Source organism: Eubalaena glacialis, chromosome 4 (genome assembly GCF_028564815.1).
Source record: "Eubalaena glacialis isolate mEubGla1 chromosome 4, mEubGla1.1.hap2.+ XY, whole genome shotgun sequence".
NCBI classification, from domain to species: domain Eukaryota; kingdom Metazoa; phylum Chordata; class Mammalia; order Artiodactyla; family Balaenidae; genus Eubalaena; species Eubalaena glacialis.
Window position 1 is genome coordinate 167,041,355 of NC_083719.1, and position 144,179 is coordinate 167,185,533.

At 38.4% G+C, this 144,179-nt stretch overlaps 1 protein-coding gene across 7 annotated transcripts; it reads right to left on the reverse strand.

The window, feature by feature from the left end:
* Positions 1–46,270: 46,270 nt before the first annotated feature.
* Positions 46,271–110,421, reverse strand: CNOT6 (CCR4-NOT transcription complex subunit 6). Of its 7 annotated transcripts, none has more exons than XM_061188539.1 (12): positions 110,050–110,421; positions 97,559–97,672; positions 74,262–74,448; positions 72,207–72,292; positions 57,554–57,658; positions 57,403–57,471; positions 56,249–56,406; positions 55,289–55,443; positions 54,397–54,551; positions 53,243–53,473; positions 50,211–50,413; positions 46,271–48,194 (listed from the first exon to the last, which is right to left on the reverse strand). In XM_061188539.1, exons 2-12 carry the CDS (start codon positions 97,668–97,670, stop codon positions 48,018–48,020), a joined length of 1,638 nt encoding a protein of 545 aa, XP_061044522.1. In that variant the 5' UTR covers positions 97,671–97,672; positions 110,050–110,421; the 3' UTR covers positions 46,271–48,017. The 7 variants fall into 7 exon arrangements, with proteins under 7 accessions (XP_061044522.1, XP_061044526.1, XP_061044525.1 ...); XM_061188538.1 differs by having other exon boundaries at positions 46,272–48,230; positions 57,569–57,658; XM_061188537.1 differs by having other exon boundaries at positions 46,272–48,230.
* Positions 110,422–144,179: the final 33,758 nt, after the last annotated feature.

Consider the following 144,179-nt stretch of genomic DNA (forward strand, 5'->3'; position numbering starts at 1 on the left):
TAGAACCAAATGCTGCCTCAGGCCCTAAGCACCGGTGGCCCATGGGCCTGAGAGCACAGCCCAGGCTGGGTCCCTGCCATCAGCTCTCCAAGTCTCACCCGCCACCCCAGAAAGAGCCTATGACCACCTCCATCACAGACCACAGACAGGACAAGAGGGGTTCAGCGTGCACCCAGGGTCACCTCCATGACTGAGTGCACTCCTGGACTCCAAGATCAGGGGTTCTGAGCTAGGACCCTTACTTCAATCCCTACCCAGAGAGATGAGCTCCACCCAGGAGAGTGTGGCAGGGCCCTGCCCTGGGATGTTTGTATGCCTTCCCTTCACAAGTGAGTGGCTGGCATAGAGGTGGCTCTAGATTGAGGTGTGACACTGGCCCTCTGGACACAGCCTCAGCAGGCTTCCCAGGAGGGCCTAGCCCAGGAGCAGTCCCAGGGACTCAGGAAGGAAATCAGGCCATGTCACATGGACCCAGCTGTCAGCACAGCACAGTGGGCACCTCACCCATGGGAGCAGACAGAAGCCCAGCAAAGGTCAGGAGCCAGAGGCCACTTTGTGGCCAGGCCCTGTGCCTACCTGTTCAGGCCTCTCTCACTCCTCGGGCACCTGCTGTGTTGCCTATACCCCGCGGCTGCAATGCCCACTGTCCCGGCCTCGTTTTCACTTTCATGGGCAGAGTCCCTCCTGACAAAGGCAGCTTTTGGCGGTACTGGGTTTGCTGTTATTTTTACCTCTATAATAATTCTAAATGTGAATACGGAAAAGACCCCCGCTGAGTTTGGAAATTTTAACTTTACAATATCACTGGTTGAATTTAACCACTTTCCCTTGGCGAATGTCTCAACCCAGGTGTCAGTCATCTGGATGCCTGCCTGTTCACCCATCCCAAAGTGCACCCACATGTTGTGGGAACCAGTGCCCCCACTGTGCCCAGTTCCAAGTGGTGCTGCCCTTCTGGGCTACTCTGGTCCTGCCTGGGATGGATGCACAGGGCTGCATGCTCAGGGCTGCACTGAATGTCCCCACCTGCCCTCACTCCCCAGAGCACCAGAGACTCCAGGTGTGAATAGGAACTCAGCCAGCGAGGGCACCATCCAGGAGCATCTTAACAGGCAACAGTGTATTCCCACCTCGGGGTCCCTCAGCCCCTCCCACGTCCCAGGAACCTTCTCTTCTCTCCTCCTCTCAGGCCCCAGCCCTTCACAGGGTGCCCACCCAACCCCTTGTCCCACCTCCCCTCCTCCCCAGTCTCACACTCCTATTCATTTCTACCAGAGAGCCATGAGTCGCCTCCTTTAGAAGGAATCAGGCAAAGGGAACACTTGAGTGTCCCTTGATTCTGTCCTAATGTCACCACTGCCCCTTGGCATCGGGCCCTGCTCTGAGCCATGCATTGTCCTAGGCCCTGGGACACGGCAGAGTCCCTGTCCCCACAGTTCCCATTGTAAGGAGTGACATGTGGGTGGAGCTCTGTACAGGAGGAAGATTGGTGTGGAAGGCCTTGGGTCAGAGGGAAGGAGGGACCTGGGGGGGTGGGTGGAGGTAAAGAGGAGAGGCTGGCAAGAGCCCATCCTATGGGTCCTGGGAGCAAAATTAGGAGTTGGTTTCTTGTTTTAAGGTGAAGCTTAGAGAAAGTGGTGATGAGCTCTGACTTACATTTATGCTCTGAGAAACACACCTCTTGAAGGAGCAGAACAGGACCTCCTGGGAGCCGGGTGAGGCCTGGGTGGGGAGAGTCTGGGCTGCACCAGGGTGGGCTGTGAGTCCCTGACCTTGATGTTCACTGTCAGTAGGGGGAACAGCTTCCAGCACAGACACTGGCCTCCCCCACCCCCATGATGGATCCTCCAGGCCACTTGTCCCTAGGAGGCCTGGGCCAACTCTTGAGGCCGGGCACCTCAGCCCAGATAATCAGCTACAGAGAGTGTCCAAGGTGCTGGCCAGTGCCCATGTCATGGGGTCCACCCCACCAGATGTCCACATGCAAGTTCAAGTTCAGAGAGGGAACTTCAGCATCACCAAGAAGGAGGCCTGCCCTGTGGACTCCTGAGCGAAGCCTGGGTGCCATGAGCCACCAGGAAGAGAGCCTGGGCCAGGCTGTGCTCTGAAGGCTGTTCGCAGCTGAGAGTGGAGAATGTGGCACCCTGAGGCTGGGTGGCGCTGGGCCAGGCACTGCCTCTTAGGGCCTTAGTTTCTCATTTGTGACTTGCCACCTTGCCACCTTGATTATGAGATAACAGTTGAAATGCCCCTAGGAGTGACCACACTAAGGAGGAAGCCCTGCCCTCACCAAGTCATGTCCTTCAAAAGCAACATTAAAAGTCAACTGGGAAAGACACTGTCTGCAGTGGTATCCAACCCCAACACCTCCCCTCCATGGACTCACCCACCTACCCATCCCCCAGATACCCACTGCTCCATCCACCCACCCATCCATCCACTGACCTATCCATCCATCCACCCACCCATGCATCCATCCATCTATCCATCTATCCATCCATACATCCATCCATTTCCCCACCCATCCATTCATCTGTGGCTGAATAAACGGGAACTCAACCCACCCACAAATGCCCCTTTCAGGAATCCCAGAGACCTTTTGGGGCTTCAGCCAGGGAGGATGGGGACAGAGTTATTCTCAGCTAATCGGTGAGGGCTTCAGTGAGGAGAACAGACAGGGGAGGTGGAAAGCCTGTTTTTAGAAGGATTAGGGTCAACCTGATGTTGAAAGAAGAAAATGTATCCCTTGTATGAGACCAAACTGGGGAGTTCTAGAAGTCAGTTCTAGAAGTCAGAAGTCAGAGCAGCCTCTGAAGATCTGCTGGAGCAACTGGCTGCAGGCACCACTGCAGGGCAAGTGAGTCATTCCTGTTCTGGACCACAGTGGAGTGGGTGTACCTCTGTCTCTTCAGAGCCAGATGGAAACCTCTTTACTTCCCAGCTGGAGCCATAGGTGGCAAAGTTTGTCATAAGCCAAATGTGGGAGGCAGGAGGGATAATGAAGGGGCTGAGGGAGGAACTCAGAGAGGTTGGGGACAGAGAATTGAGGGCTTTGGAAGGTGGTGGGGCAGCATCTTTGAAGGCCTTGGTCACCCTCCATGGGACACGGGGTCCAGTTAGGCAGGTCAGAATGGCTCCCAGGGTGATATCTCTGGGTTGCTCTGGGCTACTGTCAGAAGTCCATCAGAGCTGGTTTGCATGCAGCAAGACAGCCAGGTGTGGACCACCTGGAAGGAGGCTGCTCCCTCTCCCCAGAATGGAGGGCTTGGCCCCCTTGGGCACAGATAGGTATCATGGTTCCCTCCATGGCCTGGAGAGATGGGAGTAACAGAAGGGATTGCTATTAAACCCTTGGGTTTAAGCTGTTGAATCAGCTTCAAAGAGTCCTCACTTTGGGATGGCAGGGAACACTTCTGTCTGTGGGTTGGGCCTTGATCTGGAGTCTGGGCTGGGACATCCCCTGGGGTTTGATCCACCAGCTCCCATTCCTCACCTGGTAGGCAGCTGCTCCCAGTCCCAGTGTGTGGAGGCAGCACAAGGTGCTGGTCAACTGGGGACCTTCCAGTCCTGAGGGGCAGTAGAAGGCATGGGAAGAGAGCCAGGTGTGCAGACACACCTGGAACTGGCCTGGGGACCCATGGCAGGTCACTGACTTTCTCTGAGCTGCCTTTCTTCTGACTCGTGAGGGTGATACCATTCCATTTAAGGAACGACTGCTGTCCACCTTCAGTCCATGGATTGTAGGGCCCCACTCTAGCCCAGGCTGAAACAGGTGGACTGGACTTAATTATATAGGACACAACTTGGCCACAGCCACTGCAGTCAGCACAGCCACTTAGAGCAGTGCAACCTGGAGGAACCTCATGGGAGACCCCTGGGGATAAGTGGCTTGTCCCCCGAGCCTGAAACAGTGTTTGAGGTTTGGTACTGCTGGCTGCCGGCTTGTCACCCCAGGGGGACACCTATCTGAAAAACCAGAATTTCAGTCTTTGCTTAAGCCATCACTTTCACCAATGCCGGGAACCCACACAGCAAAACCATGTGGATGGCAGCTGACCCTGTCCACCCTACCCACAGCAGGGTTTTGCGGGAAGGAGTGCCGTGGACAGGAAAGGGGAAGAAGGAAGTAGTTGAGGGAGCCCAATCAATATTGACCCAAGGGAAGCTGCCCATGGAGACAGGAATAGACATGTTGGTAACACAGTTCAGAGCCCCAGGGCCCAGATGACTGAGCTATGAGGAAGAGAATGGAGCCCAAAGTGGGTTGTTGGGATAGATTCATGGCATGACCATGGGCAGGACACCACAGCTCTGAGCCCAGCAACCCTCCTGCTCTGGCCCTGCCCCCAGCCTGCTTATCTTCAACCACTCCGACTTGTATAAGAGAAATCCCCGAAGCCTTGCTGGGATGGCCTCATCTGGGCTCCCAGGAGAGTCCTGGACATGTCCACCTGAGTCATGGTGACTACTCAGGACAGGAGAGGGAGGGGTCTCCTGGTTGGTTGGTGTGGAAGTCATGGCCCAGGAGGACTTCCCTGGGAGGGGACAGGGTGGCCATATGGACAGGGGGAGTCTCTGAGACCAGGCTACAGCAAAGGGACCCCAGGATCCTGGGAAGCCCCTCAGGATTGCCCATCCATGCCCAGCCTCTGTGGGAAAGGAGCACAGAGGAATGAGGAAGGGCACCATGAGGGCTGTTTCCAGGCTTGTGTGTGCACCGGCTTCAGAGGTTGACAGAGGAGAAGTTTATACTTGAGGAACATCACAGATACAAGGAGAGTACACCATAGTGAGTTATCGTAAAAAAAAAAAAAAAAAAAGTGGGCATTAAGGACCCTCCAATGATGTACAGTAACCAAGGCACCAGCTGCCCACTGGTGTGAAAGGCGCAGCTGGGTCCGCCCACCCAGAGCGGCCACACTCCTCACTGAGAGGTGGAATTGGTGTCCACAGTCCTTTCCAGTTTGCTTAATAATTTACTTAGCCAGGTTCTCAGACAGGGCTCAGAAACACAGATGCTGGTCTGACAGAAAGAGAATGAGAAGAGAATAAGAGAGCTCCTGGGGCCTCATGGGAAGGGGGTGCCTTGCAAGGTGGCCCCAGCCCAATGTGAAGGGGCTGCTGGCCTTGCTGCCTGTGGCACAGCACAGCAACAACTGCCAGACACCCTCCCCAGGTGTTTGCTGAAGTCAGAGCCACAGGGGAGGCCCAGGCAGATGCTGATGGCTTCTGCTCACCTCTGCACCCTCGCCCTGTGCCAAGTGGGCTCCAACATCCCTCTGGGACCATCTACTGACCTGGTGGGGAGGAGGTCATGCAGATCTTGGAGGATGTGGTGGCTTGAGAAGTACCCCCAAACTATCCAGCTCCTAATTCCTGAACTTTTGAATGTTACCTTATATGGAAAGATAGTCTTAGCAGACGTGATGAAGTTAATTACCTTGAGATGAGGAGATTATCCTGGATTATCCAGTGAGCCCTGAATGCAATCACATGAAATCTTATAAGAGGGAGGCAGAGATTTCACACACACACACATATAAAAGGAGGAGGCAATGTGACCATGAGGCAGAGATTGGAGTGGTGTGGCCACAAGCCAAGGAATGCTGGCAGCCACCAGAAGCTGGGAGAGGCCCATAGAGCCTCTGTGACAATGTGCTAGGTGTTCTCCAGTTACTTCTACTCAGGATTGATGGCTTCTCCGTGAGATACATGATGCCCAGAGCTGAGGACCAGCGATGTACTTAGGGCCATGGAAAGGTTTTCATTTTAATTTCTCTTTAAATCAAAAAAATGTCAGAGTAATGAATACATATATATAAAATAATGGATCCAGCCAGGATTATATTTTTTTATTGAAGCATAGTTGATTTACAATGCTGTGTTAATTACCGCTGTATAGCAAAGTGATTCAGTTATACATATATATGCATTATTTTTTAAATATTCTTTTCCATTATGGTTTATCATAGGATATTGAATACAGTTCTCTGAGGTATACAGTAGGAACTTGTTGTTTATCCACTCTATATATAAAAGCTTACATCTGCTAACCCCAAACTCCCACTCCATCCCTCCCCCAACCCTCTTCCCCTTGGCAACCACAAGTCTGTTCTCTATGTCTGTGATTCTGTTTCTATTTCATAGACAGGTTCATTTATGTCATATTTTAGATGCCACATATAAGTGATATCATATGGTATTTGTCTTTTTCTTTCTGACTTCACTTAGTATGATAATCTCTAGGTCCATCCATGTTGCTGTAAATGGCATTATTTCACTCTTTTTTATGGCTGAGTAGTATTCCATTGTATATATGTACCACATCTTCTTTATCCATTCAACTGTAGATGGACATTTATGTTGTTTCCATGTCTTGGTTATTGTGAATAGTGCTGCTATGAACATAGGGGTTCATGTATCTTTTTGAATTATAGTTTTGTCCAGATATATGCCCAGGAGTGGGATTGCTGGATCATATGGCAATTCTATTTTTAGTTTTCTGAGGAACCTTCATACTGTTTTCCACAATCAGCCTGGATTATATTCATCTTTATGCTAACACAGTCATAAACTGTATATTTTAAACAGTTTTTATGGAGGAAGACATCCACCTACTAAGGCAAAAGTGCCCGGGGCCCACAAAAGGCACAATGCAGGCCTTCTTCCTCTTATAAGTAATTGTCATGGGGGCTTCCCTGGTGGTGCAGTAGTTAAGAATCCGCCTGCCAATGCAGGGGACACAAGTTCGAGCCCTGGTCCGGGAAGATCCCACATGCCATGGAGCAACTAAGCCAGTGCACCACAACTACTGAACCTGTGCTCTAGAGCCCACAAGCCACAACAACAGAAGCCTGTGTGCCACAACTGCTGAAGCCCACTCACCTAGAGCTCCTGTTGCTCTGCAAGAAGAGAAGCAACCACAATGAGAAGCCCATGCATTGCAACGAAGAGTAGCCCCCACTCGCCGCAACTAGAGAAAGCCCGCATGCAACAACGGAGACCCAACACAGCCAAAAATAAATAAAAATAAATGAATTAAAAAAAATTGTCATGGACGCTCCCATGGGGATATTTTTGTTGGCATGTCTGCTTATATTTGTAGGACTAATTTCTTTTTTTTTTTATCACACACACACACTGTATTTTATTTTTACAAGAGATAAATAAACTGACACCAAGCATTGTAAATGGATGACCACACAAAAGCAACAATGATTGCAATTACCAAACATGAAACACACTCATACTATGTCATAATATTGACATTCAGTCCAGTAATCCTCCACTGTAACAGCTCCTTTACCTTGCAGTGAAAATTGATTTGTATATTTTTTGCCTCTGAGTTCTTGTGAGATTTTTTTTTTATTCAAACAGAAAGTCACAAAAATTATAATCATCCTCATCAGTTCACTCAATCACATGTAATTAATTTTCCTTTTTTTCTTGATCTTTTGTTAGCACTTTTATGAATTCATTAGTTTTCCATTAGAGTTCTGAAAATGCTTATTCATTCAGTTCAGCAGTATAGTCAGTTACCAGAAACCTGTACTTGTCAGAGTCTTTTCCATGAATTCCTTGAAGATGAAACACTTTTATAGGAACACTTTTGCAAAAGCATCAGAGTACACCCAGAACTGTCTGTAAATGACAAAAGACTTAAAAATGACCATGGTTAAAGATTTGATAAAAGCTCATAATAATGCAATTGACAAGGAAATTTAGTTATTTCTGAGATATACATTTTAAAGTAATAACTAGAATCATGACTTATAACATTATACCAGAACATATAAGATTTTTAGAAATTTCATGTAATGTCTGAAACATTTATATTAACATATTTCCATACAAATAACCCAAAGAAAGTTTAGTATTAGTTGTTTTTTTGTTTGTTTGGTTGGTTGGTTTTTATACTGCAGGTTCTTATTAGTCATCAATTTTATACACATCAGTGTATACATGTCAATCCCAATCGCCCAATTCAGCACACCACCATCCCCACCCCACCGCGGTTTTTCCCCCTTGGTGTCCATATGTTTGTTCTCTACATCTGTGTCTCAACTTCTGCCCTGCAAACCGGTTCATCTGTACCGTTTTTCTAGGTTCCACATACATGCCTTAATATACGATATTTGTCTTACTCTTTCTGACTTACTTCACTCTGTATGACAGTCTCTAGATCCATCCACGTCTCAACAAATGACTCAATTTTGTTCCTTTTATGGCTGAGTAATATTCCATTGTATATATGTACCACAACTTCTTTATCAATTTGTCTGTCAATGGGCATTTAGGTTGCTTCCACGACCTGGCTATTGTAAATAGTGCTGCAATGAACATTGGGGTGCATGTGTCTTTTTGAATTATGGTTTTCTCTGGGTATATGCCCAGTAGTGGGATTGCTGGATCATATGGTAATTCTATTTTTAGTTTTGTAAGGAACCTCCATACTGTTCTCCATCATGGCTGTATCAATTGACATTCTCACCAACAGTGCAGGAGGGTTCCCTTTTCTCCACACCCTCTCCAGCATTTGTTGTTTGTAGATTTGCTGATGATGCCCATTCTAACTGGTGTGAGGTGATACCTCACTGTAGTTTTGATTTGCATTTCTCTAATAATTAGTGATGTTGAGCATCTTTTCATATGCTTCTTGGCCATCTGTATGTCTTCTTTGGAGAAATGTCTATTTAGGTCTTCTGCCCATTTTTGGATTGGGTTGTTTGTTTTTTTAATATTGAGCTGAATGAAATGTTTATATATTTTGGAGATTAACCCTTTGTCCGTTGATTCATTTGCAAATATTTTCTCCCATTCTGAGGGTTGTCTTTTCGTCTTCTTTATGGTTTCCTTTGTTGTGCAAAAGCTTTGAAGTTTCATTAGGTCCCATTAGTTTATTTTTCTTTTTATTTCCATTACTCTAGGAGGTGGATCAAAAAAGATCTTGCTGTGATTTATGTCAAAGAGTGTTCTTCCTATGTTTTCCTCTAAGAGTTTTATAGTGTCCGGTCTTACATTTAGGTCTTTATCCATTTTGAGTTTATTTTTGTGTATGGTGTTAGGGAGTGTTCTAATTTCATTCTTTTACATGTAGCTGTCCAGTTTTCCCAGCACCACTTATTGAAGAGACTGTCTTTTCTCCATTGTATATCTTTGCCTCCTTTGTCATAGATTAGTTGACCATAGGTGCGTGGGTTTATCTCTGGGCTTTCTGTCTTGTTCCATTGATCTGTGTTTCTGTTTTTCTGCCAGTACCATATTGTCTTGATTACTGCAACTTTGTAGTAGAGTCTGAAGTCAGAGAGTCTGATTCCTCCAGCTCCGTTTTTTGCCCTCAAGACTGCTTTGGCTATACGGGGTCTTTTGTGTCTCCATACAAATTTTGAGATGATTTGTTCTAGTTCCGTAAAAAATGCCATTCGTAATTTGATAGGGATTGCATTGAATCTGTAGATTGCTTTTGGTAGTATAGTCATTTTCACAATATTGATTCTTCCAATCCAAGAACATGGTATATCTCTCCACCTGTTGGTATCATCTTTAATTTCTTTCATCAGTGTCTTATAGTTTTCTGCATATAGGTCTTTTTTTCCCTAGGTAGGTTTATTCCTAGGTATTTTATTCTTTTTGTTGCAATGGTAAATGGGAGTGTTTTCACAATTTCTCTTTCAGATTTTTCATCATTAGTGTATTGGAATGCAAGAGATTTCTGTGCATTAATTTTGTATCCTGTTACTTTACCAAATTCATTGATTAGCTCTAGTAGTTTTCTGGTGGCATTTTTAGGATTCTCTATGTATAGTATCATGTCATCTGCAAACAGTGACAGTTTTACTTCTTTTCCAATTTGTATTCCTTTTATTTCTTTTGCTTCTCTGATTGCCTTGGCTAGGACTTTCAAAACTATGTTGAATAATAGTGGTGAGAGTGGACATCCTTGTCTTGTTCCTGATCTTAGAGGAAATGCTTTCAGTTTTTCACCATTGAGAATGGTGTTTGCTGTGGGTTTGTCATATATGGCCTTCTTAATGTTGAGGTAGGTTCCCTCTATGCCCATTTTCTGGAGAGTTTTTATCTTAAATGGGTGTTGAATTTTGTCAAAAGCTTTTTCTGCATCTATTGAGATGATCATATGGTTTTTCTTCTTCAATTTGTTAATATGGTGTATCACATTGATTGATTTGCGTATATTGAAGAATCCTTGCATCCCTGGGATAAATCCCACTTGATCATGGTGTATGATCTTTTTAATATGTTGTTGGATTCTGTTTGCTAGTATTTTGTTAAGGATTTTGTATCTATATTCATCAGTGATATTGGTCTGTAATTTTCTTTTTTTGTAGTATCTTTGTCTGGTTTTGGTATCAGGGTGATGGTGGCCTCATAAAAGTCTGGGAATATTCCTTCCTCTGCAATTTTTTGGAAGAGTTTGAGAAGGATGGGTGTAATTATTAGCTCTAATTATTATTAGCTCTTCTCTAAATGTTTGTTTTTTTTGATAGAATTCACCTGTGAAGCCATCTGGTCCAGGACTTTTGTTTGTTGGAAGATTTTTAATCACAGTTTCAATTTCATTACTTGTGATTGGTCTGTCCACATTTTCTGTTTCTTCCTGGTTCAGTTTTGGAAGGTTATACCTTTCTAAGAATTTGTCCGTTTCTTCCAGGTCGTCCATTTTATTGGCATAGAGTTGCTTGTAGTAGTCTCTTAGGATGCTTTGTATTTCTGCGGTGTCTGTTGTAACTTCTCCTTTTTCATTTCTAATTTTATTGATTAGAGTCCTCTCCCTCTTTTTCTTGATAAGTCTGGCTAATGGTTTATCAATTTTGTTTATCTTCTCAAAGAACCAGCTTTTAGTTTTATTGATCTTTGCTATTGTTTTTTTTTTGTTTCTATTTCCTTTATTTCTGCTCTGATCTTTATGATTTCTTTCCTTCTGCTAACTTTGGGTTTTGTTTGTTCTTCTTTCTCTAGTTCCTTTAGGTGTAAGGTTAGATTGTTTACTTGAGATTTTTCTTGTTTCTTGAGGTAGGCTTGTATAGCTATAAACTTCCCTCTTAGAACTGCTTTTGCTGCAACCCATAGGTTTTGGATCATCGTGTTTTCATTGTCATTTGTCTCTAGGTATTTTTTGATTTCCTCTCTGATTTCTTCAGTGATCTCTTGGTTATTTAGTAACGTATTGTTTAGCCTCCATGTGTTTGTGTTTTTTACGTTTTTTTCCCTGTAATTCATTTCTAATCTCATAGCGTTGTGGTCGGAAAAGATACTTGACACGATTTCAATTTTCTTAAATTTACTGAGGCTTGATTTGTGACCCAAGATGTGATCTATTCTGGAGAATGTTCCATGCACACTTGAGAAGAACGTGTAATCTGCTGTTTTTGGATGGAATGTCCTATAAATATCAGTTAAATCTATCTGGTCTATTGTGTCATTTAAAGCTTCTGTTTCCTTATTTATTTTCATTTTGGATGATCTGTCCCTTGGTGTAAGTGAGGTGTTAAAGTCGCCCACTATTATTGTGTTACTGTCAATTTCCTCTTTTATAGCTGTTAGCAGTTGCCTTATGTATTGAGGTGCTCCTATGTTGGGTGCATATATATTTATAATTGTTATATCTTCTTCTTGGATTGATCCCTTGATCATTATGTAGTGTCCTTCCTTGTCTCTTGTAACATTCTTTATTTTAAAGTCTATTTTATCTGATATGAGTATAGGTACTCAGGCTTTCTTTTGATTTCCATTTGCATGGAATATCTTTTTCCATCCCCTCACTTTCAGTCTGTATGTGTCCCTAGGTCTGAAGTGGGTCTCTTGTAGACAGCATATGTGTAGATCTTGTTATTGTATCCATTCAGCAAGCCTGTGTCTTTTGGTAGGAGCATTTAATCCATTCACGTTTAAGGTAATTATCGATATGTATGTTCCTATGACCATTTTCTTAATTGTTTTGGGTTTGTTTTTGTAGATCCTTTTCTTCTCTTGTGTTTCCCACTTAGAGAAGTTCCTTTAGCATTTGTTGTAGAGCTGGTTTGGTGGTGCTGAATTCTCTTAGCTTTTGCTTGTCTGTAAAGCTTTTGACTTCTCCATCGAATCTGAATGAGATCCTTGCTGGGTAGAGTAATCTTGGTTGTAGGTTCTTCCCATTCATCACTTTAAGTATATCATGCCACTCCCTTCTGGCTTGTACTGTTTCTGCTGAGAAATCAGCTGTTAACCATATGGGAGTTCCCTTGTATGTTATTTATCATTTTTCCCTTGCTGCTTTCAATAATTTGTCTTTAATTTTTGTCAATATGATTACTATGTGTCTCGGCGTGTTTCTCCTTGGGTTTACCCTGTATGGGACTCGCTGCACTTCCTGGACTTGGGTGGCTCTTTCCTTTCCCATGGTAGAGAAGTTTTCGACCATAATCTCTTCAAATATTTTCTCTGGTCCTTTCTCTGTCTCTTCTCCTTCTGGGACCCCTATAATGCAAATGTTGTTGCGTTTAATATTGTCCCAGAGGTCTCTTAGGCTGTCTTCATTTCTTTTCATTCTTTTTTCTTTATTCTGTTCCACAGCAGTGAATTCCACCATTCTGTCTTCCAGGTCACTTATCCGTTCTTCTGCCTCAGTTATTCTGCTATTGATTCCTTCTAGTGTAGTTTTCATTTTAGTTATTGTATTGTTCATCTCTGTTTGTTTGTTCTTTAATTCTTCTAGGTCTTTGTTAAACATTTCTTCCATCTTCTCGATCTTTGCTTCCATTGTTTTTCCAAGGTCCTGGATCATCTTCACTATCATTATTCTGAATTCTTTTTCCGGAAGGTTGCCTATCTCTACTTCATTTAGTTGTTCTTCTGGGGTTTTTTCTTGTTCTTCCATCTGGTACATAGCCCTCTGCCTTTTCATCTTGTCTATCTTTCTGTGAATGTGGTTTTTGTTCACAGGCTGCAGGATTGTAGTTCTGCTTGCTTCTGCTCTCTGCCCTCTGGTGGATGAGGCTATCTAAGAGGCTTGATGGGAGGGACTGGTGGTGGGTAGAGCTGACTGTTGCTCTGGTGGGCAGAGCTCAGTAAAACTTTAATCCACTTGACTGTTGATGGGTGGGGCTGGGTTCCCTCCCTGTTGGTTGTTTTGCCTGAGGCAACCCAACACTGGAGCCTCCCTGGGCTCTTTGGTGGGGCTAATGACAGACTCTGGGAGAGCTCACGTCAAGGAGTACTTCCCAGAACTTCTGCTGCCAGTGTCCTTGTCCCCATGGTGAGCCACAGCCCACCCCCCGCCTCTGCAGGAGACCCTCCACACTAGCAGCTATGTCTGGTTCAGTCTCCCCTGGGGTCACTGCTCCTTCCCCTGGGTCCCGATGAGCACACTACTTTGTGTGTGCCCTCCAAGAGTGGAGTCTCTGTTTCCTCCAGTCCTGTTGAAGTCCTGCAATCAATTCCCACTAGCCTTCAAAGTCTGATTCTCTAAGAATTCCTCTTCCTGTTGCCAGACCCCCAGGTTAGGAAGCCTGACGTGGGGCTGAGAACCTTCACTTCAGTGGGTGGACTTCTGTGGTATAAGTGTTCTCCAGCTTTTGAGTCACCCAGCCAGCAGTTATGGGATTTGATTTTATTGTGATTGCGCCCCTCTTACAATCTCATTGTGGCTTCTCCTTTGTCTTTGGATGTGGGGTATCTTTTTTGGTGAGTTCCAGTGTCTTCCTGTCAATGATTGTCCAGCAGCTAGTTGTGATTCTGGTGTTCTTGCAAGAGGGAGTGAGAGCACATCCTTCTACTTCGCCATCTTGGTTCCTCCCCTAGGAGTAATTTCTTGAATTAGATTTGCACAGAGGGAGACTAACGAGGTCCGGATTTGAAGAGTTTAGACCCCTGAGGCCTCTTCAAATCCCACAAGGGATTTCTATTGTCTGAAGGCCTTTGTAAACTGGCAATTTTTCCCCCTAAAGTCTTTTCTTGTCTTCTATCAATAAATCATTGAAAATTTCAGAACAACTTTAGTCATTACTTGTTTGGGAAAACATGGGTCTTGCTTTATCTGTGCTTGATTTGACAGTGGTCATTAGAAGTGAAAAGCTTTGCTCCCATCAGTGAGAGGAGAGCAGGAGAATGGAGCTGCTAGGGAGACACCAGAGACCTTTTCAAATTTAATTCTTGTCATTTCCCATTAAGCATAGTAAATTCAACACATGTATTCACTTTACTTTCTCCCAAAAATCTACTGAAAATGGACTTAACAATAATTTTTTAAAGTTGTAAATCCACAAAGGCAAAGAAAATTGGAGATAAAACAGTGACAAAACATGCCAACAAATTTTTGAAAGATAAAAAGTTGATAGAGGTCTCTTCAGTGAACTGATTATACACATGCAAAAGAATGAAGTTGGACATATACGGACGTGCGCTCACTCCCTCTTGCGAGAGCACCGGAATCACAACTAACTGCGGAACATTCATTGACAGGAAGACACTGGAACTCACCAAAAAAGATACCCCACCTCCAAAGACAAAGGAGAAGTTGCAATGAGACGGTATGAGGGGCACAATGAGAATAAAATCAAATCCCATAACCACTGGGTGGGTGTCTCACAAACTGGAGAACAATTATACCACTGAAGACCACCCACTGGAGTGAAGGTTCTTAGCCCCACGTCAGGCTTCCCAACCTGGGGGTCCAGCACAGGAAAAGGAATTCCCAGAGAATCACACTTTGAAGCCTAGTGGGATTTGATTGCAGGACTTCAACAGGACTGGGGGAAACAGAGACTCCATTCCAGGAGGGCAAACACAAAGTAGTGTGCACATCAGGACCCAGGGTGAAGGAGCAGTGACCCCATAGGAGACTGAACCAGACCTACCTGTTAGTGTTGGAGGGTCTCCTGCAGAGGTGAGGGGTGGCTGTGGCTCACCGTGGAGACAAGGACACTGGCAGCAGAAGTTCTGGGAAGTACTCCTTGACATGAGCCCTCCCAGAGTCTGCCATTAGCCCTACCAAAGAGCCTGTAGCCTCCAGTGCTGGGTCGCTTCAGGCAAAACAACCAACGGGGAGGGAACTCAACCCCACCCATCAGCGAACAAGCGGATTAAAGTTTTACTGAGCTCTGCCCACCAGAGCAACAGCCAGCTCTACCCCCCACCAGTCCCTCCCATCAGGAACCTTGCATAAGCCTCTTAGATAGCCTCATCCACCAGAGGGCAGACAGCAGAAACAAGAACTACAATCCTGCAGCGTGTGGAATGAACACCACATTCACAGAAAGATAGACAAAATGAAAAGACAGAAGACTATGTACCAGATGAAGGAACAAGATAAAACACCAGAAAAACAATTAAATGAAGTGGAGACAGGCAACCTTCCAGAAAAAGAATTCAGAGTGATGATAGTGAAGATAATCCAGGACCTCTGAAAAAGAATGGAGGCAAAGATCGAGAAGATGCAAGAAGTGTTTAACAAAGACCTAGAAGAATTAAAGAGCAAACACCTTGAAGAATTAAAGAACAAACAGAGATGAACAATACAATAACTGAAATGAAAAATACCCTAGAAGGAATCAATAGCAGAATAACTAAGGCAGTAGAATGGATCGGTGACCTGAAAGATAGAATGATGGAATTCACTGCCACAGAACAGAATAAAGAAAAAAGAATGAAAAGAAATGAAGACAGCCTAAGAGACCTCTGGGACAACATTAAGTGCACCAACATTCTCATTATAGGGGTTCCAGAAGGAGAAGAGAGAGGGAAAGGACCGAGAAAATATTTGAAGAAGAGATTATAGTTGAAAACTTCCTGAATACGGGAAAGGAAATAGCCATCCAAGTCCAGGAAGGGCAGAGAGTCCCAGGGAGGATAAACCCAAGGAGAAACATGCCGAGACACATAGTATTCAAATTGCCAAAAATTAAAGACAAAGAAAAATTATTAAAAGCAACAAGGGAAAAATGACAAATAGCATACAAGGGAACTCCCATAAGGTTAAGAGCTGATTTCTCAGCAGAAACTCTACAAGCCAGAAGAGAGTGGCATGATATACTTAAAGTGATGAATGGGAAGAACCTACAACCAAGATTACTCTACCCAGCAAGGATCTCATTCAGATTTGTTGGAGAAATCAAAAGCTTTACAGACAAGCAAAAGCTAAGAGAATTCAGCAACACCAAACCAGCTCTACAACAAATGCTAAAGAAACTTCTCTAAGTGGGAAACACAAGAGAAGAAAAGGGCCTACAAAAACAAACCCAGAGCTTCCCTGGTGGCACAGTGGTTAAGAATCCACCTGCCAATGCAGGAGACACGGGTTCGAGCCCTGGTCCAGGAAGATCCCACATGCCACAGAGCAACTAAGCCCATGCACCACAACTACTGAGCCTGCGGTCTGGAGCCCCAGCCACAACTACTGAGCCCACTTGCTACAACTACTGAAGCCCATGTGCCTAGAGCCCGTGCTCCACAAGAAGAGAAGCCACTGCAATGAGTAGCCTGCTCACTGCAATGAAGTGTAGCCCCCACTCGCCACAACTAGAGAAAGCCCATGCACAGCAATGAAGACCCAACGCAGCCAAAAATGAATAAATAAAATAAGTAAATTTATTTTTAAAAAAACCAAAACAATTAAGAAAATGGTAATAGGAACATACATATTGATAATTACCTTAAGTGTGAATGGATGAAATGCTCCAACCAAAAGACACAGGCTCACTGAATGGATACAAAAACAATACCCACTGTCTACAAGAGACCCACTTCAGACCTAGGGACACATACAGACTGAAAGTGAGGGGATGGAAAAAGATTTTCCATGCAAATGGAAACCAAAAGAAAGCTGGAGTAGCTATACTCATATCAGATAAAATAGACTTCAAAATAAAGAATGTTACAAGAGCAATCCAAGAAGAAGATATAACAATTATAAATATATATACACCAACTTAGGACCACCTCAATACATATGGCAAATCCTAACAACTATAAAACAGGAAATTGACAGTAAGACAATAATAGTGGGGGACTTTAAAACCTCACTTACACCAATGGACAGATCATCCAGACAGAAAATTAATAAGGAAACACAAGCTTTAAATGACACAATAGACCAGATATATTTAATTGATATTTATAGGACATTCCATCTGTAAACAGCAGACTACACTTTCTTCTCAAGTGCACATGGAACATTCTCCAGAATAGATCACATCTTGGGTCACAAATCAAGCCTCGGTAAATTTAAGAAAATTGAAATCATATCAAACATCTTTTCTGACCACTACGCTATGAGATTAGAAATCAATTACAGGGAAACAACCGTAAAAAACACAAACACATGGAGGCTAAACAATACATTACTGAATAACCAAGAGATCATTGACAAAATCAAGGAGGAAATCAAAAACTACCTAGAGACAAATGACAACAAAAACACGATGACCCAAAACATATGGGATGCAGCAAAAGCAGTTCTCAGAGGGAAGTTCATAACAATACAATCCTACTTCAAGAAACAAGAAAAATCTCAAATAAACAATCTAAACTTGCACCTAAAGGAACTAGAGGAAGAAGAACAAGCAAATCCCAAAGTTAGTAGAAGGAAAGAAATCATAAAGATCAGAGCAGAAATAAATGAAATAGAAACAAAGAAAACAATAACAAAGATCAATAAAACTATAAGCTGGTTCTTTGAGACGATAAACAAAATTGACAAACCTTTAGCCAGACTCATCAAGAAAAGAGGGAGAGGACTCAAATCAATAAAATTAGAAATGAAAAAGGAGAAGTTACAATGGACACTGCAGAAATACAAAGTATCCTAAGAGACTACTACAAGCAACTCTATGCCAATAAAATGGACAACCTGGAAGAAATGGACAAATTCTTAGAAAAGTATAACCTTCCAAGACTGAACCAGGAAGAAATAGAAAATATGAACAGACCAATCACAAGTAATGAAATTGAAACTGCAATTGAAAATCTTCCAACAAACAAAGTCCAGGACCAGATGGCTTCACAGGTGAATTCTATCAAACATTTGAAGAAGAGCTAACACCATCCTTCTCAAACTGTTGCAAAAACTGCAGAGGAAGGAACACTCCCAAACTCATTCTACAAGGTCACTATCACCCTGATACCAAAACCAAAGATACTACAAAAAAGAAAAAAATTACAGACCAATATCACTGATGAATATAGATGCAAATATCCTCCACAAAATACTAGCAAACAGAATCCACCAACACGGTAAAAGGATCATACACCATGATCAAGTGGGATTTATCCCAGTGATGCAACGATTCTTCAGTATATGCAAATCAATCAATGTGATACACCATATTAACAAACTGAAGAATAAAAACCATATGATCATCTCAGTAGATGCAGAAAAAGCTTTTGACGAAATTCAACACCAATTTATGATAAAAACTCTCCAGAAAATGGTCATAGAGGGAACCTACCTCAACATAATAAAGGCCATATACGACAAACCCACAGCAAAATTTTCATTCTCAATGGTGAAAAACTGAAAACATTTCCTTTAAGATCAGGAACAAGACAAGGATGTCCACTCTCACCACTATTATTCAACATAGTTTTGGAAGTCCTAGCCACAGCAATCAGAGAAGAAAAAGAAATAAAAGGAATACAAATTGGAAAAGAAGAAGTAAAGCTGACACTGTTTGCAGATGACATGATACTATACATAGAGAATCCTAAAGATGTCACCAGAAAACCACTAGAGCTAACCAATGAATTTGGTAAAGTTGCAGGATACAAAATTTACGCACAGGAATCTCTTGCATTCCTATACACTAACAATGAAAGATCAGAAAGAGAAATTAAGGAAACAATCCTATTCACCACTGCAACAAAAAGAATAAAATACCTAGGAATAAACCTACCTAAGGAGGTAAAAGACCTGTACTCAGAAAACTGTAAGACACTGATGAAAGAAATCAAAGATGACACAAACAGATGGAGAGATATACCATGTTCTTGGATTGGAAGAATCAATATTGTGAAAATGACTATACTACCCAAAGCAATCTACAGATTCAATACAATCCCTATCAAATTGCCAATGGCATTTTCCACAGCATGAGAACAAAAAATTTTACAATTTGTATGGAAACACAAAAGACCCCAAATAGCCATAGCAATCTTGAGATAGAAAAACGGAGCTGGAGGAATCAGGCTCCCTGACTTCAGACTATACTACAAAGCTACAGTATTCAAGACAGCATGGTGCTGGCAGGAAAACAGAAATACAGATCAATGGAACAGGATAGGAAGCCCAGAGATAAACACACGCACCTATGGTCACCTAATCTATGACAAAGGAGGCAAGAATATACAGTGGAGAAAAGGCAGTCTCTTCAATAAGTGGTGCTGGGAAAACTGGACAGCTACATGTAAAAGAATGAAATTAGAACACTCCCCAACACCATACACAAAGATAAACTCAAAATGGATTAAAGACCTAAATGTAAGACCAGACACTATAAAATTCTTAGAGGAAAACATAGGAAGAACACTCTTTGACATAAATCACAGCAAGATCTTTTTTGACCCACTTCCTAGAGTAATGGAAATAAAAATAAACAAATGAGACCTAATGAAACTTAAAAGCATTTGCACAGCAAAGGAAACTATAAACAAGATGAAAAGACAACCCTCAGAATGGGAGAAAATATTTGCAAACAAATCAACGGACAAAGGATTAATCTCCAAAATATATAAACATTTCATTCAGCTCAATATTAAAAAAACAAACAACCCAATCCAAAAATGGGCAGAAGACCTAAATAGACATTTCTTCAAAGAAGACATACAGATGGCCAAGAGGCACACGAAAAGCTGCTCAACATCACTTAATCATTAGAGAAATGCAAATCAAAACTACAGTAAGGTATCACCTCACGCCCGTTAGAATTGGCATCATCAGAAAATCCACAAACAACATGCTGGAGAGGTTGTGGAGAAAAGGGAACCCTCTTGCACTGTTGGTGGGAATGTCAATTGATACAGCCACTATGGAGCACATTATGGAGGTTCCTTAAAAACCTAATAATAGAATTACCATATGACCCAGCAATCCCACTACTGAGCATATACCCAGAGAAAACCGTAATTCAAAAAGACACATGCACTCCAATGTTCATTGCAGCACTATTTACAATAGCCAGCTCACAGAATAACCTAAAGGCCCATCGACAGACGAATGGATAAAGAAAATCTGGTACATATATACAATGGAATATTACTCAGCCATAAAACGGAACGAAATTAGGTCATTTGTAGAGACGTGAATGGACCTAAAGACTGTCATACAGAGTGAAGTAAGTCAGAAAGAGAAAAACAAATATCATATATTAATGCATATATGTGGAATCTAGAAAAATGGTGCAGATGAACTGGTTTGCAAGGCAGAAATAGAGACACAGATGTAGAGAACAAACATATGGACACCAAGGTGGGGAAGGGGTGGTGGTGGGATGAACTGGGATATTGGGATTGACATATATACACTAATATGTATAAAATAGATAAATAATAAGAACCTGCTTATAAAAATTAAATTAAATTAAATTAAAAAAATTATCTCAATAATGATCAGTGACCAGACATCCCTGGTGGTCCAGTGGTTAAGATTCCAGGCTTCCAATGCCGGGGGCACAGGTTCGATCCCTGGTCAGGGTAGTTCTGCATGCTGTGCAGCTCGGCCCAATAAAGAAAAAATTAAAATTGATCAGTGACCATTCAAAATTGATCAATATAAAGAACTCTAACACTCACAACAACAAAAAACAAACAATCCAATTAAAAATGTGCAAAGGACTTAAACAGAAATTTATCCAAAGAAGATAAAGAAATGGCCAATAAGAACATGAAAAGATGCTGATTGCCACCAGTCATTAGGGAAATGCAAATTAAAACTATAATAAAATACCATTTCATAGACATTAGGATGGCTACAATAGAAAAAAAAAAACCCAAGAAATAACAACTGTTGGTGAGGGTGTGGAAAAATTGGAACCCTCATACATTGCTATATTTATATAGCAGTCCAGGCCCTCTGGAAAACAGTCCAGCTCTCTGGAAAAACAGTTAGGAAGTTCCTCAGTAAGTTAAACATAGAATAACCATATGACCCAGCTATTCCACTCCTGGGTATATATCCCGATGAAGTGAAAACAGGTACTCAAATAAATAGTTGTACATACATGTTTATAGCAGCACTATTCACAATAGCCAAAAGGTGGAAACAGCTCCCATCAATGGATAAGTGGGTAAACGAATTGCAGTATATTCTTAAAATAGAATGTTATTCAGCCATAAAAAGAAATGAAACACTGACATATGCTACAGCATGAACAAACCTCCAAAATACTATGCTAAGTGAGAGAAGCTGGCCAATACAAAAAATGTTGTATAATATATGATTCCATTTATATGAGATATCCAGAATAAGCAAATTCATAGACAGACATAACCAATTGCCGGTTGCCAGGGGCCGGGGAGGAGGCAGGATTAGGGAGGGGTTGTTTAGTGGGTATGAAGTTTCCTTTTGGGGTGATGAGATGTTCTGGAGCTCAATAAAATTATGGTTGCACAACACTGTGCTGCTGAATGGTTTGCTTTGAAATGGTTATTTTTATGTTATGTGAATCTCATCTCAACAATAATTTCTTAAAAAGTTTATTAGATGAACAAAAGAACAATCATTTCCTGGGGGTTGGAAGGTGGAGGAATTGGCAGCCCACAGTCTGCACAGGGACTGCCCTGTGCAGGGCTCAGGGAGGCCATGCAAGGGCTGGAAATGGACTGGCCAGTTGACGGTCCTATGAGGGGGGAGCAGCTGAAGGCCTGTGTCCCCTTCCCACCCCACACAGCCAGCTGACCTCCAATGTCCCATCCTGGTTGGAGCCTGTGGTTGACTCTCTGGGGAAGTGGAGGGTAATGGGACTCACACAACCCAGGAGAGAGCAAAGGGAATTCCCAGGACGTGACAGCCATGAGAACCCCTTCACCGGAATGGAGCAGGACAGAAGTCTTGACAAAAGCATCTCCATAAAAAAATCTACATCCCATAGAGGACCCTGGTGATGAAGATTTCCACTGGAGAGTTTGGGAAGAATCAGCAATTAGCAGCAGGGAAAACTCCACAAATAAAACATGAGGAACTTATGTTTAATATCAGAAAAAAAATTTTACAAAAAATGTTTTTAATGTAACCTCATTAAATACTTTAATTGCCCTTCTCATCGCAGATGTAACAAATATTTGCTTGCCCTGGCACCAAGAAGCAAAGGTGAGAGCCAGTTAAGCACACAGTGATGGTGGTGTGGCTCTGGTGAAGAAGGTCACAGAGGTTTAGATCCCAGCAGGCCCTGCCTCTGTAATTCCAGGTCAACTCTTCAACCATCTTCCCTGGCTGAGCCCTGGCCCTCATTAATTCATTTGATCCAGAAGGTCAGATAAAGCACTAGAAAAAGTCATCTGCCCCTAGTGAAGCCGCTTTTAAGATTGGGGTGCCATTAGATGGGTTTTGGCCAAGAACGCAAGGAATTCTGTCTTGCTTCAGCTGTCCATTTGGGACCCCCAAGGAAGCAGTGGCAAAAAATCCCAAAACGCCAATGTATTTTGGGTCCTGAGCTCATAGGTCTGATATGCTGGATTGGAGCCCAGAGCCTAGATTGCAGGCCTAAGGAGCTGCTTCCCTGGTCCTATAGCTGCGAGAGAGAAGAGCCAAGGCACAGAGAAGGCCAACACTGGATGAACAACATGCACCAGGAAAAAGAGGAAGAACAGCAGGCTGACTACTGAGGGGACCCACTATCAAACCATCCAAGGCAGGGAACTGGCTGGCAGGAGCCATCTTTCGGGGGAGGCAGTGGCTGGGGTGGGGGGCAGGGAAGCAGAGGGGCTGAGATCTCCTTCCCCTGTAGGAAACTTGGTCCATCTTTTTCTTTCTTCTGTAAACCCACTCTTTCTCACAGTTAAGGGTGTGACTTACTGGGCCTGGGGGGGTGTCAGGACCTACTGATCCTGGCCATTAGGGACATGGCTGTGGCTCCTGGTATCCTAAGGAAAGCTGCTTAGATGCAACCCGAGAGCCGTGAAATGGGTCAGTAATTACGTCGACTCTGAGGACCCACTAACCCCGAATTCTGCCATGTTCCAGTTCTGATTGGGAATCATGCTCAGTTGTGTTGTCCAAGCTCTATAGACAGGGTTGCTCTTTGACCACCAGAGGACGAAGGGGTCTGGGTGAAGCCGACAATGCCATGACCTGCAGTGTGCCATTTGTAGGAGTGTAGTCCTCTCTGCAGTCCCCACAACAGAATGTCAACTGAAGAAAGTCCTGACTCAAGTCCCCACGGCAAATGGCGGTCTGACCTCAGCCCTCCTCAGTCTTTCCATGTGGCTCTCCCAGACCAGAGACCCCCCTATGCCCACCACTGCTGGCCAAGAGTGGGTCTGGGGCACTTCAGCTGTGGGTGGACCTGAGCAGTCGGGGGCCCCTGGGAACAACTGACACTTCTCCCCAACCCCAAGCTGGCATGAACCATACCTGTTCTTGCAAGACCCATGTCCCCAAGTCTCAAAGGGACAAGAGGGCATATAAGAACATTCTGGCACCAACCAGCACCACTCCCAACACACACACACACACACACACACACATACAGTGAGGAAATTTTACTGACAATTCTCAGCTGCCCCAGCCACTTCTCCTTAGGGCAAATATTCTCTATCCCAAGCGGAGGTGGTGCTCCTGGGAGGGGACATAGTGCAGGGGACACCACGTCCCTGTCTTGGGCTGAGAAAATGGCAGGAGACTCATGTTGATATGGGGAAGAGGAAGGTGGGGAAAGACAGAATCTCCTCGGTTTGAAACTGGGAGAAACCTCTCAGCTGTGTCCACATTTTCCTTACCTGCCTTACTGCCAGAACCAGTCTCCGCTTTGGGGAACCCTCAGGCCTTGGTTCGTGACACCTCGCCATGGGCCCCTGACGGTGGTTCTGCTTGTCCCCCTCTTCCACTCCAGCCAGTCCTGACCCTGCTGCCTCCACACCTTGGGCACCAGGCTCCTCATGCTGGTCCGTCCAGTGCCCTGGAGGAACCAGGACATTCCTCTGCTTACCACCTCCCAGGGCTCCCCATCCCTCTGCGCAGGAAGTCTTGCTCATCCCTAACGTCTTCAAGCCCTCTGGGGTCTGCCCCACCTGAGCCCTCAGGCCTCCTCTCATGCCCCTGCCCACCCCAGTTTCTTTTCTTTACCCACCAACACCAGGCTCTCCCACCCTTAAGCTGGTGCAAGCACGGGCCCTAGTCTGGGAACATTGGTCTGCTCTCTGCTTCATTCTTTAAGGCACAGCCCAGATGTCCCTTCCTCTGGGAAGCCTACCCTTGCTTGCACAGAGTTCACCTTCTCTCCCTCCACTCTTAAGCCACCTCCTATGTCCTTCTGTCCAGCCACCTCCTTGCTGGGCCCCAGCTCTCTGCTTATACAGCTGCCTCTCCCAACCGGCCAGGTCTGCCTGGACCCAGCACAGGCCAGCTGTCAACGAGGGAGGGAGTGGGTGGCCAGGGGTGCTGGTTAGGCTGTAAAGGCACCCTGGGCACCTCCTGTAGGAGACACGCCTTCAGCAGGCCTCCTTGGGGCCCCAGGTCCCGGGGAGCAGTTCATCTTGTGGACTTAAAATATTATTCACAACCTAAAAGTTGAGAGTTATGTTTTATTCAGCAGAAATTTTTAGGACTTAAGCCCAGGAGGCAGCATCTCAAGTAACCCTGAGAAAACTGCTCTGAGGAGGCGAGGGGGGAAACCTGGTTATATAGAAGTTTTGCAACAAAGGGCAGGTGGTCGGGAACAGCAAAAGTTTATTGTAAATTAAAGAAAACCAGATATCCCAAGTTAAGGAATTTAGCGCTTTTCTATATATGGGAAGACGCAAGAGTCTGGGCTCACTGAAATCATTCCTTTGATATGCGCCTCAGCTATCTGGAGCCAGTATCCTGTATTTTCACATCCTGAGTTTCCTCAGGGCTCATCGTAGGGAGTGGCTGCAGTCTGATGGCTGCTAAATGGCAGGTATTCTTTCCTTCTTGAGTTTCCTCAGGGCTCACCAGCTCACATTCCTGGTGGCTGCATTTGCTGATGACTATGACATCTTTTGTTTAATGATATGGCAGGAAATATTCCATTTCTCAATCTCTACTTGTGTTTGCAGCTGCTGCTTTCTTTGTGAACTTCATAGCCAAGCCTGTGGCCCCACCTTCGTCTGCCCTCGCCCCTGCCGTGGAGGTCAGCCTTCTCAAAGGCTTCAACCCTCTGAAGTTCATCCTGGCCAGCCTGGGAAACCCAGTGGAGCATCTCGCGGAGGGCTCCAGGAAGTGTGTGGCTGAGCTGGGCCCTGAGGCCATGGGGGCCCTGAAGGCTCTGCTGGTAATGTGGGCACCCTCCCTGTGCCAGCAGCCCCCTCCAGCCATCCTCCAGCAGAGTGGAAGTACTTCACTCCTCAAAATCCTACAAGAGGCATCTGGGTCCTATGTCAGGGAAACCTCATTTCCCACCCCCAGGAGAAGCTAGCTGTTCCCGGGCAGGAATCAGGATGATGGTCATATCTGAACGGCAGGGGGGCTGTGGAGGTCCGGAGGGGTAAGGTACTGGACGTACCTGTCACAGGGATGCTGCCCATGCCTGTCCCAGCACAAAGTATGTGTCATGACCCACCTGGGAACCCTCCCCAGAGTTGCAGCTGTACCTTCCTGCCTGAGGTCCTTCAGGTGTCTGTGGTCTCGCCTCACTCTCCCAGTGGCAGTGGCTGGAGGGGGAGCATGCTCAAGCTTGGCTTCTCCTTTTCAGGGGGCCCTGACGTTCTCTGGCTGAGCTGAGGCTGGACTATCCCAGCCTGGGGACAAGATGCTGCCACCTACAGGCTGGGGACCTGCTGCCCAGCCCTGAGCATTTGTACTCTTCCCCTATTCTCTCAATAAACATGGATAAGAGCAGCTTTGGGGTTGATGTCTTCTCACCTTTATGCTAATTCCCGTTCCTCTCCCTGCTGTGAGCAATAGTGAAGAAAGAGGGGCCTCAGCCTGGGGCTAAGGCTGGGTTGGTCCCTACACCTCAGGAGGTACACCATGCCTCAGATTATGTGTGAGAGAGAGAGAGAGAGAGAGAGAGAGAGAGTGTGTGTGTGTGTGAGAGAGAGAGAGAGAGAGAGAGAATTATAATTGACATGTGATAGGTGGCCTAGAGCCAATAATGAAAGGTGACAGGGATCAGGCAAGCATCTGTGTTAAACTGGATTTGAAAATTAACTTGGAGCCTTTTTCCCTTTTAGGCTCATTATTTTTTAAATTAATTAATTTATTTTTATTGGAGTATAATTGTGTACAATGTTGCGTTAGTCTGCTGTACAGTGAAGTGAATCAGCTATATGTATACATATGTCCCCTCCCTCTTGGGCCTCCATCCCACCCCACCCCATCCCGATCCCACCCATCTAGGTCATCACAGAGCACCAAGCTGAGCTACCCGTGCTTTATAGCAGGTTCCCACTAGCTATCTATTTTACACATGGTAGTGTATTTATGTCAAACCTAATCTCCCAATTCATCTCACCCTCCTCTTCCCCACTGTGTCCACAAGTCCATTCTCTACATCTGCGTCTCTATTCCTGCCCTGCAAACAGGTTCATCTGTACCATTTTTCTAGATTCCACATATATGCATTAATATACGATATTTGTTTTTCTCTTTCTGACTTACTTCACTATGTACGACAGACTCTAGGTCCATCCACATCTCTAAAAATAACCCAATTTTGTTCCTTTTTAAGGCTGAGTAATATTCCATTGTATATATGTACAACATCTTTATCCATTCATCTGTCGATGGGCCTTTAGGTTATTCTGTGATCTGGCTATTGTAAATAGTGCTGCAATGAACATTGGGGTGCATGTGTCTTTTTGAATTACGGTTTTCTCTGGGTATATGCTCAGTAGTGGGATTGCTGGGTCATATGGTAATTCTATTTTTAGGTTTTTAAGGAACCTCCATAATGAGCTCCATAGTGGCTGTATCAATTGACATTCCTACCAACAGTGCAAGAGGGTTCCCTTTTCTCCACACCCTCTCCAGCATTTGTTGTTTGTGGATTTTCTGATGATGCCCATTCTAACGGGTGTGAGGTGATACCTCATTGTAGTTTTTATTTGTATTTCTCTAATGATTAGGTGATGTTGAGCAGCTTTTCATGTGCCTCTTGGCCATCTGTATGTCTTCTTTGAAGAAATGTCTATTTAGGTCTTCTGCCCATTTTTGGATTGGGTTGTTTGTTTTTTTAATATTGAGCTGAATGAAATATTTATATATTTTGGAGATTAATCCTTTGTCCATTGATTCGTTTGCAAATATTTTCTCCCATTCTGAGGGTTGTCTTTTCATCTTGTTTATAGTTTCCTTTGCTGTGCAAATGCTTTTAAGTTTCATTTGGTCCCATTTGTTTATTTTTATTTTTATTTCCATTACTCCAGGAAGTGGGTCAAAAAAGATCTTGCTGTGATTTATGTCAAAGAGTGTTCTTCCTATGTTTTCCTCTAAGAATTTTATAGTGTCTGGTCTTACATTTAGGTCTTTAATCCATTTTGAGTTTATCTTTGTGTATGGTGTTGGGGAGTGTTCTAATTTCATTCTTTTACATGTAGCTGTCCAGTTTTCCCAGCACCACTTATTGAAGAGACTGCCTTTTCTCCACTGTATATTCTTGCCTCCTTTGTCATAGATTAGGTGACCATAGGTGCGTGTGTTTATCTCTGGGCTTCCTATCCTGTTCCATTGATCTGTATTTCTGTTTTCCTGCCAGCACCATGCTGTCTTGAATACTGTAGCTTTGTAGTATAGTCTGAAGTCAGGGAGCCTGATTCCTCCAGCTCCGTTTTTCTTTCTCAATATTGCTTTGGCTATTCGTGGTCTTTTGTGTTTCCATACAAATTGTAAAATTTTTTGTTCTCATTCTGTGGAAAGTGCCATTGGTAATTTGATAGGGATTGTATTGAATCTGTAGATTACTTTGGGTAGTATAGTCATTTTCACAATATTGATTCTTCCAATCCAAGAACATGGTATATCTCTCCATCTGTTTGTGTCATCTTTGATTTCTTTCATCAGTGTCTTATAGTTTTCTGAGTACAGGTCTTTTACCTCCTTAGGTAGGTTTATTCCTAGGTATGTTATTCTTTTTGTTGCAATGGTAAATGGGAGTGTTTCCTTAATTTCTCTTTCTGATCTTTTGGTTTTAGTGTATAAGAATGCAAGAGATTTCTGTGCATCAATTTTGTATCCTGCAACTTTACCAAATTCATTGATGAGTTCTAATAGTTTTCTGGTAGCATCTTTAGGATTTTCTATGTATAGTGTCATGTCATCTGCAAACAGTGACAGTTTAACTTCTTCTTTTCCAATTTTTATTTCTTTTTCTCCTCTGATTGCCATAGCTAGGACTTCCAAAACTATGTTGAATAAAAGGGGCAAGAGTGGATATCCTTGTCTTGTTCCTGATCTTAACGGAAATGCTTTCAGTTTTTCACCATTGCGAATGATGTTTGCTGTGGGTTTGTCATATATGGTGTTTCTTATGTTGAGCTAGGTTCCCTCATTGACCACTTTCTGGAGAGTTTTTAACATAGATGGGTGTTGGATTTTGTCAAAAGCTTTTTCTGCATCTATCGAGATGATCATAATGGTTTTTATTCTTTAATTTGTTAATATGATTTATCATATTGATTGATTTGTGTGTATTTAAGAATCCTTGCATCCCTGGGATAAATCCTACTTGATCATGGTGTATGATTCTTTTAATGTGTTGTTGGATTTTGTTTGCTAGTATTTTATTGAGGATTTTTCCATCTATGTTCAACAGTGATACTGGTCTGTAATTTTCTTTTTTTGTGGTATCTTTGTCTGGTTTTTGTATCAGGGTAATTGTGGCCTCATAGAATGAGCTTGGGAGTGTTCCTTCAGCTGCAATTTTTTGGAAGAGTTTGAGAAGGATGGGTGTTAGCCCTTCTCTAAATGTTTGATAGAATTCACCTGTGAAGCCATTTGGTCTTGGACTTTTGTTTGTTGGAAGATTTTCAATGGCAGTTTCAATTTCATTACTTGTGATGTTTGCTCATATTTTGTATTTCTTCCTGGTGCAGTCTTGGAAGGTTATACCTTTCTAAGAATTTGTCCATTTCTTCCAGGTTGTCCATTTTATTGGCATGTAGTTGCTTGTAGTAGTCTCTTATGATCCTTTGTATTTCTTCAGTGTCCTTTATAATTTCTCCTTTTTCATTTCAAATTTTATTGATTTGAATCCTCTCCCCTTTTTTCTTGATGTGTCTGGCTAAAGGTTTATCAATTTTGTTTATCTTTTCAAAGAACCAGCTTTTAGTTTCATTGATTTTTGCTATTGTTTTCTTCATTTCTATTTCATTTATTTCTGCTTTGATTTTTATGTTTTCTTTCCTTCTACTAACTTTGGGTTTTGTTTGTTCTTCTTTCTCTAGTTGCTTTAGGTGTAAGGTTAGGTTGTTTATTTGAGATTTTTCTTGTTTCTTGAGGTAGGATTAAATTGCTATAAGCTTCCCTCTTAGAACTGCTTTTGCTGCATCACATATGTTTTGGGTTGTTGTGTTTTTGTTGTCATTTGTTTCTATGTATTTTTTTGATCTCCTCTTTGATTTCTTCAATGATCTCTTGGTTATTTAGTAGCATATTGTTTAGCCTCCATGTGTTTATGTTTTTTACAGGGTTTTTTTTTCCCTGTAATTGATTTCTAATCTCATAGTGTTTGTTGTTGTCAGAAAAGATGTTTGATATGATTTCAATTTTCTTAAATTTACTGAGGCTTGATTGTGACCCAGGAGGTAATCTATCCTAGAGAATGTTTCATGTCCACTTGAGAAGAAAGTGTATTCTAATGCTTTTGGATGGAATGTCCTATAAATATCAATTAAGTCTATCTGGTCTAATGTGTCTTTTAAGGCTTGTGTTTCCTTATTAATTTTCTGTCTGAATGATCTATCCATTGGTGTAAAGTGGAGTGTTAAAGTCTCCCACTATTATTGTGTTACTGTTGATTTCCCCTTTTATGGCTGTCAGCATTTGCCTTATGTATTGGGGCTCTCTGCTGTTGGGTGCATAAATATTTACAATTGTTATGTTTTTCTTGGACTGATCCTTTGATCATTATGTAGTGTCCTTTCTTATCTCTTCTAATGGTTATTTTAAAGTCTGTCTTGTCTGATATGAGTATTGCTAGTCCAACTTTCTTTTGATTCCCATTTGCTTGGAAAATCTTTTTCCATCCCCTCACTTTCAGTCTGTATGTGTTTCTAGGTCTGAAGTGGACAGAATATATGAGTCTTGTTTTTGTATCTATTCGGCTAGTCTGTGTCTTTTGGCTGGAGCATTTAATCCATCTACATTTAAGGTAACTATCAATATGTACGTTCTTATAACCATTTTCTTAATTGTTTTGGGTTTGTTATTGTAGGTGTTTTCCTTCTCTTGTGTCTCCCACCTAGAGAAGTTCCTTTAGCATTTGTTTTAAAGCTGGTTTTGTGGTGATGAATTCTCTTAGCTTTTGCTTGTCTGTAATGCTTTTGATTTCTCCATCGAGTCGGAATGAGATCCTTGCTGGGTAATCTTGGTTGTAGCTTTTTCCCTTTCATCACTTTAAATATGTCCTGCCACTCCCTTCTGGCTTGCAGTTTCTGCTGAAAAGTCAGCTGATAACCTTTTGGGGATTCCTTTGTATGTTATTTGTGCCTTTTCCCTTGCAGCTTTTAATATTTTTTCTTTGTATTTGATTTTTGTTAGTTTGATTAACATGTGTCTCAACATGTTTCTCCTTGGGTTTATCCTGTATGGGACTGTCTGTGCTTCCTGGACTTGATTGACTATTTCCTTTCCCATGTTAGGGAAATTTTCAACCATAATCTCTTCAAATATTTTCTCAGGCACATTCTCTTTCTCTTCTTCTTCTGGGACCCCTATAATTCAAATGTTGGTGCGTTTCACGTTGTCCCAGAGCTGAGACTGTCCTCATTTCTTTTTATTCTTTTTTCTTTATTTTGCTCCACAGTTTTTTCCACCATTATATCTTCCAGCTCACTTATTGGTTCTTCTGTCTCAGTTATTCTGCTATTGTTTCCTTCTAGTGTATTTTTCATTTCAGTTATTGTGTTGTTCATCACTGTTTGTTTGTTCTTTAGTTCTTCTAGGTCCTTGTTAAACATTTCTTGTATCTTCTCGAGAAGTGCCTCCATGCTATTTCCGAGATCTTGGATCATCTTTACTATCATTACTCTGAATTCTTTTTCAGGTAGATTGCCTATTTCCTCTTCATTTATTTGACCTTGTGGGATTTTACCTTGCTCCTTCATCTGGAACATATTTCTCTGTTGTCTCATTTTGCCTGACCTACTGTGTTTATGTTCTCCTCTCTGCAGGCTGCTGAGTCATGGTTCCTCTTGCTTCTGTTGTCTGCCCCCTGGTGAGTGAGGTTGGTTCAGGGGTTGTGTAGGCTTCCTGGTGTGAGGGACTTGTGCCCATGCTCTGGTGGGTGGAGCTGAGTCTTTTCCCTCTGATGGGCAGGGCCACGTCAGGTGGTGTGATTTCGGGTGTCAGTGAGCTTAGTACGACTTTAGGCAGCCTGTCTGCTGATGGGTGGGGCTGTGTTCCTGTCTTGCTTGTTGTTTGGCCTGAGGCATCCAGCACTGGAGTTTGCAGGCAGTTGGGTGGAGTTGGTTCTTGATGTCGAGATGAGGACCTCCAGGAGACCTCACATTGATTAATATTCCCTGGGACCTGAAGTTCTCTGTTAGTCCAGTGGCTTGGACCCGACACTCCCACCACAGATACTCAGGCAGAAAGAAAAAAAAAAAAAGCAACAAACAGAAAAGAGCAGAACAATAATGAAGAAGAAAAAATAAAATAAAATTAGAAAAATAAAAAATATATTAGGAAAAATAACAATAAAAATGGAACAACAACAAAACAAAACAGAGCCACAACAGCAAAAAAAAAAAAAGAAAATTTTAAAATAAAAAATAAATAAATTAAAAGATAAGAATAAAAAAAGAAAAAATAATAAAAAATTAAATTAAATTAAAAATTAAAGATAAAAAAATTTAAAACTCCCTGGTGCCTCCTGTATCAGTGTCCTTGCCCCCACAGTGAGCTACACCCAACCAACCCCTGACTCCTCAGTAGGCCTCCAAGACCTCTAGGTGGGTCTCTGGACCCGCTGTGTCAGCCCCACCTCTGCATGTGTTTCTCTCACCAGCGTCTATTCCTGAAGTTGGACTGGAGCACATGTGCCTGCGCAGGACAGCTGGGATGCAGGCCTCCACAGGCATGCCTGCAGGGGCTGATGCAGCTGGACTAGGACTTGGAGGGGGACAGCCTTCAGCCCGCCGGGACCCACATGGCCAGAGACCCTGTCAGGGGCATCACTCAGGCTGCCAGTTCCCACAAAGCCAGAGGAGGCTTTGGTGGGGCTGGGGCTCAGGCCCAGGACCCACTCTGCCAGAAGAGGCTTTGTCGGGGTGGTGTGTGGGCTCTTGGGACCTGCACAGCCCACAGCAGCTTTGTGGGGGCTGGTACTCAGGTCCACCAAGACCCATGTGGCTGGAGGAGGCCCCAGCTGGTGCGGGGTTCAGGCCTGGGACCCACGCAGCTGGAGGGGACCCAGGGGGCGGGGCTCCAGCCGGAAGAGGCCTTGTGGGGGTGAGGCTCAGACCTGGGATTCATGTGGCTGGAAGTGGCCTTAGCAGGGCGGGGGTGGGGGGTGGGTGTTCAGGCCCTGGACTCCATCAGGCTCACCAGGGCCCGAGTGGGCAGGGGAGATGCTGGCTGCATCCTCTCAGATCCCCCAGTCCCCCAAAGATCCCTCTCCATCCCCACTGATACCCCATCATGAGTGGGCCCCTCCGATCATGGGAACTTCTCCTCTCCCCCAGCGCCATCTCAGGGGTGCAGGTCCTGTCCCGCCTCCACTTTTCTTCCCCTCCTCCTTCTCTCCCTCATCCTACCTGGTCACACATGGATTCCTCCCATCCCCTAGGATGTCCAAGGTCCCCCACCAGCACCTAGTAGGTGCTCTTCTTGTGAGGAGACACGAACTCCACATCTTCTTACTCCACCATCTTGACTGCGCCCCTGCATTCTGTAATAACTTTAAAACTTTAACTTTTATAATCTATAAAAATATTGCATCACTATTTCTGTACACCTGAAACTAATATTTATAATATTGTAAATCAACTATACTTCAATTAAAAAAAATTTTTAAAGAAACATATAAACCTAACTTTGTTTTCAGTGATGGTATAATCAGCAGAGAGGAACTATTTCAAGTAACACAAAAACCTAGTAATTTGAAACTCTGCATCCTGTACCCCAAGGACAAGAAGAACTGTAAAAACAATGAAAGTTTTCTGATTGGTGTCATTGCCATACTGAGGTCATTCTTTGCATATTCTAAGTCAAATGAGTAATTATGTTAGTGTCATCGAAACCTGAGATTTCTGGCAAAGTTGAAAGAAGATGCTGATATGAGATGATTAGAGTAAAAACCTTATAGTTCAAGATTTGAACTGGAAGTATAATTATAATTGCCTGATGTATTTTATCCTTAGAGGGAAAAAACCCCTCTTATCTCTGTCTCCTAAAAGGACCAAGAAACTGACTAATCCCATAACATGACTAATGAGAATTGTGGCCTCTAGATAACATTTCCCACTAAAGGAACCAAGAATCTTTGGAGGAATGCCTGGTTCCAGGCCTGAAGCAGGAAATGTGAAAGATGAACCTGGAACATCTTTCCATACAGAATAGAAGGAGGCTACCAAACACTATTGGGATTGTGCCAAAAATACACAGGGACCAGTTTGAATAAAGCTCCCACTGGCCAAAGATGGGGTAACTTGAACATCAGTAGTGGTAGTAAAAACAATGGATGAAATTCACTAAATATGTTCAAATCCATATGATTTTGATACAGGGGAAAATAGTCTATGTGGTAACCATTAGAGACACAAGGAAATTAACTCAATATTCTGAAAACTGATAAATATTTTTTAAAAGAATGCTTATCACTTTGAAATATGTACTGAAATATTTACAGATTAAATGATATGATGTCTGGACTTTGCTTTTAAATAACCTAGGGTGTGCACAACATGTGGGATAGTTGAAACAAGATTAGCTATGTAATGGTAATCAAAGCTTGGTGATGGGTGAATCGAGTTCATTCAGTTGTTCTCTGGACTTCAGTATACGTTGGAAACATTTCAAAATACAAAGTCAAAAAAATAAAAAGATTAAAAGTGAGAGAATATACACAACACATATAACTGATAAAAGGTAAGTATCCTGAGTATGTAAAGAATTACGTATCAGTCAGAAAAGGACAAAACCCTCAATAGGCATAAAATCATAAGAGGAATCTGAAATATAATTGAAACCACAATGAAATATTATTATATCCACCAGACTGCCAAAAATTAAAAATCAGACAAAAACAAGCATAGGCTAAGTTGTGGAACAATGAAAAAAACTCACAAAGTGCTCGTGGGAGAGTAAATGGGAACAAACACTTTGAACAGAGTTAAGCACACCTAGTAAGTCAAACATGTGCATGCTCTATCACCTAACAATTCCAACCCTCAAGTTTATACTCCAGAGAAGCCCTTGTACTCCAGCAACTACCAGAATGTTCAGAGCACAATGATTTGTACGGGTGGGGGGAACGTGGAAGAAAACTAGAAACAACTCAAAGACACTTGCAGAGAAGAATGAATAAATATATTTTGGAATATTCACACAATACAATATCATACTACAGGGAAAACAAATTAACTACAGCTATTACAACTGCATGCATTAGTATGAATTAATCTCAAAAACATAGTGACCAAAGAATTCAAGTTGCAGAAGAAATCATACAAAATGAATTCATTTATGTATTATTTTTGAGATAATTCATATACCATAAAATTCACCCCTTTAAAGTGAATTCAGAGGTTTTAGAATATTCAGTGTAGTGCAGTCATCACCACTACCTAATCTCAGGACATTTATATCAGCCCCAAAAGAAACTATAACCATTAGAAGTCACTCTTCATTGGAGAAATATTTATTCAAATCCTTTAACCATTTTTAGATTGGGTTGTCTTTTCACTGTTGAGTTGTAAGAGTTCTTTATATATTCTTGAGACTAGACTCATACATGATTTGCAAATATTGGGTTGTCTTTTTTTTTCCTTTGAAGCACAAAAGTTTTAAATTTTTTAAAATTTATTTTATTTTTGGCTGCGTTGGGTCTTCGTTGCTGCTCGCGGGCTTTCTCTAGTTGTGGCGAGCAGGGGCTACTCTTCGTTGCGGTGCGCAGGCTTCTCATTGTGGTGGCTTCTCTTGTTGTGGAGCTCGGGCTCTAGGCACGTGGGCTTCAGTAGTTGTGGGGGGCGGGCTCAATAGTTGTGGCTCGCGGGCTCTAGAGCACAGGCTCAGTAGTTGTGGCGCACAGGCTTAGTTGCTCTGCAGCATGTGGGATCTTCCCAGACCAGGGCTCAAACCTGTGTTCCCTGCATTGGCAGACGGATTCTTAACCTCTGTGCCACCAGGGAAGCCCAAAATTTTTTAATTTTGATAAAGTCCAGGTAATCTATTTTTATCTTTGTTTGCTTGTGTTTTAAAAGGTGTCTTATCTAAGTTAATTATTGCCTAATCTAAGGTCATGAAGATTTTTACCTGTCTTTTCCCAAGGGTTTTTGTAGTTTTAGCTTTTACATTTTGATTTTTTGATTCATTTTGAGTTAACTGTATATGGTGTGTGGTAGAGGTTCAACTTCATTCTTTTACTTGTACATATTCAGTGGTCTAGCACCATTTGCTGGAGACACAATTCTTTTCCCTATTGAGGTGTCTTGGCACCTTTGTTCAAAATCAATTAACAATGTAAGAGTTTATTTCTAGGCTCTCAATTCAATTCCATTGATCTATATGCTTTCCTTATGCCAGTACCACACTGTGTTGATTACTGTAGCTTTGTAATAAGTTTTGAAATCAGGACGTTTGAGTCTTCCAAATTTGTTCTTTTTCAAGATTAGCTGTTGGGGTCCCTTAGGTTTCCATATGAATTTTTAAGATCAGTTTGTAAATTTCTGCAACAAACAAAAAGCCAATGGGATTTTGTTAGGGATTGCATTGACTCTGTAGATCAATTTTGGGAGCATTGCCATGCTAACAGTATCAAGTTTTTCAATCCATAAAAATGAAATGTCTTTCCATTTACTTAGGTCTTTTTTCAATGTTTTATAGTTTTCAGTGTACAAGTCTTGCATTTTTTTTGTTAAATTTATTCCTAAGTATTTTATTGCTTAATGCTATTGTAAATGAAATTCTTTTCTTAATTTGGAATTGTTCATGGCTAGTGAGTAGAAATACAATTGATTTTTGTATACTGATCTTATTATCCTGTAATCTTGCTGAACTTACCTGTTAACTGTAACAGCTTCTAAGATTTTCTATGTACATTATGTCACCTCCAAATATAGTTTTACTTTTTCCACTCCAATCAATTTCACTGTTATCTGATTCATCAGCATAGAATTGTTCATGGTATTCCATAATAACCCTTTTTATTCTGTAGGGTTGGTAGTAATGTATCCTTTTCGTTTCTGATTTTAGTAAATTGAGTGTTTTTTTTCTGTACAGTATGGTTAAAGGCCCATCAATTTTGCTGATCTTTCCAAAGAACAAATGCCATATGGTTTTACAAACAATAAAAAATGCCTTTTATTTCACTTTCTTGCCTAACTTCCCTGGCTAGAACATCTAGTAGAATGTTGACTATAAGTGGTAAGAGTGGACATTTTTTTTTTTTCTTCCTGATCTTAGGGGGAAAGTCTTCAGTCTTTCACCATTAAGTAGGATGTTAGCTGTGGGTTCTTTATAAATGCCTTTATCAGGTTGAGGAAGTTCTCTTCCATTCCTAGTTTGGCAAGTGGGTTTTTGTTATTTTTAAATGAAGTGTTGTAGAATTTTGTCAAATACCTTTTCCGTGCCTAATCTGATAATCCTGTCATTTTGTCCTTTAAACTATTGACATAGTGTATTACATTAATTGGGGATATTAAGCCAAGCTTGCATTCCTGGGATTAGTCCCACTTGGTCATAGTGTCTGATCTTTTAACATTTTGCTGGATTGTTTTGCTAGTTTTTTAAGAATTTTGCATCTATATTCATAAGTGATGTTAGTGTGTGGTTTTCTTTCCTTATGATAGCTTTGTCTGGTTTTGATATTAGGGTAATATTGGCCTCATAGAATGAGTTAAGAAGTGTTCCTTCTTCAGGTTTTTGGAAGTTTGTGAAGAATTGATATTCTTCTTAGAATTCCACCAGTGAAGCCATCTGGGCCTGGGCTTTTCTTTACATAGTTTTTTTCATTACTAATTCAACCTCTTTACTTGTTTTAAGTTTATACAATTTTTTCTATTTCTTCTTGAGTCAGTTTTGGTAGTATGTGTCTTTCTAGGTATTTGTCTGTGTTATTTAATTCATTAGCATAGTATTTCATAATAACCCTTCTTCTGTAAAGTTAGTAGTAATGTCCCCCTTTAATTCCTGATTTTAGTAATTTGAGTGTTCTTTGATCAATTTTGCTGATCTTTCCAAAGAACTAACTCTTGTTTTGCTCCTTTCTCAATTGTGTTCCTGTTCTCCATTTCATTATTTTCTTTCTTCTGGTTGCTTTGGGTTTACTTTGCTCTTTGTTTTCCAGTGTCTTAAATTGGAAGGTTAAGTTGTTTTTGTTTTAATAAATCTATGTATTTATAGCTATAAGTTTTCCTTTAAGCAGTTTTTGCTGCATCCCACCAGGTTTGGTATGTCTTTTCATTTATTTCAAAGTATTTTCTAATTTCTCTTTTGAGTTTTTAGACCCATTGGTTTTAGGAATGTATTGTTTAATTTCCACATATTTCCAAAGTTCTCAACTTTACATCTAACTTCATTATGATTGGAGAATATACTCTGTATGATTTTAGTTCTTTTAAATTTTGAAGCTTGTTTTATGATGTAGCCTATGTAATATTGAATAATGTCCCATGTGCACTTGAGAATAATGTGTATTCTGGTGTTGTTACGTGGAGTGCTCTACACATATCTGTTAGGTCTAGTTGCCTTATAGTGTTGTTCAAGTCTCTTATTTTGTTCATCTGCCCAGTTGTTCTATCTACTGAGAGCAGGGTATTAGTGTCCAACTGTCATTGTTGAATTGTCCATCATTCCCTTCCTGTCAGTTTTTGTTTCATGTAGCTTGGGGTTGCTTATCATTGGTGTTGCTCATCATTACAGACTACCCCCTTTTATTTCTAATAACATATTTTGTTTTCAAGTCTATTTTATCTATTAGTATAGCCACTCCAACTTTCTGATAGTTTATTCGCATCCTTTTCCATCCTTTTACTTTCGCTACTTGTATCTTTAAATCTAAAGTGTCTCCTGTATACAGCATATAGTTGGATCATGTTTATTTTTATCCAGTCTGATCCCTTATTTTTTGACTGGATTAATCCATTCACATTTAATGTTATTATTGGACTTATGCCTACCATTTAACTTCTTTCAGTGTCTCACGTCTTTTTTGTTCCTTTATTCCTTATTTACATTCTGGCATTGACTATTTTCTAGTGTAACACTTTCTTTCATAATTTTTGCAATTTCATAATTGAGTTCATAGTTGAAAAAGTAGACTCAAATATCCAAATTGCTCCAAATATACTTCTTTTCCCATAACTGAAGCAACTACTCAAAAAATCATTAAAACATTTTTTTGGATCCATATCAACAAAATGTTTTTTATGAACCTATTTAACATTTTAGCAAAAGGTTATCAATTTCTCTCCAAGTTAAGAACTTTTCTGCTCAAGTACTCTTTTTTTTTTTTTAAGGGATCTATTCTTTCACCATTAAGTAAGATGTTAGCTATGAGTTTTTTTTTTAAATTAATTAATTAATTAATTAATTTTTGGCTGTGGTGGGTCTGTTTCTGTGCGAGGGCTTTCTCTAGTTGCGGCAAGCGGGGGCCACTCTTCATCGCGGTGCACGGGCCTCTCACTATCGTGGCCTCTCTTGTTGCGGAGCACAGGCTCCAGACGCGCAGGCTCAGTAGTTGTGGCTCACGGGCCTAGTTGCTCCGTGGCATGTGGGATCTTCCCAGACCCAGGCTCGAACCCGTTTCCCCTGCATTAGCAGGCAGATTCTCAACCACAGCGCCACCAGAGAAGCCCTCAAGTACTAATTCTTGTGTCAACTCTAGATTAAATCAAATTCAAAGGGAGGGGTATTTGCATAATTTCAAAAGCAACTCTAAGCTTATTCAATATCAACTAAGTGTTTTTCAAATTTTCCTGGTAGCTTTTGCAGCAAATTTACAAAATGCTAATTACAATGAAAATTTATAATGTCAGAAACTATGCAAAATCAGCATTTCTTGATCCGTATCATGATGCTTCAATTTCAACATAAACTTTTGTACCTATCTGTGAAGGTCACAAATAAGCTTTTCCTTTCCTTGGAGTTTTAATTTTGGTTTACTCATATACAGTGTGACATCAGCAAGAAAGTGTGTATTACACTGACATGTTTTGCTCTTGATTACTGAATACTTGGCATTCCTTTTGTTGCAAGAATATTTGAAACTGGAATAGAAATGTAAACCATTGTTAAAAATTCTTAATAATTCAACCAATGAGCATTAGTAAGGAAGACAAGATTGTTAAATTGTCTTTTATCACAAACTGGTTATGGTTCCTGGATTTGAACCTATATATACTGATCAATTTTAACAATGGTGACACTTTTCAGAGTCTGTTTCAGAAAACTTACTTGCAATAAGCATCTAGGTGAAACAAAACAGTAAGGGAAATCCAGGCTCATTAAAAAATTCCAAGAGATCCAGATTTTTGACCTAACATAGCAGAAGCACTTTCTGTAGTGATAGTAACTTTTTTCTTTGTAGCTAACAAAATTCTTCTGCAGATGTCAAAGATGCAAAAACATGCCACAAGTGATTTTTTTTTAGGCTGAGAATTCATATTTTTTTGTAAAATTGGAACTCCTTTAATACAAAGCATACAAAGTATTAACTGGGCAGTGTCTTTTACATCACAGCTCATCTAAAGATAACATAGTTTCAGTTTTTCAATTTTGAATCAACTAATCTTTAGTACTATTAGAAAGGTCTTACATTCTATAGGTAATTGCTGGCTTAACAGAAGATATTTTTGTAAAACACTGTCTTTTCCTCGTAATTTTCTAACAAAATTTCCATAATAGAAACCATAAATCCAACAGAAAAATTTTTTTCTGTGCATGAATACAAGCTCTTTTATAGCTGGCCAAGTATATAAGCTCTTATCCTGTTATAAACTGTTTAAAAACTTTCTGTTGGACTTTTAATTCTGATTTCAGGTGATTAATTTCATCTATTCTTTTTTGACTGTTGAAACATTAAATTCAATATGCATTTGAAGAAAATGTATCTTAATATTGTTCACTTTATTTTTTTTACACGAAGTTTTTCTTCTGCTCTGGTGCAGCATATTGCAATAATCATTCATCATAAAATTCATGGTATTATCTTCCAGTCTTTTCCAGTTGTGGTACTAGCTCAGTTCTATATCAGTAGAACTGATTTTAAATTTAATAATTTGTTCATACTTATTTTTTGAACTAGAAAACATAATTTAATTATATTAAAATGAATATAGGTATCTCAATTTAATTACTAATTGTGACTTACATAGGCACAGTAACTCATGCTGTTTGAATAAAATATTCAAATGAACACATTACTTTGGTTAGTAAATCATTGTTAGAATGGAACCAATTCTTTGACATCAACTGATGTGTTTATGCATAATACAAACAAGCAATACACTGGTTCCTTATCTTACACAATGCAACAGATAAAGGGAAATATGGTCCTATCAAAATTAATAGTTTCATTTTACAAAAACCATTTTACAGTTCCATTCACACTAGCCATATTTCAAGTGCTCAAAAGCCATGTGGTTAGAGGGTACCATATTGAACAACACAGTCTAATTCATTGCATGAGGGGAAACTTAAGTGGGTTTAGAATTGCTGGATTCCTTCCATTTATGTACTTCTCTATTGAAGCATCTTCTAATGAATAATCTTACCTAGTGATCTCTGACAGGCAGTCTTTTTACACATAAGGCATTTTCAAGAATACAAAAAAGCCTAAAGGAAACAGGCTGAAATAATCAAATTAGCATCAAGTGCTTTTATTATTTTCCAGAATTACTTAACTGTCTAGTAGGGGCACATTGGATCTCTCTTGCAGATTAAAATCTGAATGAATTATAATGGGAAATGAAGTAAAATGCAGTTTGAGAAATAAATTTGTTTGACTAAATGTTTTTGTGAGGTCAGTAAAGGAAAAACAAGGCCCTTGGTGATAAAGACATAAGAGATGTTGAGTCAGGATTTGCCTAATGGAAATAATGAATGAATGAACAAAACTCACTTACCTGTCTTTTCTCCCATGAATGAGGCAGGAATCAAGGTTTTTATTGATTCTATTTCCTAAATGTGTCAAGTTCCCCTTCATTTCTATTCTTACTGCTCTGCAAGCTGTCCTCAGCTTATCATCTGTCAACTGGACCACATCAGAAACCAGCTAACTAGTCACTGTTTTAATCCACCCTCCACAACACTGCTAGAATGACCTTTCTAAACACAAACTGGGTAATGCTACTCCCATTTAAAATCCTGTGTGGTTCTTTACCACCACCTACAGGATGAAGTTCATACTTTAGTACATGGTTCAAAGTTCAAAGGTGCCCACTGTGTTCCAAACACTCCACTAGTGCACTTCCCACTGAAAGACCCTCATCATGTTCAAAATCCATTCCATTCATAGCTATACACATTTCACAAAGGCATTTAATACAGCTCCTATTATTCATCCAGTAAACAAGTTCTTAGTCCTTCAAAACCAGTTCTACAGTCAGCTGGAAGGCTTTATAGACCCATGTAGACAGAGATTTGCTCCCTCCATACCTGGTGTATCTTTAGCACATTATAACACTAGATTATAATGACCAATGAACAACCTGAAGTCAGAGAACGTCTGATAAATCTCTATTTCCAATCTAAACATAGTATCTGACAAGAAGAAATTCTAAATAAGTACTGATCAGTATGGTGACTAGGAAAAGTAGATTAAGGACAACTCTGATTCATCGCAATGGACTACTTACATATAGTCCTCCCACTCATCAGGTCTGTTCAAAGTCACCACTAGCAAGCATCTTGTTAATGGGGAGGGGAGATGGTAACTCCCTATATAAAGCTCAGAATGTGAGCATATACCCCTCACACCTACATCATTGCTCTGAGAAGCAGCCACCTGCATCAGTATGAATATTAAAAGGAAAGCAAGTCCTGCATTTTGCAGCTTTCTTCTGCCTGAATTTGATCACACCAGCGTCCCTTTTCAATGTCTTTCATGGATCAGGCTTTCAAGAATTACACAAAGCTTGGAAAAAAATAGCACTAGCAGGACTGCCATGAAGGGGAGATACTGAAATCACCAGGGCTATAGGGTTGGCAGTCAAAAGTCATTAATAAATTAATGAAGCAGTCATGCTGAGTTGGCTCTCTGGGACCCCACAGCTTAAATTCACTTTGCTAGTAAGCCTGAAAAGTATCTGGCAGTAGGAGCTCTTGAGACCACCACCTCCAGTCACGTTGGTGTAGCGAACAAAGTTTCTCACAATGGGCCCAAAATAATTTAATAGCTTTTGAGTAGATTAGAGTGAACTGAAGTGTGCAGTTCAAAGAAAATGAGAAAATGGACATCTCCCTACTCATTTGATTTATTAAACTGTCAATGTTGCTAAAGTAACTGTAGAAACTGGTCTTCAAGTCACCTGGTAATCCAGCAGTCTTCTCAATTCCTAGCTATAGACTAGTTGGTTAGACTCATTTGAGGAACAATCTATTTAGAATATTTTTTATTATTTGGAGCAAATTATTAACTTATAGAAATAGCCTAAAATTCTTGTAAAATTCTAGTAAAAACTATCTTCTATAGGATTCTTATAATATATAACCTGTATATTAAAATTGCCTTTAAAGTATTTATGAAAGCTTAAACTCAATTTAAATTTGAATACATAAATAATACTCAAAGAAGGGAATTCTCAATATATATAACATTGTTACCTAAAACCTAAAAACTTTATTGCATATATTTCAGTTCATGTTTCCTTAGATACTTGTTCCTCTACAGAACATTAACTAGAATTTATAAATATGGGCATATTTCATTAATTTCTACAACATTTTTTTGGCAATCATAAGGAAGAACAAGACTTCTGTTATAGAGATAAAATTATATATTAAGGATTAGGTAGAAAATGCCTACTTTAAAAACTGGACATCTCAGCAAACATTCATTTTATCTAATTGTGCTGTGATTTTAAAGGATTTTTTTCCCAGCATTTATATAAAAATTTACATTTATTTGTTAAAGAAGTAGTTTCTAAAAATAGACTCAATGCTCTGAAGAGTTGGGAAGTCAGACAATTTTAAAGTTTATATATACAACAAACTATACATGTAACAATTAAAACATTTAATGAATTAATATAACCCCACCAATACAATGTTTGCTACTGTATTAAAAGCATTTATTCAAAATATGTCAACCTCCTTCCAAAGGATGAAAGACACATGAGCCCATTTCTTATACTATGAGGTATATGGTAACAACAAAATTCCTAAATACAAAAGGATCATCAGTTGCCTAAATATAAAATTGAACTTTGGCAAAGATATGAGTGTTATACAGAATAACACAGCCAATAAGGAGATCCTTAAGTTTACACCATCTCCCTATATCATGGCACTGTCCCCATTCACTCTTCCCTTTCAAAGGGTGAGTTATAACCCTGTCCCAGATGACTCAGAATTTTAAATAAGTGGTCTGCTGATTAACACATATTTTCTCAAACCTCAATACTACAGCTATACAAATTACACTTTAAAAATATTTGAAACAGATAATTGAATTTATTGGTTGACTATGAGTAGGAAAATACATCGGTAAAGAAAAGAGACCCTGTATATAAATATAATACTAGCTAGTTACAATTTGACCAAGAAGGTTCCACTGAAAAGAAGAGTAAAAGCCCTTGTTACCACCAGTCCATAGGTCATATTCAGTTTCCCACTACCCTTATCAAAGAGCTGCCTAGGCAAATGGGACATTCTTTGAGCTTAGTGCAGATAATGTGCTGGGTTTTGTTACATGAATGGTAAACAAAACTTAGTCCAGTGCATTACACAATTTAATGTACTGTAAATAAAGACTAGATATTCTATTTTAAACACTACTTCAACATACTGGTTACTAAAATTTATGTAACCAAAAAGAAGAGCAAAGTGAACATCTCAAAATACTGTTTACAAGTAGGGGAGAAACACTTGCTAAAGGTTTTCTTTGAATTATCTGCAGCATTTGTACTGGGTATTCTTATTGGTTCATTAAAAGAGCAAATTGCTATAACTGTTTTGCTTAGGTTGGCTTTTATACTTATATAGCATGACCCCAAAACCTTAAAAGTCACTATGGAAACTAATTCCAATAAGTTTAAATAGTAAAAAATGGAATACTAAAATTGGAATTTATTATTGAAAACCAGAAATCTTTTAAGAGCTTTGAAATTTTAATTTCAACATTTAGAAGTGCATTCCACCCAATTTAATAATGTCCTTAGGTTTCAAAGTGCTAACTCAAAATAAGTTTTCCTGGCTGTCACCAAATCAAGTAAAAATAAAAGCACATTTCTTGGAGATGTTCCCTGCCTATCTTCTAGGACTATTAAAGTTGCAATCAACAATTTATTTCTACAACTTTAGTTTAAATTATGCCATAAATTAATTTTGATGAACATTGTTTAAATTCTTAAAGCATAAATAATTATCACTAATACAGTAAACTGTACTTCAAGAGATTTACAAGGAACTGAGTGCCTCCAAATTTCTGATCATTAAAAACAGAAAATATACTCCAAATTTTCTGTAAAACATTCATAAAATGGATTTATCCAGAAAGAATACTGAAATTACATTATGGCAACACCACATTAAATGTATTTGTTACAGAATTTTTGAAGAAAACCTATACTGTGAAAACATACTAGTTTTTATTGCATTTTAGGGAGTACGGATTATTGGAAATTATTCAGGACACAGAAAATATTTAAAACACAAATGCTTGCTTAACAGTCTATTTTGGTGTGACCATTTATTCCCTATAGACTTAAAATATTTTTCTCTCTTTTAAAGGTTACAGTTGTAAATCTACACTCTTGGTTCAATTTATCACTATCTAATAAGGTGGAGAAGCTGTTCAAACTGACCCACAGAAGGTAGTCTGCCACAGAATGCAGTCTGCCTAGAAGAGGCAAGAACAAATATTTTCAAGACGTAGCAGGCCATTATATCTTACTATGCTGCCCCCAAATTCAAATATTTTGTAGACAATAACAAACACAGATGAAAACATTTTGTGTAAAGCTCAAACCTTTAGCATCTAACAAGTGCACTCTAGTTCCAGCATCTATGAAAAGAATATATCCTCCATAAACAGAGTAAGTGCTTCTCCCCTTCCCCTTCCATAAAGCTCTCTGGACCTGTTATTACATAATGCAGATCATAGGAAAAGCAGTTTCCTTCATCTCATCAGTCCAACCAGCTCCAGCCTGCCCTTGCTGGAAATTGTCATGATGCACATTACCAACACAGTGTTTAGGATAAATGAGTAAACACACCTTTTATTCACACTTTACAAACAAAACAAAAAACCCAAAAAGAAACCCCATAAAAGTTATGCATTGGTTCTATATCAGTAATACCAACTTTCCAATGTACTGACTATAAACTGGATGTGTTCGGTGCCAGCACAACTTAAAACAAAAAGCAAAAAATAAAAAACCATCACAACAAAATGTTAAAAAAAAAAAAACAAACAAAAAACCTTCAAAGGAAAAACCAGGTCCCAGACAAAGATTCACGATCAAAACCTTTTGGAGAATTTTTTCTTTTTTTTAAAGAAAAAGAAAAAAAAAAAAAAAAAAAAAGAATCATTTACTTAAACAGTATGTGATTTTATTTTCTCTTAAAAACAGAATAAGCACATTTAAGTGCTAAACATTTTTCATAAAATTTTAAGTCATTATCCAAAATGACTCACTCTCTGTATAAAAACTGTTATTAACATTCAACAATTTCTTTTCTTAATGCTCACATACATGGTGTCCTTTTGCTCCCCTGCCTGCAGTTGAAACAAAAGCAGTTAGACCAAGTTCCCTGTGAATTCATTTGATTTTTTGAGAGAATGAATGAATGAGAACAGAACATATAGGAGTTAACTTTGCAAAGTTAAAGCTGGCTTTAATCTCTACTAACAGCACTATGGGCAAAATACAAGGTATAATATAACTTTTATCTTGGTTGACATGTTAAAATGACTTAGTCACTTTTAAAATGATCTGAAGTATTGTCTTAGGGACCTGTTTTGAAAATACATCTCATTTATTTTATACTGCTTCATAAACGGAAAATTACTTTTTTTTTAAAGGAATGATTTCTAAAAAACATGGAAACTAAGGAATACATGGAAAACAAAAAGAATTCACATGATAGTAGTACTCTGGGTGACCAACAGCACTGTGCAATGACACCAAGAAGCAGTGCTTGGGTCTGGTGAGTAAAGACCCAGGGACCCACCCTATGAACATGTTCCAAAATGTGATATTCAATGCTTCACAATGGAAAAAAAGCCACAGCCCATACAAAAGCATTTTCATAAAACTCTGACAAATGTTAAACAGTATTTAAAAATATAAAAGAGGATGCACAGATTTTCTCTGCATGCACAGGCAGTGCTTGGTGAGAACAAATTCAGGCAGGCACAGTGGAGATAGGACAGGAAGTGTCTCAAAAAGGAGTTAAGAAGCTGTCCCTAAGCAGCTGTAATTCTGTAACTTAAAAAAGCTGAGGATTTAAAAATATCAGAATGTACATATATCAACCATTACATTCAGTCCATAATGCCTACAGATCATTCACTGCTCAGCTTATCTGTCCTGGTAGATAGTTTTTTGTAAAAACCCAGGAATTCATGGGTAAGTTGCCTCTGGTCCAAGAAAATGTCCTAAACTTTAAACAGATTTAGATTTAAAGAGCAATGTTCTCAATTTAAAAACAAAGTAGTACAAAAGGGCTAACAAAACCCAACAGTGCAAATCATCAGCAGAGAAAGTCTGTTGCAACTTCTTTTACAAGCTGGCCTTTATAACACATGAAACAGGTAAAAAAAACTTAGCCTTAGATTACAATACAATCATTTCCAAATCTGATTTTTTTAGTACAAAATTTCATAAATCAGGTCTTCTGTGGATCATATACAATCATAAAGGCTAAATTTAAATTCTATATTTTACAAACAAGTCTGAAAAAGGAGGGAGTAAAGTATGGAAGAATGATCTCTGGATGTTATTACTGGCCTCAAAAAAGTAGTGCTACAGATTTCTGTGCAAAGAGAATATGCTGTTCAAACATTTTCCTATTTCAAGGCATGAAAATATTATATTGGATAGAAGAAACAGGAAAATTACTTGTAACAAATTAAAGATAGGTGCAAACACACCAGTCCCTGTCTAACAGTATATAAAGCATATCGGGCTCAGAATTTGTCTGTTTGCTAGCACCTGGCTTTCATACTATATCCTTATCAAATAATCAGATTGAAAACTCAAATCATCATTAAGAAAACAAAAAATCCCTAGTGGCCATACCTCACTCCCCTATGTTCAGATTTTTTACGAGTTTATGAGTGAAACTGAGGTCATCCTCTGAAGGTACTTGACTACCTCCTGCCAGGAAGGTGAATGCCGTTAACTTGGGGCAGGAAAGGCAGTAAGAGCTCCAGTTGTGCAAAAAGTGAGAAGTGGTCAGAGGGGATGAGTGGGTGTGGGCAGCCGCTGATATTGTTCTCAACTAGCCAATGGTGGTCCAGAGGTCCCAGGATGCCTAAAGTGTTCAGCTGAGGTTTAGAATAGAAGATGTAGTCAATTATACCCTGAAAAACAGAAAGTAAAAAGAAAAAAAAGACAAGGCCCCACATAAGATAACACTTGAATACTGAGAACTTTCAAGACATATCCTTAGAGTCAAACAAAGAAACTTATTAGCCTGTAGGAAAAGGCAATACTACATAAACCAAATGGCATCCCCAAATGTGAGAATGAAGAAAGTTTAGGGATGATAATCATTCTTCCTCCTATCTGGATCTTTTCAAAATCTTTAACAAGACCTAAAGAATCCTTCATGATAGGGCCTCTGCTTCTCTTTCCTAACTTGATTTGTGACACTTTTCCTTGCTCACTACTCCTTTGCCATACTAGCCCTTTTTGGGGAGTAGGGAGGTGTGTGTGAAGTGGGGTACATTCCTTGTAGGCACCAAGCTCTTTCCTGCCCCAGGGCCTCCACACATGTCTGGAACACTTTCTTCTACTTGTCAACTGGCTAACTCCTTCTCAACCTTCAAGTGCCAAGTTTAATCACTTTCCCAAGGCCTTCCTGAATCCTGCCCTCACCCACTTAATAGCTCCTACCACCTCTGATTCTTTTCCCTTGCTAACGCACACCCCAAGGTGTAACTATATACTCATTTGTGTGGTTGAGACCTATCTCTCCCACCAGATCATGATTCCACGAGGGCCAGGCTGTCTCTGCTCTTAACACCCTCAACAGTACCCTGGCACACAGCTAGGTTACTATTGGTTTGCTCCTTTCCTCCCTATAACTGCCTCCCTATAACTTCAGACTCTCCTTTACATGCTCTTGGCCAAGAGCATTTAAGCATGTTCAAGAGTCTTCTTCCTAACTTTCTATCAGGAACAGGAACAAGAGGAAAAAAAAAATCCCCAGTCTCTCCCACCTTTTAATTATCACCCTCACCTCTTCTTCAATCAACCTGCTTGAAATAAGAATCTACAAGTTGGTTTTTCCTACCTCATTGCTCAGTTATTCTCCAACTCATCATATTCTAGTTTCTCTGACTAGCTCTCCAGCGAAACAACTCTTATCAATATCTTTCTGAAGCTTAACACTCACACCTCTTTCCCTAGAAAGGCTTTCTTTCCTTGGCATTTAAGTTCCTATACTGTCCTGGTTTTCCACCTCTCTGGTTACTGTCATTTACATGTTAGTTTTCCCCAGTCTACTCCAGTCTCTCTTCAACTCTACACACTCATCTGTTCCCAGGGTTAAATCATTATCTACAGTACTGTGGATCCTCCAAAGCCAAATAAAAAAAAATTGTCAGTTTTCAACAGTTTCTCAAAGGAGTCTAAACAACCTCCCCTCTAAAATTAAGAACCAGTTAACACAAGTATTTACACTATTCTAATAGACAATCTAACCTGAATGATTATTTTCTCAGCAGGTTAGAAATGGAAAACTAGGATTTTAGAGAGCATAAATGCAAAAGGTAGCTAAAAAGGACAGTTGAACTCAAGTCCTAAACAACCACAGATAATAAAAATGAGGAGAACTACTAAGGAAAAGGCTCCATATTGTAATCCATTAATTGTAACAAGGCATATAAATAATATATATATTAGAAATTTTAAAATGGCTAATAATAAATGACATTTGGGTTCTCAAGCAGTACAGTTTCAGTTAAACTGAAAGAGATGGAACACCTCATCTCAATTGACAGCAAATTAAATACGATGGTCCTGCATATCCAGCTGTTAGTAATGAGCCTACAAAAAAAAAAAAAAATTGTCCCAAAAAGGTGACAGTTAACTAAGGATTTATTATCATTATTTCATCTGATTTCTTACCTTGGAAATGATTCTAATAGGTATCTATAAAGTAGGGATGGGACTCTAATCACATGGAATTCTACATTAAGAGTAATAAAAGAATGCTGCTGTCAACTAATTCGAGATGGCTTAATCCCATTCTGAGCATTAACATTTAAAGCCATCATAAAGTTATAAGACACTTTAAAAAAATGAAGGCTTTAAAAGTTTATTATCTCTGAACTCACCTTAAAATCAAACGTGTAATTTGTGTAAGGCATCAGGCCACTCTCATAGGCACTCTTTAACTTGAAACCATGAGTGATCCTTCCATTGGTTGTCCCATTTTTCCCATTACAGCTGAAGTTTGTAAGACTTTCATTATATCTCAGTTCCTTAAAGTCTTTATGATTTGTTTCTACTCCACCAGTGCTCAAATATTCCACAACACCTATAATGAAAATAAATGTACTTTCTGCACTGTCAAGTATAACACAGTGTACAACACATAACTAAAAACATAATTCTGTAGTAAAGTTTTAAATCATACATAGTCCCACTTTCTAAAATGTTTCACTGTTTTTCACATTTGCCAAAACTTGTATAAACCCATTTTTACATGGTTTTAATCATAGTATACTGAATATTCTATACTGTATCACATGAACTTATGTTCATATGTCTTCTCAATTATTTTTTTTTAATGATTGCATAATACAACTGGGCTGATGTATAGTATTTGTTAAGCTAGTTCCTTATTTTTTTTAAATTCATGTTATTTCTACCTTAAAAAAAAATGAATACTATAATCAATATCTTAGTAAGTAGGTTTCTGCTATGCTTAGTATAAAATACCAAGATTAGGATTCATTGTGCCTAAATATACATTGGGTTGGCCAAAAAGTTCTTTCAGTGTTTTCCGTAAGATGGCTCCAGTAGCACTTAACTTCATTCGAAACAATTTTGTTAGATTGTATGTGACAGCTGTCATATCAGCGTGCATTTAAAAAAAAACTTCTCAAAATTGGTGAATTTTTGTGTAGCCATTTTAATATTGAAGATGGAAGAAAAAAAGCAACATTTTCAGCATATTATGCCTTATTATTTCAACAAAGGTAAAAATGCAACTGAAATGCAAAAAAATGATTTGTGCAGTGTATGGAGAATGTGCTGTGATTGACTGAACGTGTCAAAAGTGGTTTGCAAAGTTTCATGCTGCAGATTTCTCACTGGATAATGCTCCACAGTCGGGTAGATCAGTTGAAGTTGATAGCGATCAAATAGAGACATTAACTGAGAACAATCAACGTTGTACCACGAGGGAGATAGCCAACATACTCAAAATATCCAACTCAAGCGTTGAAAATCATCTGCACCAGCTTGGTTATGTTAATCGCTTTGATTTTTGGGTTCCACATAAGTGAAAAAAACCTTCTTGACCAATTTCCGCGTGTGATTCTCTACCGAAATATAATGAAAATGTTCCGTTTTTAAAACAAATTGTGACGGCTGATGAAAAGTGGATACTGTACAACCATGTGGAACGGGAAAGATCGTGGGGCAAGCAAAATGAAACACCACCAACCACACCAAAGGCCGGTCTTCATTCAAAGAAGATGATATTGTATATATGGTGGGATTGGAAGGAAGTCCTCTATTATAAGCTCCTTCCGGAAAACCAAACGATTAAATTCCAACAAGTACTGCTCCCAATTAGACCAACTGAAAGCAGCACTCGACAAAAAGCATCTGGAATTAGTCAACAGAAAACGCATAATCTTCCATCAGCAAGACTGCATGTTTCTTTGATGACGAGGCAAAAACTGTTACAGCTTGGCTGGGAAGTTCTGATTCATCGGCCGTATTCACTAGACATTGCACCTTTGGATTTCCATTGATTTCAGTCTTTACAAAATTCTCTTAATGGAAAAAATTTCAATTCCCTGGAAGACTGTAAAAGGCATCTGGAACAGTTCGTTGCTCAAAAAGATAAAAAGTTTTGGGAAGATGGAATTATGAAGTTGCCTGAAAAATGGCAGAAGGTAGTGGAACAAAACGGTGAATATGCTGTTCAATAAAGTTCTTGGTGAAAATGAAAAATGTATACACACACACACAGCCAACTCTGAAAGAGTTACAGAACAACTTCACCATCCCTGGACACTATTTTTCCAATATGCGAAGCATAAGATGGGTTCTGCAAATATTTAACTTTCATTTAATTAGTTAACAAGACTGGACATTTTCCCATGTGTTTGCTATTAAAATACTATATTTTGCAACATGGAAATAGGTCCTAAGATCTGCATTATTTGACAACAGTCTCTCTTGGCCCCTCAGATACTTTGTAGCTAAAAAGAGGATGCAAAGCATGTAGAGAAATTGCTGGTAATCCCCAGATGGCTTTGAAAGAAGAATTATGGATCTTAGACACCTTTATTTCCCCTGAAAACGAATTTTAACATAGTTTCTAACTTATTATCTATTCTCTCATCTATTGTGATAGCAGTGATGTGCTACTGAATTTAACCACTCCAAGTGTGTGAATGTGTGTGTGTGTGTACGTGTGAATGTGCGCATTCCTGCATGCATGTAAGTCCAAGGAAAAGTATTCTTGTGTATGTGAGAAAGTATAAACAAGGAGCTAAAAGACAAAAAGAAATACTTAGTTTGATATTACAAGGACTATGGTTTTTACTCACTGTACTATCTATGGAAAAGTATTTAAGAATAAGGCTTTCTGTAATCTTCTACTTTGTGATTAAAAATCAAGATTCTTGATCTTTTTTTGTTAAAATCACTTGTCTGACCTGTGTAAATAAAAAAATCTCAATTTCCACCTGAGATGTATTTTTCTAATCAAGCCCACCAAAACTGGAGATCCTTTAATATATGGTCAAATTTAAACTGGATTTTATTACCACATGCTGGAATCCCAAAGAGGCTGTCTTAATAACCTTTTCAGAGTGTGCATTACATATAACCTGGGGATAATGAAATACAATTATATGTTCTTTAATAAGTTACTTCAAGTTATCACCTATGTGTTTACTGAAGATGATTAACATCCTTCCTCCTGAGGTTTTTCATAATACCATTTCATTTTCAAAATGGTTCCCCTACTCCACAACACATTTTTTTTAACCTGATTCATAGCTGCCACTATAAACTGAATTTTCATTTTGACTAAATTTGTAATTATCAGAAACAACACATTACAAAAACATTTTAAGTCAGTAAGTATTCTATATAAAATAGCATTGCTTTGTTTTGTTTTTACCAGAGTCCGGCAAAGAATTAAGATCTGCACACAACACCAGTGGAATAGTTCCAAATTCTCCCAATGCACTGGACTGGAGGCTTCTCGAGGCTTTATCAATGATGTTCTTCACTTCTGAGAGGAACATCATTGTTTGAACCAACTTCACATCAGAGTATTCGGGGTCCCAGTGCATATGAGCATTAGCCACGAGAATAAGTTGTTTTTCTGTTCCAAGATGTGGCTTTCCAGCTATATTAGATAAAAAGAAAACAAACAAACAAAACCTGTCCATAACCCCATATATGCTCACAGGGTCTGAAAGCAAGTAATATCTCAGAATCTTGGGAATAATAAAGAAGCCTAAAATTTAGTTAACAATCTCCCACCTGATGACTGAATCTACCCTACAACAAACCTGAGAAATAGACATCTAACCTCTCGGTTGAGTACTTCCAGCATAGGGTATTCACTACTTGAACAAAGACAGCCCATTCTATTTGGGACAGCTTGATTTTTAAATAGTTCCATCTCCTTAAAACTTCTGGTCTTCTAGATGTCCTAAATTGAGCATCATAAAATTAAATTGACACCCTTTTTCTTAAGATATATTTAAGATAGTCACTAAGTTCCATCTTTCATCTTTTCTATCCCTCAGATTAAATATCCCCATTTCCAACTGTTCCTCAAGTGGCAGAAGTTTCAGTTCTTAGCATGATGGTCACTCTAAATATACATTTAATTTGAAATAAGTGGTCCATTTCTCCAAAACTCAAGACCTTTAAAATAATGACTAAAAGGTCAGGAAGAGAAGAAGTCAGCATACAGAATATTCTTGTTGCCAAGAAATTATGTAAGTGTATGGAGTTCTTCTCTCTGACCAGTCATTTTAACTAATATTTACTTCAGCATTTTATGTGAAAAATTCTTGAGGAGAAAAGAAAGCTGTTTTTTTCCTTTGGCTTTACGCCTTTTAAGATTTGAAATACGTTTCTGGGCAATGCTTCCTCATCTTGAGCTTTGTGGTAAAGATAAATGGATATAAGGTTTTAGAATCTAAGATTTAAATTCTGAGTTTCTTCAGGTGTTAGACAAGACTATTAATATGTAACAAATTTTCTGTTTTCTATTAAATTTTGGAGGTCAATTTCATAGGAAGTGGAAAGGTCACTCACATGACATTTCAATCAATTCCTTTCGAAGTTCTAGCAGTACAGCAACTCCAATGTTATCTTTTGTCATGACTCTGTTCAGCATAGCTTCAGACCCTTCTGAATTTGCCATTGCTAGCTGATTAAATTCAACAGTGTGTTTCTGAACCAAAGTAAATCTAAAACAAAAACAAACACACACATATAAATATAAAATTGAGAATACCAAGACATTAGCTTTGTGGAAAATGCAATTTTCCCAAACTTCCTTAACAGATATGATGGCATGTAAATTACATTATGGAAAATCCTCCACACTTAACACCAAGCTTCCCATGTCCATTTAAGTTGTTCTCAGTCTGTTACGGATACAAATAACATTTTGATAAACTTTTACAACTTAAGATAATGTAGTCATCTTCTGTTTAGGTTTCACACTGGAAAATTCCATCTTATAATTTTAAAATAATTCTCTTCCTAAGTACAGGCTTAAGAATCTCTCCACCATCCCAGAGGGAATGCAATTACAAGGTGTTTCAAGTAACAATTGGAGTTAAACCCTAGCAAACACCTGAAGAAACAGCAGCACTTTCAACATGTCCTCCAAAACACTATTTCTGATGAATCAAAACAAAACCCTCTAAGTCAACAGTACTGTTTTCTTGAGTAATAATGTAACGCCTCATTCTCTTACTTGCCAACTAATTTCCATTCCCTTGGCCCCCACCCTGCAAACAGAGAAAGTTTTCTTTTTAAGAAATAAGATGACTGGGCATTCCCTGGCGGTCCAGTAGTTAGGATTCTGCACTTCCACTGCAGGAGGCAAGGTTCGATGCCTGGTCTGGGAACTAAGATCCTGCATGCCATGTGGCTCAGCCAAAAAAAAGAAAAGAAGGAAAGAAAGAAGACGACTTACTTTTCTGTCTTAAAGAATATTGCACAGCCATCAACATGTTTTCTTTCTTGTTCTGACATTGTCCTAGCTCTAGATTTAGGACTAAAGAATCCATTATAGCCATGTTCTTTCAGTTCTACCAGAAAAAAACTGTAATACTGTTCTGTTTCAACCTCCTGAAAAATTGTAAATAGCAGAGTTATTTCATAAGACAAAAATCAGTCCTATGCATCACCTTTATATGTACAGTTTCAGAGCTTAAAATAATTTCAAAGGACTGATCTGCAGAATGAAGAATTACATTTTTTTGATGTAATTTACCTGAAACCAATCAGAACACCTACTTGTCATTTTACAGGTACCAGTTGATAAGGTCAATTCTTTGTTGTTTAGGAGTAAAGAATAGAAAGACATACACCCCTGTGCATATATATTTCCTTATATTTTAGAATTGGCATAGAACAAAAATCAGAGAGGTAACAGGAACTCCACAGATCAAATTTCACGCCACAAGAAGAGTGACTTGCCCAAGGTCATCTAAGTTATTATGAGAGTTGGACTGAGAACCCAGTTACTGTGCACCAGGTTCAATGCCCTTTCCACTTTGACCTAACTATTCAATTACCACTGGTAGTAAAGCAAAATTATACCTTGATAGTGCCACAATTTCAGTAACATTGCCACCCAATTAAAAAATAGTGTACAGGGGCATCAGGGAGGAAAAAGTAAACATTTAGCTGTCATAGCAAACACTTAAAACCCAGCTTAACCCATTTGCTTAATTTGGCAGCACACTGCTACAAAGCACAGCAGGCAGTGAATGCTCCTAGAATTCACTAAATACAGAAAAAGTCCATATTTTAAGAACTGCTAAAACTAGGACTTCAAATGTGTCAGTGTAATGCGTTCCCAAGCTGTTCCTTGCTTGATCAATGTTGGGGCATTTCTGCAATTTAAACAAGTGCTCTTCTGATGACTTACCTGAAGACTTATGACATCAGCATTGCAACTCAAGATTTCTTGAATAATGGCCTTTTTCCTGTAGTCCCAATTTAGTGCCCATGATGGACAGTAGCCATATAACTGCCGGGTCGCATATTTATCACAAAGAACATTATAGCACATGACAGAAAACAAGGCTGTAGGAAAGATAACTTTACTTATTCACACACGTGGCAGAAAAAAAAAAACATAATTAATTTCAATAGTTTTCACTTAAATGCTAAGTTTGACTTTATTCATTCAATATATATTCACTGAAAAACTACTATATGCCAGACATGGCATAAGTAATGTTAGAAAATAAATGAAGGACAGGTATGTGAACAAATTATAATATAAATAAATAATGTGTTTCCTGCTACAGAGGTACACACAGAAGGTTCAAAAACTAACAGAATATGATCTTAAGTCCTTCAGCCTCTAAGACCAGGGCTCCTCATTTCTATGTTCCCTCCACCACTTCAACAATTGTTAATGTAGAATGTGGAAATCTGACAGGTAGTTTTCTTAACAGGCATCTCTACTTTTCTTCTACAGAGCAACTACTATTAATTCACATGAAAGAAAAGGGGTATTATAGACCAAATCCTGTTGCACACATCACAGAAGTGCTCAAACTATTTTCATAGAATTTTAAAAGGAGATTAGAGGTCATTAGTTCGATTTCTCTTTCAAGTAGGTGTTTTGGCTATCTTAAACTTTTGTATTATCAAATACATCTGGAACACAGTACAGTTTGGAAACTTACATATAGAAAGATTTTGGTGTATTTATTATAACTGAATTTGATCAATACTTTAGAGCAGAGTTCCTCAACAGCAGCACCTCTGATCTCTAGCCACAAGATGCCAAGAGCACTTCTACCAGTTGTTAACAATCAAAAAATATCTCCAGGCATTGCCAAATGTCTTCGGGGGGATAAAATTGCCTCTGGTTGAGAAGTACTGCTTTATACCAAACTTTCCGTAGCGTAGTATAGAGGCCAGGTAAACAAGTCTTCATTATTAGCTCCCAAACCAAATCAACCTTAAGCATTCTACTGTAACACTGCCCAAAATCTAAAGCATACCAACAATACTATTAGGTTTACAAAGAAAAAGTAAAAATAAGATTTAAAAAATTAGGCTACCAACCAGTTGGCCGTGTTCTGTCTGGTTCTTGTAACATAATCCAAGATCTTGGAGGTGGTTGTTCTATTGAAACTAGTTGAATATAAAACACAAAATTAAACAATATTCTTACATGTCTTTCTAAAAAAAATGGTTTAATCAAATGACCACTTACTTCTTTTTGCAGTACCTGCCAAATTATCAAGCAAATAGTTCAGTAGCCTTCTTGTTCCATCTGGTTCCAGATAGAGGTTCAATATATCCTGGGTAAGTGGATTTCCTGGAAATGTTTTTTAAATAGGTAAAATGAAACCAAGACAAATACTAAAATATTTCAAAACTGAAAAATATACCAAAATTATCAGATCATCTATAACACTATAACAACGTATATTAACTATATATATTAACCATATATATAACTATATAAAAAACTATATATTAACTCAACATACCAAACTAGAATATTATTTTTTTCAGCTTTTGATATGAAGAATAAAAATGATTCATACCACTTTCTATAGAAGTATCCAAAAAATGATTATTAATGGACTGATGTCAATCTAGAAGATATCTAATAGTGCTCTGCATCTGACCCTGCCTCATCAACACTTTCATAATGATCAAAAGAGAGTAAAACTGGATTGGGGAAGAGGTGGAAGAAGGACTAGGCAAAGGAAAGGTGAGAGCCAATATAATGAATCACAGAATCAAAATTTAAGAACGCTACAAAGTTAATAAGAAAACAGCCTAATGACAAATGCAGTCTAGCACTTAAATTTTTTAAAATTCTAATGAATAAAGTAACAGGATGGGACAGACTTGGTTTAAGATTAAGCCACTAATGAAGGGGAAAACCCCAGGGCAGTGATCCAACAGTAAATTCAATCACTGTTTCATAAGTGCCAAAAATGAAAGCAAATGCAATGATTTACATGTATTGTTAATAGTCTCAAATTCTCTCAGAAGGACTTCTTATGTACAAGTAACAGCACAGTACACTGTTTCAAAAGCAAAGTTCCTATCCATGCTCCATTTTAAGAAAGACTAATAAATTCTATAGATGGAAGATAGGTAAAATGATGAGAGATCTTAGCCATTCCAAATTAAAAAAAAAAAAAAAAAAAGGTATGGAATATAAGAATGATCACCACACAGAGAAAAAAGCGTTTTTTTCCTTTTCTCTTGTGAAAGAGTAGACTCAAAAGGCAGAATGAGGACCAAGCTCAGAATAGAAGTGTTTGTTAACATTAGAATTATTTAAGATGAAATGCCCTGACCTGTGAGGTAGTGGAGTATCCTTCATTAAAAGCTGGATTACACGGATGGGAAGAATCCTAAGTTAGGATTTTAAGAACTGTAAAGGTAAAAACATGCTCCTATAAGTGCAAAGTATATATTTGTAGGAAGACAAGTAACAATAGTATCATTCCCCATATGTGTACAGTTCTTTACAGCTACCAGAGTCCTGAAATTTTCATTTAGTCACAATCCTATGAGACAGGTAGCTATAACCTGAAAGTTACCAGGACCCTGTTAAGGATATCTCGAGAAAATGAAGTCAACCAAAAAACTTCTCAGTACCAGGTAAGCATCCCATTCTAACTAGACCTACATTCCTGCTGTATTTTTTCTACTTTCTAGCGCAAAAGTATTTAAAGGCAACTGCTGAGTACTTATAACTATGTGATCCTCCCTTCTAAGATCTTTCTATAAAATTAAAAACCATCCCCAAGCCCAAACATCTATTTTTGACTCTCTAATAAATGCATGAAGCCAAATGGTATATTTCCCCCAACATCCGCTTGTTCTTTGGAATTCCTTTAAATTTAAAATTAATCTACTTTTCATTGCCTAGAAAAATAATACACATAGGGTAAACTTAACAAGTACAATACAATTCTGGAATTAAAACATGATATCGAGTCTCAGAACTAAGGAACAAAAGTGAATGAGAGAAGTCGTTTCTGGAAAGATGAAGTAAACATACTTTTCCCTATTTCTCCTGCTGAATACAACTAAAATCCCATTAATTATGTGTAAAGAAATGTAAGACTCTGCAATGTGGTAAGAAGGCAGAATGTTCAGAGACCTCAGGACCTGAGGAACAACACAGTGGTGAATTCCTTGGGTTTTCTCTTTGTCTCATATACCCCAGACACAGAGCTAAGAAGCCAGCAACACAGACACACCAATGGGTACAGAAAAAAAAATTCCAACAAAAGCCAGAGGGCCAGGAAAGGGCAGCCTAACAAAACAAAACTTTTAGATAGTTAACAGCTCTACTACAGCTAAACACCAAAGAAACATACATGGCATCCTCTCTACTCATGCCAGCAAAGACCAAGCAGGGAGCTTAGACTTCCACCCCTATGAGGAAGTAAGGAGGTACCCCAACACCCCTAGCAGGGTAGGGTCAGAGAAGGCCAAGAAGGTAGCTGGGACTTTTATCCCCTCCAGGCAGTAACAAGCACCTCCTCCTCTGCCCTGTGGTGTCAGCAGAGACCAAGAAGGGAAGCCTGGACTTCCACCCCAACCCTCAGTAATGAGGTGCTCTTCCACCTCCCTTCTGGGGATGACATCAGAGGAGGCTGAGGAGAGTCAAGACTTTTACCATCTCCCACCAGTAATGAGGTCACCCCAATGCAGTGACTATGGAGACCACATAAGGAGCCAAAACTGCCACCTGCACCCAGCTGACCCTCAGGTGTCAACAAAGGCTAAGTGGAATCTTAACTCCTACCTCCCCTGGCAGTAAGGAGATGGTGTTCTCCATTTTCCCTGCCACAGCCGTGTTAGAGAAAGCCAGCAAAAAGGTTTAAATAAGATCCAGAGTCTTATAACATAATGTGAATATGTCCAGCTTCAAATGAAAATCACTAATCATACCAAGAACCAGGAAAATTTCAAACTGAATGAAAAAGATAATAGATTCCAACACTGAGATGATAGAAACATTAGAATGATCTGAGCAAAACAGAGAAGGCATGATAAAAATGCTTCAATGAAAAATTACAAACATGCCTGAAATAAAACGACAAAAAAACAAGACGACTCAGTAAACAAAAAGAAAGTTTTGGTAAACAAATGAAATGTAAAAAACCAAATGGAAATATTAAAACTGTAAAATAGGATAAATGAAGTAAAAAACTCAGTTGGATGGGTTCAACAGCAGAATGGAGGGTCAGAGGAAAGAATCAGTGAACTGGAAGATATAACACTAGAATTACACAATCTGAACAACAGAAACAGATTGAATAAAATAAATGAACAGAGAGCCTCAGGGACCAGTGGAACTAAAACAAAAAATTTAACAGTCATGTCCTCAGAGCAACAGAAGCAGAAGAGCACAGGGCTGAAGAAGTACTAAAGAAATGGTGAAAGCTCCCCCAATTTGGCAAGAAACCTAAACCTATAGATTCAAGAAATTCAAACAGGACAAACCCAAAGGAATCTATACCAAGCAACATCATAATTAAACTTCTGAAAACTAAAGACAAAGAAAAAAATCTTGAAGGCAGCCAGAGAAAAACAACCTTATCTGTAGGGGAAAAACAATATGAATAACCACAAATTTCTCATCACAAACCAGAAGAAAGTGGCATGGTATTTTTCAAGCGCTGAAAGAAAAGAACTGTCAACCCAGAATCCTATATCCAGTGAAAATACCCTTTGGGAATAAAGGAGAAACAAAGACATTTTCAGATGACAGAGAACTAAGAGACTCTGTTGCCAGCAGACCCTCCCCTAAGAGAACCATTAATGAAAGTTCTCTAAATGGAAAGGAAATGATAATAGAAGGAACCCTGGAATATCAGGAAGGAAGAAAAAAGATTATGGTTTAATAAAGGGGGGGGCAAATATAATAGGCTTTCCTTCTCTTAAGTTTTCTAAATCATGTTTGGCAGTTAATTGGGGGAGCAGGCAAATAAAAGGTCATAAAAAGAGTTATGGTTTTTATACGTCACTCAAACTGGTAAAGTAGTAACACCAAAAGACTATGATAAATTAAGTTTATACACTGAAATACCTAGAGCAACCACTAAAAAAGATAATTCAAACACATCACAGACAAATTAAAATGGAAATGTAAAAAGATGCTCAAGTAACCCATAGGAAAGCAAGAAAAAAACAAACAGAAAAACAAAAGGAGAACAAACAGAAAACAAAAAATAAAGTGGCAGATGTGAGCCCCAATAAATCAATAATTATAGTAAATGTAAATGGTCTAAATAAACCAATTAAAAGACAGAAAACTGGCAGAGTGGATTTAAAAACATGACCCAACTATATGCTATCAACAAGAAACTCACTTCAAATATAACAATATAAGCAGGTTGAAAGGAAAAGGATGGAAAAAAATCATGCAAACATTAGTCAGAGGAAAGCAGGAGTGACTATATTAATATCAGATCAAGTAGATTTCAGAGAAAATCACTACACTGCGAGTGGCCTTATGTAACGATAAAGGGCCAATCCTCCAAGAAGAATTAGCAATTCTAAATGTGTATCTATCAAACAACAAAACTGCAAAATATTTTAAGCAAAAACAGTTCCATCCAAAAACTGATGGAACTGAAAGGACAATAGAGAAATCTACAATTACAGTTGAAGACGTCAACATCCCTCTCTCAAAAATTGATAGAACCAGACAAAAGTCCACAATACCATCAATCTAATAGATACTAGACAAATATATTGGTTCTAATTGCTATTTATACATCATCTACACAATAATAGCAGAATACAAAACTCTTGTCCAATGCCAAGGGACAAATACTAGGACAGATCATATCCTGGGCCATAAAACCAAACGTCCACAAATTTAAAAGAACTGAAATTATGTAGAATGTATTCTTCAACCACAATGGAATGACACTAAAAATCAATAACTGAAAGACAACAGAAAAATCTGCAAACACTTGGAAAATTCTGAATGATCCATGGGTCAAAGAGGAAGTCTGAAGGGAAATTTCAAAATGCACTGAGCTAGTGAAAATAAAATTTGTTGCTGGACACAGCTAAAGCAGGGCCAAGAGGGAGAGTTACAGCACTAAATGCATACATCAGAAGAAAAAAGTCCCATTTCAATAATCTAAGCGTCTACCCTAAGAACCAAGAGAAAAAGAGTAAAATAAACCCAAAGAAAAAGCAGCGTAGAAATACTAAAGAGCAGAAATCAGTGAAACTGAAAACAGAAAAATGAAGGAAAAATATTTTAAAGCTGTTTCTTTGAAAAGATCAATAAAACTGATGAACCTTTAACCAAGACTGATAAAGAAAAAGAGAGACAAAAATTACCAATATCAACAACGAAAGGGGATAAGGGTATCACTACAGACCCTACAGAAATCAGAAGGATAAGGGAATACTATAAACAACTCTACATACATAAATTTAACAACACAGATGATATGGGCCACTTCCCTGAAAAACACAACCATCACAACTCACCCAGTAGATAATTTAATAGCACTACACCTAGTAAAGGAAATGAATTCATAATTTTAAAACTACCAGAAAAGAAATCTCCAACCCAGACTGCTGCACTGAAAAATTCTACTAAACATTTAAAAAAGGATTAACTCTAATTCTACAGAATCTCTTCTGGAAAACAGAAGATGAGGGAACACTTTCAAATTCATTTCATAAAGCTATTATCACCTTGATACCAAAACCAGGCAAAGTGAGTATAAAACAAACAAAAAACAAAACTACAGACAAATGTCTCTCATGAATACAGTCAAAAATCATTAAAATATTAGCATACACTTATCAGCAATAAACAAATTATACACCATGATCAAGCGGATTTTATTCCAGGAATGCAAGCCTGGTTCAATATTCAAAAATTAATTACCAGGCTAAAGAAGAAAAATTATGTATCACATCATATCAACTGATGGAGAACAAACATTTGACAAAATTAAATACCCATTCATGATTTAAAACTCTCAGAAAAAGAAGGATAGAAGGAAAAATCCTCAAATTGACAGGGCATCTACAAAATACCCATGCTAACATTATACTCAATAATGAAGACAGAATACTTTCTAGGATCAGGGAAAAGGGGGGATGTCTGCTCTCACAACTCTTATTCAACTTAGTGCTGCAAGTTCTGGTCAGTGCCATAAGGCAAGAAAAAGGAAAGAAAAACATACATATTGGAAAGAAATAAACTTCTCCCTATTTGCAGGTGACCAATTTTCTACATAGAAAAAAATTTTTTAATTACCAAAAAATCTACAAAAAATAGAAAAACCAACTCCTAGAACTAGAATTGGGTTCAACAAAGTAGAAGGATACAAAATAAAAATACAAAAATCCATTATATTTCTATATACTGGGAATGAAAACATGGACAGCAAAATTTAAAATACATTATCAAGTATAAATCTAACAAAACATTTACAGGACTTTTATACCAAAAACTACACAACAGTGATGAAAAAAATCAAAATCTAAATAGATGGAGAGACATAACACATTCACTGATTCGAAGACTCTACATACTAAAGACGTCAGTTCTCCCCAGTTTGATATACAGGTTATCAAAACCCCAGTAATATTTTTTGTAACTATAGATAAGATTATTCTAAAATGTATATGGAAAGGCCAAAGAATTAGAATAGCTAAAACCATTCTGAAGAAGTAGACTATAGAGGAGGAATCAGCCTATCTATTTCAAGAATTATTACCCTATTTCAAGTTCCAAAAACTACGTGATATTGGCAGAAACAAAGACACACAGATCAATGAAAAGAATAGAGAATCCACACAGATATGTCCAATTGTCCAGTGCAAAAGCAATTCAATGGAGGACAGACTTTTCAACAAATCTTGCTGGAGCAACTGGACATGCACGAGCAAAAAACAAACCTTGAATTAATCCTCACGTCTTTTCACTCAAAATGGATTACAGACTTAAATGTAAAACAAAATCATAAATCTTTTAGTACAAAAAACTGGAGAAAATCTTTGGGATCTAGAGCTATTTCAAAGAGTTCTTAGACTTGACATCAAAAGCGAGAGCCATAAAAGGAAAAACTGAAAAACTGGATTTCGTCAAAATTTAAAACTTTTCCTACATAAAAGACCCTGTGTGGTATTGTGATTTATATTAAGAAATATATATTTGGTTTTCATCCACTGTTCCTGGCACACATATCCTAAAACCTCTGATATTTCCTAAGTGATCAGAATGATAAAGATGCCTCATTATGTTAATGAGGTGACTTCTGGCCTTACCTGGAAGACGGGGCTGGTTGCCAAGAGAACCCACTATGTGATTAGAGAGTTGGAACTTTCAGTCCCACCCTGCTAAGTGGAGAGAGGCTGGAGGTTAAACCAATCACCATCAATGGCCAATGATCTAATCAATTATGCCTATGTAATGAAGCCTCCATAAAAACCTGAAAGGATGGGGCTCAGAGACCTCTGGGTTGGTGAACATGTGGAGATTCAGGGAGAGTGGTGTGCCTGGAAGAGGGCATGGAAGCTCTGTGCCCTTTCCCCATAACTTGGCCTATGCATTTCTCCAATTTGGCTATTCCTGAGTTATATCCTTTCACAATAAACAGGTAATCTAGTGAGTAAATGGGTTACCTGAGTTCTGTGAGTCACTCTAGCAAGTTAATCAAACCCAAGGAGGGGGTCATGGGAACCTCCAATCTGTAGCTGGTTGGTCAGATGCACAAGCACAGATGACAACCTGGGTTGTGACTGGCATCTGAAGTTGGAAGGAAAGGGGAAAGGGGCAGCCTTGTAGGACTGAGCCCTTTACCTATGGAAACTGATGCTATCTCTGGGTAAGTAGTGTCAGAACTGAGTTGAATTGTAGGACACCCAGCTAGTGTCCTAGAATTGCTTGTTGGTGTTGGGGGAAATCACCCACCCACCCTCCCACCCTATTAAGTGGATGAAAAGACAAGCTATATACTGGGAGAGAATATTTGCAAATCGCGTATTTGACAAAACCATAGTATCGAAAATATATAAAGGACTCCCAAACTTCAACAGCAAAAAAGTAAACAATCCAATTAGTGCATGGGCAAAGGAATAAGAAATATTTCACATACAATGCTATACAGATGACAAATAAGCACATGCAAAGATGTTCAGTACCTTTAACTGTTGGGGAAATGCAAATTACAACTACAATGAGATATCACTATACAGCTATCAGAAAGGCCAGAATAAAAATAGTGACAAAATCAAGCCTTGGTAAATTTAAGAAAATTGAAATAGTATCAAGTGTCTTTTCTGACTACAATGCTATGAGACTAGATATCAATTACAGGAAAAAAATCTGTAAAAACCACAAACACATGAGGCTAAACAATACACTACTAAATAACCAAGAGATCACTGAAGAAATCAAAGAGGAAATCAAAAAATACCTAGAAACAAATGACAATGAAAACATGACAACCCAAAACCTATGGGATGCAGCAAAAGCAGTTCTAAGAGGGAAGTTTACAGCAATACAATCCTACCTCAAGAAACAACAAACATCTCAAATAAACAAACTAACCCTACACCTAAAGCATTAGAGAGAAGAAGAACAAAAAAACCCCAAAGTTAGCAGAAGGAAAAGAAATCATAAAGATCAGATCAGAAAGAAATGAAAAAGAAATGAAGGAAACGATAGCAAAGATCAATAAAACTAAAAGCTGGTTCTTTGAGAAGATAAACAAAATTGATAAACCATTAGCCAGACTCACCAAGAAAAAAAGGGAGAAGACTCAAATTAATAGAATTAGAAATGAAAACGGAAAAGTAACAACTGACAGTGCAGAAATACAAAGGATCATGAGAGATTACTACAAGCAACTCTATGCCAATAAAATGGACAACCTGGAAGAAATGGACAAATTCTTAGAAAAGCACAACCTTCTGACACTGAACCAGGAAACTGAAAATATAAACAGACCAATCACAAGCACTGAAATTGAAACTGTGATTAAAAATCTTCCAAAAAATAAAAGCCCAGGACCAGATGGCTTCAGAGGCAAATTCTATCAAACATTTAGAGAAGAGCTAACACCTATACTTCTCAAACTCTTCCAAAATATAGCGGAGGGAGGAATAATCCCAAGCTCATTCTACGAGGCCACTATCACCCTGATACCAAAACCAGACAAAGATGTCACAAAAAAAGAAAACTACAGGCCAATATCACGGATGAACATAGATGCAAAAATCCTCAACAAAATACTAGCAAACAGAATCCAACAGCAGATTAAAAGGATCATACACCATGATCAGGTGGGGTTTATCCCAGGAAGGCAAGGATTCTTCAATATACACAAATCAATCAATGTGATAAACCATATTAACAAATTGAAGGAGAAAAACCACATGATCATCTCAATAGATGCAGAAAAAGCTTTCGACAAAATTCAATACCCATTTATGATAAAAACCCTCCAGAAAGTAGGCACAGAGGGAACTTACTTCAACAGAAGAAAGGCCATATATGACAAACCCACAGCCAACATCGTTCTCGATGGTGACAAACTGAAACCATTTCCACTAAGATCAGGAACAAGACAAGGATGCCCACTCTCACCACTATTATTCAACATAGTTTTGGAAATTTTAGCCACAGCAATCAGAGAAGAAAAAGAAATAAAAGGAATCCAAATCGGAAAAGAAGAAGTAAAACTGTCACTGTTTGCAGATGACATACTATACATACATAATCCTAAAGATGCTACCAAACAACTACTAGAGGTAAGCAATGAATCTGATAAAGTAGCAGGATACAAAATTAATGCACAGAAATCTCTTGCATTCCTATACACTAATGATGAAAAATCTGAAAGAGAAATTAAGGAAACACTCCCATTTACCATTGCAACAAAAAGAATAAAATACCTAGGAATAAACCTACCTAAGGAGACAAAAGACCTGTATGCAGAAAACTATAAGACACTGATGAAAGAAACTAAAGATGATACCAATAGATGGAGAGATATACCAAGTTCTTGGATTGGAAGAATCAACATTGTGAAAATGACTATACTACCCAAAGCAATCTACAGATTCAATGCAATCCCTATCAAATGATCAATGGCATTTTTCACAGAACTAGAACAAAAAATTTCACAATTTGTATAGAAACACAAAAGACCACGAATAGCCAAAGCAATCTGGAGAAGGAAAAACGGAGCTGAAGGAATCAGGGTCCCTGACTTCAGACTATACTACAAAGCTACAGTAATCAAGACAGTATGGTACTGGCACAAAAATAGAAATATCGATCAATGGAACAGGATAGAAACCCATGCACATATGGTCACCTTATCTTTGATAAAGGAGGCAAGAATATACGATGGAGAAAAGACAGCCTCTTCAATAAGTGGTGCTGGGAAAAATGGACAGCTACTTGTAAAAGAATGAAATTAGAACACTCCCTAACACCATACACAAAAATAAACTCAAAATGGATTAAAGACCTAAATGTAAGGCCAGACACTATAAAACTCTTAGAGGAAAACATAGGTAGAACACTCTATGACATAAATCACAGCAATATCCTTTTTGGCCCACCTCCTAGAGAAATGGAAATAAAAACAAACAAATGGAACCTAATGAAACTTAAAAGCTTTTGCACAGCAAAGGAAACAATAAACAAGACGAAAAGACAACCCTCAGAATGGGAGAAAATATTTGCAAATGAAGCAACTGACAAAGGATTAATCTCCAAAACATACAAGCAGCTCATGCAGCTCAATATCAAAAAAACAAACAACCCAATCCAAAAATGGGCAGAAGACCTAAATAGACATTTCTGCAAAGAAGATATACAGATAGCCAACAAACACATGAAAGGATGCTCAACATCACTAATCATTAGAGAAATGCAAATCAAAACTAGTGAGGTATCATCTCACACCGGTCAGAATGGCCATCATCAAAAAGTCTACAAACAATAAATGCGGGAGAGGGTGTGGAGAAAAGGGAACCCTCTTGCACTGTTGGTGGGAATGTAAATTGATACAGCCACTATGGAGAACAGTATGGAGGTTCCTTAAAAAACTAAAAATAGAACTACCATATGACCCAGCAATCCCACTACCGGGCATATACCCTGAGAAAACCATAATTCAAAGAGTCATGTACCACAATGTTCATTGCAGCTCTATTTACAATAGCCAGGACATGGAAGCAACCTAAGTGTCCATCAACAGATGAATGGATAAAAATGTGGCACATACATACAATGGAATATTACTCACCCATAAAGAGAAACAAAATTGAGTTATTTGTAGTGAGGTGGATGGACCTAGAGACCGTCACACAGAGTGAAGTAAATGAGAAAGAGAAAAATACATACCATATGCTAACACATATATATGGAATCTAAAAAAAGAAAAAATGGTTCTGAAGAACCTAGGGGCAGGACAGGAATAAAGACACAGATGTAGAAAATGGACTTGAGTACACCGGGAGGGGGAAGGGTAAGCTGGGACAAAGGGAGAGAGTGGCATGGACATATATACACTACCAAATGTAAAACAGAAAGCTAGTGGGAAGCAGCCACATAGCACAGGGAGATCAGCTCGGTGCTTTGTGTCCACCTAGAGGGGTGGGATAGGGAGGGTGGGAGGGAGATACAAGAGGGAGGAGATATGGGGATATATGTATATGTATAGCTAATTCACTTTGTTATACAGCAGAAACTAACACACCATTGTAAAGCAATTTTACTCCAACAAAGATGTTAAAAAAAAAAAAAACAGTGACAATACCAAACGCCGATAAGGATGCAAAGAAACTGGATAACTCATTTATTACTGGTGAAAATGTAAAATAGTACAGCCACTCTGGAAAACAACCTGGCAGTTTCTTTAAAAAAATGACCATGAATCTAACCTATGACCCAGCAACTGCACTCCTGGGCATTTATCTTAGAGAAATGAAGACTTACATTCACACAATAACCTGCTCACAGAATGTTAACAGCAGCTTCATCTGTAACAGCAAAATACTGGAAACCACCCAGATGTCCTTAAATAGGTCAATGGTTAAACAACCTGTGATACATCCATACCAAGGAATACTACTCATCAATATAAAGGAGCAAACACCCAACAACCTGGGTGAATCTCCAAAGAATTAACCTTGGGTGGGGGGAGGGGAACCCAATCTCAAAAGGTTACACACAGCATGATTCTATGTATATATTATTTTTGAAATAACAAAATTATAGAAATGGATAACATATCAGTGGTTGTCAGAAGTTAAGGAGTGAACTGGGGCAAGAGGAAAGCAAGTGTGGCTATCAAAGGGCAACATGAGGGATCCTTTGGTGATGGAACTGTTCTGTACCTTGACTGTATCAATGTCAATATCCTGGTTGTGATGCTGTACTACAGTTTTTGTTTTGTTTTGTTTTGTGTTTTCTGGCTGCGGTGGGTCTTCGTTACTGCACGCAGGCTTTCTCTAGTTGCAGTGAGCGGGGGCTACTCTTTGTTGTGGTGCGCGGGCTTCTCATTGCGGTGGCTTCTCTTGTTGCGGAGCACAGGCTCTAGGTGCGTGGGCTCGGTAGTTGTGGCTCACGGGCTCTAGAGCGCAGGCTCAGTAGTTGTGGCGCACGGGTTTAGTAGCTCCTCAGCATGTGGGATCTTCCCGGACCAGGGCTTGAACCTGTGTGTCCTGCATTGCCAGGCGGATTCTTAACCACTGTGCCACCAGGGAAGTCTATGTACTATAGTTCTGAAAGATGTTATCACTGGGGGGAAATTGGTAAAAGGCACATGGATTGTTCCCTGCATTATTTCTTACAGGTTCATGTAAATCTCTTATCTCAAAATAAAAAAAATGAATACACTATCTAAGGTTCTAGTCCTATCTTTCACAGTAGAACAATTTTGAAGAACATGGAAAAATGTAAAAAAATAAAAGGGACGCATGCTAGCCCTATGCAATCAACTTTAAAGAAAATGATATGAACTGATTCATGAGGCAGAAATACTTTGGCTCTGTACGAATGGATAATATAGCAAATAGACATGATTTCTGAACTAAGTGATACATTTTCTCTTCCAAATAATTAACAGGTGCCATGAGAAATCATGAAAGAAGTTTTCAGAGAGCAAGGAAAATGTAACTGTTTTAAGAAGTAGCTAGCACAGCATTAAAGTGTAAGTTGCAAAGCTCAGGAAAACAACATAGGATTTGTCTTAAAAAGGTGAAATCAAGTGAAAACACTGCTACTGTAGACAGACATGTAACAATGTCCAACAGAATAGCTGAGATAAACAAATTATCTCGGTGAAACTATACTTCCAAGAAAGAAACATAAAGGCATAAATGTCGAACAGTAAAGGATCTTTCTGAAGTGGAAGACCAAGGACTAATCAAAAACAAATGTGCCATAAAGACTTCCCTACCTGGCCCCAGCGTTTACTTAAATCAGTGTGAAAATTTGTGAACAATGACCCTAACTTCAAATAAAGTTTGTAAATCCTTAGAGAAATGAATACAGATTAAGGTTTGTAAAATATATACTGTAAGATTACAAAACCTTGAACCAGAAGGACATACAACAGTAGCTGCCTCTGGGACGAGCAAGAGACTAGAAGAGGAACAAAGAGGGCCTTAATGTTCTGTAATGTTCTATTTCTTTTGCATTAAAAAACGGACACAAAAGTGACAAAATATTAATTGTTAATTCTGGTAGTCTGTATATGAATTACACTTTGCTACATTTTATATTTTTGTTTTTCAAATTTAAAAATAGGAAAATTAGAATAAATTAGACAGAAAAGGCATTTATTTGCAGCTCACATTTCCCTGACTTCCATTTTAAGAGGCCTCAGCCAGTACAGCCCATACAGACAAAAACTTTCCAAAGATTTATAAAGCTGATGTTTGTTGAACATGGTTTTACATATATTTGTAAATGTATTATTTGCATTTTTCCATTTGTTTTTGTGAACAATACCATTACTTTTATAATATGAAATGGATTTACAGAAATAAAACCTCACTTTATAACTGTATTTTTAAGAAATAAAAGTACACTTCTTGAAGACTTCATCATGTGATTTTTTTTTTGGGCCACACCACATAGCATGTGGGATCTTAGTTCTCCCACCAGGGATCAAACCCATGCCCCCTGCAGCGAAGGGCAGAGTCATAACCACTGGACTGCCAGGGAAGTCCCCCTGTGATCTTTTTTAAGGAATCAATTATAGAGTAAGCTGGATACATCTACAAGACTGGTGAAGAACCACAATGTGATAAAAAAATTTACAGGTTTTGGCATATTATTAAAATGGGACTTTTAACCTTGCTGGTTTAAAAAAATATTTCCCAATAGTTCTTACTAGGTTAATTATGTCCCCAAGTTCTAACATATTAGTAAAGTCCTTATAAATCAATTTTATTTTTTATTTTTAAAGAAATGCTTAACTACTGGTCTTTATTAGAGGATCCAAACAGATCAAAATTTTCTACTTGCTTTCTGCATTTTGTGAGAATCTCCATTTTTTGAGATTTGAACATAGAACAAAAAAGCTGTTTTACAGCATGATGAAATAAAGTCTGACGTCAGGAATGTATCACCAAAACACAGAGGTGACTAAAAGAAAGGCTAGAAAAGCAAGGCTGGGCTAGGAGCAAAAAATAATAAGAAGACTAGCAGACAATCTATAGGTGAAAAAGAAAGAAAACCATTGGACTGTATCTAACAAAATGATGAACTCTGGAGAAGAGTGAACCTGCAAATCCCTCGCAAAAGGATTCCCTTTTATGGCTTCTTTAGACTCAAAGGCATACATACAAACCACAAGAAGCACAAATATGGGAAGTCATACCTTTCAGGCCTAAAGTCTGCAACTGAAACAGTTTTCCCAGCTCAAAAGGTAGAACTCGTAACAGGTTGTTATTTAAATGGAGTTCCCTGTTGATGTAAAAATTCCAGGAAGTCAGAAGATATATTAACCTTTAACTAACAGCTAAAATCAACAATATAATTTCTAGGAATATAAGATATAAGTTCCTAAGAATACAAAATTTAGTATTATATGCCAATGTCTAGTATAGTGCTTCTTAAATCATATGTGGTTAAAAAAACAAACAAAAAAAAAGACACAACAAAAAACCCCAAACTGCCACAGACCAATACATTTGTAAAACACAGGAAAAAAATCAATTACTATAAAAATGTGATGAGAAAAAAAAAAAGACCACCAAAATATAAGCCTCAATTTTTTTAAGGGTATTGGATTGAAAAGACACTTGCTGTGTATCTCACTGCAGGCTGGTGACACAGTTTGAAAATGGCACAGTCCAGATACCACCCTAAGAGCAGAACTGGTCTAGTATACATGGAGATCTACTACACATGTTCAAGAAAGTGGATATGATAAAACAGCCTAACATGTGAATTGTTAAAAGAAAATTTAAATGATCATACATTGCCAAATCAAAATAGTTTATGGTAGCTGCACGATACGTTTATGATTAATAATACTAAAGTTTCACTTTAGAAATAATGGCAGCTATATTAATAACTACTGATTATTTTAATGATTTGTTTTGTATAGAAAATATAACTATGAAAGGAATCTTCAGTAGGAAAAAAAGAAAGACCCAATATTAAGATATTGGCAATGTCCTATGATAAGTTTTATTTGTCCATTTTTACATGTGAATGAGAACTACTGATACTTCTATAGCCCTTGGTTCTTGGAATTTAAATGAAGCTTGGTTACCACTGAGTAAACCAGAGGTTGGTGAGGCCATAAACGGAATAAGAAAAACTCACTCTGAATACTTGGTTCCTGTTTATTTCCAAATATATCACACAGGAGAGGAGGTCCTTTAAGTAAATTTGGTTCAGGGGATTAAAAATAGTCATGGTATATACTCAATAATTAAGCCTAAAAAATGTCAAAGGGCTGGAATGGAAGCAATAGAGGTAAAGAAACTCTCACAAGGTCCTTATTCCTTTTTATTATGCAGCAAATGATAGAAGGCAGCAGAAAAGCCAGTGGAATTTAAAAAATAAAGGGGGGGGGGTAATATGAAATGGGGCAAGATTTTCTATTGGGATTAACATAATGGCTGGAAATTGGCTTTATATTCAACCTGGGTAGATCTCATCTATCTTACAAAACAGAGGTTACAGCAATTACCATTTACTAACACAATATGTACCAAGCAGTGTTCTAGTAGTTTCTTAGTCATTATCTCAAATATCTCTAATCTCAGCCTTAGTTGGGTCATTATCATACCAACTTCACGGATGAAGAAACACTCCGCAAGGTTGTAAGAAGCTTGCCCAAAATCACACAACTTGTAAATGACTGAGTCAGGTTTCTAACCTGAACTCTGTGTGACTCCACATCCTATCCACCTCCTATAGTCCACACTATAGGCCCCCATATTCAATCACTAATTCTAGCTTCTTTCAAGTCCTGGCTTTGTTACTATCATGCATACAAGTCCTGGGATGGCCAAAATGGGATCATTAATTGGCAATGGCTTCCTGGATCCCATATTAAGGATGGTATAGGGCCCCAGAATTTAGTGGGAGAAAAGCATCTGAACTGTCTGTCACAGGTGAGTGCATAAATGGGATAACACAAGTGCCTTCTATTTGTTTGCCCCACTTTGTCCAAAATATTTGTTTCAAAAATAAAGTATATTACACAAAACAGCAATAAAATAAATTTTAGGCAATGGATCTATTAGCTGACATTCAATTTTCCCAGAAAACTTTACCTGAAGAACATAGTCATGTTTAACTGTGTTCAAATATCATTAAATTGACAATGTCATTTCCCAACAAAGTGGTGTTTCATAACAATATAATAATATATTCTTTTAGGGGGTATATAGCTATGTACTAAGTTGAATCTGTATACCTGAGTGATACCATGTTTCCGAGTTCTGCCGGTAAACTCCGGATTTTATTAGAGGACAGGTCCAGATACACCAGATTGTGAAGCTTTGCAATGTCTGAAGGAATGCGGGACAGGGAATTGTCACTTAGATACAAAGCTGTCAAGTGAGTTAGTGACCACAAAGATGAGCTTAAGCTTCTTACTTTTCCTGTAAAAGAAGAAAAAAATGGGGTAAGAATTATATAGTGTTCTATACCAAACGTAAAATAGATAGCTAGTGGGAAGAAGCTGCATAGCACAGGGAGATCAGCTTGGTGCTTTGCATCCACCTAGAGGGGTGGGATAGGGAAGATGGGAGGGAGACGCAAGAGGGAGGAGATATGGGGATATATGTATATGTATAGCTGATTCACTTTGTTATACAGCAGAAACTAACACACCATTGTAAAGCAATTATACTCCAATAAAGATGTTAAAAAAAAAAAGAATTATATAGTGTTCTCTACAATTTGGTCCCTGGATTAAGTAACATTTTAGATATTTTATTGAGTAATAATTTTTTTTAAAATAAATTTATTTTTGGCTGTGTTGGGTCTTCGTTGCTGCACACGGGCTTTCTCTAGTTGTGGCGAGTGGGGGCTACTCTTCATTGTGCTGTGCGGGCTTCTCATTGTGGTGGCTTCTCTTGTTGCGGAGCACGGGCTCTAGGCGCGCAGGCTTCAGTAGTGGAGAGGGGGCTTCAGTAGTTGCGGCTTGCGGGCTCTAGAGCGCAGGCTCAGTAGTTGTGGCGCACAGGCTTAGTTGCTCCGCAGCATGTGGGATCTTCCTGGACCAGGGCTCAACCCGTATCCCCTGCATTTGCAGGTGGATTCTTAACCACTGCCGCCACCAGGGAAGTCCCATATTGAGTAATAATTTATCACACAAAAAATTGTGAGAAAGGGGTCAATAGTAGAAACCTTACCGATTCTAGAACAATTCACTGCTATGATTAAGTTATAAACTCTCCACTTGGCAGACTAAAAAAAAAAAAAACCCATTTAAGGCAATATATCAGTATTTAGATTCCATTGTTATTTTTAAGAATACAATAGTTAAGACTTTATCCTTTGAATTAGCCTCAGCTATGACAAGAAAAAGCATGAATAATTTATAGTAATGATAAGTCCAATATTTCAACATGATTTGGACTTATACAAAAAAAAAAATCAAATCTAGTATCTCAGAGGCTATTCATATCTATACTCCAGAAAACAAGAATTTTGCCTAAAAACAGAAGGTACATGAGATATTCTCAGCTTAGCAAACTTTTAAAACCAAGAGTACCAAAGTAATAATTTCATCAATAATCATGTAATTAGACAAATCTGTACTGTATAATTAAAATGAAAAATACCTGCACAGAAGCATTTCAGATATTAAGTCATAACTATACATAATCAAACAGTAACAGACATAGGATTCAAGAGTCAAAAGTAGTGACTAGAAACAGAATAATTTCTTTCAATGCAATATTAAATCTGTACTTTGGCAGTTCTTGATAAGATGACAATTGTTTCTAAATTCACCTAAGAATTTTCCCCATAATATCTTTAATAGTGCAGGTTATAGTCTGAGAGAGAATGAAACAAATGGATATAATGAAAATATAAGTCTTTGAAAACTGATTTTCTATTGGCTGAAAAAGCAGTCTAGAGACTTCTAATCAAAATGGAATAACAGGGACCAAATTTACTATCCCACCTGAACAATTATAAAACCAGACAATATACATGAATCAACAAATATCAGAGATCAGACACCAATCAGCACAGGAGAGTGATCCCTGAAGGATGGAAAACAAACAAGACAGGCCAACAGCAGCACAGGGAGGGGATTCCAGGGAAAGAACACTGATCTCCCGCAAGTTCAGGACACAGAGCAAATGTCCAGGGAAGCCAGGATGACTAGAATTTACAAAGGCAGAGTACCAGAGAGGAGAGAGATGAACAGAAAGGTCTGGAGATTTGAGGTTCCCCTCAAGTTGTCAACTGAGTACTGATCACCATATGCATGTGAGAAATTGCCTGACCCAAAGGGAAAAAACACCCAAAAGGAGTCAAGGTAACAACCCCTAGGTTCACACATCATCCAGGTTCACACATCACTCAGTAAAGTAAAATTCACAATATCTGGCACCCAATTAAAAATTACTAGGTGTGTAAAGCAACAGGAAAATATCCATAATGAAAAGTCAGTCAATTAAGACCAGTCCAGAAAAGATAATGATGATAAAATTAGTAGACAGACATTAAAAGTTACTTTAATTATATTCCATATGGTCAGAAGCTAGAAGGCTAAACATAGTAACTAGTGATACAAGATAGCACGCTCAAATTGAACTTCTAAAGTTGAACACCATGGTTAAGAGGAAATGGGGAATGACTGCTCATGTGTTGAGGGTTGCTTTTGAGGACAGTGAAAATGTTCTCAAATTGACTATGGTAATGGGTGCACAACTCTGTAAATATATAAAAACTACTGAATTTGCACCTTAAGTGGGTGAATTGTGTGAATTATACTGTTACCAATTACAGCTGTCACCAAAAGAGAGGCAGACAGACACACACACACAGAGGCAGAAAAATTTCCACATTAATGCACTGAAGGAAAAAAGTCCTATCGACCTAGCAACCCAGAAAAAAACTTTCAAGAGTGATGGCAAATTGCAAGATGAAAAGAGCTATGGAGATGGATGGTAGTGATGGATGCACAACATTATGAATGTATCTGATAAAAAAACCTTCCCACAAAGAATATTCTAGAACCAGAAGAGTTCATTGGCAAATACTACCAAACATTTAAGGAAGAATTAATATCAATTCTACACAAATTCATCCAGAAAACTGAAGAGGACACTTTCCAACTCATTCTATAAGGTCATCATCATCCTGACACCAAAACCAGACAAAACTAGTACAAGAAAAACTACAAAATGACATCCTCATGAACATAAATGTAATCTGACAAAACAGATCCAACAATATATTAAAAGGATAATGACCAAGTAAGATTTGTGCCAGAAAAATGCTAGGTTTGTTGAACATTCAAAAAATATAATTTAAAAAATGTTTTCTCAGAAAAGAAAATCATCTAAATAAATGCAGGAAGAGCGTTTGACAAAATCAGCATCCATTCCTGATTTTTAAAAATCTCTCATACCAGCTGATTTTTCAGCAGAAACTCTACAGGCCAGAGGGGAGTGGCACAATATATTTAAAGTAATGAAAGGGAAAAACCTGCAACCAAGAATATTCTACCCAGCAAGGCTCTCATTCAAATTTGGAGAAATCAAAAGCTTTACAGACAAGCAAAAGCTAAGCTTTACAACAAACCAGCTTTACAACAAATGTTAAGGGAGCTTCTCTAGGTGAAAAATAAAAGACCACAACTAGAAAGAAAGCTATGAAAATGAAAAAGCTCACCAGTAAAGGCAAGCATACAGTAAAAGTAGGAAATCATACACACACACAATCCTAGTAGGGAGGCTAAAAACAAAAAGTAGTAAAATCACTATGTCCACAATAAGCAGTTAAGAGATATGCAAAAAAATAAGATGTAAAATGTGATATCAAAAACAGTAATTGTAAGGGGAGGAGAGTGAAAATGCAGGGTTTTTAGAATGCATATACACTGCTATACAAACCTCATGGTAACCATAAACCAAGTATCTATAATAGATATACACACAAAAAAGAAAAAGGAATCCAAACATAACACTAAAGACAGTCATCAAATCACAAGAGAACAAAAGAAAAGGGAAAAAAGACCTAAAAAACCAAATCTAAAACAATTAACAAAATGGCAAAAAGAATATACATATCAATAATTACCTTAAACGTAAATAGACTAAATGCTCCAACCAAAAGACACAGAGTAGCTGAATGGATGCAAAAACAATACCCTATATATGCTACCTACAAAACACTCACTTCAGAACTAAAGACACACACAAAGTGAGTGAATGGAAAAAAGGAATTCTATCCAAATGGAAACCAAAAGAAAGCCAGAGTAGCAATACTTATACCAGACAAAACAGACTTTAAAATAAACATTGTTACAAAAGACCAAGAAGGACACTACATAATGACCAAAGGATCAATCCAGGAAGAAGATATAACAACTGTAAATATATACGCACCCAACATAGAAGCACCTAAATATATAAGGCAAATATTAACATACATAAAAGGAGAAATCAACAATAACACAATAATGGTAGGGGACTTAACACCCCACTTACATCAACGGACAAGTCATCAGAGAGAAAATCAATAAGGAAACAGAGACCTTAAATGACACATTAGACAAAATAGACTTAATTGATAAATATATAGAGCATTCCATTCAAAAGCAGCAGAATAAACATTCTTTTCAAGTGCACATGGAACATTCTCCAGGACAGATCACAGGCTAGGCCACAAAACAAGCCTTGGTAAATTTAAGAAAATTGAAATCATATCAAGCATCTTTTCTGACCACAATGCTACGAGACCAGAAATCAACTACAAGGAAAAAAAATGCAAAAAACACAAACAATATGCTATTAAACAGTCAATGCACCACTGAAGAAATCAAAGAGGAAATCAAGAAAACCTACAGACAAGTGAAAATGAAAATGAAAATGAAAACACAATGATCCAAAACCTATGGGACACAGCAAAAGCAGTTCTAAGAGGGAAATTTACAGTGATACAAGCTAACCTCAGGAAACAAGAAAAATCTCAAATAAACAACCTAACCTTACACCTAAAGCAACTAGAGAAAGAACAAACAAAACCCAAAGTTAGTAGAAGGAAAGAAATCATGAAGATCAAAGCAGAAATAAATGAAATGGAGACTAAAAAAATAATAAAGATCAATAAAACTAAAAGTTGGTTCTTTGAAAAGATAAACAAAATTGATAAACCTTTAGCCAGACTCATCAAGAAAAAAGGGGAGAAGGCACAAATCAATAAAATCAGAAATGAAAAAAGGAGAAGTTACAACCGATACCACAGTACCACAGAAATACAAAGGATCATAAGAGACTACTACAAACAACTATATACCAATAAAATGGACAATCTATAAGAAATGGACAAATTCTTAGAAAGGTATAATCTCCCAAGAATGAACCAGGAAGAAATAGAAAACATGAACAGACCAATTACCAGTATTGATTTTGAATCAAGAATTTTAAAACTCCCAACAAACAAAGTCCAGGACCAGATGGCTTCACTGGTGAATTCTACTAAATTTTTAGAGAAGAGTTAACATCTAACCTTCCAAAACTATTCCAAAAAATTATAGAGGAAGGAACATTTTTAATCTCGTTCTATGAGGCCAGCATCACCCTGATACCAAAATCAGACAAAGATATAACAAAAAAAAGAAAATTACAGGCCAATATCACTGATGAACACAGATGCAAAAATCCTCAACAGAATAATAGCAAATTGAATCCAACAACACATTAAAAGGATCATACACCATGATCAAGTGGGATTTATCCCAGGGATGCAAGGATTTTTCAATATCCACAAACCCATCAATGGGATACACCATATTAACAAATTGAAGAATAAAAACCATAGGATCATCTCTATAGATACAGAAAACACTTCTGGAAAAAACCAACATACATTTATGATAAAAAACTCCCCAGAGATTGTGGATATAGAGGGAACTTACCTCAACACAATAAAGGTCATATATGACAAACCCACAGCTAGCATCATACTCAATGGTGAAAAGCTGAAAGCATTCCCTCTAAGATCAGGAACAAGACAAGGATGCCCACTCTTGCCACTTTTATTCAACATAGTTTGGAAGTCTTAGCCACAGCAATCAGACGAGAAATAAAAGGAATCAAATTAGAAAGGAAGAAGTAAAACTGTCACTGCTTGCAGATGACATGATACTATACATAGAAAATCCTAAGGATGCCACCAGAAAACTACTAGAGCTCATCAATGAATTTGGTAAAGTTGCAGGATACAAAATTAATATACAGAAATCTGTTGCATTTCTATACACTAACAACAAACTACCAGAAAGAAATGAAAGAAACAAAGTCATTTTGCATCACATCAAAAAGAATAAAATACCTAGAAATAAACCTACCTAAAGACGCAAAAGACCTGTACTCCAAACAACTATTAGACCCTGATGAAAGAAAATGAAGACGACAAAAACAGATGGAAAGATATATCATGTTCTTGGATTGGAAATCAATAATGTTAAAATGACCATACTATCCAAAGCAATCTACAGATTCAATGCAATCCCTATCAAATTACCAATGGCATTTTTCACAGAACTAGAACAACAAATTTTAAATTTATATCAAAACAGAAAAGACCCCGAACAGCCAAAACAATCTTGAGAAAGAAAGAGTGGGAGGAATATACCCCCTGACTTCAGACTATACTACAAGCTACAGTACTCAAAACAGTATGGTACTGGCACAAAAACAGACACATAGATCAGTGGAACAGGACAGAAAGCCCAGAAATAAACCTACACACTTATGGTCAATTAATCTATGACAAAGGAGGTAAGACTATACAACAGAGAAAAGACGATCTCTTCAAAAAGTGGTGTTGTGGAAAACTGGACAGCTATATGTAAATGAGTGAAATTAGAACATTCTCTAACATCATGTACAAAAGTAAACTCAAAATGGATTTAAGACCTAAATGTAAGACCAGATACTAAAAAACTCCTAGAGGAAAACATAGGGAGAACAATCTTTGACATAAATCGCAGCAATATTTTTTTGGGATCTGTCTCCTAAAGTAAAGGAAATAAAAGCAAAAATAAACAAATGCAACCTAATTAAACTTAAAAGCTTTTGCACAGCAAAGGAAACCATCAACAAAACAAAAAGACAACCTACTCAATGGGAGTAAATATTTGCAAATGGTATGACCTATAAGGGATTAATATCCAACATATATAAAAAGCTCATACAACTCAATATCAAAAACAACCAACCCGATTAAAAAATGGGCAGAACTGATTAGTTTTCCAAAGAGGAAATGCAGATGGCCAACAGGCACAGGAAAAGATGCTCAACATCTCTTATCATTGGGAAATGCAAATCAAAACCACAATGAGATACCCCTCACACCTGTCAGAATGGCTATCACCAAAAAGAACACTAATAACAAATGTTGGTGAGAATGTAGAGGAAAGGGAACCCTCCTACACTGTTGGTGGGAATGTAAACTGGTGCAGCCACTGTGGAAAATAGTATGAGGTTTCTCAAAAAACTAAAAATAGAATTACCATATGACGCAGCAATTCCACTCTTTAAACACTAATTCCAAAAGATACATGCGTCTCAATGTTTATAGCAGCATTATTTGCAATTGCTAAGACATGGAAGCAACCTAAGTGTCCATCAACAGATGAATGGATAAAGATGTGGTATATAGATACAATGAAATACTACTCGGCCATAAAGAGGAATGAAATTTTGCCATTTGCAGCAACATGGATGGACTTGGAAGGCATTATGCTAAGTGAATAAGTCAGACAGAGAAAGACAAATGTTGTATGATATCATTTATATGTGGAATCTAAAAAAATAACTAGTGAATATAACAAAAAGGAGGTACACACTCATAGATATAGAGAACAGCCTAGTAGTTACCAGTGGTGGGAGGGCGGGGGCGATATACGGGTGGGAGGTACAAACTACTGGGTGAAAGACAGGCCACAAGGATGTATTGTACAACATGGAGAATATAGCAAATATTCTATAATAACTGTAAATGGAGTGTAACCTCTAAAGATTGTATAAGAAATTTGAAAAAAATTTTTAATAAAAATAAAATAAAATGAATCCTCTTGTACACTAAAAAAAAAATTTTAAACTCTCAGTAAGCTAAGAATAGAGAGCTTCCTCAATCTTGATAAAGGGCATCTACAAAAAGCTTAGTGGTTAAGGGATAAATCCTTTCCCTAAGGTCAGAAACAAAGCAAGAATATCTACTCTCACCACTACCATTCAACATTATACCAGAGGTCCTAGCCATTCCAAGAAGACAAGAAAAATTAAAAACTGAAAAGGGAGAAGTAAAGCTCTTTATTTGCAAATACCAAATAATCTATTTAAAAATCCTATGGAATCTATAAAAATGCTACCAATATGTGAGTTTAGCAAAGCCGAAGAACGAAAGATCAATATACAAAAATACCGTATTTCTGTATGCTAGCAATGAACAATCAGAAATTGAAATTTAAAAATCACAACATTTACAATTATTTACTGAATATCAAAATTATGAAACATTTAGGGGTAAATTTGACCAAAAAATGTGCAGAACCCGTGTGTACTCAGAACTACAAAACAATGCTGAGAGAAATGAAAGAAGTCCTAAGTAAGTGAAGAGAGATACAGTGTTCACAGATCAGAAGATTCCATATTGTTAAGACGTTAGATCTCCCCAAAGTGGTTTATAGAGTCAACACAATCCCAATGAAAATATCAACAAGTTTGAAACTGGCATGCTGATTTTAAAATTCATATGAAAATTCAAAGGACTTAGAAAAGCCAAAGCAACTCTGAAAAAGAACAAAGCTAAAAGACCAACACTACCTGATTTCAGGACTAATTATATAAAGAACGCTCAAAACTCAATAAAAAGAAAACAACCTAAAACAGGTAAATGATGTGAACAGACACTTCACCAAAGACGACATAGAGATGGCAAATAATCACATGAAAAGATGCTCAACATGAGTAGTCATTAGGGAAATGCAAATTAAAACCACAATGAGATACCACTGCACACCCAGAAGAATGGCTGAAATTAAAAAGACTTGCCTTGCCAAGTGTTGGTGAGGGTATGGATCAAAGACATGTAACAGGAATGTAAAATGAGACAACCTCTTTGCAAAACAGTCTGTCAGTATTTTTAAAAGTTAGACATACACCTATCATATGACCAGTTCCATTCTTAGGTATTTGCTCAAGAGAAACAAAGCTATGCCCACACAAAGACTTACACATAAAATGTTCACAGTAGCTTAATTTGTAATAGCCAAATACTAGAAATCATCCAAATACGTTCATCAACAAGTGAATGATAAACAAATGCTGGCATATCCAAATAATGGAATAATACTCGATAATAAAAAGAATGAACTACTGACCAACAAAAATGGATAAATCTCAAATTAAGTAGACAAAAATAAAAGAGTACATACCTTATGACTTCATTTACATAAAAATTCTACAAAATGTAAAGTAATCTATGGTTATAGAAATCAGAACAGTGGTTGCCTGCATATGGGAGAGGGGATGAAGAAATGAGGGTGGCAGGGAAGGATGGATTACAAATTTAGGGGAATGATGGGTATGTTCATTCTTGAATGTGGTGATGGCTTCAAAGATGTACACGCAGATCAAAATACATCACATTACTCAATTATTACATGTCAACTATACCTCAATAAAGTTGTGTAATAAAATCTATCTTGATCTAAGAAGGTGTTTTTCCTTACTGTATAATAATTAAGAGTAGAATATGTGACACAGACTATTTGTAAACTCAATTTGATTTACTTAATTTTCAGGTCATAAAACTGAAACACACAGCTAATATTCAATATGAATAAAGCACTTAAAATATAATAAACTATTTACTGAGAGCCTACCACATGTTTCAGCCCCCTACACTCAAGGTACTACTTAAGAAGAAAAGGTAAAAGGACTTGAGAAATGTATTTTTATACTTCAACTTAATTGGAAGGATATAAAATTCTCAAACAATAAGGTAGCCAAAAAGAAAACCAGAAAGTCTGTGAAGAAGGGAAGGGAAAAAAAAAGTCAAGTATAAGGAATCATGTATAAATACATCAATCATACAGGGGTTGGAGAGAGAAGGGAAGGGAAGACTCAGATCTCTACCATACGCCAAAAAGAAAAATTCTGGAATAAGTTTATAAACACCAAAACCCAGAAAAGAAATGGAAGAGAATATATCTAAGCATAACTCATATCCTAGAATCCAACAATGAAAGCACTGTCAGGTTTGAATTCATTAAAATTTAAAACCTCTACAGTTGACCTTTGAACAATGTTGAGGCTCCACACATAACCTGCAGTAAGTCCTCTGTATCTGCAGTTCTGCATCCTCGGATTCAACCAACCTTGGATCGTGTAGTACTACAGTGTGCATTTACTGAAAAAAACCTGCATATAAGAGAGCCTATGCAGTTCAAACCGGTAATTTCAAGGGTCAGCTGTATATGGTGGAGATGCCAACATGTTCGGCAGCCAAAGAGATAACATCCATAAATTCAGCCAACTTTCAGTGACTAGTATACTGGTGTGGGGACAGAATGGTAAATAAGACAAAGTTCCTACCCTCAGGATTTTTTATGTGAGCTCCATAATAAAAAATAAAACAAAAAGTATGGGCTTCCCTGGTGGCACAGTGGTTAAGAATCCACCTGCCAATGCAGGGGACATGGGTTTGACCCCTGGTCTGGGAAGATCCCACATGCCGTGGAGCAACTAAGCCTGTGCGCCACAACTACTGAGCTTGTGCTCTAGAGCCTGAGAGCCACAACTACTGAGCCTACGCGCCTAGAGCCCGTGCTCTGCAACAAGAGAAGCCACCGCAAATGAGAAGCCTGTGCACCGCAACGAAGAGTAGCCCCTGCTCGCCGCAGCTAGAGAAAGCCGCGCGAAGCAACAGAGACCCAACGCAGCCAAAAATAAATAAATGAAAGAAATTTTTAAACAATAAAAAATAAAACATAAAACAAAAAATAAAGCAATCAGCAATAGGAAAATGAACAACAGATAAGAACAAGTAAATCAATCAATAAAAAACAAAGGATCAGTAATTTTAAAAAGTTCATTTCAGTAATGAAAGAGATGCAAATTTAAATAAAACACTTCTACCTACGCACGTAGCAAAATAAGAAGATTAATACCCGGTAATGACAAGGCTAAGGGGGAAACAGATGCACTCATGCATTATGGGAAAAATACAACCATATTTTAAACCATATTTTAATCCTGTAGTAATAGCTACTAAAATTTTAAATCTGAATATTCTTTGCCCCACCACAATTCCACAATTAGAGGTTTACCTTATGAAAATGCTATTCAAGTATGCCAAGATATATACTGTTAGTAGTAGGGAAAAATTTGAAATAACATAAATGATCATTAATAGGGCATACTTAAATTTTGGATCACATATACAATGCAATTCTGCAGCCATTAAAGAGGATGCAGTAGAGCTATATACATTGATACGGAAAGATGTTTTTTTAAAAAAAAAGAAAGTAGGAAAAAAGCAAATTTCAAAGCATTATATTATAGTACTCCATTTTTGAAAAAATTTTGGTTTAAAAGATCAAAGGTTATAGAAGCAAAAGAATGTAACATACTGTAGAGAAAGATAAATCTCTACTGGTAGAACTAGGTAATCCAAGAAATTAAGGTTCCTAATTTTCTGGTAGAGGTCAATGAACAAGGAAGACAACTTTTGAGGTTCTGATGACATCTATTTACTTCTCCATAAACTGAACATATTCCTGAGCACTCAAAAATTTGCATTCAATTATAATCAGTTTAGTGACTTGAGAAAAGCTGGGATTATCCTGGTCTAGGTTAAGAGCACTGTTTTGATAAGTAATTTCATTCTAAAGTGCCCAGAATCCTTTATTGCTAAATATCAGGAGACAGAAAGAATCTAATTAGTGCTCCCTGAAATGAGAGGGGTGATTAGCAAACACTAAAGAGATTAGGTGTAATCAGGGTTACCTACAGAGAGATCACTACCTCCGCATTTGCAGATACCAAAAAAACCCGAAATCTTGACTAAATCTCTAAAACTCTGACATTGTAGAAGAAATAAGAATTACAGCTGATCTTCATTACTCCTGGATTCTGTATTTGCAATTTGCCCACTCCCTCAAATTTATATGTAATTCCCAAATCAATTCTTAGAACGATTTCACAGTCATTCACAAATATGCACAGAGTAGTAAAAATTGGAGTTGCTCAAGTTTCCAGCTGAGGTCCAACAAGGCAACACTCCTTCTTCTTGTTGCAGCTCTCACAATGTAAACAAGTATCTTTTTCACTATTTAGTGCCACAGTTTTTGCATTTTTATGCTTTCTGAGTGATTCTGATGAATAAAATGGCCCTCAAGTGTAGTGCTGAATGCAAGGCTGTGTGATGTGCCTTTAGATAAAGCTTCCTTCAGGCACAAGTTACAGGGCTGCTGGCCATGAGCTTAATTTTAATGAGTGACAATATACATTAAACAAGGTGTCTTTAAATAGAAACACACAAAACAGCTTAAGTACTGATCAGCTGACAAAAATGTTACCACCAGAGGTTCATAGGAACCTAACTCTTTATTTCCTCTGGGAGTAATGGTTCAGTATTTGCTAACTCAGGTAGTTATATAGAACATAACTACAGCGAATAATGAGAATCAACTATAATTGGAAAAGGTGGTAATTTGAATTTTTCTGCAGTCACAACTCCTGATGAAGTTCAAGACTAGGATTTCAGGCTCCTAGCAAGGGAAACTGCAACCTCACAAAAGGAAGACTCTGTTGTAAGATTTGGAAAGAAACTAGATTAAATTACACAAAGGGTGCTAAGGAAAACATTTGGCAGATTAAATACAGCAATAATGCTTAGTTTAAAAATAGCAGCGCTGACAAGGGAGGAAATGAACTTAATGCACCAAGTGTTAAGTTCGTATGAGCTAACAAATGGAAGTTTCGATCCATAAAGGAAAACACAATTGCAAAGGTACATACACATCGTTGAACTGTGGTGGGAAGGAATTCATGTCCTCATAGCAACAGAGAGATGCAGCTTGTACAAATTAAACAGATCTAATTTAAGTAAAAGATTATACCTGAAGGTAATAAGCCTAGAACCTGAGAATGGAAAGACTAAGGCCAAATATTAGGAAGAAGACAAAAAGTGAGAGAAAGGGGAGAATGTTAGTTCAAAATAAAATGACCACCACAGTGTGATGTAGAAAAGAATGATGCATTCAAAGTCAGGGGACTTACATTTTACAGTTCTGTGCTCTACCACTAAGTAGCTCTACCACTTAATAACTGCCCTTAAGAAAAGAAGATGTTTTTTGCAAAGCTGAGTCACTAACATCTAAACTAGTTAATCTCCTTACACTTTTCTTAAAAACATAACATTTTTTAGATGAACATGCTTATTAAATAATACAGCACCATTAAAAAAAAAATTCTATCACGCAGCATAACTACCATATCACATTCATATTAATATAAAAAATAAATAGGAATCAAAATGGACTGAACTATACATGCTTCTTCAATTTGATTTAATAAAAGAAAAAATGAAAAACTAATGGAACTATAGACCTTCAAACTTTTTTTTCTTTTTCTTTTGCTACAAAAGATTTTCTAAAATCCCTCTAAGGTTAAGAGAAGTTCTAAAAAACATTAAAGGTTAGAGTCTTTATAGTTTTAACTGCATGTTTCACTTTTAAACTTGACTCCCTATAATAAAACAGAAAGAGATCATCGCTTTACATTTCTTCCCACCGAGTCATTACATTACTTCTGTCAAAATTACAAATGCATATACCATTTGACCTACAAATATATCAGCAGAAATACAAAATAACCTACAAGGTTATTCACTACAACACTGTTTGTCACAGACTGACCATCAGTACTGTATCACTGAAATAAATTACAGTACACATGTGATAGAATATTATGGAGCTTAAAACATACAGGAAAGCTATCTATATACTTATTTAGAAATCGCTCCAAAACATGTTACATTAAAAAAAAGAGCACAGTGCAGAAATATGTATATACTACCTTTTGAATTAAAAATAAGGTATGGAATAAGAATCTATTTCGTATATGCACAGAAGGACTCCAAAGGGATGCAAAAGAAATTAATAAAGCTGTATGTGAATGGCCACATGCCTGTGCATGCTAGGAGGTATAACAGGGGGATGAGAGACTTCCACTGTATACTTTTTTATATTCTCACATGTCCCCTCTTCCTGAGATGTGGTTAACTCTGCTTTCCCCTGACTAATATCATTAACTCAGGAGTCAGCTATTCTAAGGATGCTTTCCATGATTCTCCCTGGTTCAGACAATCTTAAAGATGATAAATGGTTCAAGCTTTCTCCCCTGTATTTATCATGGTTTTATAATTACCTTATTGTGGGAATTTCCTCCTATAGCCTGCTGGATTCGTGAACTCTTATGTCCCATCAGAAGTTTCAGAATAAATGAATGAATGAGTGACATGTAAGTGACTCCAACGAGTTCATGATGGCCTCAGAGCCACCATTCAGTACCTGTTGCCTCTACTTGGGTTTCCCTCCTCCCCTGTTTACCCATCCCCACTATGAACTTCCATATAGCAGACACCAGGGTTGTCCAGGGGGTGAGCAGATGCACAAGCTGATAACATAATGAAAGCTACCTGACTCTGGAGCTACACTTCTCACATTACCAAAACAGAGCCAAATATAATATTTAAAAATTTTTTTAAATCAGAAGTATTTGATCCAGAATTTGAGAGACATGGTCTATCACTCTCCAATGGAAAAACAGTAAGTGTGAATACAGGTTACTTTCATGATAAACTCAAGCTTTCAAAATGTTGGAAAATGTCACAAAGTAGAAAAGACTAATATGCAGCCTACAGCCAGGGCACCTGATTCAAAGATCATTTAATGACTACCAAGGAGTCCAGACCCAAGCCCCTATTTCCTGGAAGGTTCCTGGATGTGGCTCTGGTTAGTACATTCTCCTTGCCCTACACTGCTACTTCAAGAGGCTGGAACAAGTAGTTGTTCTGGGATACAGATGTATCTCAAAAACAGGTAACCAGTGTTGCCCCCATACAATGAAAAAACAATAAGATCACCACCAAATGAGGAACCTGAGAGTTGTTTGGTATCTGCAGATTCTTTAAGCAGAATTTTCAAATCTGTGCACATCTAGATTTCAGTTTCCTATAACAAGAGAGTAATTTGTTATTGACCAATCATCCCACTGGGGGGAAAGAAAAACTAGGTAAAAATAGAGGAAAACCCCCCCAAAAATGAGCTCAAAAGCAATGGAGGACTACAGAGGCAGCAAAGACATGAGAGACAAAGAACCTGGAGGAAAGGGAAGCAAATAGAAGTAATGAGCGAGACACATCCCACCACATTACTTCTGGAAGAATATGTTAAATCACAAGCAGTAACGAGCGAGACACATCCCACCACGTTACTTCCAGAAGAATATGTTGAATCACAAGCAGCAGAAGCACGTAGATGAGGTGAAAGCTGGGGCTGAAAGGCTGAGGTGTTGAGCACAACTTTAAGTCCTCTTACACATTTGGGAAGACAAAATGGGAACTGAAGAACCACCAAAGAATTAGACTCTGTTAACCATCAAGATTCCAGTTGGCATCTATAAATGAAATAGGGGTGACCCTGAAGTAAGTCAACTCTTACAACCACTGAACACCAGGCTTAAATGAGATGAAAGAATCCCTGATTAGATTAAGGTCACCCACCCATTCTTATCACAACTGCCTGACAAACACAGAAGCAAATTCACTCCTAAGAAAGAGAATACCATCCAGACCATCAAATTATTCTACCAATTCATATATAATTGCTAGTATTTAATAAAAATTACCAGACCAAGGGAGTGAAAAACAGAAGAAAAAGAGAAACAACAAAACAGAACCCCCAGGAGATTCAGATACTGGAGTTACCAAACACAATTTTTTAAAAAAAAAAAATTGATAAACTTACATTTTCAGCAAGATAGAGTAATATGGACTGGATTTACCCTCCCCCCTAAAACAACGAAAAAACCGGACAAATAAATGAAAAACTGAGTTTCGGACACTGGACACCAGGCAGCACAGGACAGTGATCGTTGATAGATGGGGAACAAACAAGGTGAGCCCTTAAGACTGTTCCAGTTTACTGCTACAGTTTCCAGAAAGTAATGCAGGGAGACAGAAGCCAGGTGGAGTCTGCTGACATTATGTAAGTTGAGGAGATAAAGCTGCGAGTCCAAAGATGCCAAGGTGGCTACAGTTCACAGGGCAGAGGGCCAGAAAGGAGAGACTAAACAGACAGAAAGCTCTGGAGATCAGAAGAGAATACTCCCACCCACCCACCCACCCAGCCACATTATCACAACTGGGAGGAATTTAGTGCAATTCAGTAACGAGTGCAAAGTGTCCACAGTAAGTCTGAAAGTAGTCTGGGCCCCAGAGATTCTCCAAACTGACCAGCCAAGGCCCCACACTGGAAAAAAAAAGCTCCAAAAATGGAAATAAAATTAAATAGGACAGGTATAAAAAGAGATGAAGGGAAAAAAAGGTCCAGATAAAAATGAGAGACGGGAACAGAACCAGAAAGTTTCAGAAAACAATTTCCCACATTGCGAACACTCTGCAAACAAACAAACAAAACACAGAAGAGGGAGCTCGGAAGTTAGAAAAAGTATCCTGAATCACAACTAGAAGTTCAGAAAAACTAAATTTAAATAAAAATGAACAACAGAAAAGTTTTAAGGTCAAATCCCATAAAAGTAGTTACATATTTTTAAAAGATAGTATAAGAAAAAAGAGTGTAAGGACTAGAATAACTCCCTATAGACAACAAAAACATAACACAAACACACCCCAAAAACTATCACCTACAATTTCAAAATGAGCTGAAAGGTATTAAGAAATGATAAAGCAATAAAAGAACATAAATTAGATTTAGAAAAACTCAGTAAAGGAAAACTAAACTACAAAGAACTTAATAATGAATAACCACACAAGAGAACACTTTTAGAAAAGAGAAAAATTGTTTTAAATCACAAAGGAAAAAATAAGAAAGGATTAAAAAACCAATCACTTTCTTATATACCAGAGATAAACAAATGGAATTTGACATTAAAAACACAATACCATTAGCACCTCCCAAAATGAAATATTTAGTTATAAATCTAACAAAATATGCACATGCTCTATATGAGGAAAACTGTAGAACTCTGATGAAAGCTATCAAAGAACTAAATAAATGTAAAGATATTCCATGTTTCTGAATAGGAAGACTCAACTTTGTCAAAATGTCAGCTCTTCTCAACTTATCTATAGATTCAATGCCATCTCAACTAAATGCCCAGCAAGTTATTTTGTGGATACTGACAAACTAATTCTAAAGTTTATATAGAAAGGAAAAAGATACAGAATAGCCAACACAAAATTGAAGGAGAGAACAAAATTTGGATGCTATCTGACTTCAAGACTTACCATAAAGTTACAGTAATCAAGACTGTGGTATTGGCAAAAGAACACATAAATAGATCCATGAAACAGAGCCCAGAAATAGACCCACATAAATACAATCAACTGATCTTTGACAAAGGAGCAAAGGCAATACCATGGAGAAAACTCATTTCAACAATTGGTGCTGGAACAACCAGACATCCACAAGCCAAAAAAAAAATAATCTAACCTTACACTCTTCATAAAAATTAACTCAAAATAGATCATACAACTAAACATAAAACACAAAACCATAAAACTCCTAGAAGACAACACAGGAGAAAATCTACATGATTTGAGTTTGCAATGACTTTACAAACACCACCAAAAGCACAATCTGTGAAAGAAATAATTAATAAACTGGACTTTATTAAAATTAATAACTTCTGCTCTATGAAAGACACTGTTAAGAGAATGAGAAGACAAGCCACAGGCTGGGAGAAAACACTTGCAAAGACATAGCTGATAAGGAACTGTTATCTAATTTATACAAAGAACTCTTAAAACAAGAAAACAAACAACCCAATTAAAAAATGGGCAAAAGACCTGAACAGACACTTCACCAAAGAAGATATGTACACAGTAAATAAGCATATGAAAAGATGCTCTTAATCATATGTCATCAGGGAAATAAAAATTAAAATAACATGAGATACCACTACACATACCCATTAGAATGGGCAAAATCCAGAACAATAACAATGTCAAACGCTGGAGAGGATGTAGAGCAATAGGAACTCTCATTCATTGCTAGTGGAAATGCAAAACGATACAGCCATTTTGGAAGACAGTTTGGCAGGGTTTTTTTTACAAAATTAAACATATTCTCACCATATGAGCCAGCAATCGTGCTCCTTGGCATTTACCCAGGAGTTGAAAACTTACATCCACACAAAAACCTGCATGTGGACATTTATAGCAGCTTTATTCGTAATTGCTGAAACTTGGAAGTAACCAAGATATCCTTCAGTAGGTGAATGGATAAACTGCGATACATCTAGACAATGGAATATTACTTAGCACTAAAAAGAAATGAACTATCAAGCCATGAAAAGACATGGAGGAACTTAAACGCACATTACTAAGTCAAAGAACCCAATCTAAAAAGTCTACATACTGTTTGATTCCAAGGATGTGGCATTCTGGAAAAGGCAAAACTATGGAGACAGTAAAAAGATCAGTGGTTGCCAGGGGTTCAGGGGGAGCAAAGTAGGAAAGAACAGGCAGAGCACAGAGGATTTTTAGGGCAGTGAAACTACTCTATGATATGACAATGGTGGATACGTGTCATTATACATTTGTCTAAACCCCAAAATTTACAACACCAAGAGCGAACCCTAATGTAAACTATGAACTTTGGGTGATAATGACGTGTCAATGTAGGTTCATGGATTGTAACAGATGCACCACTCTGGTGGGGGATGTTGACAGTGGAGGGGTCATGAACTGTACTTTATGTCAAAGGTGCCTGTGAACCGAAAATTGCTCTAAAAAATAGTCTAGTAAAAAAAAAATTAAAAATCAGCAGTTGCTAGGGGGTGAAAGTGGGGGGAGGGTCTGCCTACAATGGAGCAAGGGGAAGTTTTCTGGGGGGATGAAACCATTCTATATTGTAATTGTGATGGTGGTTACACGACTGTCTGTCTGTACTTGTAAAAGAATGGTACAACAGTAAGGGATTGAACTTACTGTACTTTATTTTTAAAAGTGATTCTGAGACAAATATGGAAATACTCAAATTCAGAGAATAAATCTCTCTGAAAGAAAAATTAAAGCAAGGGATCAGAACAAATACTAAAATTATAATCCAAGGAAACTTTCCTGAAATTAAAAGAGAAAAAATTCAAACTACACATTGAAAGAGCATATTATACCTGAGAATATCAAGGCAGAACAACCTATACCAAAATATATTCAAGTAAAATTACTGATTTTAAGGGGAAAAAGTCCTTTGGGCAAATAACTAATAATGAAAAAAAATTAGACTGTCATCAAGCCTACAGCAAAACTGGAGTGACATATTTAAGACACTTAAGGAAAGAATTCACATTTCCTTATTCCCAAGGAATTTCATTAAACCAAACTGACTCTCAAATATAAACTCTCAAATGAGTTTCTTGCAAGTTGTTATCAACTTGCAAGAAACTCAGAATATTGTTCCCATGAGCCCTTTCTAAGGAAACATCTAGAGAACAAGCTTCCAGAAAACCAAAATGATTAGGAAACAAATGAACTGGTAGGAGGTACTGAATATATAGTTACTTGCAAAACTAATTCTAAATAGGAGGGTTTATGCAAGTTAAATGGGAAAGCTGATAGTATGTAATGGCTACATACTATGACAATGTAGATTGAGTACACCTATTTAATTGGGGGGGGATAAAACTCATATTACTGGCGGTATTTTTAGTTCTGTTATTGTAAGATTATTATGTGTGTAATATGGGATAAAGCAATTAAGTAATTATGGGATACTCAAACTCCAGCATCCCATGACCCTGAGAACTAGGACTCTCAGTATGAAAGAAGATATAGATGTAATTATAAAAAAGGTTAGTTAAAACTCCTGTTATTCTGAATTTGAGTCAAAAATAGTATATTTTCTTAAGATATTTTAATTTTAAATATACAAATATATTTTACAGCTTTAAAGATATTTTATCATAAAAGTACATATATATATTTTTATCACATCTTTCATCATAAATGTATATAACCACATACATATATGTCAAATTTCCTAGCACAGTCCAGTGAAAAGACCTACAAACAACAACCAACCCAGTAGCAACAAGCACTCCTAGCAATAGATATTATGGTCTTGAAATAGCATTTCCAAGTAAAACAACCAATTCTTCCTTGGGAAAAAATGACATACTTCATGTTTGAGGCAGGAAATACAAGATGAGGCAAGAAAATCTTGCCATTTAATCTTTCCAGATAGCAAGGAAACTACCAAAGACAACTAAGGTTATGTCAAAGAACCCAGAAGTCATTTAAAGAATCTCTCCCATTTGCCAACAACAGGACAATTTTAAGCAACAAAGTAAGAGTAATCATGACAACTCATGGCATATGTCTGAAACCAAAATATACTAGTTAATAATGATACTTTAAAAATCTAACTGGTCACCCTCAAAGGACAATAGTTTATCCTGAAAACTAGTAAATAAAAGGAAAGAAATAAGCATTCTTTTCTGCCTTTCCTATACAAATTGTACCTTGAGTAATCAATTAGTAAATGAGGGAGTAAATCAACAATAGTCCAATATAAAATAAAAATTAAATTTTAAAAAAATGAAGGAAAGTATCTCTTTACAGATGCAGCTCACTTAATTAAAAAAAAGACAGAATATCGCTATTTTGCAACCCTCAAAGAATTAATGGCTCTAGGCACTGCACTGAACATCAGTAGGAAAGAAGGCCTTTTTACCTTATGTGCCTCCTGAAGTAAAAGGACAATACTACATACACAACACAACCTTCAGTCCTGTCAAGGGTCTTAAATTCTGAGTCTGATCAAGCCTCTGCATCCTGCTGCCCATATGGATGAGAAACATGTTGAAATGCATGCAGCAAAATATAGACTGTGGAGTAACAACAGGTCAAACTGCTCAGGTTCAACAGATAAATTGTAAAGAAAAGGATGGAGGGGGAACATGTAAACTAAGACATATCAAATAAAAAAGGGGGGGACTAAACTAAAATGCTTAGGTGTACATAACTTTGTGTTAAAACTATAAGGAAACAAAAGAAGTGATTGCTATAAAAGTCAGGGTAACAGTTACTTTTGGGGAGCAGGGAAGGGCTTGTGATTGGCTGTGGTGTGGAAGGGGTTCTGGGATAAGTGAAAAACTTCTAATTCTTGACCTGCGTATTATAAGGCTTCTGGCCTTATAATAATTCACTAATATATCTGTGTGGTTTTCTTGAGGATTTTTTTTGACCGCAGCACGCAGCTCTGTGGGGGGAATCTTCATTCCCCAACCAGGGACTGAACCCGGGCCCTCGGCAGTGAGAGCTCAGAGTCCTAACCACTGGACAGCCAGGGAATTCCCAGTTTTCTTTATCTCTGTTTCATTTTACAATAAACAAGGCTTTCTTTAAAAAGTAAATGATTAATAGTAATTTGGCTTATCTGGTTACCTCCAAATGGCACAAGGATCTAACCACCCATCTCCCTAGAACCAGAAGAGTATATTAGATTACTGCAGGTCCAGTATTCAATGACCTCAGATCCCCGGAACTTTGTATCACAGGATCTTAAGGAACTGATGCTAGAGCATATTCATGAAATAACTGTCTTAGCATGAAATGAATTCAGCCTTGAAAATTTCTACACACAGGAGTTTATGTATTAGGGATTGACTAAGACAATAAAGTGGCCTTCCTGATAGTGGCTTTGTTAATTATAAGGTCTTGTTCCACAGACCTATTCAATCAATAGTTTATCCTCCATGATACTTGGTAAAGATAAGACTTTGTTAAGAATGTTACTTTAGAGGAATCTTTCCTCTTCCTTTCTTGTACACAGATTTCTTCCCAAAGTTTAGAGTAAGCAGAGAACAGTGACTCAAAATTGCCAAGGAGTTCCCAACATGAGGTAGAGGGAGGAGAGAGCGAAGAATCCCCTTAACCTCAGACATACAATCTCACTGACCTAAGTGAGCACTTTCTAGATTACCCAAACTTTCTAGAAGCAAAGGACTTGTAATTCAAAAACTGCTAATACAGACTGAAAAAAAAGAAAAATATAGTTAAATACCAATCCGGCAGAAATTAAAAGGGGAAGTTGGAGTGGTGACCGCCTGTGCTTCAAAGGCTCCCCTGACACAGAAAATCAAATTTGACAGGAGAGGCAAAAGAAGAGAGAAATTTCACTCTCCATCACACCATACCAGCTCTCCAAAAATCGAAGAGGGAGAAAAGGAGAGACCCATGTGGGCACCGACCTCTACTATGGCTACAGAGGAGGGTGTTTAGGTTTACTCAATAGATTAATCAGAACACTTGAGCTGACAAGGGAGAAATACTATCATCATTACTTCCTTTTTGCTTTCTGTATAGCACCCTTCTGCTTAGACTTGGCAGTTATATTTTGTCTATTAGTTATTTACACTGGTATATTCCCTTCTTCTCACTCCCTAATATGCCATAAGCTTCAGAATGAAAGTGAATATGTTTTTTTCATCTATATATTTTCCATATGCCTAGTATAGCACCTGGCAAAATGTTTTACACATAGCATATACTCAGTATGTTTGCTGCATTAAATTAAAAAAAAAAAAAATCAAGGGCAGTCAGGTGAAAGAAGAGAAAACTTGCTCTGTATTATTTCAGAAAGCAAAAACCAAGACAAACTAGAAGGAAAGTATGGGGAGGCCAACATGAACACAAACTTTCTTTAGCACTGGTTGCCTTGAGAAGTAATAATCTCCCTTTGCCACTTTTGAAGACTGCATTAAAGGTAGAAGGGAACTTTGAGAGCTGCTCCAATCGCTTTTAAGATTTTGTTTCTGAATAAGGCTGTCCCCAGAGACTAAGACTGAAAAGCAAATGAAAATAAGGAGAAACAAATCTATCCCAGAACCTATACTAGAACCGGCATTTCCCACCTCATTGGAAACCTGTAATTTGATAATGTAAAAGCTCTATCCTACTTTATTAGAGAATTAAGTATCAGAACAAACCTTTGTACACTAGGCATTTCACATGTGTTATTTTCATTCCATCCTTGATATTATTATCCCCATTTTATAAAAGGACACTGATAGTGAGAGAATAAGCAATGAATGGGTTTTGAACTTTGACTCAAACCATGTTCTTTCTACTGAACCTTCCAGCTTCTAAGATAAATTAGCACTGGTAAAATACAACATTGCTTTCCTTGTGTATTAGCATTAGAAAACAATTTTCTACCATATCTTAACTTCCATACCATAAATTTTTGCTTGCATGTCTTACCACTTATTTCAAGCTCCACCCAATGTGATTTCTTTCCATTTGCTGCTTCCTCAGAGGACATAATTGTGTACATCCTCCGAGGGTCAGGGGGCTCATATTTTTCTTTGGGCATGCCTGTTGAATTAAGAAAAGAAACCATTCAATACTCAGAAGAATCAAATAACTGAAAATAACATCTTTTTAAAAAGTAGACACCCATATTATATCTCTAAACACAATTTCCCACTAAAAGGAACTAGGAGCTCCTTGGAGAAATGGAGGATTTCAGGTCTGAGATCGGAAAAATACAAACAAGCCTGGACACTAAGAAAGATGCTGTGGCTGTGAAGGACACAGGAGCCAGCTTGTAGCGGTCCCACTGGCCACAGATATGACAATCTGAACATCAAAAGAAAGACTACGAGTCATTTCAAAGTGCATGAATCCAAAACTTTAACAGGAAAAAAAAACAACAATAACAAAAAAATGCAGTCACCCGAAAATTGGAAAATAAAGGGAAAGAATCAAGCATTTATCCTGCATTTCTGGCAGAAACTAGATGAGGAAATGTTCTTAACAGAATTCTAGCTAATAAATGTAAAAAGAGTTACATAATTAGAAAAAACACTATTTCACAATCTCTAATGAAAAAATGGATGACCATCCATGGTTAATAAAAGCATTAGGTGAAAAAAGCCCAATGAAAAAATTTTAAATAGATAGATCAGGCTGTAAGACCTCAACCCAAGGATCGATCTCAGTATTAGGACAACTAGACTTAACATGCCAACACTATGTATGCTCTTGCCCCTTCATCCAAAAAATTAAAAGTAAAATTGAACCTGAATCAAATCAGCCTCTCTAGATCTGGTACCAGTTTACACTAAGTAAGGGAGACAGAGGAACATGTTAAAAATAACACGAGACACAACAATGTGAATATACTTAACACTACTGAACTGTACACTTAAAATGATTATTAAGATAGTAAATTTTGTTATAATTTTACCATGATTAAAAATTTTTTTCTTAATTTAAAATAATGCCACAAGAATACAGCCAGCCAGACACAGACCATGGAAAGTTCAACATGACAGAAGACCCAGTTTCTTCAACAAATGAATGACATGAAAAAGGGGGAGTAAGAGGAAGTTGATATTAAATGACTTAAGAGGCACAACAATCAAATACAATGTATAGACCTTGTTTGGGTCTGATCTGACCAAATCAAGTGTAAAAAACATTTTTGAGAATTGGACAAATTTGAAGAAGAACTAAACCTAAGTTGATATTGGGACTATTGTTCATTTTGCTTGTGGTTATTTTTAAAATTCTTATTCTTATAGAAACATTCTGAAATATTCAGGTGAAATGAAATCTCACTTCCTTGCATATTCTCCCAAACTCCTTGCCCCAGTCTCACTTCACCTTATGTGTTTGGATGAGCCATAATCTGCTTTAACCAAGCCTCTACCTACTCTGGATACCTACACAGCTAAACAAAGCTGGAGAAAAACCTATGAACGGGTTCGAGGTTTTAGTTTTACAAGAAAAGAGTTATGGAGATGGATGATGGCGATGGCTGCACAACATTATGAATGTATTTAATACCACTGAATGTTACACTTAAAAATGGTTAAGATGGTAAATTTTACATTATGTATATTTTCTACAATAAAAAAATGGAAAAAAGTTAAAGCAACTTTCATTATGCTATGCTGCTCCTCTAATGATGAGAAGTAGAGCTATCTTTCAAACATAGAAATGGTTTTGACCATGTAGTCAAAACACAGAAGGAGATAAGTAATCCTAAAAAGCTTTTTGAAGAAGGTAAAAATATAAATGGTGAGACTAATCATCTGCACAAGAAACAGCACTTTTTTGTTTTGTCAAATATTGTTAATAAAACTGTTCTCCTACATGTTAATTTCTCCAAAACAGAAATACAGTGCCTGAAGTTTTTAGACTAATACAAAAAATACCTAACAGAGAGAGCTACACAGTCAAGAACTGTTCCTGTTCCATCTAGAGGACAATCTGGTGAAGCAAGTGCCCATTCTGAATCATATGAATATACCAATAATAACAGAATGCTGTGTAAGGCTACCAGAGCTTGATGACAACATCCCTTAAGATTCCTTAAGATCACCCAAATGCCACTATTCTGACTAGATTTTACTTACAACCGTGTGATCTTCACTGGCTTTTCCAAATAGAATTTAATAATGGTAAGCTGCTCTCTCCAGCTGAGGTTAGTATTTTGAGTTACTATTAATTATTAATCATTTGACTTCTTAGTGAAAGTTCAGAAGTCTGATTTACCACTCTCATGTGAGCTTATTTAGTGTGAATCAATGTCCGGAATTTGATCACGCTTCAGAGAATAAATAAAAGTATTACTGAACTGAAATCTGAAATCCAAGCCCTAGACCTGGGGTCATTCCATCAAAGAGTCATGATTTCTGCCTAAGCAGCCAACCACTCCCCTTCTTGGTTTTCATGACATATGATGTGTTGCCTTAAAATTTAAGAGACAGCTCATTACTTGAAAGCAGTGAGATAATCTTATTTTCCGAATCCCCGACAGTGCAGATTAGGAAGTGGGGGGAAAAAAGAATATGATAGAATAAAAGAAACGGCAGCAAATTGGACAATCAAGCCCTTCTGAGGAGCATATCTGCCCAGTGAGCAACCCCACCCATTTTTCTTGGAGTCCAACTGAACATAGTATTGGAAACTAGGTAGAGAAAAGGATATAAGAATACAAACAGGGGCTTCCCTGGTGGCGCAGTGGTTAAGAGTCTGCCTGCCGGTGCAGGGGACATGGGTTTGAGCCCTGGTCTGGGAGGATCCCGCGTGCCGCGGAGCAACTAGGCCCGTGAGCCACAATTGCTGAGCCTGCGCGTCTGGAGCCTGTGCTCCGCAACAAGAGAGGCCGCGATAGTGAGAGGCCTGCGCACCGGGATGAAGAGTGGCCCCCACTTGCCGCAACTAGAGAAAGCCCTCGCACAGAAACGGAGACCCAACACAGCCATAAATAAATAAATAAAGAATTTCTCTCTTAAAAAAAAAAAGAATACAAACAATTTAGGATTTTTCCCAAGGCTTGAAATCAACAAGCAGATCTTACTCTCTAAAAAATACAGTATGTCACTGCAGATTACTATCTAAAAAGAATAAAACGTTTCCAAAATAGGCTTGAAAACTGTCAAGTAGAATTAAAAGACTTTTAAAAAATAGCTAGGCCAGAGTCAGCAGGTATACAGCCTCTGACTAGTCAATCTCTAACTCCTCCAATCCAGTGCCAAACATCACTACTGATCCTGGCAGCATAAAATCTGTCCCTGATCTAGATCTCAGAGAAACGGTTTTTCAGTATCTTAGAATAATTATTTACCTTAAAGAAATACAGGACATTATTTACCAGCATAGAAAGATATGCTTTCATTATTAAACATTTTATGAAATGGCTTAAAAAATACACAGGGGAGGGGGGTAAGAGGGAAGAAGCAGGGGGGCGCAGGGCGGGGGAGAGACCATAAGTGCAAGTCAGCCACCATTTGAGGCAGCTTTTAAACTAAGAAAATTGGTACTAAATAGAAAGATTTAAGTCTTTATCCTTTCAGTGGGTACTGTATTTCAGAGTCATCAAATAGCCCCAGGTGAAAAAAAGTCCTATTTTACAAAAGAATAAATGAAGAATGAAAGAATTAATAAAAAACAAAAACAACATCATTTCATAATTCGCAATGAGCCTTTTTAAAACAAGGATTTATAAACTGGGTTAAAACCATTAGACGAATCATTGGCACTGGCATAATGCTAAGGTTAACACCACCACCCAGATTGTTTTTTGATTATAAGGTAGAAAATGTTCAAGAGAGGAATAAACTGTTACCCCCTTCATCAATCTTCCCAACACTAATGGGGGTAGAACCAGATACTGTGGGTCTTCGGATCTGACAGAATAAGAAATACACACCAACAATGTTTACCTTGATTAAGAACTAGAGGAACTAGCCAGATGACACCAAAGAAGCAACTGGAATGCAGGACTTTCTGCAGGGTAACTGGTCTGCTACCTTTAACAAGCTGGTGTCAGGACTATTCTAGACTTAAAGAGAATTAAGGGATATATAGAATGAGATGTAATGAATGGTCCCTATATAGGATCCACAAATCTGCAACAAAGGACATTCTGTGGACTGTTGGAGAAACATTTAATACCTAATTCATATTTTGAAATATTAATGAATTATTATGAGATCATGTTATTTTGGCAATGAACAAAAATGCGTTTCTTGTTAAAAGGCACTCTGAAGTTAAATAATTTATTTAAATTGTATTGGCCAGATTTTTTTCCAAGGGAAATGAGGCTGAGTTATAGCCAATCTTAACTGACAAGATAAAATGCTAAATTCCTCTTTTCCTTTCCTCGCTTGTTACATATTCTCCTCCATTCTTGGTGCTTTACTTCTTTCACATACACAAAGGAGAAAAAAAGGAAAGGCGCAGAGGAAAGGAAGGGAGGGGAGAAGGAAGAAATAAACTCATGTGCAGAAAAATCCTTTTATTTGATGATCGGGAGCCTCACAGAGCTACAAGCTATGGAATATATGAAAAGGTAGTGCCACTAGCCTTGGTGCCAATTTACTTCTTCCTATCCAAATTTTCACTACGTCTTACCCAATTTTTCACTAAATCCCACTGATTTTTACCTCTTCAGGACTTCTAAACCTGTCTTCTCCATTTTCACAGCTACTGAAGTTAATTTACACCCTCATTTCTCAGCTACAACTTTTAAACAACCTTCTCTATACCTTCCTGATAGATGCCTGCTCATGTCACTCTCCTGCTTAAAAATCTAAGATGGCCTTTTCTGCCTACCTAGCTAAAGCCCTAACTTCAAAGTCCTTTACAATCTGGATTTAGGCAACTATTTTCTCACTCATCTTCAGCCACTGACACACAAGTCACCCTATAAAATCCTAAATTAATCAAAGCAAACCTACTTCTAAGACATAGTCTTTCAATAACACATGCTAATCCCTTCACCAAAGGAAACCTTCACCCTCAACTCCTACTCAGGTTAGATGTCAGAGTCCCTGTAAGCCCTTCTCAACAAAGGCACAAGTTCACTACTCTTTCCTCTGCACACCATACACTTACTACTGCATCTATCACCCCAGTTTGTATCTCCCAGTGTCTTGTGTAAGACCTAGCACGTTGTACTAATAAACTGGTCTAAACATTCTTTCCTTCATGAATCAAGATCAGGTTTTCAAAGAAAAATCCAAAAAAAGCAATTCAATACATCCGAACCATGCTTCCTTAAGGGAGCTTTCTTTACAGAATTATTCATTCAACAAATATTTACTAAGCACCTTCTGCCTCTATGTGCCAAGCACTCTGCCAGGTTCTGGGAATAAAGAATAAATAGGAAATACGTACATGATCTTGGATCTTAATCTACTGGGGAGTGCAAACAAAAATCTTACAATGATGTAATCACACTACAACCCTTTTTACAAACATCACTCTAATTTAGGACTTCTTCCCTACCCCTCACAAACACAGGAGTTTATCATTCCCTGCTTTGAGCTATTCTGAACCTTGAAGATATTTCTAATGTTATATTCTTTAATCCCACCTTAATTTTTTTTGACATGTCTCATTCACCTACTCTAATATAGGCTCTTTGCACTTACATTTTAAATATTTTTATATTTTCAGAGCCTGGCAAATAGTGTTTGGTGAATACTTATAAGAATTCAAGGGGATAAGCTGGGACAGTAAAAAAAAGCAAACATTGTGTAAGAGACAAGTATGCTAACAGGACAGTGCCCATGTTACCAGGAGTAAGAAAAACTAACATAGGCCTCTAATCTTGAAGGCAAAATCTAGAGAAACCAGAGAGAAAGGACCTAAGTGACCAAAGGCTGAGAATATTCGTTCTAGGATAGGCTGGGATATGAAGCAAAGGGACAAACTTAAAGGTAAAACTGTATAAACATAATCTTAGTGACACGCTATGGCAAAATAAGAGCAAACCTCAAACTGGTTTGGGGGTAATGGCAAAACTGTGTTGGAGTGCCTATCTGCCACACTCTGCACTAGGCACATAACAGCTAACATGTTTTGAGCACTCACCAACTGGCAGGCCCTTCACATACATTATCTCATTTAACCCTCAGGACTCCTATGAGTAAATACTATTGTATTATTCTCCATACATAAAGAAAGAACGGTCCAGAAAATGAGTCATTTACCTGAGATCACAGAGATCCTACTGGCACAACTGTGATTTTAACCCAAGTCTGATCCAAAAGTCTATGCTTTCAAGCACTATGCAATAATTTACCGGTGATTACCTCGATTTAATTCTCATAGCGATCCATGAAGTAGACACTATCCTCATTTTATTTTGGATGAGGAAACTGAGACTCTGAGTTTAAATAACTTGCCCAAGGTTGCACACACTTAGGAAGTAGTAGAGCTAGGATTTGAACCTGGGACAATCTAGCTGCAAAGCTGTACTCTCTAACACCAATGCCTCACACAAGTCTAGAATTCTGTCACTGATGAAACCAAGATCTTGTGTTCATTCTCCAAATATTATGTTGCTAAGACCATGAGCCCCTGAGTTTCCTTCTCAGATGTACCATCTTTCCAAACTACTCTTCACCTGTATTCTCTACTCCCAAACTCTGCCTAATACTTAGCCCAGCAGACCTCAAATGCTATCATCTCAGGACCCTTATACTCAAGTACCTCAAAGACCTTTCAATTGTGTGGGTTATATCTATCAATATTTACCATACTAGAAATTAGAAATAAGGAATTTTAAAATATGTATTAACTCATTAAATATAATAAACCTATCACATGTTAACATTTTTATGAAAAGTAACTACTTTCAAAAACAAAGTAAAATTTTGTGAGAAGAATGACACTGTCTTACATTTTTGCAAATCTTTAAGGTCTGACATGCTAGAAGACAGCTGGATTCACCTATCTGCTCTGAATTCAACTCATCAGATATTACACATCATTTTGTCAGTCTCTGGAAAACTCCACTGTATACTCATAAGAGGAAGAGAATGAAAAAGGCAAATAATCGTGTAATATTTCTAAGAACTTAAGGTTTCTGTAGCCACCTCCTCCTGCCTCCCAAAATCTCAATTCCTTAAATCCTTTTCTCAAGTAGAATAAGAATAAATTTAAGTCCACATTGGTTTAACTAAAATTTCCAATCAATAAGACCTCTGCGAAAAAAGATTTTAAAATTATGATAAAATATTCCCCCAAAACAGAGTCAAACAGCAGATGTAGTAGTTAGTCTAAGCTCTAAAAGAAGACCGGCATACCAACCTGCATCCGCAGTGCCCAGGCAATAACCAACAGCCCATAAGTTTTCTAGACTGCTGTTAAAATGCAATTCTAATCATGCGCCTGTGCCTAATAACACAAGTGAAAATAAAATACAGTCAGAGAGAAGCCTGAGTGTACTGCAACACCACAAGAAACTACCAATTTTGAAGTTCAAAAATGGTCAAATACTAGCAATTTCATTCAACTCAATAAATTAACTCAAAATATAACTATAAAGATACACTAAGTATAGGTCATCCACAAATTTCAACTTAAAACACAAATACTTCTTAGCTTAAAATTTTTAATTTCTGTATTTTAAGTCAAATATAAAGTATAGAACAAAAGAACATATTAGGACAATTATGATTTATGATCTAGCCAGCAAAGCTGAGGGCCCACTAACATTAAGTCAAACCATGATTTGTGTGATGAAACATCACCGAGATCAAAAAGGAAAGGAGAGGGAGCCATCGACATTAAATCTGTTCTCTTAGTATGAGACAAGCAACCGTCTAGTTTACACCTCCAGCAATGATGGCTGCCAACAGAAATCTTTTCATTTCTTTCTTATCTTTTGCCAGTTTCCATAATCTATTTGCTCCTCCCACTCTTACAATCACAGTATTCTAGCTACCCCTATCTAGTTGGAATTTTGGCCTTTTGAGGCATTCAACATTTATTCTAGCTGCTAATACATGTATACAATGATTTTGGGAAGTTCTAACATAGTAGCAATCAGTTTTGACCCAGTAGTCTTTTTTTCCCCTAAAAACTAAGAAAGAAAATTATTCATGAAATGCTGACCTTATAAATCATCAAGAAGCCTTTAACAACTCCAGAATATTTCTCTCACAAGGGCTTAAATGAACTCTCTGACCCCAGTTTCTTGACCCCGCCCCCTTCATCCAGGCTTCACATTTTTACTATGTCTCCTGAAAAAGTATGTCACGCACACAATTTCCCCACCCCATCCACCTAAACTCTCAATGAATCCCTATTATATACAGACGAAAGTCTCAACACTTTAAGAAAAAGCCTATGACTATTCACAGACTGTTTCTGGCCACTCCTCCTGTCCCTTTCATCTTTGCATCCTATGATTCACAGCCCAAGTTGTATGTAACTTGACTTTGCACATGTTCTTTCTTCTCACTAAAAGGTCCTACTCAGTCTAACAAACCTCTATTCAACCTTCAAAGCTGAGCTCAAAGACCTCTGAGATGACTCCCTCAAGTTTCCCAAGCAGAATTAGTTGCTCCTTCTTTAGCATGCCCCACATGCTTTGTGTATTCCTCATTACTATATAACCTGATGAGCACTTTATTGGTTCATTTGTTTTTCTCTCCATACCATTATAAACCCATTTAGAATTAAAGAGCATAAGCCCTATTAGAGTAGCAAGTCTATAATGGTGCCTGACACATGGGTGTTTCCAGTATTTTTGGAACTGAGTTTTAGGCCTATTTTAAAATGCTGTGTTCAAGTATAATCAGTTCTGCTGTATCACTTATTCTGAAAATAATCTGTTCCAACGTAACTGATATATTAGAAAATTTGAGCTTAACACAAAATTCCCATTTGCTTATGTGTGATTTTGTCTGTGAAAAAAACTAGATGAAGGTAGAAACCTGCCCCCAGCTGAACTGAGCTGCATAGAAATACACAAAATACACACACCTCAAAACACCTACCAGCTACATCAGTTCACTCTGTGTGTGTGCACATGAGCTGAGCCACACCCACCCACCTCTGGTGTTATTATACCATTCCATTCGATTTCAGGTAACCCTCCTTCTACCACTGTACAGTAACTCACAAGCAGCAACCTTTCTGATGCCCATTAACACAAGCAAACCAGGTCTTTTTCAAGGTAAAGTGACACATTTATTGTAGTATTTATGTATACCATAACCATTTAACATGTGTAAAACTATGCTACCATTTTTACCAGGTTCCTTTTTATTAAAATAAGTCACTGACAAAATTTTGAGTGTTGTGCCTTAGTTCCACTTTTCCCAAAAGGCCTGTAGTTTTTACTGCACAATTTTCCATATCATAGTGATTTTGAGGAACCTATATGTTGCTTTACAGCAGAACTGACTATATAAATTAACAGCTGTATGAGGAGTTCTTAGGTTTTAAGAAATTTTCAATTTTTCAATTCCAATAATACACAGGAGAGAAAACTCTGCCCTCTCCCCAATTTCACAAAATGTTTACAGTCCATATCCTCACAGACCATCAGGATAGCCATAACCGTTAAGCTTGGTGGCTCTCACTTCTGGTGAGCAGAGAGTTGATTTTTCCAGCTTAAGCTCTACAGTCTGCCTAAGGCTAACTCAGAAGACAAGTTCTGAATGCCTGAACTTTCACATGTACCATTATATGGGTTTCATTTTTTTTATTGCTCTTAACTTTTTTCCAAAACATTTTGATTTTAAATTACCCTGTATTATAGAGCAATTGAACCGAGCCCTCAAGCCCACTATAAAATGGATCAGACACAAAAGACCTTATATCCAAGTTTAAAATAGATTCAGAGTCACTAACTCCATAGTATCTCAAATGTGACTTTTTTATATGTATGGCTCCACTTAATTCTCCGCACTGATGTCCAAATGATCTCTAAATCACCTTGTTCCCCTATGAAAAATATTTTGGCTCTCTCCTTTGCTGTAGGATAAAGATATACACCTCACTTTTAGCTTAGTAAGTATGGTTCTTCAAAATCTAGGATGGACACACCTTTGCAGGCTCGTCTCCAGTCACTCTCCCTGTTTCAGTAACACATCGATATTGGCCTTACCCCAACACTTGGCACCTCAGTGCACCCACAGTTCCTTTTGTCTGAAATGACCCCATCTCTCCAGTCTGACAAACACCTATTCCGTGCTATTTTCTGTAAACTGCTCCCACACATTCTACAAATTTCATCATTCTCTCCTGTTCTCCCCACAGCACTCTGTACACCTACTAAGACTACAGCAACAAGAAGACAGCAAATGAGTGTTATTCATTTTTTAATTCCCAGGGTCCAACACTATGTCCAGCATATACTATTCCTTGCACATAACTTATCAAGAAAATAAAAATGGATGAGGGAGAGGTAAAGCCCAGAGAAGGGTAAGATTAAGGCAGTCTAAATGAGTCCCCATCTTACATGCAAATAAACACTTTAAAAGCAGCTTCCCAACCAGTATACCTTCCATATGGGAAAGTTACAAGTGTGCTGAAGAGGGCCCTCACCTCTCATGGCCCAAAGGCTACAGCTGTGAGCAACCTTGACCATTTATTCCAGTATGCCTTACATATATTATCCCTTTCTGTTGCACTATGATATGAAAAAGGTTTATGCTTTAAATATAAAAAAGGCTAATATGAACATGGTGGAATGCCTACACATTATCCAAAATGCATTATTTATAAACCATAAGTACAGAAGCAAATGCCTTTATTTGTAGCCAGGACCAAGTTCTGTAACCAACTCATATCTGTTCAAGAGTCTGAAAAGTTTTACTTTGCCACCAAGGTTTAAGAAACCTGAAAATACCTACAAATCAAACAGGCATTCAGAAGAGCTTCCTCATCTACGTTACCATTGATCAAGACACTTCTGAAACTATGCAAAATCTTCTGAGTCTCACAGGAAACTTTGTCTTTTGTCACATCCTCATTTTTTGACCATTTCATTAAGTATCTTATTCACCTACTGAGAACTGACCAGACTCAACTACCTCAAATAACTTCCAGCCATTAAAACGCACTCCGCCCTCCCAAAAAAACTAATCTCCATCAAGTACCTCACTCTCATGTGCTCTCACATTTACACAAAACCTGGTCCTTTCCCTCTTAACTGTAGTATCTTGGGCAAGTCACTTTAACCTTTCTAGGCCTGTTTCCTCAACAGCAGCTATTCAAATATTTTGTTTAAAGCAAGTTGACTGGACTAGATCACTGGTCTAAAAATATTAAGCAATTTTTATTCTAAAAGTCATCACATTCTAAAGACTGCGATAATTGCTCTGATAGCAATTACAAAACAAGTCTTCAAAACCTTTTGATCAATGGACATAGCTCCTAAAGCCTACAAAACTGTTTTGGGATGATAAATTCTAGTGCACTGTGAAAAACACAAAGTGCTATTATATGCCATTTTATTTTTCACTTGTTCATATTCACTCTCTTCCTCTCCAAAATTAAAATCCCCAGACACAAAGAGGCAAGATTCCGCACTACCACTAATGGGGCAATCCACCTGGAAAACAGGTAAGTATGGGAACTCATGTTCAAGGAGATTATTTAAACGTCAGCTTAACACAATAACAAATCCAAAAAGGACAAGCAAGATGACCATTCACAATGCTGTCATTTGCAGTAACAGTTCAAGAAGAGGTTACAGGTGTTCATTAGCAGGCTCTTAGGAGAAGCTGTAGGAGAAAAAGGGTCAAAAAAAAAATTTCCAAAGAAAATAATGATTGGTGTTTAGAAAAAAAGAAAAGAGATACGATTCAGGTTATTACACAAAACTTCAAGTAATTAGAACTATCTCTGAGTCCTCAGCATTATCATAAATCTCTTCATCTGGTGCTAAGGGCTTCTTTAGCCATGTCATTCCCATCCCCCCACCCCCCCCAAAATTTGCGTTAAACTGAATTTTAAATACATTTGGGGGAGGGGGTAAACAGTTGGTTTCCCGCTTTGCGGTAACTCCGAAGTTCCACACTCCACTCCGCGCAATCCCACACCGCCACTTCTCCAAAGTTGCCACCCATCCCAGCCAAGAGTCCCGGACACCAACTCCCCTCCTCCGGGTGACCAGAGCCAGGGTCGACAGCCAGGGTATCCCCCAACCCTGGCGCCCCCTGCGCGCCCCCGCCCCCGCCGTCAATGAACACCCCCCAGCCCCGGACTCGGCGCGGGGGCGCGGTCCGGGGACCAACTGGATGGCGACAGCCGCGCGTCTAGGGACCCCCAACAGCCACCATCTCCTCCAATCTTCGGGCCCGCTGCACGCAAAACTCAAGGTGCTCTTGCTCGAGTCCCCCGCGCTACGGTCCCGGGGACACGACCGAGAGGGGCCCGTGGGCAGCCAGTGTGGGGAGCAGCGCCCAGCCGGGCCTCGGGCTGGTCTCGCTCACCTCTTGGGGTGCGCCGCCTTCCTCCGCCGCTGCCGCCGCCTCCTCCCTGTGAGTGCAGCGGGGTCTGACCTGTGGAACCACCATACCAGTCCCGCCCGCTGCTGCAGCGCCGCCGTCGCCGCTCCTCTGCCGCCTCAGCCGCCGCTCTTTGTTCTCCCTCCGAGATCCACCGCGTCAGCCGCCCGCTTCAGCCGCCTCGATGGGCCGCCACTACGGCCTCCCGGCCTCTCGGCCTCCGGCCTCGCCCTCCTCGCTGCACCCACTGCTGCCTTCGCCTTCGCGCAGCCGACGCCGCCGCCACCGACGCCGCCGCCTCCTCCTCCTCTGCGCCCCCCTCGTTTTCATTGAAAGCAAACAAGCATCATGGCGGCGGCCGCCGTCCCACCCCCTCCCCCTCCGCCCCCCCACACCCCAAGCCTGCGAGCGCCGCGACCGACGCAGTCGCTGCAACATCCCGGCCGCCCATTGGCCGCCGCCGCCGGGCGCGACCATTCAGCATCCGGGGAGGTCGCTCTCCGCTCGTCCCTCTCTTCCCCCACCCCCGCGATGGGGAGCAGTGAGCCGGCCGGGCGCGCACCCGGGTCAGACCTCCCTCTCCTCTTCCCGCTCTCCTCGCTCGTTTCCTGCCTTGTCGCTTCTACTTTCTCATCTTCTTAACGCTCCTACGCTTTTCAACTAGCTCTTTTTTTTCTTTCTTTCTCTCTTTTTTTGTCTCAGGCTGTTCGTTTTTGTTCCTCTCTTCCCTCTGTTTCCTTGATCTTCCTCCCTTTCGTTTCGCCTATCAATTACATGGAAACAGGGACAAGCTCTCAGACTTTTGACCCTTAGCCAGTATCCTGAGCTGCCTAAAGACAAGACATTCAGTCGTGAACAGTGGCTTGATTCATCCTGCCTCAGATATGAAGAAAAAACTAATTAGTGGCACGTTTCGGTCCATTAATGGTCATTCAGTCCAGTAAATTCAGGGACAATTCTGGTGGGATCCTAGCCCAGAGTAACTGTCCGCAGCTGTGTTCAAAGAGCAAGATGTTCTATTCAGGTGGAGATTGAAAATGAGCAGAGAAAGGATTGATGATGCTTGCATGAGTACACATTTGTTGACTGGTGGTCAAGGTCCTGTGCTGGGACCAAGGCAAAGAGATGAATCAGGCCCCGGCCTGCCCTGAGTAAGCTCACAGCCTAGGGACAAAAGAAACACCCAACAGACTGTTAAAACCCATTAGAGGTGCATGAGGACAGGCATGGCCTGACGAAAAAAGAATAGCTGTCCACTCACCTACATGGCAAACTAGGATGGGCTCCTCGCTCTTTCCTGGAAAACGAACTCTGAAGAAATGAGAGTGAAACAGGTTCCAGGAACTAACAATAGCAACAAAATGAGACACCCTCTCTTGCTATACTGGGCTAGAGGATATGGGAAATGGTTGGCTGCTGTTGGGGCAGAGGAGAGCTAGAAGGGCAAGGAAAAGATTGAGACCGTAGGACTCCTGGGCACGGAAGCTTTTCAAACAGTTGCTAATCAGGGAAGGGAGGGGTTGCAGAGACAAGGGAGGAGCAGCCAAGAAATAATAGTGCAGCCTTGGGGCAGGGTCCTGGTACTACCTCAAGGGATACACATAACAGTATCTTTGAGCTCTTTACAGAACTAAAACCCCCAACAAATAGAAGATGTCAGCATTCTTCATTCCAGAGAAGACCACTTGAGGCCAGATTAAAGGAACCAGAGAAGCTCATCAAGAGATTACCAGAGACCAGATTAAAGGAGTGAATGCCCTGCACACACCCTAATCTTATCAGCAACCCTGCCCTTGAACCATTGCTATAAAACTCCTCACCAAATCCTTCTAGGTTGGGACACACAGTTTTTCAGGGGCACAACCCTGCTGTGTCCCCCCTTTGCCTGGCAAACCAATAAAGCTATTCTTTTCCTCTTCACCCAAAACTCCAAGATTCAATTCAGCACCAGTGCACGAAGGCTGAGTTTTCAGCATCAACGGTCCAGTCCTCTAGTGTCAGAGGACACTAGACAACAGCAGGACAACATGAAAGCCCAGGAAGGGTAGGGGGTTGCTAAGAACAAGTGCAGACTGACTGGCTGCCTTTGGGCATCCCTCCACAGCCTCCAACCCCAGGCTTCCGAATACTGGGGTTGTGCAGCCCCTGTGCTCTACAAAATGTCACCAGACTGAGGGAGGAGCCAGTGGCACTCTCTGCCCCCCATGTGAATACTGTGCCCTGGCAACCTGTGCTCCAGCCTGGAGAGAGGGGTGAATTTTTGTAATTCATCTGCCCAGAAGGAGCTACTTTTCGTGATTGGTACCGTGTGTATGGGGGCAGGGAAGTCCAGTTGCATAACAAAAAAACTTGCATAGAACCACGAGTTTATTACATCTCATTACTCTAGTGCTCCAGGTCTCACTTGGGGTCTCTCATGCCTCTACTGAGATGGTGGCTGGGGTTAGATTCTGGCACCTCCATGTCCCCAACAAGCCTTCCCTGTGTAGTGTTTTATCCTCCCACTTTTCTTTGTGGCTTCTCTCCAGCAGGTTATCCTGAACATCTTTCATGGCAACCCAGGGCTCCAAGAGAGAGGAAGTGCAAGACCCTTTGAAGAATGTCACTTTCTCTGTACTCTATTGGTCAAAACAGTCACAAGCCCTGTCCAGATTTAAGAGAAGAGGACATAAGCAGTACAGGAGCTGCATGCACATAAAGGGAAGGAGAGACTTATTTGGGGCCATCTCAGTAGACTAGCTACCACAGAGAAGGAACCAATGGTGGCCCTGCCTGTGCACATCCTGTTCTTTCTGAATATCTGAAGAGAACCCCACCAAATGCCTTTCCAGATCCAGATCAAAGTGCCCCTCATATTAGGCAAGACCTCCCTGTGGAAGTTATAAAACCCAAACTCAAATAGGCTTGATGCAGAAAGAGGTCATTTATGTATTCAAGTATCGCATAACTGAAAAGTTCAGGCATCTTAAAATATCAACAAGAATCAATCCAATCTCACTCTTCCACCCTCCACTCAGCTTTCCTCCCCACTGGCTTCACAAGGGCTGTGCAACCAGGCAGGAAAGATGGCCACTAGCATCTACAGGCTTAGATTCTAACAGCTCCAGCTGCAAATGCATACCTACTTCACTTTATTGTGCTTCACAGATAGTGCATTTTTTACAAATTGAAGGTTTGTGGGAACCCTGCATTAAGCAAGTCTATTGGCATCAGTTTCCATCAGCATTTGCTCACTTCATGTCTCTATGTCATGCTTGATAATTCTCACAATATTTCAAACTTTTTCATTGTTACTATATTTGTTATGGTGATCTGTGATCAATGATCTTTGATGTTACTCTTGTAATTGTTTTGAAGCACCACGAACTGGGCCCACGTAAGACAACAAATTTAATGAGTGTTGTGTGTGTTTTGACTGCTCCACTGACCAGCCTTTCCTCTGTCTTTATACCTCTCTTCAGTCCTCCCTAATCCCTGAGACACAACAATATTGAAATTAGGCCAGTTAATAACCCTACAATGGCCTCTAAGTGTTCAAATGAAAGGAAGTGTCACACATCTCTCACTTTACATCAAAAGCTAGAGATGATTAAGCTTAGTGAGGAAGGCATGTCAAAAGCTGAGATAGGCTGAAGGCTAGACCTCTTATGCCAAACAGTTAGCCAAGCTGTGAATGCAAAGGAAAAGTTCTTAAAGGAAATTAAATGTGCTACTCAGTGAACTGATGAATGACCAGAAAGTGAAACAGCCCTATTGCTGATATGAAGACCATTTTAATGGTCTGGATAGAAGATCAAACCAGCCACAACATTCCCTTAAGCCAAAGCCTAATCCAGAGCAAGGTCCTAACTCTCTTCAATTCTATGAAGACTGAAAGAGGTGAGGAAGCTGCAGAAGAAAAGTTTGAAGCTAGCAGAGGTTGGTTTACAAGGTTTAAGGAAAGAAGCCGTCTCCATAACATAAAAGTACAAGGTGAAGCAACAAGTGCTGATGTAGGAGCTGCAGCAAGTTGTCCAGAAGATTTAGCTAAAATAATGAATGAAGGTGGCTACACTAAACAGATTTTCAATGTAGACAAAACAGCATTATATTGGAAGAAGATGCCATCTAGGACATTCATAGTTAGAGAGGAGAAGTCAATGCCTGGCTTCAAAGCTTCAAAAGACAGGCAGACTCTCTCATTAGGGGTTAATGTAGCTGGTGACTTGAAGTCAATGCTCATTTACCATTCCAAAAATCCTAGGGCCCTTAAGAATTATGCTCAATCTACTCTGCCTGTGCTATATAAATGGAACAACAAAGCCTGGATGACAGCACATCTGTATGAATCACAGTTTACCAAAAAAAACTACTGTTGAGACCTACTGCTCAGAAAAAAAGATTCCTTTCCAAATACTACTGCTCATTGACAATGAGCACCTGGTCACCCAAGAGCTCTGATGGAGATATACAACATTAATGTTTTCATGCCTGCTAACACAACATCTATTCTGAAGCCCATGGATCAAGAAGTAATTTTGACTTTCTAGTCTTATTATTTAAGAAACAGATTTTGTAAAGCTATAACTGCCATAGATAGTGATTCATCTGATCAAGGCAAAGTCAATCAAAAACCTTCTGGAAAAGTTTCACCATTCTAGATGCCATTCAGGACTCATGAGAAGAGGTCAACATATCAATATTAATGGAGGTTTGAACAAAGTTGATTCCAACACTCATGGAAGACTTTAAGGGGGTTCAAGACTTTAGTGGAGGAAGTAACTGCAGATGTTATGGAAATAGCAAGAGAACTTGAATTAGAAGTAGAGCCTGAAGATATGACTGAATTGCTGCAATCTCATTATAAAACTTAATGGATGAGGAGTTGCTTCTTATGGATGAGCAAAGAAACTGGTTTCTTAAAATGGAATCTACACCTGGTGAAGATTCTTGAAATGACAACAAAGGATTTAGAATATTACATAAACTTAGTTGATAAGGCAGCAACAGTATTTGAGAGGATTGACTCCAATTTTGAGAGAAGCTCTTCTTTGGGTGAAACACTATCAAATGGCATTGCATGCTACAGAGAAATGGTTCATGAAAGGAAGTCAATCAATATGGCAAACTTCATTATTGTCTTATTTTAAGAAATTGCCACAGCCATCCTAGCCTTCAGCAATCACCACCCTGATCAGTCAGCAGCCATAAACATCAAGACAAGACCCTCCACCAGCAAGAAGATTATGACTTGGGCTTCCCTGGTGGCGCAGTGGTTGAGAATCCACCTGCCAATGCAGGGGACACGGGTTCCAGTCCTGGTCCGGGAAGATCCCACATGCCTCAGAGCAACTAAGCCCGTGCGCCACAACTACTGAGCCTGCGCTCTAGAGCCCGCAAGCCACAACTACTGAAGCCCGTGTGCCTAGAGCCCGTGCTCCGCAACAAGAGAAGCCACTGCAATGAGAAGCCCACGCACCACAACGAAGACCCAACGCAGCCAAAAATAAAAAATAAATTAATTATTTTTTTTAAAAAAAGAAGAATATGACTTGCTGAAGGCTTAGATGGTTAGCAATTTTTAGCAGTAAGGTATTTCTTTTTTTTTTTTTTTTAAGTCTTTATTGAATTTGTTACAATATTGCTTCTGTTTTATGTTTTGGTTTTTTGGCTGTGAGGCATGTGGGATCTTAGCTCCCCAACCAGGGATTGAACCCGCACCCTCTGCATTGGAAGGTGAAGTCTTAACCGCTGGACCGCCAGGGAAGTCCCAGCAGTAACCTATTTCTTAATTAAGGTATGTACATTTTTTTAGACATAATGCTATTGCACACTAAATACACTACAGTGTAAACATAACTTTTATATGCACTGGGAAACCAAAAAATTTGTGTGACTCACTTTAACATGATATTTGCTTTAGTGCAGTGGTTTGGAACTGAACCCACAATATCTCTGAAGTTTGCCCATATATAGTTTTTTTCCCTAAGATTAAACCACCTTATTCATTGTGATAAAAAATAATTTGTGGTCATGGTTTAAAAAAAAAAGACTAAATTACAGAAAGGCATGAATAAGAAAGTGGAGGTCTCATCCCTGGCCCAACTCCAGCCACACTCCTCAAAAATTTGAATTGTTTACAAGGCTTTGGCCTTAAATAACAAAATAAAATAAAATAAACAAACCAAAACATTCTCAAACATGCTTACTGAATAAGGATATTTACTGACTCCTGTCACTGAAAGTCCAAATGTAGGGCAGCCTTTAGGGTTGTTTGATTTAAGGCCTACAGGCAGACTGATCATTGATACTGCCCCGGGCAAAAAACATTTTGTTACTTTGCTGCTTATTATGGGATATGGGGTGTTGGAAACCTGACTTGAAGTAATTTAAGCAGAAATAGGAGTGTATTGGCTCAGCATAATACTAGCTTCTCTAATAAACAGATACAAAATTTCTTGCTCATGTAACCATTCAGCAGGTGATTTTTCTTCCTAGTAGTGACTCAGGGGCCTAAACCCTTTCCTCTTATGGCTCTGTCATCCCTAGGACAGGGGTTCTTATTCTGGGGTCCATGTACCCCCAAGAGATTTGTGGCTAGAAGTCAGGGAGGGGTGCAGCAAACCCAGATGGGTCAAGTTTAGCTTTTCCTGCCATTTTGAGTCTAAATAACAAACCCCAGTAGGATGTGACTATAACCAATGACAAACCTCAGCCTGATATTTTCATATCCTCTCACAGTTGTACGATAGAGATCTTTTCCTCCAATTTCATTTTTTCTTTTTTTAATTGAGGTAAAATTTACATAACTTAAAATTAACCATTTTAAAGTGCACAATTCAGTAATATTTACTACATTCACAATGTTGTGCAACCATACCTCTCTCTATTTCTAAAACAGTTTCATCATCCTAAAAGAAAATGTTAGTATATCTAGAAATATCATTTTCACTCATTTACGACTTTGAAAATGTGATAGATATTAGACCCACCAGTAGAACATGCATTTAACATACTATTTAAATGCATAAATACTATTATGTCATAATACTTAAAATATTTTGGTAACTGTATTTCAATATAACTGGTTTCCTTTGTAATCCTATGTATTGGGTTGGCTAAAAGTTCATCTGGTTTTTTCCTTAAGATGACTCTGGTAGCTCTTAGTTGTCTTTAACTTCATTCGAAACAATTGTGTTAGATTGTATGTGACAGCTGTCGTATCAGAATGCATTTAAAAAAAGCTTCTCAAAATTGGTGAATTTTTGTGTAGCCATTTTAATATTGAAGATGGAAGGAAAAAAGCAACATTTTTGTCATATTATGCCTTATTATTTCAAGAAAGGTATAAACGTAACTGAAATGCAAAAAAAGATTTGTGCATTGTATGGAGAAGTTGCTGTGACTGATCGAACGTGTCAAAAGTGGTTTGCGAAGTTTCGTGCTGCAGATTTCTCACTGGACGATGCTCCACAGTCGGGTAGATCAGTTGAAGTTGATAACGATCAAATTGAGACATTAATTGAGAACAATCAACGTTTTACCACCTGGGAGATAGCCGACATACTCAAAATATCCAAATCAAGCATTGAAAATCATTTGCACCAGCTTGGTTATGTTCATCGCTTTGATGTTTGGGTTCCACATAAGTTAAGTGAAAAAAACCTTCTTGACTGTATTTCTGTATATGATTCTCTACTTAAACGTAATGAAAACCTTCCATTTTTGAAACAAATTGTGATGGCTGATGAAAAGTGGATACTGTACAATAATATGGAATGGAAGAGATCGTGGGGCAAGCGAAATGAACCACCACCAACCACACCAAAGGCCAGTCTTCATTCAAAGAAGGCGATGTTTTATATGTGGTGGGATTGGAAAGGAGTCCTCTATTATGAGCTCATTCCGGAAAACCAAACGATTAAATTCCAACAAGTACTGCTCCCAATTAGACCAACTGAAAACAGCACTCGACAAAAAGCGTCTGGAGTTAGTCAACAGAAAACGCATAACCTTCCATCAGGATAACACAAGACTGCATGTTTCTCTGATGACTGGGCAGAAACTGTTACAGCTTGGCTGGGAAGTTCTGATTCATCTGCTGTGTTCACCAGACATTGCACCTTTGGCTTTCCATTGATTTCAGTCTTTACAAAATTCTCTTAATGGAAAAAATTTCAATCCCCTGGAAGACTGTAAAAGGCACCTGGAACAGTACTTTGCTTAAAAAGATTAAAAGTTTTTGGAAGATGGAATTATTAAGTTGCCTGAAAACTGGCAGAAGGTAGTGGAACAAAATGGTGAATATATTGTTCAATAAAATTCTTGGTGAAAATGAAAAATGCGTCTTTTATTTTTACTTAAAAACCAAAGGAAATTTTTTGCCAACCCAGTATTTTATTTTATGCTTTTTTTAATTAATTTTTTATTGGGGTATAGTTGATTTACAATGTTGTGTTAGTTTCTGCTGTACAGCAAAGTGATTCAGTTATACATATATATATATCCACTCTCTTCTAGACTCCATTCCCATATAGGTCATTACAGAGCACTGAATAGTGCTATACAGTAGGTTCTTATTATCTTTTATATATAATAGTGTGTATATGTCAATCCCAAACTCCCATTTTATCCCTCCCCCCCTCCTTATTTTATCCTTTTAAAAAACATTATTACGAACAGGGCATCTGCCAAGAGGCTCATATCATAAAAAATGTCAAGAACTCCTGCCCTTGGTTTGGAGCCCTCTGTATCCACTGGTAAAGAGAGGAGAGATGCGGAGAAAGCACAAGTGCTTCTTAACTAGCTCAACCTCAAGTCACTCGCAGCACTTCTCCTCACACTCCATTGGCAAGAACTAGTCACATATCCCCACCAAATGTGAAGAAGACTTGGGAAAGTTTTTCACAAGCTTGGAAATAACCTACTCAGTTCCATCTGAGCAGCTGCTTCTCAGCAACAATGAAAGGAAAAAAATGAATTTTTTTGAGCAGATAAATATCTCTGCCACTGTCCACCCCTGTGACTACCAAATATCCCCATTTATGCTTCTTCCAACAAATGGCACCTATTCTTCCTGTCCCCAAAGAAGGCCCCATCCATTGCTGCAACCTTCCCCTTAGTCCTTCTTCTTTCCTGCTGCCTGGAACGTGGAGCTGCTGTCTTGGACCACGAGAATGAGGCCCATGATATCAGAATAAGAAAGGGAGCTGAAAGAAGCCTGGTTTCTGAACATTTCATGGAGCAGACACCACACCAGTTCTAGGTTGAATTCCTCCAAAATCATGGTAATATTTGGCAGGAGATAAGATTGACGCCCTGCCACGCAGAAACCAAAAGCTTACTGGCAGAAAGTAGATTGAGAGTGTTGCTTTACAAACTAAGTTGATTAATTTAAAAATGGCCTCAGATTCATTAAGCTGTGAAATTGGGTAATGAGCAGACCACAAAGGCAGATGTTGCAAGTCTTAAAATTTAAAAACTATGTCCAGGCAGACCTTTGGCTATGGGTACTGTCACATGGAAATAATAGGATGATAGTAGACTGGAAACCTACTAGGTTTTTTAGGGAAATGTCAAAGAAACCACCTACAATTCTATAATTTTTTAACCCCAAAAGAAGTGCCCAATCTCCCACACATGCACCAGCAGGAAGCAGATGCTTTAATTCCCGAGTCTAATGTGACCATGAAAGAAAATATAACTGCCAGAAGGCAGGGGCAAAGCTTTAGAAGCCAGTGGACAAAGGACTGCTAGGTGGGCTGATCAATAACACTACTTCCAGAGAAGGGAGATTGTGGTGTTCCTAGAAAACCAAGTGGGCAAGAACCAGTGACTGCTGTATGTCTACCATCCTTCCACTTTCTGAATTAGATTGTGTTTGTTTGTTACAATTGTCCTATTCAGACTGACAGTTACATGTTCTGTGTGTTGGAGGCAGTCGTCTTTTAGTTCCCAGGTTACTGGACCACAACAAGCCACATTGGGACCTGCTGGCTACTCTGAGCTACACCGGCCTCTATGTTGCCCCCTTGGGGAGAGTGCTCTGTGTATGGGAAGAAGGGTGCACATGGATATATAGGAGGCCAAAGAGAGAAGTTGTACCAGGACTGCAGGATAACTCTTTTTCCAGCACAAAGATGAAATTTCCCACCCACCCTTTACTTGCCAGCATTCTTAGAGTTGAGTAGGAATAAATATCTAGAAAGCCCTCTGCTTTACTCTCAACAGAAAACAAACCCTCAGAGTAGGGAGGGGCAGACACCTGGCTAAGCAGAGGGAGGGAGAGAATCTGAGGTCTAATTTCCTCTCAAAGTGCTTTCTCCTGTCCTTCTTGACCTTATCCTCCCCTACACTTAAAAAAAAGTATAAATTTCAGGTGCAGCTGTAGCTGATGCCAATTTCTGAGACCTTTGAAGATTTTGAAGTTTTGTTTTGTTTGTTTTCCTTCACAGGAGTCCCCTTCCCCTTAAAAAAACCTTTTCATTTTGAAATAATTATAGATTCACATGAAGTTGCAAAGAAATGTGCAGGGAGGTCCCATGCACCCTTCACCCTACCACCCCTGATATTTACATCCTGCAAAACTACAGAACAATATCAAACCCAGAAAATTGACATTAGGTACAAACCATTGAGTTTATTCAGATTTCACCAGTTAATACATGCACTCGCGCACGTGTGTGTGTGCGTGCGTGCGTATGCATGTGTAGCTGTATGCAACTTTGTCACATGTGTACCTTCATGGAACCAACACTGTAATCAAGATACTTAACTGTACCATCACTTCAAGTCTCCGTTGTGCTCCCCTTTACAGTCACATCCTCCCCTCCCCAGCCAGCCCTGGCCTGGTTAGCCACTAATCTCTGTAATTATGTTCTTTTACAAATGTTATATAAATAGAATTATGCAGTATGTATCCTCTTGAGGTTAGTGCAGCATAATTTCCATTATGTTCATCTGAGATGTTGCATGTATCAATAGTTCCATCCTTTTTATTGCTGAATAGCATTCCATGGTATGGATGTGCCATAGTTTCTTTAAACATTCATCAGTTGAAAGACATCAGGGTCATTTCTATTTTGGTGCTATTATGAATAAAGCTGCTAGAACATTCATGTCGAAGTTTCTGCATAAAAACAAGTTTTCATTTCTCTATGCTAAAAGCCCAAGAGAGTAATTGCTGTTCATATGGTAATTCCATTTTTGGTTTAATAGGAACTGCCAAACTATTTTCCAGAGTGCCTGTATGTTTTAATCATATTACCTTGAGTGGGATATGGTGAGACCAGACACAGGTCAAGAGAGAAAAAATGGTTAATCAAAGTTCAATAGGAGAGAACAGAGCACTTCACACAGGGCCACACAAGGAAGCAGCAGGGTCAGTTAGGAGGCAGAGGGATGGGGGAATTGTGGGCAAGCATATTTATTGTGGTTTCTGCAGGAAGGAATGGCTCAGGCAAGGTAAGCAGGTTTAGCACTGGATAATTTGGGTAATTTCAGTCAGCCCTGGGGCATAGGGTCTGTCCTTGGTTGTCTGGTACCTGGCCTTGGGGTGATTAGGGCAGGTGTATAGTGGCTAGGAGTATGAGAGCCCAGTAAACTCAGTAGTTGGGAGTATGGGCTTAATTGGCTGCTCAAGAAGGAGAACTGACCAACCTCTAGCCAGGGCCTCAAAACTGGGTCAAGACAGCATTTTAAAAAATTATGTTACACTGTATTATTTTACATTCCCACCAGTAACGTATGATGGATCCAGTTTCTCCACATCCTCACCATCATTTGTGTTATTACTATTTTTATTTCTGTCATTCTGAATGGTATGTAGTGATGTCTCATTATAGTTTTATTTGGCATTTTTCTAATGATGTTGAACATCTTTTCATGTGCTTATTTTCCAACTGTATATCTCGTATATCTTTATCTTTGATAAAATGTCTACACATTTCTTTTGCCTATTTTAAAAATTGGATTGTTTGTCTTTTTAATGTTGGGTTTGAGGAGTTCTTTGTATATTCTAGATACAAGTCCTTTGTCAAACATGTCATTTGCAAATATTTTCTCCCAGTCTGTAATGTGTCTTTTCATATTCATTAATAGGGTCAATTGCTCAGCAAAAGTTTTAAATTTTATGAGGTCCAATTAATCAAATTTTCCTTTTATGGATCATGCTTTCAGTTAAGAACTCTTTGCCTAATCTAGGTCTTGAGTATTTTCTATTTTTTTCCTAGAAGGTTTACATTTTTCATGGTCCATGGTCCATTTTGAGTTAAAATTTGTATAAAATTGGAGGGTTAGTTCAAGGTTTTTTGTTTTTGCTGTGGGTACCTACTTGCTCCAGCACCATTTACTGAAAGGCTTATCTCTCTCTCTTTGAAATGTTTTGTTCCTTTGTTTAAAAGTAAATGAACATATTTGTGTAGGTCTATTTCTTCATTTTCTATCTGTTCCATTAATCTATATGACTATCCCTCTGCCAATATCATACTGTTTTTATTACTGTAGCTAATAGTAAAAACTTAACATCTCAAAGAATGATTACTCCTACTTCTTTTCTTTTTAAAATTTGTTTTGGCTGTTGTAGGGCCTTTCCTTTTCCATCTAAAATTTTGAGTAAGGCTTTCTGTATCTATAAAAATAAAGTTTGTTGAGATCTTGATAGAGATTGTGGTAAATCTGTAGATCAATTTGGGGAGAATTAGCATCTTTGCTGTGTTGAATCTTTCAAATGTTGAACAAGGTATGTATCTTCAGTTATTTAGGTCTTCACTGATTTCTTTCATCAGCATTTTATAAATTTTACCATATTGATCTTGTGCATGTTTCATTAGATTTATACCTAAGTATTTCATTTCTTTGGAGCAGTTCTAAATGGTATTTTAAATTTTGGCTTCCACTTGTGTGTCATCAGTATATAGAAATACTTTTGCATGGTAACTTTGTATCCTGCCATCTTACTGAACTTACTTATTAGTTCTAGATGATTTTTATACATTCCTTGGAATTTTCAACATAGACAATCATGTTGTCTGCAAGTAGAGACAATTTTATTTCTTTCTTTCCAATCTGTATGACTTTTTTTTTTTGGCCTTTTCTTGCCTTGTCACAGTGTTTAGAAATTCCAGTATTATGTTGAGTAAGAGTGATGAAAGCAGACATCGTTGCCTTGTTTTCTCAGTCTTAGAGGAAAAGTCATGCCATTAAGTATGATGTTAGCTATTGGTTTTGTAGATGCTCTTTGTGAGGTTAAGTCCCCTTTTATTCCAGAGAATTTTTATCATGAATGGTTAGGTGGTTGAATTTAGTCAAATGTTTTTCCTGCATAAATTGGAATAATCATATGACCTTCATCCTTGATTTTTGAATATTTAACCAACCTTTAAAACTGGAAAAAAAATCCCACTTGGTTGTGGTGTATCATCTTTTTATATGTTCGTGTATTTAATTTGCTAAATTTTTCTTGAGGACTTTTGCATCTAAATTCATGAGGGATATTGGTCTGTAGTTTTCTTTGTTGTGCTATCTTTTCTGATTTTGGGATCAGAATAATACAGGCTCATAAAATTAGTTGGGAAGTGTCCTTCCTCTCCTATTTTCTGAAATAGATTAAAATCAGTTATTAATTCTTTGGATGTTTGGTAAAATACTCCAATGAGAGAATGTCTGGGCTTGGAGATACTATTTTTTCCATCCTTTTTCTTTGAACCTACCTCTGTCATCATGTTTGAAGTGAATTTCTTATAAACAACATATAGTTGTGTTATTATTTTTTAATTTACTCTTCCAAATATCTGTCTTTTTTCCCAAATCTCTGTCTTTTAATTGGTGTATTTAGACTATTTACACTTAAAGCAACTGTTGATATATTAAAAGTTATAGCACCTGGTGGTGCTATAACTTTTGCTTCATCCATAAAATATAATTAAGGAAACTCATGAGGTGAAGGATAATCTATTGTGCTTACTTCTGTTTACTAATTTTATTGTCCTTTCTGAGGGCTCTCTTCTGTCATCATTTCCTTTCTTTCTGGAGAGCTCTTTTTAGCCATTCTTTAAGGATAGGTCTGCTGGCAATAAATTCTGTTAGATGTTCTTTATCTGAGAATGTCTTTATTTCCTCCTATTTTCTGAAGGACAGTATCACCAAATTTATACTTCAGAGCTGACAGTTTTTCATTCAGCACTTGAAAAATTTTGTGCCACTTCCTTCTGGCCCCCATGGCTTCAGAGGAGAAATCCACTGTCATTTGAATTGCTGTTCCTTTGTAGGTAGTACATTATTTCTCTTTAGCTGTTTTCAAGATTTTTTCCTTTGTTATTAGTTTTCAGAATTATAATTATGATGTGTCTTGGTGTGGATTTCTTTGGGTTTCTCATATTTGGGATTCTCTCTGATTCTTGAATCTGGAGGTTTATGTTTTTCACAAAGTTTGGGACATTTTCAGCCATTGTTTCTTTGAATGCCTTTTTGGTCCCACATCTTCCTCCTCTCCTCTGGGACCCTGATTATATGGATCCTTTAATATAGACCCACAGGTCCCTGAGTCTCTGTTCATTATTTTTTCACTCTATTCTCTGTTGTTCAGATTGTCTTCAAGTTCACTAATTCTATCTTCTGTCATCTCCACTCTACTGTTGTGTCTATTCAGTGAGTTTTTAAATTTTGGATGTTGCATTTTTCAGTTCTACAATTTTCATTTGATTCTTTTTTTATAACTTTTTTCTTTGCTGAAACTTTCTATTTTTTCATGTGTTTCCAGACAATTTGTGATTGATTGTTGAAGCATTTTTTATGCCAGCTGCTTTCAAATCCTTGTCAGATAATTCCAACATCTGATTCATCTCAGTATTGGCCTCACTTGATCATCTTTTCTCATTTGGATAGTGGTTTTCCTGCATCTTGGTATGACAAGTGATTTTCTATAGCACCCTTCCATTTGGGTTATTATGTCAGGGAACTCTCAGTCCCATTCAATCTTCCATGTTATCAGGCAGTCACCAGGTTAGTCTGTGGGTTCTGTCTACTTTTGTAGACTTTAGTTCCAATGACAGTTTAGTTTTCTGAGCCCTGCCATGCATTCTGGTCAGCTTTGTTCTTCTGGTATTTCTGGGCTCCTGCTCAGCACTGGCTGGTGCCGTCTGTGGGGGCAGGAGGCACTTACTGAGTTTACCTGCTATATCTGGGTGTCTACAGCAGAAGATACTGGGCCTGGGTCACCTTAGGCCACTGGGTGAAGGGCATGGAGGCATAGCTTTCTTCCTGGTGGTGCCATTGCAGGGCCCACTAGTCTCTGGTTGTAGAGTGTGATCCAGGACACACCAAGACTTTGCTGCTGCTGCAAGCAGATATCACCATCACCTGTGCACTGGTTGTGGAGTGAGAGCTGGTGTAACCAGGGACTTTGCTGATCTGCAGCTGCTGGTGGATCACATGGTCCACATTGTTGTGCAGGGTTTTAATCCAGTTTGAGGTTTTAATCAAGTTTCTCAGCTTTCCTCACTCCTGGCTTATTGTTTTGATTATCTGGAGTCTAAGTCAGTTATGATTCAAATATCTGCTTTCTAGCTTCCAAATTTTTATTGATGTTTTCCCCTCTCAATTCTCCCCATTTTTGTTTTGTGGGTTTATTTACCTCTTTTCATCCCTTTATTGTGGTTTTCATGGCAGTGAAATCAAATACACACAGACAGTACTCTATCCAAACAGAATTCTTACAATTCTAATCTCCTATAAATCTAAGGTCATATTCTTTCCCAATATTGCTCATTTCTGTTTCTAGCTTTTTCCCCCTTAAAGATGTATTTGTCAGAGTTTTGTCTATTTTGCTGGCATTCAAAAAATAGTTATTTATTGGGGCTATTTTTGTTTCTTATTTCATTGATTTCTTTAATTTTTATTAATTTCCTCCTCTTACCCTTGGTATTTATTTTATTATTTATTTTCTTTCTAGAGTGAATGCTTACCTCATTTGTTTTAAATTTTCTGTATTTTATAAAATTTCATAAGATCGTGGTGGGTTTTTTCCCTGTGTTTTCCTTTGGTTGTACTCTATATCTTTTAATATATAATATTATTATTAATATTACTTTATAAATTAATATTTCACTCTATGTTACTCCTTTTAAAAAATAGCTACTTGTTAAATTTTAAAATTCTGGTGGCTTTAGAATTCTAGTAGGTGTGGGAGAATAAGGGTGGGGCAGGAAGAAGCTCTCTTTTTGTAATTATATTCTCAATTATTGCTTCTTGGTAAGAAAGTACTCTGCACAATTGCTACATTTTAAAATGAGGTGCTCCTTATGGCTGAGTAAAACAATTTTGGTAAGTGTTCTGTGAGTATTTGTAGGCAGTGATTGTTTCTGTGAGAGAGTCTCATGCTTGTATATAGAAAATAAGAAAAAGAATTTTCACTGCCACTCTTGAAAAATAACTAATATTCACTGAGTGCTTATTTTGCGCCATGCACTATTCCAGGGTTTCTCAACTTTGGTGATACTGACATTTTGCTCTGGATAATTCTTTGTGCATGGGAGCTGTCTTGTGCAATGTAGGATGTTTAGCAGCATCCCTGGCCTCTACCTACCAGATTCCAGTAACAGCTGCAGCCTCCTTCCCCAAGTTGTGACAACCAAAAATGTCTCCAGACATTGCCAAATTTTCCCTGGGTACAAAATTGCCCTTGATTGAGACACATTGTTTACATTTATGAATTCATTTAATCCTAATCACAAACCTACTGCTACTCCCATTTTACAGATAAGTATCTATAAGCCTAGCTTCTGTAAACAGAAGCCCAGAGAGGTTCAAAGTAACTTTCCAAAGTCACAGGGCTATTAAGCATTATTTTGTAATTGCAGAAACCAAAACAAAGCAAAACCAAATCAACCTAAATGTCCTTCAATAAATTGTGAAACATGCATACAAAGGCATTTTGAAAAACTTAATTACTTGATTTATTTACAATGAGTAAATCTCAAAAACCACACCGGGAGAAAAAAGCAAGTTGTGGACATCTTTTAGGTGAGGATAAAAAATGCAATATGAGGATTCTAATTAGTCTTTCCTCAAGTGCCAGGTGGCTCCTGTTCTTCCGTTCGCATGTACAGGGAAGAAACAACCAGTATATTGTGCACAGGGCTTGCTGGTTGGCAGCTGCCACCACAGAGCTGACTTTGTCCTGGGAGAGGGCAGGTGCCCCGGCCTTGGCCAGCCTGGTGCTATTGGGCCCCACAGACAGCTAGGCTCCCGAACTCCCCCTGGGCTTGGTGGGCTTGAGGGTCCGAGGAGGTTCTGCTGCAGCCCAATTCACGCACTTCCGATTCCTCTATGGAAACCTTTAACTGTCAACACCCCCTTTCCTTTTTTTCCCTTTTCTTTTATTGAGGTATAATTAACAAATAACATTATATTAGTTTCAAGTGTACAACATAATGATATTTGTAGATAGTGCAAAAGGATCATCACAATAAGGCTAGTCACCTCTACTCTCTGAGTCTCAGTTTCCCCATCAGTGAAACAGGATGAGGATATCACATGTAAGGAGTTTTGGGGAAAATTAGAAGAGATACTGTGTGTAACGAGCCTATCCCATGTCCAAGAAGGGGACTCACTGGTAACCTCCCTTTAGGAGCACGTGTAACTCAGCCTAAGACCGCCAGGTGGGGCCATTGGCATCAGTGAAGAAGAGCAGCCAGCACCAAAGTTGGGTGGGCATCTGCATCTCCTGAATTGTTTTTGTTTTGTTGTTTTTTTCTTTTAAAATACTAACTCCCCAAGGGAGACAGAATCAGAATCTTTTTTGGGGCTAGGGCATCTGTATTTTAACAAGTGATTTTAGTCCACACTACAAAAATCTGAAACCAACTGATTGAGCACAGGGGGTGGTTTCCCTCCCAGAAACTAGCACCCAGCGAATATAGGTATACTTTATTGAGGGATTAAGATGGACTTTAAAAACTTGAAAAATTAGGGAGGGTGGGAGGGAGATGCAAGAGGGAGGAGAAATGGGGATATATGTATCTGTATAGCTGATTCACTTTGTTATAAAGCAGAAACTAACACACCATTGTAAAGCAATTATACTCCAATAAAGATGTAAAAAAAAAAACTTCAAAAATAATTTGCAAGCCTTTCAAAATTTACGTAGTAGAAATAGTCAACCTATATTTCCATAATTCTATGTGTATTTTTATTTTGAGTAAACTGATAGAAGTTTGCAGTTTTTAATTTTTTTCTTTCCCCAATTCAAAATGTATTGTCATTTACAGAGGAATGGATAAAGAAGATGTGGTACATATATACAATGGAATATTACTCAGCCATAAAAAGGAAAGAAATAATGCCATTTGTAGCGATGTGGATGGACCTAGAGATTGTCATATGGAGTGAAGTAAGTCAGAAAGAGAAAGATAAATATCGTATAATCTTGCTTATATGTGGAATCTAGAAAAATGGTACAGATGAACTTATTTGCAAAGCAGGAATAGAGTCACAGATGTAGAAAACAAACTTATGGTTACCAGGGGTGGAAGGGGGGGAGAGATGAATAGGGAGATTGGGATTGACATATATACATTACTATATACAAAATGGATAACTAATGAGAACCTACTGTATAGCACAGGGAACTCTACTCAGTGCTCGGTGGTGACCTAAATGGGAAAGGAATCTAAAAAAGAGTGGAATATGTATATGTATAACTGATTCACTTTGCTGCACAGCAGAAACTAACACAACACTGTAAAGAAACTATACTCCAATAAAAATTAATAAAAAAAGAAAAAAACCCAGAATGTATTGTCATTTAATATAACCTCTTTTTTAAAAAATCTGCTAGGGTTAAAAAATAAAATAAAAATCTTTGCTTTAAATATGTCCTATAAAATTATTATAAATCAAGTGAAAGGTGACAATGCCAGAAACATACCATTAACTTGCACTACTAGGTTAGGGTGGACTTAGGGACGTTTCCTGTGCAGTATGTGCTTTTCTTTCTTTTCTTTATGTATGATCAATCCTGTTGGTATTTTCATTATCACATTTCTCAGAGCTAAGAGGGTATGTATATTCTGGCTACTTGGGAGGGAAATAAATTAAATTTCCACACTGAAAAAAACCAAAAAACAGAAAAAACAAAAAAGGCTCTCTCTTGTATTGGCCCAGGACCTTCAGGCCCACTGTCAGAGGGTTGATGGGATGACCCCATTAAAGTCCATTTCCTGGCTTTGATCTTGATAGTCCCTCCAGGACTCCGCTCTGTGCACATCCTCCAGCCTTGTACAGCATGAGTGGTAAGGAGCATCTTGGACAGCAGCCTGCCCTTGGTCATAACTCTGTTAGCAACTGTGGCCAAGGCGCCTGGATAAGTAATACTTCTCATGGAACATTTGATTTCTCCTAGGAACACCACTTAGCAACATGAACCAAAGGAAGACTGGTCAGGAGGTGCTGAAACAATCCAGGTTAAAGACCATGGGACCTGAACGCAGGTGTGGTAGGAGAAGGGGAGAGGGGACAGATTCAGGAAGTATTCCGCATATGGAGGGGGAGATGAGGGAGAGGGAAGACCAAAAGCCACCCTCTTCCAACTGGGCTCCAAGGACCAATAGCAGTGGGGGCTTGTCAGAAATGCAGAATTTGGGGCCTCCCAGAACTGCTGAATCAGAACCTGTATTTAGGTGATTTATGTGTACCTTAAAGTCTGAAAGGCCTGGTCTAGAGTGCTGACTACTTTTCTGGCTTTTGTGACATCACCCTGATAAAGGATGCAAGAGGAGAAGCAGGAGCCAGCAGTGAGCAGGGGGTTGGGGGTGGGGGAAGATTATGTAAGTTTCATTTGGCCCTATGGGATTTGGGGGTGCCTGAGGACACCTGGGTGCAGTGTCTGGGAGGATCCTGGGGGTAGGTCCGGATCTGGCAAGAGGTGCAAGGTGTGGGAACTGGGAGCATACCTGCCATGGCTAAGTCCTGAGTGCAGATGAAATCCCTCTGGAAGGGTGGGTAGCACTGAAGGATTTCCCCAAATCCATTTACTTCTTATTCCTGGTCCAAGAACGTCATCTTCACCAGATGACTGCCATGGCCTCAGGTATGTCCCAGGATCCAGTCTTAACCTCTCCCATTCTCCCCACCCACAGCAGCCAGAGTAAGTTTTCCAAACACAAATGGTTCCTACACATTTCCCAGGAGTCTACCCGTGGCTTCCTATTGATCTAAGAACAAAGCCCAAACCTGCTACCAGGTCCTCAGCACATGCAACCTGTCCCACTCTGCCTGGATCTCTCCCCACCGCAAGGAGCACCAGCCTCCTGCCTTCCTGCTGCATCTCAGGCCCACTCAGGAATGCCACAAATTTCTGTAGCAGGCTCCTTCCCCACCTCCCCACCTCAGAGAGGCCTCAGCTCTCATCTCCATTCTCAGCACACTGATCATTCCCTTCAACACGATGTCAAAGTTGCCATGGTGTATTTGCTCCTTCCCCTGCTTGTCTGTCTCCCCCACGACTGTCAGCTCCAAGAAGTGAGGATGGTGGGTGCTCTTTTCTCCATGAGTGCCCAGCATACACTAGTTTTTCTGCCAGTGTTGAGTGATTCACTGACATGTTCCAGGATCCAGAGAAATTCCAGGTTCCTGTGGTAGGAGTGGTCAGGAAATGATTCCTGAAAGGCCTTCCTGAGATAAAGCTGGAAGGAGGGACAGAAGCTCAGGGTTTTAGTAAGCTGTAGTTTGTAAGTACAGACTATTTCAGGCGGGGTCAATTGTGAGATGAGATGGAAATGTGCTTATGGAGAGAGAAGAGACTGACCTATAAAGGCAGAATCGTGGAAATGACTGGAGGGGTTCAGGGATGTGAACACAGAGGGCCTCAAACACCGGGTGACCATGTCGGGCCCAGGAAGCCCCAGAGGCCTCTGAGTAGGATCCAGCTGATACTCCTGGGCCACTCCTGATGCCCTGCCTCCTGACCTGACCCTGCCCTTTGGGTCAATCCACAGCACAGCTCTGACCCTACTGGCCCAAGCTCACCTTGGCTTCTGTGCCCCTGACTCCTGTTGGCCTTCCCGACTCTCAGACCTCCCGTTCTCCAGGTCAGTAATTACAACTGCCGCAGAGGTTTGCCCTTTCCCAGAATGAGCCCATCAAGCTCCTCCTTCCACAGCCCAGTGTCAGCAGTTAGCAACCCTGGGCTGCTTCCAGCCTGCTCCCACCTGCCTGGCCCTTTGGCTGCTTTATCGACTCCTTGAGTTCCAGTTTTCTTGTCTGTAAACTGGGGTGAGAATGTCTTCTCCCTGACAATGAGAAATGCTTCTCTTACCTTCCATACTTCAGATCTTCTGGGCCAGTGAGGAGGGGGCCTGCTGGGGCTGACCCAGGACCAGAAAACAGTTCCCATTAGCCCTGAAATTTAACCAGAGACATTCCTTTCTTCTTGCACAACAGCTGGATGGGGTGGCCCCCTTTGTCACCCTCTCCCCTTAGCTCTGTCGATTCTTATCTTGAGTGCAGGGCAGGGCCTTGGCTCAGGGTCCCAGGTTCTCCTCCCTCCTGTTAGTCCTCACAGCCCACCTCCATCTCTGCCAAAAGCAGAGTGTGCCAGCTGCCCATGGGTACCCGCCCAGGGCTTCCAAGCTGTGGCCGGTGCAGGAAGAACAAGACAAGACCCATGATAACCTGGAACTATGCAGGGATGGAAATTCTGGGAAACAGTTTTAGTTTGGCTAACTCGACACGATACAAATCTATCACACTTCAACACAGAGAAGCCACTGCCTTGGTTTCCCTCCAGTCACTTGGGCCCCTGGCCTCCATGCCAATTCACAGGTCTCCTGGTCCGGACACAGTCACACAGACTGAAGATCTGCAGTAATCAGGGCCCGTCATCAATTCTTGGTGCACAGCGGCATTCTACCTGTATCTATACTCCATATGCTTTCAAGGAAACAATGCTCTGAGGAAGGCAACTGAGGCCATTTTCCCAGGCAGGCTTACTTTTCTGAAGAAAGGGTCCAGACCTGCTGTAACCTTTTCTTATGAAAGTGTTCCCTCTTTTTCTCTGGAATAGTTAAGTGAGATGATTGCAATTTCTTCCTTAAATGTTTGGGACAATTCACCAGCGATGCCAACTAGGCCTGCAATGTTTTGTAGGAAGGTCTTAAATTATAGATTAAATCACTTTAATATTTTAACTCTTCATATTTTCTATTTATTCTTCTTTCCATTTTGCTAAGTCGTGCTTTTTTCAGGAATCTATTGTGTCTAGATTTTCAAATTTATTGTCGTAAAGTTTTACATAACATCTTATGATATTTTTAATGTCTAAAGAATATGAGATCCTGCCATTTGTGACAATGTGGATGAACCTGGAGGACATTATGCTAAGTGAAATAAGCCAGACACAGAAAGACAAATATTGCATGACATCACTGACATGTGGAATCTAAAAATGTTGAATACATAGAAGCAGAGAGAACAGTAGTTACCAGAATCAGGGCGGTGGTGGGGGAAATGAGATGTTGGTCAAAGAGTACAAAGTTACAGTTAAGTAAGGTGAATGAATCAAATAGGCACATTATAGTTAATCATACTGTATTGAATACTGGAAAATTGCTAAGAGAGTAGATTTCAGGTGCTCTCACCACACACACACACACACACACACACACACACGCACACACACACACACGGGTAACCATGTGAGGAGAAGAATATGTTAATTAGCTTAACTGTAGTAATCATTTCAGTATGATTTGTATATCAAAACATCATCTTGTATACCTTAAATATATATAATTTTTATTTATAAAAAAAGAATATGTTGTAACATTCCCTTTTTCATTACTGGTTATTTGTGTCTTTTCTTTTTTTTCTTAATCAATCTCTCCAGGTGTTTATAAATGTCAGAATCTTCTAATAGCTAATATTTTCGGTTTCTAAATTCTCACTATGTGTATGCTTCTTTTATATTCATTCATTTTTGCTCCTATCAGTATTACTTCCTCCTCCTATTTGAGTTTAATTTGCTATTTTTTGCATTTTTGAAAGCCTGCTTATTTTCATTTTAGTGGGATGTTTGTATGGAGCAGAGGTCTAATGTGTGTGTCAATCTAGCATTTTTAACTAAAAACCTAGGTTTATTTATAATATATAAAACTGGAAAATAGTTAATTACTCAGCCTTAGGCCTAACTCAAGGTCACAAATATTTTCTCCTGTGTTTTCTTGTAGAAGTTTTATACTTTTGTGTTCTACATTTAGTCTCAGATCCATTTTTTGTTAATTTATGTGTAAGATGTGAGGTATAGTTGAGGGTTTTTTTTCTCCCAATATGAACATCCAATTTTTCCAGCAACATTTGTTGAAAAAAACTATCCTTTTTTCACTGAATTGCCTTCACATATTTGTCAAAAATTAGTTCTCCGTACATGTGTGAGTCTAATTTCTCAACCCTATTCTGTTCCATTGGTCTATTTCTCTATATGCAAATACCACACAATTTTGATTATGTAGCTTTGTAACTAGTATTAAAATCAGGTAGTGATAGTATCCTAATTTCGTTCTTCTTTACCAAAGTTATTTTGACTATTTTGTGTGATTTTAATATTTTCCTAAATTTTACAATTTTTTAAATTGTCAATTTCTACAAAAAGCCCTGCTGGATTTTTTTTAAAAACATTTATTTATTTATTTCGTTGAGCCAGGTCTTAGTTGCGGCAGGAGGGCTCCTTAGTTGTGGCATGTGGGCTCCTTAGTTGTGGCACATGAACTCTTAGTTGCGGTGTGCATGTGAGATCTAGTTCCCTGACCAGGGATCGAACCCAGGCCCCCTACATTGGGAGCGTGGAGTCTTATCCACTGCGCCACCAGGGAACTCCCAGCTTGCTGGATTTTAATTGGGATTGCTTTGAATCTATAGGTTAATTTGAGGAGAATTAATATGTTAATCTGCAATAGTTCATTGCTAATATATAGGAATAAAATTGACTTTTGTACTTGGATCTTGTATCCTGCAACCTTGTTAAATTCATTTATTAGTGCCAGTAGCTTTTTTATAGATTCTACCAGATTTTACATAGATAGACAATCATGTGGTCTCTGAATAAAGACTTTTACTTCTTCTCTTCCAATGCTGGATTGTTTTTTTTTTTTTTTTTTTTTTTTTTTTTTTTTAATTAATTTATTTATTTTTTTGGATGTGTTGGGTCTTAGTTTCTGTGCAAGGGCTTTCTCCAGTTGCGGCGAGCGGGGGCCACTCTTCATCGCGGTGCGCGGGCTTCTCACTGTCGCGGCCTCTCCCGTTGCGGAGCACAGGCTCCAGACGCGCAGGCTCAGTAGTTGTGGCTCACGGGCCCAGCCGCTCCAAGGCATGTGGGATCTTCCCGGACCGGGGCACGAACCCGTGTCCCCTGCATTGGCAGGCGGATTCCCAACCACTGCGCCACCAGGGAAGCCCTGGATTGGTTTTATTTCTTCTTCTTGCCTTAATGAACTGGCTAGAATCTCCATAGTAAGAAATTGAAGATTTTAAAGTAGCATTTTTAATGGCAAGAAAAAAGTGAAATACAAATAAATCAAACAAAAGATGCATGACACCTGTACACTGAAAACAACAATACATTGCTGACAAAAAATTTAAAAGACCTAACTAAATGGAAAGATATACCTTGTTCATGGGTAGGAAAATGAGTTGATCTATTCAGTCAGTCATTACACCAGAGGAAATATATGGGTGTCAAATAAGCATGTGAACAGTTGCTCAACATCATCAGTCACTAGGAAAATGTAAATTAAAGTTATGATGTGATGCCAACACTCACCTAACTGAATGGTGTATTATAAGGACTTGACATCTTTGAGCCTCATGGGGCCCAAAAGGCCTAACTGTGAATTCCCTGCTCTTGTCAGGCATGCCCCCATCCAGAGGGAAAAGCTCCCCACCCAGCTAGCTCCTCTATCAGCTAGACCAGCTACACCCCACCCAGTCCACAGCCTAAGCGGTTTCATCTCTCTGCTAGCCCATGAAGTTATTCAAACAAGCCAATCACAGCCTCCCACAGGAACAAAGGGTCAGTCCACCCTCTTGTCACTACAAATCCTGCCTCCCCCAGCCCCTGCTGGTTCACTCTGCTCCTGAGTCAGGCCCCACGTGGCCCTGCATGGAATATAACGTCCTCTTCCCCTGGGCTATGAGTATATGTGACTAATAAATTGTTGTCTATCTCGTCTGTCCAGTGTTAGGTGTCACGTGTTCGGCCATCTCATGCTATTTAAGGTGGGGTTCCCTCCCTTGCCAACAGGGTGAATAGGAGACAATCTGAACAAATGGCTAGAGTTAAAAAGACTAACCATACCAAGTGTTGGCTGAGATATGGAGACACTAGAACTCTCAAAACTGTTGGTAGGAATGTCAAATGGTGTAATAATTTTGGAAATAAGTTTGGCAGTTTCTTAAAAAGTAAGATATGGGTGGCACTACAGAAAATGGTAGAGTAGGAAATTCTGGGGGCCCATCCCTTCCCCAAAACACTGAAAAAAATTGGCAAAAATTTCTAGAAGCAACCTTATCAGAACTGTAGAAAATAGTCAAATATTTACAGCAACCAAGCAAAAGCTTAACCAGAAGAAAGACCACTGAAACATGATGGGAGAGCTTTGTGGCAGTTTAACATACCCTTTCCCAATTCCCTCCTTGGAGTGGCAGTAGTTGAAAACAGCAGTCCACATTCCCAGTGTGGTATCCAGGAACAGAGTGAACCCTGTTCCCAAGGATATGTGGTTGTCTATTTTGACGTATCTATGGGGTTCCCTGAAGGACCAATGCAAGGGACTTGCCTTTGTTTTGCCAACTTCAAACTCTCTCTGGGTGGACAAGTGGCTGCACTGAGGATATTCATCAAAAACATTGAAAGGCAAATGAACAAAGTTGTTACCACCTGAGGAGGAAAATAGCAATTGGGGCAAACAATAGACATTCCAGAAACCCGGGAAGAAAAGCTAGAGGATGAGATACTCTGAAGAATAAGGGCTTTGAAAAGCTCCCACATATAATGAGGGACCTAAAAAACCTTGTGCATACCCAAGGAAAGATTTGTGCTTAGAAAATTCCTGAGAAGACCCTAAGCTTTTACCTCTTGATGACCTTAGGCTCCACAAAAGCATGAAGTGAAGGCCAAGGTGAAGTTGTAAATGACCTTGCTAAGCATTCACAGGGTGCCTCAACACAGAGACAATCTGCAAAGACCTGAACAGTATTTTGTTCTTTTTTCTTCTCTCTGTCTCTTTCTCTCTCTCTCTCTCTCAGCTCAAGGCATTTGAAAAAATTTCTACTTCCAAAAAAAAAAAAAATTTCTACTGAACCACTAGCTGATGCCTAACTTAAAGAAACAGAGACTTGAGAGGCCACACATAACAAAGAATACAGTCTTTACAAAAGTAGTTTTAAAAAGTCACTAAACAAACAAGCAGCTGAAACTCACAGCAAGCAACAACAAAAAATCCTGATGAAGAGGTAGAATCTGATTTCCAGATTACCACAGCATAGTATTTAAAATGCCCACTTTTTTAAACAACAACAAAAAAAATGAGTCATTCTAAAAACCAAAAACTATGGCCTATTCACAAGAAAAAAAAATTAACAGAAAGTGTCCCTGAGGAAGCATACGTATTGGAACTACTAGAAAAATACTAATTTAACTGTCATAACTCTACTCAAAGGAAAAAAAAAGAAAGAAACTATGGACAAAGAGTGAATGGAAACCAGGAGAAGGATGTCTCAACAAATAGAGAATATTGATAAAGAAATAGAAAATATAAAAAGGAACCAAATAGAAATTTTAGAGATTGCTTTAGACTGAATATTGGTGTCCCCCCAAAATTCATGTTGAAACCTAATCCTCAGTGTGAGGTGGAACTTTTGAGGAAAAGGAGTGCCCTCATGAATGGGATTACTGCCTTTATAAAAGAGACCTTGGAGAGCTTGCTTGCCCCTTCCACCATATGAGGGTATAGTGAAAAAATGGTAGTCTGTGAAACAAAAGGTGGGCTCTCATCAGACGCCAAATCTGCTGACACCTTGCTCTCAGACGTCCACCCTCCAGAACTGTGAGAAGTAAATTTTGTTTGTTCATTTGTTTTTGGCTGTGCTGCATGTCTTGTGAGATCTTAGTTCCCCCCCCAGGGATCGAACCCGTACCCCCTGCAATGGAAGTATGGAGTCCTACCCACTGGACTGCCAGGGAATTCCTCCTAAATTTTTTTGTTTAAAAGCCATCCAGTCTATGATATTCTGTTATGGCAGCCCAAATGGACTTAGAGATGAAAAGCGCAAAACCTAAAATGAAAAATTCACTAGTGGGGACCAAAGCAAATTTGAGCTAACAGAAGAATAATAAGAGAACTTAAAAATAGTTCAAATAAACTAAATGTCTTACAATTAGAAAGAAAACAGAATGAAGAAAAATTAACAGATCCTAAGAGACCTATGGGACACCATAAAGCATACCAACATATGCATCATAGAAGTCTCAGAAGAAGAGAGAGCAAGGAGCAAAAAGAATATTTGAGGAAATAATGGATAGAAACCTACCAAATTTAATAAAAATACGTAAATCTACACACCTGTGAAACTCAACAAATTCCAGGTGGAATAAACTCAGAGATCCACACTGACACACATAATGAAAATATTGAAAAACAAAGACAAAGAGAAACTCTTGAAAGCAGCAAGACAGAAGTGACTTGTCACATATAATGGAACCTCAATAAGATTAATAGGTTATTTCCCATTAGAAACCATGGAGACCAGAAGGTTAACATATTTAAAATGCTGAAAGAAAAAAAAAAACTGTCAACCAAGAATTTTTTATCTAGAAAAATATAGTTTAAAAATGAAAGAAAAATTAAAACATTCTTAGATAAATGAAAGCTGAGGGAGTTCATTGCTAGTAGAACTGCCTTACAAGAAATGCTAAATGGAATTCTTCTAGCTGAAATGAAAAGACATAAACAGTAAGTCAAAGTCATATGAAGAAATAAAAAACACTGGTAAAGGTAACTACATAGGTAAATATAAAAGGTAGTATATTTGTACTTTTGGTTTGCAACTCCTCTTTTTTTCCCTACATGATTCAAAATACAAATACATAAAACAATGGTTATAAATCTATGTAAGTGAGCACACATGTATAGAAATGCAATTTGTGACAATAAATAAATAATAAAAGGGGAGGGATGGACATATACAGGAGCAGAGTTTCTGTATTCTGTTGAAGAGAAGTTGGTATTAATTCAAACTAGGTTGTTATAATTTTAACATGTTAATTGTAATCCCCAAAGCAGCCACTAAGAAAATTAACTACAAAGTGTATGGAAAAGGAAATAAAAAGGGAATCAATAGTACACTACAAAACATCAATTAAACACAAGAGAAGGCAGTATTGGAGGAATTGAGGAACAAAAAAGGTATGACATAAGGAAATAAACAGAAAAATGGCAACATTAAGTTCTTCCTTATCGTTATTACTTTAAATGTAAATGAAATAAACTCTCAAATTAAAAGGTAGAGGTAGCAGAATGGATTTTTTTAAAAAGTGATCTATCTATATGCTGTCTACAAAAGACTCACTTTAGATCCAAAGACACACACAAAAATTGAAAGTGAAAGGATAGAAAGAGATATTCCATGCAAATAATAACCAAAGGAAAACTGAAGTGACTCTACTAATATCAGAAAAAATAGACTTTAAGTAAAAAAATTTTACAGGAGACAGAGAATGGCATTATATACTGCTAAAAGTTTAAATCTATCCAAAAAGATATAACAATTATAAACACCTATGCACCTAACAATAAAGCTCTCAGGCACACTGTATAAATAAAAACACAATACAATAATAGTTGGAGATTTCAACACACCATTTTCAATAATGATAGGAATGTAAGCAAAACAAAAAGACAACCCTCAGAATGGTAGAGAATATTTGCAAGGGATTAATCACCAAAATATACAAACAACTCATGTAGCTCAATATAAAAAAACAAACAACTCAATCAAAAAATGAGCAGAAGCTCTAAATAAACATTTTGCCAAAGAAGACATACATGGCCAAAAAGCACATGAAAAGATGCTCAACATCTCTAATTATTAGAGAATTATTAGAGAAATGCAAATCAAAACTACAATGAGGTATCACCTCACACTGGTCAGAATGGCCATCATCAAAAATCCTACAAACAATAAATGCTGGGGAGGGTGTGGACAAAAGGGAACCCTCCTACACTGTTGGTGGGAACGTAAATTGGTATAGCCGCTATGGAGAACAGTATGGAGGTTCCTTAAAAAACTAAAAATAGGACTACCATATGACCCAGCAATGTCACCCTTAAGCATATACCCAGAGAAAACCATAATTCAAAGAGAAACATGTACCCCAATGTTCACTGCATCACTGTTTACAATAACCAGGACGTGGAAGCAACCTAAATGTCCAGCAACAGAAAAATGGGTAAAGAAGATGGGTACAATGGAATATTACTCAGCCACAAAAAAGAACAAAATAATGCCATTTGCAGCAACATGGATGGACCTAGAAATCATCATACTTAGTGAAGTAAGACACAGAAAGACAAATATCATATGATATCACTTGTATTTGGAATCTAAAAAGAGGGTACAAATGAACTTAGTTACAAAACAGAAGTAGTCACAGATGTAGAAAACTTATGGTTACCAGATGATAAGGGTGGGGGGATAAATTGGGAGATTGGGATTGACATATATACACTACTATATATAAAATAGGTAACTAATAAGAACCTATAGTATAGCACAGGGAACTCTACTCAATACTCTGTAATGGCCTATATGGGAAAAGGATCTAAAAAAAAGAGTGGATATATGTATATGTATAACTGATTCACTTTGCTCTACACCTGAAACTAACACAGCATTGTGGATCAACTATATCCCAATAAAAATTGTAAAAATAAAATGATATAACAGTTATAAACACATATGCATCTAACAATAAAGTCCCCAAACATACCAAACAAAAATTGACAGAATTGAAGGGAAAATAGATAGTTCTACAATAATAGTTGGAGACCTCAATACACCTCTTTCAATAATGATAGAAACATGAGACAGAAGATCAGTAAATAAATAGAATACAGTTAACCCTTGAACAACCTCAGTTTGAACTGCATGGGTCCACTTATATGTGGATTTTTTTCACTAAATGCATACTACAGTACTACACGATGTGCAGTTGGTTGAATCCACGATGTGGAAGTGCAGATACAGAGGACTGGCTGTAAAATTATATGTGGATTTTCAACTGTGTGGAAGGTTGGTGCCCCAACCCCTGTATTGTTCAAGGGTCAACTGTACTTAAACAATAGTATTAACCAACTAGACCAAAGAGAAAATATACATAACAGTCCATATAATGACAGCTGAATACAGTATTCTCAAGTGCACATGAACATTCTCTAGGACAGACCATATATTAAGCCACAGAATAAGTCTCAAATAATTTCAAATGATTAAGATCATACAAAGTACTTTATTTGACCACATGGAATGAAACTAGAAATCTATAACAGAAGGAAAATTCACAAATATGTGGAAATTAAACAACCTGCTCTTAAGCAATAAGTTAAAGAAGACATTACCAAGGAGATTAGAAAATACTTTGAGATAAATAAAAATGAAAACATAAAATACCAAAGCTTATGTGATGCAGTAAAAACACTGCTCAGAGGGAAATTTATAGCTGAAAAAAACCTACATTAGAAAAAGAAGGTCTCAAATCAATAACCTAACATTCAACCTTAGGAAGTGAGAAAAGAAACAAAGTAAAACTAAAGCTAGTGGAAGGAAGGAAATAATAAAGATTAGGGTGAAGTGAAATGAAACAGAAGATACAAAAACAACATAGAAAATCAACAAAACGAAAAGTTGGTTCTTTGAAAAGGTTAACAAAATTGACAAACCTGTAGCTAAATTAGCTAAGAAAAACAAAGATGCTGATTATTAAAATCAGAAATAAAAGTGAGAACATTACTACCAACATTACAGAAATTAAAGAGATTATAGAAGAATACTACGTACCATGAATACTACATATGCCAACAAATTAGATGAAATGGACAAATTCCTAGAAACACAAACAACTGACTAAAGAAGAAATTAAAAATCTGAATAGACCTATAACAAGTAAAGAGATTGAATTAATACTTAAAAACCACCCAGCAAAGAAAAGTTCAGGACCAGGTGTCTTCACTGGTAAACTCCACTGATCATTTAGAGAAGAATTAACACCACTTCTCAAACTCTTCCAAAAAAATAGAAGGGAAGGGAACACTTTGAACTCATTATATAAGGCCAGCATTACACTGATACCAAAGCCAGATAAAGATATAACAAGAAAAGAAAAGTACACACCAATATTTCCTATGAAAACAGATGCAAAAATCCTCAACAAAGTACTAGTAAACCAAATTCAGCAGCTGTTAAGAGGGTTTTACACCATGATCAAGCAGGATTTGTCCCAGGAATGGTTCTGTATGAAAATCAATACAATACACCATATTAATAAGTTGAAGGATAAAATGACCATCTGTATTGATGCAGAAAAGGTGTTCGATAAAATGTAACACCTTTTCATGATAAAAAATGCTGACCATACAGTAATACAAAAGACTAGGAAGAGAAAGGAACTTTCTCAAATTGATAAAAGCCATATATGGAGACCCATCAGCTAACAACATATTCAACAGAGAACTGATCCCAAAGATCTGGAACAAGACCAAGATACTTGTTTTTGCTGCCTTAGTCAACATTGTACTAGAAGTTCTAGCAAGAGAAATTAGGCAAGAAAAAGAAAAAATGATATGCAGTTGGAAAAGAAGTAAAACTCTCTCTATTCACAGATAACACGATCTTAAGTGTAGAAAATCCTGAAGAATCAAGAAAAAAAAAAAAACCTGCTAGGACTAAAGAAAAAAAAACCTCAGTAAAGTTGCAGGATACAAAACACCCCAAAACAAAAACATACAAAGACTAGTTGCATTTCTGTATACTAGCCTGAACAATCTGAGAAGGAAATTAAGAAAAATAATTTTATTTACAATAGCATCAAAAAGAATAAAATACTTATGAATAAATTTAATCAAGGAGATTTAAGACTTGCACACTGAAAACTACTAAACATTGCTGAAAGAAATTAAAGAAGACATAAATAAATGGAAAGACAACTTGTGTTCATGGGTTAGAAGACTTAATATTGTTAAGATTGTAATACTACCAAAAGCAATCTAGAGATTCAATGCAATCCCTATCAAAATCCTAATGGCATTCTTTACAGAAATAGAAAAAAAATCCTAAAATTCATATGGAACCACAAAAGACCCTGAATAGCCAAAACAATCTTGAGCAAGAAGAACAAAGCTGGAGGCATCACAATTCCCCATTTCAAAATATGTGATAAAGCTACAATAATCAAAACAGTATGATGCTGGCATTAAAAACAGACATATAGACCACGAAAAGAATAGAGAGCCCAGAAATAAGTCTAAGCATCTACAGTCAATTGATCTTTGACTAGGGTACCAAGAATACAAAATGGGAAAATGATAATTTCTTAAATAAGTAGTGTTGGGAGAACTGGGTATCCACATGCAGAATAATGAAGTTGGATAGTTATATCACACCATACACAAAAAGTCTAGCCCAAATGGATTAAAAACTTAAACATAAGACCTGAAACCATAAAACTACTAGAAGAAAACATAGAGGAAAAGCTTCTTGACATTGGTCTAGGCAATGATTTTTTGGAAAATGACACCAAAAACACAGGCAACCAAACCAAAAAGAAAGTGTGATTTCATCAAACCAGAAAGCTTCTGCCCAGCAAAGGAAACAATCAACAGAATGAAAAAGCAATCCATGGAATGGAAGAAAATATTTGCAAACCATATTTCTAATAAGGGGTTAATACCCAAAATAAAAAAGGAACATGAACAACTCAATAGCAAAAAACCAAATAACTCAATTGAAAGATGAACAATGGATGTGAATAGACACTTCTCAAAGTAAGACATAAAAGTGGCCAACAGGTATATGAAAAGATGTTCAGCTTCACTAGTCATTAGAGAAATGCAAATCAAAACCACAGTGAGGTATCACCTTATATCTGTTGAATGGCTATTATCAGAGAGATGAAAGATAACGAGTGTTGGTGAGGATATGGAGAAAAGGGAACCCCTGTACACTTTTGGTAGGAACGTAAGTTGGTATGGCCTTAATAGAAAACATTACAAAGTTCCTCAAAAAATTAAAAATAGAACTACCTTATGATCCAGCAATCTTTCACTTTTGGGTATATATGCAAAAGAAATGAAATCAGAATTTCAAAGAGATATCTGCACTGCCATGTCCATTTCAGTATTATTCACAGAAGCCAAGTTATGGAAACAACCTAAATGTCCATCAACAAGTGAATGGATAAAGAAAATGTGAGATAGATATATATATATAGATATATATATATATACACACATACAGATACCTATCTATCTATCTATCTATATATATATATGTCTCACATGGAATATTATTCAAGCCTTGAAAAAGAAGGAAATCTTGTGATTGTGACAACATGGAAACATGAATGAACCTGGAGGATATTACTCTAAGTGCAATAATCCAGATACAAAGACAAATACTGCATGATCTCACTTACATGTAGAATCTAAAATAGTTGAACTCATAGAAGCAGAGAATAAAATGGTAGTTGTCAGGGGATGGGGGGAGGAGGAAATGGGGAGATGGTTGGTCAAGGAGTACAAAATGTTAGTTATGCAAGATGAATAAGTACTAAAGTTCTAAAGTATAGCAATGTGACCATATTAACAACACTTGATTGTATACTTGAAATTTGCTAAGAGGGTAGATCTTAAGTGTTCTCACCACACACAGACACAGACACACACACACACACACACATACACACAATGCTAACTATCTGAAGAGATGGATATGTTAGCTTGAATGTGGTGATTATTTCCCAGTGTATATCAAATCATCAAATTGTACCTAAATTAATCATCTTAAGTATAGAAAATTCTTAATTTTCAATTAAA

What these genes read in the sequence shown, in the direction of transcription:
- CNOT6 (XM_061188537.1), bottom strand. Translation starts at nt 97,670, where the DNA reads ATGCCCAAAGAAAAATATGAGCCCCCTGACCCTCGGAGGATGTACACA. An exon ending in TAATTCTTTGCCGGACTCTG is followed by an intron (nt 50,414 to 53,242) that starts GTAAAAACAAAA and finishes TTTTCATTATAG; the next exon opens with GTGTTGTGGAATATTTGAGC. An exon ending in ATTACACGTTTGATTTTAAG is followed by an intron (nt 48,231 to 50,210) that starts GTGAGTTCAGAG and finishes TCTGTTTTTCAG; the next exon opens with GGTATAATTGACTACATCTT.